The sequence below is a fragment of the Vanessa tameamea genome, chromosome 9 (genome assembly GCF_037043105.1).
Source record: "Vanessa tameamea isolate UH-Manoa-2023 chromosome 9, ilVanTame1 primary haplotype, whole genome shotgun sequence".
Lineage (NCBI taxonomy): Eukaryota > Metazoa > Arthropoda > Insecta > Lepidoptera > Nymphalidae > Vanessa > Vanessa tameamea.
The window spans coordinates 2,432,618-2,576,796 of record NC_087317.1 but is presented as its reverse complement, the minus strand read 5'-3'; the positions used below and the strand labels follow the sequence as shown (position 1 = coordinate 2,576,796).

General features: G+C 32.4%; 7 protein-coding genes and 1 non-coding gene across 10 annotated transcripts; 6 read left to right on the top strand and 2 right to left on the bottom strand.

Moving 5' to 3' along the window:
- Positions 1-37,494: 37,494 nt before the first annotated feature.
- LOC113398899 (uncharacterized) lies at positions 37,495-74,920 on the bottom strand. 2 transcript variants are annotated; one of them, XM_026637842.2, is made up of 5 exons: positions 74,552-74,920; positions 41,343-43,010; positions 40,728-40,961; positions 39,271-39,553; positions 37,495-38,944 (listed from the first exon to the last, which is right to left on the bottom strand). In XM_026637842.2, the coding sequence occupies exons 2-5, from the start codon at positions 42,906-42,908 to the stop codon at positions 38,742-38,744; spliced, it is 2,286 nt and encodes a 761-aa protein (XP_026493627.1). In that variant the 5' UTR covers positions 42,909-43,010; positions 74,552-74,920; the 3' UTR covers positions 37,495-38,741. The 2 variants fall into 2 exon arrangements, with proteins under 2 accessions (XP_026493627.1, XP_026493626.1); XM_026637841.2 differs by lacking the exon at positions 74,552-74,920 and adding an exon at positions 57,542-57,857.
- Positions 74,921-75,384: 464 nt separating this feature from the next.
- Positions 75,385-76,266, top strand: Det (Deterin). The gene is made up of 2 exons (XM_026637849.2): positions 75,385-75,763; positions 76,037-76,266. The coding sequence occupies exons 1-2, from the start codon at positions 75,488-75,490 to the stop codon at positions 76,163-76,165; spliced, it is 405 nt and encodes a 134-aa protein (XP_026493634.1). The 5' UTR covers positions 75,385-75,487; the 3' UTR covers positions 76,166-76,266.
- Positions 76,267-77,643: 1,377 nt separating this feature from the next.
- On the top strand, positions 77,644-84,741 carry LOC113398906 (cilia- and flagella-associated protein 52). The gene is made up of 16 exons (XM_026637852.2): positions 77,644-77,774; positions 77,970-78,232; positions 78,639-78,843; positions 78,981-79,116; positions 79,361-79,509; positions 79,581-79,726; positions 79,806-79,999; positions 80,381-80,529; positions 81,091-81,236; positions 81,489-81,640; positions 81,901-82,045; positions 82,342-82,434; positions 82,627-82,770; positions 83,015-83,170; positions 83,302-83,443; positions 84,614-84,741. Exons 1-16 carry the CDS (start codon positions 77,729-77,731, stop codon positions 84,673-84,675), a joined length of 2,328 nt encoding a protein of 775 aa, XP_026493637.2. The 5' UTR covers positions 77,644-77,728; the 3' UTR covers positions 84,676-84,741.
- A 2-nt stretch (positions 84,742-84,743) lies between these two features.
- On the bottom strand, positions 84,744-86,572 carry LOC113398904 (autophagy protein 12-like). Its single transcript, XM_064215904.1, has 3 exons — positions 86,294-86,572; positions 85,402-85,538; positions 84,744-85,322 (listed from the first exon to the last, which is right to left on the bottom strand). Exons 1-3 carry the CDS (start codon positions 86,406-86,408, stop codon positions 85,200-85,202), a joined length of 375 nt encoding a protein of 124 aa, XP_064071974.1. The 5' UTR covers positions 86,409-86,572; the 3' UTR covers positions 84,744-85,199.
- Positions 86,573-86,916: 344 nt separating this feature from the next.
- Positions 86,917-91,802, top strand: LOC113398901 (uncharacterized). 2 transcript variants are annotated; one of them, XM_026637845.2, is made up of 4 exons: positions 86,917-87,030; positions 87,233-87,375; positions 90,265-90,371; positions 90,638-91,802. In XM_026637845.2, the coding sequence occupies exons 2-4, from the start codon at positions 87,240-87,242 to the stop codon at positions 91,772-91,774; spliced, it is 1,380 nt and encodes a 459-aa protein (XP_026493630.2). In that variant the 5' UTR covers positions 86,917-87,030; positions 87,233-87,239; the 3' UTR covers positions 91,775-91,802. The 2 variants fall into 2 exon arrangements, with proteins under 2 accessions (XP_026493630.2, XP_064071940.1); XM_064215870.1 differs by having other exon boundaries at positions 86,918-87,030; positions 87,236-87,375.
- Positions 91,803-93,956: 2,154 nt separating this feature from the next.
- On the top strand, positions 93,957-97,385 carry LOC113398902 (uncharacterized). Its single transcript, XM_064215793.1, has 5 exons — positions 93,957-94,261; positions 94,586-94,677; positions 95,642-96,267; positions 96,976-97,049; positions 97,238-97,385. The coding sequence occupies exons 1-5, from the start codon at positions 94,129-94,131 to the stop codon at positions 97,324-97,326; spliced, it is 1,014 nt and encodes a 337-aa protein (XP_064071863.1). The 5' UTR covers positions 93,957-94,128; the 3' UTR covers positions 97,327-97,385.
- An 8,714-nt stretch (positions 97,386-106,099) lies between these two features.
- On the top strand, positions 106,100-143,667 carry LOC113398900 (solute carrier family 23 member 2). The gene is made up of 15 exons (XM_064215887.1): positions 106,100-106,216; positions 109,909-109,964; positions 112,995-113,093; positions 113,525-113,645; positions 117,091-117,324; positions 118,739-118,874; positions 133,149-133,269; positions 133,724-133,865; positions 137,118-137,231; positions 138,566-138,705; positions 139,052-139,199; positions 140,226-140,380; positions 140,924-140,990; positions 142,591-142,705; positions 143,287-143,667. The coding sequence occupies exons 2-15, from the start codon at positions 109,914-109,916 to the stop codon at positions 143,372-143,374; spliced, it is 1,731 nt and encodes a 576-aa protein (XP_064071957.1). The 5' UTR covers positions 106,100-106,216; positions 109,909-109,913; the 3' UTR covers positions 143,375-143,667.
- Positions 127,052-127,123, top strand: Trnaa-cgc (transfer RNA alanine (anticodon CGC)). The gene has a single exon. It is a non-coding gene; the product is annotated as a tRNA-Ala (tRNA).
- Positions 143,668-144,179: the final 512 nt, after the last annotated feature.

The following is a 144,179-nucleotide window of genomic DNA, read 5'->3' as shown; positions in this document are numbered from 1 at the left end:
AATTTTTTAAGCCAAAAATTTGAAATTTTATTTTTAGGATATTGATTAAAAATTATTAAATACGTATTTAAGTATTTCTTGATATTCTACCTCTGAGGGGTGAAATAAGGGAAGAAAGTTTTTATGGAAGTCCGTCATTTTTAAAATTAAAAACAAAAAACTATTTTTTGGGATACTGATTAAAAATGAGTAGATACGTATTTAAGCGTTTCTGGATATTTTACGCTTAATGGGAGAAATAGAGTTTGACATTTCGTATACAGGTTAGTCTGGAAGTCCGGCATTTTGAAGTTAGAAGCATGAAATTTTTTTTTTGGGCTACCGATTAAAAATGAGTTGATACGTATTTAAGCGTTTCTTGATTATTTACGCCTAAGGGGAGAAATAGAGTTTGACATTTCGTATATAGGATAGTTTGGAAGACCGTCATTTTTAAAGTTAGAAGCATGATATTTTATCTATGGGCTACTGATTAAAAATGAGTGTTTACGTATTTCAGCGTTTCTTGATATTTTAGGCCTAAAGGGAAAAATAGGTGTTAACATTTCGTATTCAGGTTAGTCTGGAAGTCTATCATTTTGAAGTTAGAAGCTCGAAATTTTATTTTTTACCGATTAAAAATGAGTTGATTTGCATTTAAGTGTTTCTGGATATTCTACCCTAAGGGTAATATACACACAATGTGGTATACAGAGAGGTATTACATTAACGTAATATTTTAAATTAATTTGTAAATATATTCATAATCTACGCTGGCAAAGCCGCGGGTAACAGCTAGTTTTATATATGTTACCGGAAATGTATGAAATCTAGGAATTGTATGTACTTCCTAACATCGCACGGAAATGTGTAAAATAAATTATATTCGACACATTTCCTAGGAAATCTATACGCTTCCTAAATAGCAATAGGAAATGTAAAACATTTGAGATATCAATGGGTACGAGGGGAATGCGGGGCGAGGGGAGGGTATTGTTAACGAAAGTTTGACTTTATAAGAATAATATAAGTCGATTTTGTGATAAATACATTTTAAAAGTTACTAGATAGTGGATTTTCGTAGCTTTTATTAGTAGAATAATATGAATATTATTATATTATACGATATGATTGTTACTTGAACGTTGTTGTCTCAACGAGTGCTTTAATAAAAAATATTATTCTCATTTTAACAAAGTGTTTTATTACAGAAAGTATTATTTTTATTTATTTCCTATTACGATACTGGATTTATGTATAATTTCTAGGTATTGTACACATTTTCTAGGACATTTATGTATCAAATAGTTTTTGAAACAATATTTTATACATTTCCTAAATAGCTACAGAATTGTATAAATTTCCTAGGATTTGTATACAATTCCTAGATTTCATACATTTCCGGTAACATATATATAAAAAAAAAATGCATTCCTTGCAGATATGTATATTTTGGGTATATGTTGAGTTTTCATGGATACGCCACTCCGAGTCCCGAGTTCGATTCCCGGCCGAGTCAATATAGAAAAAGTTCATTAGTTTTCTATGTTGTCTTGGGTCTGGGTGTTTGTGGTACCGTCGTTACTTCTGATTTTCCATAACACAAGTGCTTTAGCTACTTACATTGGGATCAGAGTAATGTATGTGATGTTGTCCAATATTTATTTATTTATGTGAATCGAATCGCATATTAAATTATACATTTACATATACACATAGTTACTTACGCATTATGTATATAATAATATATATAACGTATTCAATTTAAAATTATTGTATCCCATATATTTTACGATCAGTCCTTTGCCCGAAGTTTGCATGAAAGAGCAAATTGGTACTTTAGCGATAAAGCCGCCTGTTGCATCTCATACCAGTGTTGTTTATCTAAATGTATAACTTAGTATTAGTGTTGGTATGCCATAATGAGTAAATGAAAAAATAAATAAATAAACATTAGAAAGTCAATAACATTTAAAACACGAAGAAACTCGTTTCGTTTACATTATTTGCATTATCCACGTGATCAGAGTACGCAATAAACACGATTTAATTTAAAATAATCCAATACTTTAAACGATCAGAGTCATTATTTCGTTTACATTCCAATTGGAACTGAAATGGTAAAATATCTGACAGCATCTCGGTTCGCAATTAGAGGAATCCAATTTACACACTATCGCGAGAGAATATAAATCAGCACCACAGTGAGATGCGTAACGAGATTGTGGAACTTCATTAATTGTTTTAGTAGTCTTATCGCTTTGTTCTATTTGTGAGAAAAGATAAGTTACATTGTGTTATAATTAAAGACCTTTGTGTTTTTCATTTAATGAAGTCGTTTTACATGATATAAATATTTATAACATACCTGTTATAAGCGTGTGTTATTCGTACATATATAGTATCATATTGAACGACTACTTGAAAAACTGTTAAGTGTTAGTTAGTTTAGAGTTAATTCGGTTTTCTTCAACTTATTTTTCAAGAAGATAATAATATATCTTTTTTTTATGTAATGCCTAGGCAAACGGACAAATGGACCAATTGATGGTTAGTGGTCACGAACGCCCATAGACATTGACGCTGTAAAAATTATAACCATTCCATAAATTACACCAAAGCGCCACCAACCTTGGGAGCTAAGATGTTATGTCCCTTGTGTCTGTAGTGTACTGGCTCACTCATCCTTCAAACAGGAACACAACAATACTAACTATAGCTGTTTGGCGGTAGAATATCTGGTGATTGGGTGGTACCTACCCAGACGGGCTTGCCACCTCTCTCTTAATTATAGAGACCTGGCATGGATATTCTAATAAAATGTTGCTTTGATTGATTTAATTTTTATTATTTATTAAGTTTATTTTACATAAAGTAATGTTTGTGTTTTTATTAATTTATTGTAATCTTAATAATTCCCTCTCTGTTTTATTTAATATAATTTCAGTTAATAGGTAAGTTTTCTGTAATATTTATATGACATCATACAATTTTTGGTGAAGTTCTATTAGTGTTTTCTATTATATTTAATATTGTAATAATTAACCGTTTTATTCCAAAATAAATAAATTGCAATGATTTATTTACGACTTAGGAGTACGAGTAACATGTAAATATATTTAGAAAAAGCTAATGACGCAAAATACTATTGACGTGATAGACATGAGACCTTTGACCAGCAATGCGACTTTAATATATAAGTTATGTAATAAATAAAAATACGTTTTACGCTTATTTTGTAACATCCCATTTCAAGCTAATGGACCAAACTGAATAACTGGCTGTGACTAAACGTGGTCTAAGAAAATGTGTCGTCAGTTTTGAACAAAGCCGAAGTTTTTCGTAAAATATTTTATGAGAAAAGCAAACGATCTCAGTGATAGCCTATAAAAGGGGTCCGGAGCGAATACTTCACGTAAACTTTGAGCCAAAACAGCTTGGATGGTAGAACGGATTTTTTTCAAGGATTTTTATCCTCTGATAAAGTTTTTGGCCGGGTTTCGTTTAGAAGCATCGTTAAATATTTGACAAGACACGAGATGAAAATTTTACAGGAGTTATTTACAAAAGTGAAAATGAAAATGATTAATTAATTACCAAAGTGCCAAAAATATTGTAACCTGAGTTTTGTTAATGGAGGGCTAAATAATATTATGTATTTATATCTTAGTTTCGTTAGTTAATATATCAAAGTCAAAATCAGTCAAAAATCTTTATTCAATATAGAAGTGTTACACTTGCTTATTGATAATCAAAAATCTACTACCGGTTCGGAAATTAACACCTCGGACCTGAGAAGAAACTGCGAGTGAAACTGACCAGGATATATATATTTTTTTAATTTCACAAGTATAGATTTAATGTACAATAACAATAAACATATTTTCGTTATTTGATACAGCCTGGAGGCGATCATCTCATTCCTAAGGTGTGCCATCAACTAAGAAGTCATTAGTGTTGTAATTTCCATTAGCACATAAACGCTTTGTAACGATTATTTTAAATTTTACAATTGATTATTTTTGAACGTTTTCTGAGATCCTGTTGTAAAAACGTATACATTTCGCCCAAAAAAGAGTTACTAACCCTGTGTAATTGGGTACTTGGAGTAACAAGTTTATTCTTGTTCCTAGTATTAATAGTATGGACGTCACAATTTCTGGAAAAATCATTTATGTTTTTGCGTACATACATAATATTATCAAAAACAAACTGGAAACAAAAAATTGAATATGATAGATAGTTAAAAGGAAAGCTGTTATTATAAAATACCAGATATATTGACTGTCTCGTTGGTTTTGTAGTTCCATTGATCGCCTGTGTTTGGTAGGGTCAACAAAAAATGACTTCCTCGATCGAGAAATTCTACTGCAGACTGAAGTCTTAAATTTGTCAGCGTTTGCAATGTCGTGCCTTCGAAAAAGTGCCATAAATTTTACCAGGAGGGATCCCAGTAGCACGTAGAAAACTACGCTACTGACGCGTAAGTAAAGTTATATCTGTAGTAATAAAAGTACCTCGGAGGGTATCACGGTCAAAGAGTAAGGAAAACGTACACAATAAGATATTATGGGGAACCATCTAAAGTCATGGTGCGTGATGAGAATATTGAGAGGAAAATTTAATATTAAAAGACACACTAATTCATTCTGAATGGTTCTCTTTGATATTATATATAAATATATTAACTTAACATTAACTAATAATTAATTATATATAAATATATTAATTTAACATTTACCGCGTGACAACTTTTTTTTCTATAAATTGTGATGTAACGAAAAAAACAATCACAATAAATCTCAAATTGTCAAAAAATATCGTTATGAATTTATTTGACTCGGTTTAATGTTTTAACGCCTGTGTTATATAATTCTATAACATTGTATGAAAAAAGTATTTTTCTGAATCGCGCTAACGTTTGGTTCACACCGCATATATATAGTGTCTAGACTTTTTAAATATAGATTTGAAATGATTATTTTAAATACAATTCCCACGTAGTGTTAATACTTACGTGTCAACAGCTTATCGTTTATTAAGCTTTAGAATAACATATAAGTTTAGACTAATTTCATAGAAAAGACTATTATCATAGTAAACGACTTCCATACCTAGTTCTTAAGACTATGAAGCCTTAATAGTTCAACAGTACATAAAACCAATATGCAACAGGGAAGTCGTAATATCGGCCCTAACCTCATACAATAACCCTATTATCGTTCATGCTCCTGTCACAAGGTTTACGGTAAACTGAAAGGTAACATATTTCCCTTATTTTAATATCTGTGATACCGAATAGTTATAAGTACCGTTAGCTTACAGCAAATTTAGATTGTAGACTGTCGATAGATTATGAACATATTATCTGTAAATAACAGGCCAACTTCAAGGTATGCTAATATTATAAACGCGAAAGTATCTCTGTCTGATACCTCTTAACGCTTAAACCGCTGAAATGATTTGGATGAAATTTGTTATGTAGACAGTTTGTGTTCCTGAGAAGGACATACTACTGCGACTACTAGGCGATGGTTTGTAGAAAAGAACTAAGAAGAACCTTTTGAATATTTCTGCAAGCATCGGCAAATCCAATTCCAGATAATTTAGTTTTAGAAAACGACAACAATTTCATGTAAAATTAATCATTTTTTACGAAAAAAGCCCCGAAAGCAAGTCCCCAATAATATATTTCACAACTTATAAGGAAGCTTATAAACGTCTTCCGCTTGAAAACGTTCAACAATTACATCGTAAATGACGAAAAATATTATATAAATATCACATTCCTCGTCTCACCTAATAATGGAGGGGTCTCGTAAATAATTCCAGTTTTCGTGCAGAAATTGTAGACACATTTAACACTCGGGTACATTCTGCACATTTAAATATTAATTTCAATGAGACTCAGTGTCAAATCAATTCAAATAAAATATTTTATTTAAGTAGGCTTTTACAAGCACTTTTGAATCGTTATTTTATAGAATTTTACCAAATGTAAAGTACTTCGGAATATAGATTCAACCGAAAAAAACTGGCAAGAAACTCAATAGTAACTCTTTTCCAATATTTTAAATACAAACTTATGTCATGGTGTGAGCCCGCCTTGTTAGCCTCATCCTTGAAGCTCTATATATTATTTAGTATTAATAAATTATTTTTATTCGGAGTTCGGCTTAAGTCATACCACATGAATAGTTATATGGATTATAAAGTAATAGATGTTCAAAAGCCAATTCAACACTGACATTAAGAAGATTTTTGGAAGATAATTATTTATAATAATGAAATGAAGTACATAGATCCGATATATTCATTTAAATTGATTCAGTCATTATATTTCATTATTATTATTTTTAATAAACAAGAATGATATAAAATAAACTAATATGTAAAATCATTCCTCCCAACACTTTAAAACCATTTATTTAACTATCGCCAAGAATGAAACGAATACCTATGATTTTCATATCATCATATAATGTATCTATCTTCTATATATAAAAAATAACAAGTCTTTAAAACTGACTGATTCATCATCGCCGAGCGTAAACTATTAAAGTTAGGGCCTTGAAATTTGGTGAGTAGGATCGTTTTATTGAGTAGACATCCACTAAGAAAGGAATTTTTGTAATTCAAACCCTTACGGGGTGAAATAGGGGTTGAACGTTTGTATGGAAGTCCGTCTTTTTTAAGTTAGGAACATGAAACTTCATTTTTGATATACTTATTAAAAATGAGTAGATACTTATTTAAGCGTTTCTGGATATTTTACCCCTAAAGGGGTGAAATAAGGATTGAAAGTTTGTAGGGAATACCAGCATTTTTTAAGTTAGAAACATGAAACTTTACTTTTGAGATACTGATTAAAAATTAGTAAATACGTATTTAAGCGTTTCTGGATATTCTACCCCTAAAGGGGTGAAATAACGGTTGAAAATTAGTATGGAAGTCAGTCATATTTTTAGGTAGAAACGTAAAACTTTATTTTTGGGATACTGATTAAAAATAGGTAGATACGTTTTTAGGCGTTTCTGGATATTCTAGCCCTAAGGGGTGAAATAGGGGTTGAAAATTATTATGGAAGTCCCTTAGTTTTTAAGATAGAAACACGAAACTTTGTTATTGGGATACTGATTAAAAATGAGTACATATGTATTTCAGTGTTTCTGGATATACTACCTCTAATGGGGTGAAATAAGTAATATTTTAAATTATTCTGTAATATAAGCAATTTCCACGAGAGCAAATACGCGGGCAACAGCAAGTCATATCATATAACATATTATTAAATAAAGCTAAGAATTTTATTCGTTTGTTTGTTCGCGATAATCTAAGAATCTACCAGTCTATCTCGATAAATACTTTTGCGTTATTTCTGATATCATTAAACGTATATCGTCTGTCATGTATTATTCTTATTCATTTATTAAGGACTATATAATATCACGGAGGCGGAGTAGTGTTTAAAGCGGGTGCAACTGTTCGGAACAACAAGCGTAGAGTTGTACATTGGTATCTTTGCACGATATATAAATTTAATAGGTCATGGGAGGATATAAATATTATCAAAGAATAAATAATTTCTTTCCAGGTCTACATAGCGTTGCTTTACTTTAAATTAAATCTTATAGAACTGATAATAAGAGCTCACTTCACAATAAAATATGTTGTGTCTTTCCATTAAAGCTAGAATTTGACATATGTACTCGTACATAGATATCATCGTACACACATCATACTATATCTATCGAATAGTTTTATAATAAACCGATATCGTATCCGGATCGTGTCGTAAAATGTAATTAGGATATTCATTGAAATATTGTTATATAATCTATACTGCGAAAGACCAATAAATATTCTTATTTTTTTTATTTATCCCATGAAATTAACAATTCAGTAAATAGATATAGACTTTTTTCAGATCCAAAAAAAAACTTGTTTACTGTAATTTTTTACGTCGTATATATTTTATTCAACAGAATATAAATTCATATAAATTCCATGAAAAATCCTATTTTAATTGGGAGTTAAGTTCGTTTGTTATAGACGATTTGGCAGAGGAACAAATGATCCTTTCAGGATATAAAATGTTTTCGATAAGCCAAATAACATTGTCAATATGCAAAAATAGACCTAAAAACGAAGATGACGAACTTTATCTTTATAAAATAGAAAAATATTTTAAGACCACGTTTCAAATCCAGTATAAACAATAAAACATGACTGGGGTTTTACGAGCTTCATTCGTTTGTGACTTTGATGTGAAAGAAAATATTAGAGGAAATCAAATCAGAACATACTTTATGCAAGAAGGCTCTTCCGACTATTACAGGATTAAATTAAATAAAACTACCGATTTGGAATGTAAATTGATTAGCAGAGCTATTAGTATAAGTATTTAATTTTTTTTATAAAAGCGAGAACCCTTGTACAACGAAGGATGAATTGAGCTTGATGATCTACATGTGTGAGATGAAAATCTTCTATACGGATATCCGAAGGTGCAAATCCTGGACCAAGCTTCTGACTCTTCAAAAATATATGGATGCATGCTTTTTTTTTATTTCACTCTGCCCGATGCAAATTTCTACACTATGATAAAATAAGTATTACGCAAATGAAAATGAACAGTTAAAGCGCTTATATAAGCATATAAGCGCTTTAACTGTTTCTTTAGATACTATTTTTCTTCCAGATCGAAACGGAGAATCTTATTCATAATTAATATTGCATTATTAATTAAATATAAATATTGGACAACATCACATACATTACTCTGATCCCAATGTAAGTAGCTAAAGCACTTGTGTTATGGAAAATCAATTATAATTAATAGCAATGATACATATTAAAATTAAACAATATATATTTCTGGAACCTATGAAAAGAAAATCCCACACACCTATTTTTAGTACTCACTTCAATAAAAAATACACGATTAAAATATTTATATGTGTGCGTTTATCTATTTACAAAAATCCTCTTTTACATCACCTGAAAAAACACACATATTAAAAACAAGTAATCGCAAAACAGAAAACACGTTAAAACGAAAGCGTGCATTAATTATTTGGTTTAACACAACAAAGAATTCGCCGGAATCCTTTAAATTAGGCCAGCAAGCCACATTCGGCTTTGCCGGCTGCTAGATTACCTATTGTGGAGTAAAAGAGCAGTTTTTCGGGCAGATTTTAATAAGTGCTGCCCGAGTAAGATTTAATTTTGCTCTGTCACTGCCAGCGAATGCGCCCCAAATGAAAATATAAGACCATTCTGCCACAACACTAGCTTTTAAGGATTATATTTTGTTCTATTGATATTTTTTAATTTACGCTTTTTATATTTCTTTTTGTACGAGTTCTGCGTGTCAGAAATGTTTAATCATATCTTTGGAATTACTTCAGTCATTTTTTTTTAAATAATGACACAAGGAGTTCTGTTAGACGTTGGTTGGGTAAATATTAGCATCTCTTTCACAGCTCAACTAATATGATTTAGATAAAAGTTATGTGTGAGATTGTAATTGTGATACGTAAATTGTTTTAATACAGAAATGAAACTCAAAAACATAGTCTGTGGAGAAAGAAACTAACATATTCATAAATATATATAAGTAATGAATTTCAATTGGTCATTAAATCTTTTAGCTTTCTTATAAGTCAATAATTAAACAGTATTATTTAACTTTATTACACAACAAAATTTGATTGTACATATGGTGGACTTACGATACGTAAACCGATGGTCTCATCCATTATGGTTGGAACTGATTTTCCTTGTTTACTAAGGAACTTTATAACGGCACGATATTCGATATTTTCCATATTTCACTTTTCACTACCCATTATGTTGCTTCGTTGACGATAGCTCAAAGAATAATTCTAATAACAATGAAACTTCGTATTTATACTAATTATGAGTTACTGAACATGTTACGGTCCTAAAGAGTTTAATCACCCCCCTCCACCCCTCTCATTCTTCGAACATAAAAACGTACCCCCGTAACGCTATGGCATTCTCTACCACCCAACCTAAAATGTGCATATAAGAAATATTGTTAGCAAGTTGTTAAAGTAAAAGTAAAGATACAAAATCAAAGTAAATATATATATAGGAACATTTACAAGGAAATCCTACGTAAATACTTACACGTACATCGAATATTCTAAATAGTATGGAATTCTTAGCGTGAAAGCTACTGCGACTTAAATTCATCTTGCAAATCATATGCAATAAATCTTGCAAACTGAATTTTTAACTTATTACTTCAAGCACATTACTTTTAAATTTAGACACGAATCGCGAATATTTTATTAAAAGTTGTATTTATTATTTATTGTATTTTTCTATAACCTCGATGTGACTGGAACGATTTAATTCTAACCGAGGTTTGCGAGTTCAAATACCGGCAAAGCACCACTCAAATTGTGCTATGATGTGTGTATGTGACTACAATTCACGTAAAAAAAGACGTGTAAAGAACTTAAATTTTAAGCAAGTTTATATTCAGAGCAAACCTGTAATTAAAATTCTGAAATCAATATAACTCAATGAACGATTGAACATACCTATGGCGACAAGGGTAAACAAAAAAAGAAATTCGAGCAGTCAGTGCCAATGTATCAAAAACTACAATCAAAATTACCTGCAAATCGTTACACACTGTCACTATATATTTTTTTTTTGTGAACTGTGTTTTGTGGCTGTAGTACACCGATCTATAATAACAAATTGATTAGTATTAGACTATTATTTTATATGAATATTGTTGGAATAACATCTTAGCCGAGCGACATCTGCGTCATGTCAAACAAATACACTTTAAAAAAAAAAAAAAGGCGGGAATTGTTTTTTGGCGGCAGACAGATTGGAGGGCAATTATCATATTGACTGTGTAGTGTTGATGGTTATTTGTCTTGTAGATTAAATGTTTTTTTTTTCTTTTGTGGTAGATTGATTGTTATTGTAAATTAAAGGTCATTGTTGTAAAGGTTAGCCTATTTGTTTATTTTTTTCTTTTAGTGATTCCTATTTCTGGTTCTAAAATCAGAAGTGGGATTCGCCTGTGCCCACTTGGTACCAATATTAGCAAATAACCATCAATATATTTTGCTATGTCTAATACGTCGCGTTCGCGTAGTAATTCGGTCGAAGTACCTCGCGGTAGGTCGAAACGAGGGTCGCGTCGGCATCGTTCTCGTTCTCGGTCTCGTCATCATCGCTCTCGCCGTATTGAACGTGATAGTTCGGTGAAACAGGCGTTAAGTACAATCATAGCTAGGCTAAATGCGGTTGAGGAAAACACAACGAATATCTCGCAAACGCCTCCTCCGCGTAACGTGCCCAACACATCTCAGAATGATAGCGAATTACTTTCATCAGCGCATACTTTCGCTGACGCTTTGTTCTCGATTACCCGCAATAAGCAACGTGATTATTATGTGTCTAGTTTTGATCCGACTATCGATAATTTTGAGGTGTGGTGTGACGAAGTGGAACGTGCTAAATCTGCGAATTACTGGGGTGAGTCAGAATGTTTATCTCGAGTTGCGGGTTGCTTGAAGGGGGACGCGAGGGTTTGGCTTGACGAGTGGACAACAAATGATCGGTCGTGGTCGAACTTCAAGAGGGAGTTTAAGTCTCTTTGCCCACAAAGGATCAACAGGGCAAATATTCTCTTTGAGGTTATGACCACTACCTCTGATCAGTTTCCCACGTATGCCGAATACGCACGCCGCTCCTTGTTGCGACTGCGCATAGTTAATGGGTTGAGTGAGGACCTAAGGGTTGAAATCGTAATTCGTGGTATTACTGACGCACAAATTAGGGCGGCCGCCATGAACGCTAATCTGACGGTAGATACTTTAGTTTCATTCCTTGCTATTTATGTAAAACAATCGAATCACAACGTTAAAATAGATAGCCGTGGAGTTAGGCCTAGTGAGGTTAGGAAGCGTGACTCGAAGAATTCTAACATTAGGTGTTACATCTGTAACAACACGGGTCACACGCGGCATACCTGCCCTAAAAAGCAAAAACCGTCTGACGGTTACTCTAAAGTAACATGTACTTTTTGCAAGAAAGTCGGTCATGAAGAAAATAAGTGTTTCGCGAAGTCTAGGACCGAGAATAATAGCCAGAGGAAAGTTAATCTATGTAAGGAACTGTCTGTCGCTTCTCGTTGTAGCGACATTAGTGCCGCGGTTATACAGGGCATACCGGTTGATGTACTGATAGACAGCGGCGCCTTAAACGTGTCGCTTATATCGTCAGACGCCGTTAAGCATTTCGCGTGCAGACGTAAGCCGACTCACTGTATCTTGAAGGGTATCAGTAGCGATCAAATTATCGCACGCGAATTCGTTACGCTTACCTTAGAGTTTAGTCACATTTCGCTTGAGGTAGATTTAATCATCGTTCCGTCATCATGTATGAATACGCCGGTTATTATCGGAACCGATGTATTAAATAGGGATGGGGTCACGTTTGTCCGCACCAAAGATAAGCAGTTCCTGACTCGGTCTTTAGTCAGGCAGTACTAGGGGTCAATAAGGTAACGCGAAATTCCCTTGATGATATAAGCACACCACTGTCCGGTGAGGATTTTGACTCCCTTATAAGCGTCCTAAAAGATTTTTTGCCGTTTTTAATTTCGGGTACTGCTACTACTACTGTAAAAACGGGTGAAATGAAAATACGCCTTACCAGTGAAATACCAGTCACTTACCATCCTTATCGGCTGTCTTATCCAGAAAAACTAAAAGTTAGAGAAATGATTGCGGACTTATTGCACAAGGGAATAATAAGGGAGTCAACATCTGAATACGCGAGTCCCATTATTCTAGTAAAAAAGAAAGACGGTACGGACAGAATGTGTGTGGACTTTCGCGCCCTTAATAGAATTACCATTAAAGACAGATACCCCCTACCGTTGATTGAAGATCACATAGACCGTCTTGGGAGCTCTAAATTCTTCTCGAGCCTCGATATGGCATCAGGGTTCCACCAGATTTTGATTAGCAAGGAGTCAAGGCACCTAACAGGGTTTGTTACACCCGAAGGGCACTACGAATATCGTAAAATGCCCTTTGGGTTGTGTAATGCTCCAACCGTGTACCAGAGAATCATCACAAAGACCCTCAAAAAGTTTATCGAAGCTGGTGATACCCTTATTTACATTGATGACGTGCTTTTAATGAGTTTAACGGTTCAGGACGGTATTAACTTACTAAAGGAAGTTTTGCAAACTCTCACTGAAGCGGGATTTTCGATAAACCTGAAAAAGTGTTCTTTTTTAACATCTGAGGTTGAGTACCTGGGGCGAATTATAGCACACGGTCAGGTTAGGCCGAGCCCCCGAAAGATTGAGGCACTGGTAAACACTTCGGTTCCAAGTAATGTTAAACAGGTTCGCCAGTTCCTCGGTCTAGCGGGATATTTTCGGCGGTACATTGAAGGGTATGCGACTAAGACGGCTAGTATCTCACGCTTAACAAAAAAAGACACTAAATTTAATTGGGGCCCCGAGCAGGAAGCGGCTCGCCAATATGTTATCAAAGCATTAACTAGTGAACCGATACTCGCAATATTTGATCCTCGTTTAGAGACTGAACTTCACACGGATGCCAGTAGCGCAGGCTACGGGGCCGTGCTGATGCAGGTCCAGGATGATGGCAGTAAGAGAGTCGTAGCTTATTTTAGTAAGGTGACACAGGGCGCTGAAAGCAGGTATCACTCGTATGAGCTAGAGACGCTGGCGGTCGTCAGGGCGTTGCAAAATTTTAGGCACCATTTAATTGGAATCCCGTTTAAAATTGTCACCGACTGCAACGCTCTGAAGGCCACCGAGCGAAAGAAGGACCTGCTTCCGCGCGTTGCTCGTTGGTGGATTTTTATGCAAGATTTTAACTTTACGATCCAGTATAGAAAAGGTGCAATGATGACGCACGCTGATTATTTAAGCAGGAATCCACCAGCAGTGCACATTAATCACATCGATAAACCAGCCAACTGGGCTCAGATGGCCCAGGCGGCTGATGACGAAACCCGTGACCTTCTTGGGAAGCTTAGCGAAGGTGAATTAGATTCACGACGCTATGAAAGCCGTAACGGTCTTCTTTACTATCGGTACTCACCAGTCGGCGAGGAATCTCGACTTTTGTGCTACATTCCCAAAGGTCACCGACTAAGTCTTTTACGCGTGTTCCATGACGAACATGGGCATATTGGCACTGATAAGACTCTAGACCTTATCAGGAAGCACTTTTGGTTCCCTGGCCTTAAGCAGTTTGTCGCGAAATATACCTCGCATTGTCTCATATGCATTTCCAAGAAACGGGTTCCTAGGGCCCCCAGACAACCTATCACATCGTGGCGTAAGCCCGATGTTCCTTTTGATACAATCCACGTTGACGTCCTGGGCCCGTTGCCTGAATCTAACGGGTATAAATTTGTGTTCGTTCTGGTGGACTCTTTTACAAAATTCTGCTTGCTTTATCCCATTTATCGCCAGGACACCAGTGAACTTAAACGCGTGCTCGACAATGCGATATCTCTGTTCGGAGTTCCGAAACTGGTTGTGTGTGACCGCGGACGTATGTTCGAAGCCGCTGACTTCACCGATTGGATATCTGCACTCGGGTGTGACACACATTATGTGACGCCCGGGATGCATCATTCGAATGGTCAAGCTGAGAGATACGTCCGTACAGTCCTGAACTTGATACGCGTCGGTAGTAGTACTAGTGATAAGTCTTGGTCAGAGTCTCTATCTAAAATTCAACTTGTGCTAAATATAACCAGGCAGAAATCTACACAATTGTCAGCCCTAAATCTGTTAGTTGGCATCGAAGCTACCACGCCCGTGATTAGAAGCTTGATTCGAGACGTCGCAATTGAAAACACATCCACTTCTCGGGAAGCTTGGCGAGAGATGCGCAGAAGCCGAGCTGGCGAACTGCTAGAGAAGAATCGAAATGATCAAGATTCTTACGTTAACAAAGACCGGCGACCTCCGAAGACGTTTAACGTCGGTGACTGTGCATTCGTCATAAAATATTCGCAGTCAACCGGAAAACTCGACGCGGGGATGCGAGGCCCATACCGTGTTATCAAAGTTTTACCAGGTGGCCGCTATGAATTAAAACTGCTAAGTGGTGCTCGTGGCAAGACCACTCAAGCGGCGGCCCAATACATGGTACCTTGGAAGGGTGAATGGTGCCCTGAAAGTTGCGCATCGTTCTTCGAGGGTGAGTTCAATCGCTTTTATTTACAGCTATGAGTTTATGTGTAATGCAAACGATGGCGAATCATGAAAGTCTGACTAGTAAAACAGTAATGTAAAGCGAAGTTCTCAAGTAAGCGACCTGATTGAAAGTGTGCCAAACGTTATCTCATCATGTCAAAATATGAGCACTGCGTAAACTGCCTCTGCTCGATGGATCTATATCGTGGGCATCGCGTAATACTGCCTCTGCCCAAAGGTAAAGTAAAGTGGGCATCGCGTAATACTGCCTCTGCCCAAAGGTAAAGTAAAGTGGGCATCGCGTAATACTGCCTCTGCCCAAAGGTAAAGTAAAATGGGCATCGCGTAATACTGCCTCTGCCCAAAGGTAAAGTAAAATGGGCATCGCGTAATACTGCCTCTGCCCAGGACTTGCATTTCTGTCCAATAAGTTTTATATTTGTGTGTTTACCACGTGCTTAATTAGTGTGATTGACGAAATAGATAATGGCTGAGTGAAAGAGGGCCGCATAAGTGTGATGAATGAAAGATTCGGCAAATATTTTTCTATTTCGTTTATTTTTAATAAATTCTTTTTGACAGATGCCTATGATGACGATGAGATCGTGGATGTCGCTATAGCCGGGCCTTCTGCGAATCTCATCAGCAATCAAGAGACAGTGTGGGTGCCCGAGGACGGCGCACCGTCAGGAAAGGCCGTGTTGGAATAACATCTTAGCCGAGCGACATCTGCGTCATGTCAAACAAATACACTTTAAAAAAAAAAAAAAGGCGGGAGTTGTTTTTTGGCGGCAGACAGATTGGAGGGCAATTATCATATTGACTGTGTAGTGTTGATGGTTATTTGTCTTGTAGATTAAATGTTTTTTTTTTCTTTTGTGGTAGATTGATTGTTATTGTAAATTAAAGGTCATTGTTGTAAAGGTTAGCCTATTTGTTTATTTTTTTCTTTTAGTGATTCCTATTTCTGGTTCTAAAAATATATATTATCTGTTAATTTATATTATGCATCTGTCATCACGAGTGACACGCATCATCACGCGGGAAAATTAAGGATATAAAATTGGCGCGGTGAAGACGCTGTGTATGCACAGCTAGCCAATATTTAAAATAAAATATATATATAATTTAAAACACAAATCGACCTTACAGTTTGACATTACAGAGCCACATAACTTATTTAAAATAAGTACGAAGACTTGCAAATGGTAAGTGGTCACCACCGCTCACTTTAAATAATATTTACCATCCCTTACATCGCCAATTCGCCACCAATTTTGGGAACATAAAATTATATCCTTATTAAGGATTTTTGGAGGTAAAGATAAGAGGAGACTACCTAACCAGAGGGTGGGGTCTTGCTCAAAGCCCCACCAGCAAGTAAAATATAAAACTAAATGTTAAATACCCAACATTTATAATAATAAAGTTTATTGAATATCGGTTCGTGCCCGCTATATATCGAAGGTCGATCGTGCTCCGAAATGACATTAAGGAAATGACACATGCTTTATACCTCGCATATAAAATTGGTACGTCCCAAACAAGTACGGTCGCGTTCGCAATTCACTATATTGCTGCAATAAAAAATTTAATACTATTTCGGTTGTGACTACATTACTTGAAGCGTTAATATGTTTTTATTATTATTGTAGTAATATATTTAGTTTATTTTAAACTTTTTAAATAATATTATGAATACATGTTATCCGCTGTTTTAGAGTTTCATTTTTATTATATAAATATGGAATAATAAAAAACATAAAATGGAGATACAATTATACGAGTAGTACAAATTCTTAAAATTTGTAATATTAACCGGTTTTCATGAAACAGAGATTACACGATCTTCTTGAAAAATCGTTTTAAAGATGCCACAAGATTTTAATAGCGTCATAATGGTTGATTTGCGCTAGCGATGTAAAAAGTCGTAGAATCGACCCCTTGTGCTATTGTCTTCCCCTCTCCTAACAACATTTAAGCTTTATTGGAGGCGTAAATAGGAATATTAGTGATTCCTCATAAACGAGCATTGATACTATTCTTTAAATACAAAAAATGATATATATTTTTATGCCACCTAATGGTAAGTGGTCACTACAGCCCAAAGACAATGGTGCTGTAAGAAATATTAACATTCCTTACATTGCCAATGCGCCACCAACCTTGGGAACAAAGTTGTTTGTACCTATAGTGACACTGGCTCACTCACCCTTCAAACCGGAACACAACAATACTGAGTACTGCTTGTTAGATGTGTTAGCACAAAGCCCTACCTCCAAGTGAAATATTTATTAGTACATTTATTTTACTTCCTTACATGCTTCGCTTGAATAAAGTTTTATATTTATATTATTTATTGTAAAATATATTTGAATATAACAAGTAAAATACCAGCATACCCTGAATACATGAATAGGAGAATACGGGACTACTTACAGTTGTCAACCGATTTTCGTTTCTTTGTTTGGTGATTGACGAGCTTTAGTATGTATACTACCTTTTTTTTCGATGAAACGCATTACACTTTTTCCTCACGTGGAAGTGGGGGGAATGTGGGACTCGCCGGTGCCCAAGATGTTGGCGGTACACCGGAATACCCACTAAAAAACCAGTGGTACCCTCTCCGTCTCATCGGCGGGCGCCTCGGGATCGCTTACGCATGCTACCGTTACGAGTACGTATACTACCCATACTAACATTTTAAATGCGAAAGAAACTATCTATTTCCTCTTGACACTTAAATCGCTAAACCGATTCAGATGAAATCTGGTGTGGAGAAAGTTCGAATCCCGAGGAAGGATATGGGCTACTTATTTTAAATACCCCTCGTAAAGGTAAAATGGGGCAAAGTTTTATCGCGGGAAAGTTCAGCTAGTAATAGATAAATACAGATTTGAAATAAGAAAAAAATGGTCGAAACCTGAAAATGGTTACAAGGTTACAAAACAATGATTACGTTCTAATTTTGACCACAAGACTTCATACATGATTTATACTTCACTTTGATTAAGGAAATGAGATCAATTTTATTTAAATATTATTAATAGCTCTTATGTGTTTTATTCTGAAAACAATAACATATTTTTTCTACGATTAGAAGGAAACTTCAATTGGTTGATTTAAAGCCGACTTATATCCGCTTGCTTTATTTTAACACGCTATTATTTTTCATTGCAAATAGACATACGAGGCATAATTCGAAAGCATCCCTGATAAAAACGTACCAAGTTTAGTTTGTAACATATAGGAACAATTTAAACGGTTCGTTGCTCGTAACTTAAAAACGATCGGTTACTAATGCACAAAGTCGTTTCGTTGAATACAGGGAATTTGCATGAGAATACGACGTTACTTTACACTATAAACTTTAAAGTTCATAGTTTCTGGTGAAATAAGTTTACTTGAACTATAATTTTTGCAACATGTAATGTTACAATGACTTTTGGCGCGTTATGAAAAAATGATGAATGTGATTTTTATGACGTGTGCACCAAGGATGACTTGTAAACTACGTGATAAAGTTGCTCGCTAAACTCGGTAAACAGCCTAATAAATATTAAGTCGTCCGAAATCGACAACTTCACACCTTACCGTGAATTTTTAAACTATTATAATTATTAAATATTTATTGTGAATGTTTAAATTTGTGAATGAGTATTTTAATAATTTATCACAATAATAATTATTATTTTATTTATCATGAATGCCTTTTTTATGTCTGTATTATTCCACTGCTGGGCGTAGACGCGCCACTCAGCCTGATCTTAGGCCCTTCTCATCCACGTTCTACCGGCCACCTTCCGTACATCATCGCTTCAACGTGCCACAGCGCGTCCTACACTACGCTTGCCGATTCGCGGTCTCCACTCTAGAACCTTCTTGCCCCAACGGCTATCAGTTCTTATACAGATGGGACCGGCCTAATGCCACTTCTGCTGGCTAATCCTCTGAGCTATGTCGACCACCTTCGTTCTCTGTCGGATCAACTCGTTCCGGATTTGAACCTTCAGAGAAACGCCAAGCATAGCTCTCTCCATACCCCGCTGAGCGACTTTAAATTGGTGGACCAGTCGCACGGTGAGTGTTCACGTCTCGTTCCCCCCCCCCCTTACATAATTATTTTATTGTAATTAATTATTTACGTGTATAATTAAAACTATTTATAATTACGCAGAAGAAATAGAACGTCTCACGTGCGTACATAAGTACACGCACCTTTTTTTAGTTTGTGACAATAGTGTAACATTTAAGTACAAACAATTACAACATATACTTAATTTAATAAGCCTTAGACTAGCACTTCTTGCTTTACTTGGTGTTAGGGCTTTGTACAAGCCCTTCTGGGTAAGTACCACCATTCTACCTATTTAGTATTTTTCTGATCTGGTTTGAAGAATGAATGAGCCAGTGTAACTAAAGGTACAAGTCACATAACACTCAGTTAAGGAATGGTTAAAAAAAGGTACAGCCCATAAAATACGGACAAATAGGATGATAAGGACCATCCTATTTGTCCGCCTAAATATAGTATAAAAAAAATTAAAAAATCTTGAGCAGCCACCGGTTTCAAAGTTTATAAGTCTTCAGATTAATTTATGTATCCTGTATGAACGAATATTAACTGCAGGATTTAATAAACTTTATCATGATTGAAATCGCTCTCCGATACAATGTGAGCAGTTACAAGTTAGTAGGATATGGAAAACCGATGGCAACACTTCATTCCGCCGGTATGAACTGAACTAAATAAAATGGATTGAGTCTACGCGCGCCCGGAAATAATATATACATAGGTACATAGTTTAATCGTAAAACCGCTGCACTTCTATATTGAGGCTTTAATACTAATATTTTATATGATTTTAAAATGGGCTTGTATGAAACGACGTGTTTCATACGGCGTCATTTGACTATTAAAATTTATCAGGTTTATCCTTTTACAATTAATTAGTAGATCAGTTCTGTAAGAAAAAAAACGAAATTAGCCGCAGAACTCGGTCATAAAATATCAAAAAGTAATATATTGTAGCTTAATAATTAATTATAACAATTACAGTATACTCGCATCAAAATTGCATATCACTTATTTATTTAGTAAAGTAAAAATAAAATACAGAAAAAAAAAGCGTACTTGTAATAAATATATTACGTAATTTGATTGGCGATACTATAACATATTAACAAAAAATAATGTGTTCAAATTTAAATACGAGCAACAGGAAGTAAGTACCATTAAAATATCCAAATCAGTTCATACATTCTGAATTAACAAACATTAAGAAAAAATCAAATTGAAAACTTCTTTTTTGAAATCGGTTAATAATTATAACTTCTAAACTTGCCGGTTCTCCTCGGTATAAAGAAAATTCCCAATCTATGGCAACCGTAGTACATTAAATTGAATCTTGCTTAATTCGTAAAAGCTTCTAAGAGTCTTCAGTATACCTCATTTTGATTGATTGAAAGTAAAAGTAAAGTGGTCCAAGTAAAGTTTACATAACCATTAAAAGTAGCGTTGTCTGGTTAAAATTAACGCTCATAAGGAACACTTGAGTTATTTAAATCCTAAATGTTATATTAGTGTTTGAATGAAATCACGTTTTCGGTAAAGGTCGTTTGCCTTTATGCTCGAGTCATTAGGTCATTTGTTAGATTGAAAACTAAAATGTATTAAGCTAAACGTCAAAATAGTATTTGTAGTATAGTATTTAGTGCTTTCGTCTTGTGATTAACAGACGCAATGAATACCAAAGCGAGACGTTTACACATTCATATGATATAATTTATATTTTATAAATTTAAGTTTAAATACATATATTTTTATTTATTTTATTTTATTTTATTTGGTTCTTCAACAATGTGTACACTGATTATAATAATATAATATAACAAAGTAAAATTATATTCTAAGTGTCACAATTACTTAAAGAAGAACACAGCATGCACAAAAAGAAAACAATCAACATCTTAACCTAATTTGAAAACTATTTAAATAAAATTTAAATAACTATCTAATTAAAAGTATATAAAAGTAAAAAAAAAAAAAAAACTATGTAATAAAAATACAAAGATGTATCAACTCAGACATTATTTTTGCTGCCCAGTACGATCTTTTTCATGGACGCAATGGACGTAACATTTAGATCGACTACTAATAATGTATTTATACTTTGATATCAATTATAATTGTTATTATAACTGCAAGGTCTGTGTGTTGTCAACAAACTCCCGAGTCAACGGAATTGCTTATTTTACAATTTCTTGACTCTCTCTTGACACCAGTCTCGAGTTTTATTTCTCTTGAGTATCGACTTTTTATATAGACTTGAAAGTCAATTTAGTTGCAATATTACTATCAGTTCTGAGAACGAATTCTGTTGTTGGCAAAATAGTTATTAAACTTAAAAGCGTCTTCATAAGAATTGTTTTATTGATTTAAATGTAAAAAAATTATAAGTCCAATATTTGCTATTAGTATTAATTCGATTCTATTGTTATTTTTGAGTTGCGCTTCCACTGTTAATCATTGGCAATAACAGTTCTTGCAAATATTAATTATTTTTCATAAAGTTACCAACAATTGCACATAATATATCAATACTCGTTGTAATATATTACGACATAAAACTCCACGATGTACCGAAAAAATATCTGTAGTAGTAATATCGACATAATATCCGTGAAATGTTAAGTATGCGGACATATAAAACCAAAGGATTATTTTTTAATTTTCATATAAAATTACAGTAAATAAAAATTTAATTCATATTTTCACATTATTCTCTTTCAATAATATGTAGTAAATCTAGTTTAAAATATAAAAGGGAAATGTAGGTAAATTTTAACGTTACCTAAAACTTTAATGAATATTTGAAATATATCCTTCTATGAATTTAAAATCAACTTAACTCAAATTACGTCCATGCACTTAAGACAAATTGAACTTCAGGAGCATTTACCGATTCTATCAAAGAGACATTCAGGTGTAACTCCGTTTCACATCCGACTAGCTTATACCAGCGACATCACCCATGCTGAATCATTGTAATATATTAAATTTGACATTAGTTGTATATATGTATATCTTAAATAGTATGTTTCTCATTAAAATAATCGTAGTAATATTTACATAAGTAAGAGTAAGTAGTAATCATCTACGTACTTTAACGAACTGCCAAAATACTGGACCAAATTATCGCCATAAGGCAATACAGATATGATAGTAGGAATGTTATGCAAATGTCCATTTATAATCACTAAAAACCAACCAACAAACAAACTCCTCTAGTATTTATTCAGCTACATAAAATCTGTAGCCACAAAACAAATCCGCCTTTGGAGTTTTGGTTGCTTCATAAAATTTGCAGCCGCAAGATTTAACGATGCTAAAAAAAGTCATTAGATATAGTCGTACAAGAATCAATTTTATCCAATTCAAATCTTGACGCTGAAAGTAAATATGGCGAATCCAGCTCAGTTAGCAATTTACTTTTGTTTATAGCTATTAAATTTCGAAGTGGAAAGGTACAAAATTGTTAGCATGATATATTTTAGAAATCGAATCTTAAGGGAACGAACCGGATTTACTGCTTTGACTTAGAAAATTAGCAGACTGAAATGACAGTGGCTAAAAGATTAATATTTTACGTATGAAACTCACGTCAAAAGATAAACCCTACGAAGTCCGTCAGCTGGATAGATAACCGATGAAGAAAGGTCGATTTGATGCGGAAGACGGCGAACTAGCTTTGTCATACCTTAGGAAAGACCTATGGCCATGAGTGATTAGTTGAGAATGATTATGACTGCTACATTTTACTATAATTTATTTTCTTACTCTTAATATAAATCTAATAAAAAGGGCTCAGTATCGCCAGCGACGATGCATCAATTAAAAGCCACGTCCATGATCTCTGTGCTGTGCTTCGACAGATGTGCGTCGGTTACAACAAATGTAACTCGTAGGTACTGTTTACCCACGAGTTACTTACATTAACATAATTGTTATTTGCATCATTTTATTCCACGTGTAATTATTAGTTAATTTTAAGTGTACTTTCATTCAAACCACTTTTTATAATTTTATAAAAATGTTATTAATATATACAAGAGTCCGTTCACAGCTTCATTTAGGTTTTAATGAACTAAAATTTCTTTGGTCGCGATTAGAGAAATTTTTCGAGTCAAATTTGAAAGCGAAGCTTTTGTACGTAAACTATTTTTTACCTTTTAATCTACGCGCTCTTTATTTTACATAAATAAGTTTTAGCAAATTTTTTGGAAATATATTTTCCATTCTAACATTTACATATAAAACACACAAATAACAGGCTTTGAAAAACATGTAATCACATCATTACGGCTTTGCATGGGACAATCGTACCGTGCTCTCTAATTATCTCATTTCTAAAGATTACAACATAATATGATCTTCACATAATATAATGAAACTTTAATACATATATTCAAAAACCTTCGTGACATCGCCAATCACTTTATAATACGTAACATTTATTTTGCTTTATGTCAGATTCTGATTTCTTATTGTATTTCATGTTGGGGTGGTATTCCGAAAACAACTTTGAAGCCCCTAGAAGTTGCACAAAGGGCAATCCTTAAGATCAGTACATTTAAACCACTACTCTATCCAACCTCACAGTTATACAGAGAATGTAGTGTACTCAATGTCAGACAATTGTTCATCTTGGATACTGTTCTTCGTCAGCACTGTAATGCCCCTTACATAAGTGATAGGTTTATCACGTGCCCTTTCCGAAATTTAAATTCATCAAACACTTTATTATCTATTTAGGTCCTTATTTATACAATAAAATTAATAGAGATATATATATATTTACAAAATGCCATACATAGAATGTAAAAAAAATAAAACACATTTTCTTCTGAATAAAAATTGTGAAGAAACTGAAAAATATTTAAGTACAACATTCTAGCTTGTAACTAATGATATACAAATTACATTATTTCAGCACATCCTCACACACGTTCACATACACACATCATATCACATCACACACACAAACACACACATACTCATTCATGCTTTCAACCGTGGCGCTGTTTTGTATTCTGCCTCATATAAAATTATATTATGTTTTTGTTTAGTTATTTATTTCTTAAATTTGTTTTTACCTCTTCAAATGACTCTGCTATGCATGTATTTAATGTTACTTTTAATATTCCATTAGGGATTGGGCTAATTATCCTTAACACAAGTTACGTAAATAACCCATAAAGGATAATAAGTTTTACTCTTTTTAAAGTGCCAAACCACATGTAAATAGAGTACTTATCTCATAGTAATATTTAACAATAGTCATACTTATTTTGTAAACTCATATATATAAGCTTCTTTTGTAATATTTACTTTTGCACCAATAAATTATTATTATATTATTATTATTATACTACAAATATAGTAGGAACGGAGATTCCGAACGATTTTTCTACATTATTTGACGCATAAAATGATTACTTGATAAAATAAAAGATAGGAATATGTACGTAATATGTGTCAACTAAAATCTTATTATTTCTTATAAGTTTGCGAGAACAACAACGCGACAAGAAATCCGGGTTCCTATTGATCTTGCTCTACGGATTATGATGTCTGATCGAGTTTTTGATAGAGGATTTTTATATAATATTTTGCTGTCTATTAAGATTAAATATAGTTCATATTTATATTGTAAGAGTTACGTTGTTATTTGGTTTTCTTTCCACTCTAACTATGAATTTGATTTATGTAGATCAAAACGATATTAGTGCAAATCAAATAATAAAACAAGGACAAAATATAAATGATATCTTTCGAAAGAATTACGTATGGCAAAAAGTTTTCGTTAATAGAAATGTACTTTGTTTCTTACGTTCCCATAATCCGATGGAATAAAATCGGGAATTGGAAATACGGAGAGAGTTCAGCTCTAACGGCTTCACGTGCTTTCCGAAGTACAGGTATAAATACTGCATGTTAACTTTCCATCTTCAGGCTGCTACTGAGGATCTCTTGAAGAAAAAACTTAACATATATTTTTATTTGAACCGAACACTTTGCCTATACAACTTTAAGCTAGGTACTAGAATAATGAGGCATTGTTCCATAATTGAACATCGTATTTATATAATTTCGATAAATTAAATATCAAAGTCAAAGCCAATTTCAACACAGAATATAACAGGGAAAACGCAAAACAACAGGTATTAGACAAAATACCTTCCTATTTAAGCATTTTTTTTTTTTTGCAAATTAAAAGCCAAAGACAATTAGAACAAACGTTTACTTTTTAAAAGAAGTCGAGTATAGAGACCGGAGTCAAAAGTCGTAAGCGAATGTTCCTTTAATTAGTGCTGTGAGGGTTGGCTTTGATTTTTTTTTTTAGAAAACTCAACGACAGGGCCGTTTTTTGTTGACTTAACTAATAATTAAATAAATACTCTGTAAAATAAACTGATTTCTTTGAAATTCCATATTTTTCTATTATAAATTTTTATGACATTTTAATGTATGTATTTAGTCGAAACTCTAATAGGAATTACCTTAGCGGAAAGTTATGTTATCATAATCATGATTACTCATAAATTTAAATCAAAGCTATTTATTCAAACGCTATTTTCCTATTCCTTTAAATACGCCAAGGGTTTTTTATTTTTAAATATTTTACACTTATAAACAATTTCTCATTAAATTACGAGATGAAAAACAGTTACGAGAAAACTTTTGACTTAAAAACAAAACAATTACTAATACTTTCGTATAAAAATAAACTTTTTCAAAGGAAGATGTGCAAAATCGTAAGGAAAATAAGATTCCCTCTAATTAGACGAGTTCCACCGCGTCGAGTCTCAATTCAAAACGGCATAATTGTAGTCGCGCCAGTTAATTTCTTTACGAATTAAACTTTGTTTTACTTCAGTTTTATTCATTAAGTATACAAAACAATAAATTATGATGATTAAAGATCCGTTATCTGTTAAATTATTCAGATGAGAGTTTTAGTTATCACACTGATTTATTTATAGGTATTTAGTTGTAGGTACGTATTACGATGATTTTATTAATAAATCCGCCTGTCTGACTCCGACTTTTGAAAACTTCTGCTGGGTTTGCCTCTACTGGAGGGTAAATGAGGCTCTAACTTTTCAGCTCTAATGATACCTACGAGTTTTATAAAGACGATACAATTTCGTATCACAACTCTCTTGAGCGACAAGTTTGCGAAACAACGAAACACATTATCAGTACAAAGGAATTAATGTCCTCTACACCAATTTCGGTCAAGGCGAATATTCTCACGAGATACTAATTATTTAGGACATATAACACACAAGTATATGAGCAAGCTATACTTGTGTGCACTCTTTACTTGGTCACTCTGATAATCCGATAGAATAGCAAACGACTGGAAGGAGTTCAGGACTACGGAACTTACATACTTCACAAATTAATCGATTAATCCACGAATGGGACTATAAACACTACTAACTTTCGCAATTCTAGTCTTCGACTGAGAATTTTTCGGCAGAAATATCCAGTAAATTCTACTGACCCGGCCCAGGATTTTAATTCTGAGTTAGAACTGCCTTATAATCCAGCTATTTAATCCAAGAGTCAGTCATTCGAGTGAAATATATTAATCGATATGAATATGCAAACACTTGAATTTATTGTGAACAATCCGCGAGCCAAAGTTATAAACAAATCAATGTTAGCATGCTCCTGTTGAAACTTTAAAATACCGGTTTTAATTGAAAATATTTTAAAACCTCATGATGCAAAACACTTCATTGAGAAACGTTGGATTTATGTTTCCAATTCGTCACGCTTCACATGTACGAACCATATTACCTACTTTCGAAACTAAAAAATAGAGTAGGTCTAACACATCGCACGAACATAAATACACCCTAAGGCTAGGTAATAAGTGCGATAATTGCATAAACTATAATTTATATGAACGAAAGAACGCAATAAAGAGCTTATATTCATGTTATACTAGTATATGCTTAATTCCACTTTAGCCTTGAATTAAAAGTAAAATTTACTATTCAATGCTTTTAGGTATTTGAAAACTCACACACACGATAATAATTTCAAACATTATATTTGGGTTTTAACCGCGATCATAATTTTTTTTTAATTATTTTTAGCGACGCGTCAACAGATATTCACTTTTGTGGTCACACTACACTATCAAAATCGGCACGAACGGTTTGTTTATGCAGTGTATCGCAGCTTTATATTAGAAATAAACAATACAATTGTAATAGAGCACGTGGAGATCACAGTCAGCTGAACACGACTGGTGCAATTAATTCGAAATATGGAAAACATAAACGGCGAAAATTTTAAGTGAAATCATCAAGTGGTGGGTACCGACCCTATTATACTGTCGGCAAGGCTTCTTGCCATATACATATTCTACCACCGAACAGCAATACTTAGTGATGTTTTGATCCGGTTTGTCTGGTTAGTCAGCCAGTGTAACTACAGGTACACGGTACCTAACATTTTAGTTCTCAAGTATGGTGGTGTGTTTCTTACAGTGTAAAAGTATATTAGTGCGGTTATAGGGCGATTTCGATAGCGGTGAATTACCATCAGATAATATCAATTTGAAACTGAAATGAGAAACTAATCATGTAGTAGTTTTATGCGGGAAGTAAAATTTAAATGAATTCTTTATAAAATGAATATTAATCGTTTCACACATCAATATATTTCAATTAAATATTTTTATCGCAAATGAAACAAGACTTATTCCGTGGATCTATATTAATTCAGGATTTACATTTTGTCGAATGGAACAAGGAATTTCATCGGAATATGTATCAAATTCTATATTCAGAATCTTCGCACAAACATCGCCTATTCCAAATTCCTAACAAATATATTCCATATTAACCTAACTAGGTACGGGGTATTAATATCATAGTTGTGTGTATTGGAAACGCAGTTTTTTAGATAATCGTTGCAAAAAGATCTGATTTAATATAGTAGGTATTTTTATATATATATCTAAAATTATTAAAAAAATATATTCAATATTTACATAATCCGGTCGGGATTTAACAAAAGTGCGTTTAAGATAAAAGACTCTTGATAACACACTCTTGATAAGAGGAATTTACGAGGTTATTATAAATATTGTTCAATCTTGTGGTCACTCTTATGTAACCTCTATTCTGATCTGATATAACAAACCTTCTAATTAAGTTTCAATTAATATAAGAATAATAATTTACAAATAAATATTGGACAAATTAAAAAACTAGTAATTTTTTTTTTGGATAATGAATCCCATCACTATCGTAATAGCTTTATCAATTTTATCTTGATATTTGAGAAATCTGTAAATTTTTTTTACTCGCGTCAATTACGTGAACGTATGAGACTATGACAAATCTACGCGGAATCATCCATAGGTAATTCGTCCTTCTTTTTATTTAAAGCCCAGCGAAGCGGGCGGGTAACGGGCAAAGGTATTCATATAAAGCTACATCTTACATAGTCAAACCCCACGCAAAAAAAATCACAACAATGATCGTAAATATAACAAAGTTCGTGTTTCATAGACGTATCAAAGAATTTCAATAGCTTTCTGATGTTTAGACGCACTTCAGTATCGTTTCTTTCAATTTTCTCAACGACTGTCTCAATAAGCCTTTCACTTTGATATAGAAATATAAAATGAAGAAATCAAAGAGCGCTCTCGAGTTAATATTTTATATTAGTAAAATTCACGATGGAATAAACAATTCTCGTATATATGTATGTATTTTCAAAGATTCCACGAAGTGTATCCTTAGATACTGTTGGTAATGATGGGTTTTTAGTCATTCTTTTTAGATATCTCAGTGTGCGTGAGATGACTAATGTAAAAATAAAGACAGGAAAAAAGCAAATTAAATTATATTTGCTAATGAACGCAGATAATTTAAAGTAGAGGGGCACAGCTTAGTGAGTGAACAGATGTATATTACTTCGCCAGTAATCGTTAATTATCCTAAGCAACCTACTACATGTCGAAAAGTATTACAAATATACAACAAAAAAAAATACAGTGGAAGCTATAAAAGACTTATATCTGATAAAACAATTTTCTAGATTTTTCAATGGTAAAATTCAATCTTTCTTGAACTATTGCCTATTAATAGAATATTCACAAGACTTGCGTGTTGTCTAATCAGGAAATTTAATAACACTAATTAACTACATTTGCGTTTCAATAAGGTTTGGTATATTTAGGGAATATTGATTACTGAAAATTTTGAAATCCCCGATCTCTATTTAAAAATAACTTTTCATAAGTACTAAGTTTACTTGGGTTACAAAAGTTTCATATAAATTGCTATCCTGTTGTAACCATTTCAGATATATTCCAACGAAGATGTAGTCCTTTAAAAGTTTCTCAGTCACAATTTTACATCACTCTTCAGAATTTTCTTTTACGGACTTGGCAACGTTAATTGAAGCCCGTAATTAGCTAGTAGGAGACTAGGCTATTGAGAGCCAGACCTTAGACTAACAAAAAAAGGACCACTTTCATTCAAGTAAAATAACTCTCTTTTCCTTCCAAAATTAAAATCAAGTTGGCATTTTATATATTTTCACAGATTTAATCAATTTATCAATATGTCTGGATGTACATGATGAATATCTTTACATCGTAATAAGTAGGTATTTAATAAAATTTATAAACTTATTTACATTTCAACGCACTCGTGTAGATTTCCTAACGATGTTTTGCGTGGCCACCGACTGCTATTTGAATTATAAACACATAAAAATATGTTGACAACAGGAATATATATAAACGTAAATTTGTTAAACCTTTCTCATATTCTATAGCCGTATTGCATTTATAGTATATATTATATATTGTCTTGCTGGAAAAACGATTTTACGCCCCTAGGTAAATGAAGTTACGTTACGTCGCATACTCCGTTAGGATGTCGTGCGCCGTAAACATATTTTTTAAAATTTTAATACACAAATATGAATAAAAGAGCACGCTCCTTAAACCATATCGTAAATTTTATTTTACTACTTAAATATATATTTGGTGGGTAGTTGATTTTGCTTTTCTTCGTATTAAACTTTAATCACGTAACAGAACAACGTAAATAAGGCTATCTTATAAAACACGTTGATCTAATATTTACACCTACAGTTGCATATTCAAGGTAACTGCTAACTTGGAATAGCTTGAAGCGCTTGATTAGCGATGTAAACTAAACTTTGTAACAGAGATGTGAGCTTAATGTTCAATTAAGACGTTACGGGTAAGCATAAGAGTATGTATAATTATATATGTATATATATATACATATGTACATGTGTATTATAAATCTTCTGTACGTGTATGTGTAACTGAACTATTACTCCTAAACGTTTTCAATTGATATGATTTTATTGTGCATTTGTTTTTCCTGGATTAGATTGGACTCGATAGGTAGCTGTGCTATCGGACATTAAATACGGACGAAGTCGGAATAAGTGTGATAAATAATGCCAATAGGACAGGTAATGGGTTAAATTGAAATGAAACAAATAAAGTCACTATTTCAAATTTTATACACAATTCCTTAAAAAGGCCCCAAGCTAACTGTATGTTACAGTATGAGGTATTCATGTACTATATAAACAGTATTATTATAGCTAAAATTCTTATAACTAATTTTTATTATAATTTCCCATTTAAATTTCATTATTATTTTGTTAATTTAACTAAATTTTATAGACAATTCACGTTTGACCAATACCTAATTATATCTTAAGCTGTTCTATGACCTGTATCTGCTTGTTTAAAACTCTCCTATACTATCTCAATACAATAGATACATGAAAAAAAACAAGAGGTTACTGATCAAATCGAAGGATACAATAGTCACAGATAACGTATGAATGAAACATGGATTTATTTAACAATTGCCTTTTCTATTTTTTATCTTTTTTATTTTCCGTTCGTTATATATTTCCAAAATTAATCTCATGGTGTATTAGCGATACTGTAATGTTTTTAATTTTTTTTTTTTCATTATTTAACGGAACTTGTTACCAACTGAGAAAACTTTTCAAACACTTTTTAATTATGAATTTATATGCCGGTCACTTTGCCATTAGAAAAAATATATATAATATGCTTTTAAGGTTTTATTAATTTTCTAAGATTTGGCCAGTCTCGAAATTGTATAAGATAAGATATAAAGTAACATATGTACTTCCTAAATAGGAATTTGTTACTATACAACATTCTCTTTTTAACAAATATTTTTAGAAAACTTTTTAAAAATAAATATATATTTATTTATATATATATATATATATATATAACACCATTATTGTAAGATATTAATTTAATAGTACAATAAAATAAACATGCAAATTTTCCTTTTAAAATAAAAATAATTATTACGGATACTAGATATTACCAAACTCTAATTAAATTTGTAAGTACTAAAGCCATTTCGCTACAAAAATACTTGAACAAACTACATTAATGACATTGTGACGCATTGTGATATTATTGTATTGTATTTTAGGAAAATTAAAAATTACGTGATGCGTCTAAAATTTTTGGAACATGGTAAATGATGTTATTGAACAGATGTCACTGAAGCTAACAGCGGTAAATTATTGAAAAGTATTAATTCTTGTTTCCATACTGTCGGTTAAACATAGCCCCAATTGGGCGCCAGGAACGTAATTACTCTTAATGATTATTATTGAGCTCTTGATTCGTACAACTTTGTGATATTTCATTTTAAAAAGAATATTTTGTTAATTAATTTATTTAAAAACATAATAGAAGGAATACATTTCGAAACCTATGAATAATCATTATTTTAGTATTTTTTGTTTAACAAACCGATTTGTAAAATATATTTCAGGTGATATTGTATTTTGATTACCTCTATAAATCATTAAAGACCGATCATATAGAATATTCAAACTTATATAAGAATTTATATAAGTTTGAATATTCTAATATAACATGACATTATCGGGTTTTGTTAACATTTTAAAGTATTTTACTTCAAAGAAACTGGAAAAATAAAAAAATAAAAAAAATGTTTTTTTGCTATTTTTCTTGTTGGAGATTTTCAATAAATCATAATTTTTTACAATGTGTTCAGTAATACACATATATATTACAGCTTCATTGAGATGGAAAACGTAACTCAAGATCTTCAGTTTGTGTTCGTCAAATTCATCGACATTAAGCTAAAAGTATATACATTAAACGTTCCCGAAATTAAAAACACGTGCATTAATAATATAATAATATGATAATTAGCAACAATGTATTCACTGGATAATAATATTGTCATTCTGATCGAATTTAGGCTGCAAACACAAGTAAGAGCTCAACTCAACAGGAGTATGAAACTCAATACTATAACCTGTATTTATCATTTGTAAAACCTTTAAAAAAAGTAACATTCTCTTATTTAGGTCTATTAAAGTCGATCAGTGTATATAAACAGACCGTGGAGGACTAAGAGACAGACACATTTTTTAATTTATGGTGTTTGCAAAACTCAGTCCGAACTATAATTATTTAGAAAAATATTATGAAGTCTAATTTTACGGTTTATTTGGAGATGATTTTTAAAAAAATACTTTATTTTGTATCATAACATGTCCCGTACAATTTATATATTTAATTGTGTTAATAATATTCGTCTAAAAACAGTCGATCGTTCGACTTTTAAACACAAATTCATTTTAAAATAAGATTTATTAATTTGTAGTAATATTAATTGTATTAGTAATAATAAACTCATCGTAAAATAAGTGTTTAATATTTACCAAACAATGGATGTGTAACATCTTTCCTCTTGCTTTTCTACAATTTGTAGCTGTGCTTTCTTGAAAAGGGATGGAATTGTGTAACAGGAAGCTTAGGAAGCGAGCGCTATTTGAGTTGACCAATGAGCACGCACGGTGCTAGAGTTGACCAAGATATCGGGTGCCTTACAATAGTCGTATATGTGATGCGACTATTGTAAGGCTCGTTTTTTTAAACTACTACAACAATTTTAACTACATTCTTGAAGTAAAAGGTCTATACGAATAGCTTGTAGCATTCATCTCTCTTTTTAAACGTAGAACATAACAAAAAAACTGCATGTTTTTTTTTTTATTATAATAAATGAGAAGGCACGGGTCTTTATTCAACGAAAAACAAAATCTTTTATTATCATTTCAAACTTACGTTTGATGACATTGTAAAGATCTTAAATACGACCAAATAAATGATTTTAAAAAAATATTTTCGTTGAATTTACCATTAAAAGAAAACAGAATCACAGATGCGTCATAGTTCTACGTTTAATTACGCTTAAAAGCCTCGAATGCACATCAAAATAATTTGCATGCAATGCGCATATCAAAACATTAACACTAAGGACATCACAGAAATAAAACACATTTAATTTCAGAGATAAATTTACTAAACGCACACACAATATTTAAGTGCAACAATATACATAATACATTCATATACCCGTTTCGTATTGGCATCGCCATAGCGCTTGAAAATGATACAAACAAAATATACAACATGTACATGCAACATGCATTTCTGAGTTATGTTTCAAAATACGTAAATATATTTACTTATACGTCGAAATATATATATTTTTAATAAGCTAGAACATTTAGCACAACTTAATATAAATGTAAAAGTATAATTCCAAGCATAGGAACGTGTACAGCTGACCGAGCGAAGCGAGTAAGCCTGATACGAGAGACCTTTAAAGCTAAGGGCACACTACTCCATTGAACTGCTTTCACACAAGTATGACCGAAGCTCCAAAAAAGTATCAATCATTTATATCACAGTGGCGTTTAAGTATTATGTATGTTGGTCGGTAGGACTTACGGTATTTGATTTTCAATTATTATTTTTATCATTGACAGTATTACTATATATTTTATTAATTCTGATCTGCGACTTCAGAGTTACTTAATAAATCAAATATAATTATAACATTATATAAAAATCCAAAATCATTCATTTACATAATGCTTTAACGCCACCGTACTACTTATTATAAAACTGTATTAACTTAAAAATAACGTTATACAAAAACATTTAAAACACGCTGTATAAATTAGTGCAAACTATTGACAAACATTATTAACTTAAACAGGTTTCAACTCAAGACAAAACACAGAGACATATAAATTCTTCAAATATTAACTATTGTTATAATTATAATACGAACAGGTCAATAAATAGAGTCTATTCTTTAAGATAAACATTATTCGTGAACATTGGAAATTATCACATATTTATTTTATTGTATTAATAATGAAAGGAGAAGAATTAAACTTATAATAATAATTAAAAAACTTCTTTTAGATTTACAACCACACACGATATTAAACACTACAAATCAAACGTTTAATGTTATAACAAATTCCATTGACATTTATTAATTAACACTATTGATTTATTACTAAACATTTTCGACATTGGCGAGTATCTCTTTTCGAATTTCAAATTAACTTTGCAAATTTGACAATGTAATTTTAGGACATTATTGATCTTAATTTGGATTTAACTTTAGATCTAAGTTTGTACTTATTCTATTGAAATGTAATACAGGACAAAAAAAACCGTTATAAGTTACGCAATCGTGAGTAGACTCCGATATCTTGTTACATAACGAACACTCTATGGGAGATACCGTCGATATCATGCCTGATACTAATTTCAACTTATTTCATTAGATACCTTATTTATCCAGAATGTATTCCACCCATAAGATCAACTAGTGGTAGATATTATTGTTTATTTGGAATATGAATATTCTCATACAACTTAGTGCATTTCGTTCGGCATTTTTTATTTTATATTGACCTTTGAACTATCGAAGGCTTCGTCAAAAACATGTATTAGCTATGTGCATATAATGTATACATTTTTCTAAATATAATTATTTGCTCTGCCTACTCTGTGACGTCAATGTGACAAGATATCGGGGTCTAATAGTGCCCGGCAAGAATTGAAGTCGTAACACTTTAAATTACTAACAGACTTATTACTAAATGTATCACAAATTGAATGATTGGCTTTCCGATACGTATAAAAAAGTCACTTAAATACAAAATTTATCTCGCGCTTACAAGAATTCTTAAGTTAATGTAATTATGTCAAATAAGGCCTTTTTACCAACATTTACATAACGTCACACGCAACTCGTCTCAACACGCAACATACACGCAGGTATGTGCAGTGTGCAGAGAAATTGTGTGTACGCATGGCGTGAGCGAACATCCATCCAAGAATCCATTTACACTGTTTCGAACTTTTCAAACTTTAATTCGTACAATGTGTCATTTTTTCACAAACTTAACAGATTAACACATAAAATATTTCGAACTGACAGACAGACATCAACAAAATATTATTAAAAACAGATTAATTTAAATACTCTATTTGTTAGCATAAATACAAGTTTAATATTTTACTCTGATGAATATAAAACATATTTTCTAATAACTGTATAGGTGTTACAATATAAACAGATTACACGTTGAACTTGAAGAATTAAAAATACAAAGAGCTTTTATCATACTAAATAGGAAATTCTATTAAAATGCCGAGTAGAAAACGTGATAAGGATTAAATTTACAATAACTTTAGAGTTTAATTAGTACCTTGATATTAGCAATAATAAATTATATAGAGTACATACGTGATAAAAAAGATAAATTGTTAACAAACTCAGAAATTACAGTTATAATTTTCAAAATATTATCATAGACTTAAGTTATAGAATCAGCTACAATAGACATTTTTAATTTTTATGTAGGAAGTCAAATATAGAGGCAAATGGTACTTTGTCAACTTTGCTCTTCGAGTTTGACAAGTAGATTTAATGTTGCCATCCATTGTAATAAATTCGAGAAGTCAAACTCATTGTTAAATATTAGTTTAAAATTAACTATAAATGTATCAATAATTAGCGCATATGACGTTGCATGTGTAATAAATAAGAAAATCATGTAATAATTTCGATACCAAGAGTTTAAAAAACGTGACAAAGTCGAACTAACTGTAAGTGTGTGATAGTAAATATTTTTAAACGTTCTTATGCGTTACGTTTATATTAAAAATGCGCGAAATTTGAAAAAATGATTTAAATTTCGAAATCTAAATGTACGTCAAGACGAAATTAATAATTATATAAGTAAATGATTTTTTTTTTCCAATTTTTTGTTTTGGTATGCCCCGTCGATAACTTTAAATCTACGATTATTCGACTGTCTAAAGTTATAAAATACTCTAAGAAAAACTATATTAAAATATTGCCTTAATGTTTTAATTTTGCCATAATTTGAACATGTGACATTAGGACCACCTAACTTAACCTATTTATACCACAGATAATCACATGATTTGTAATTTTTCTAACGATTTAAAATGTTTTTTCTTCTATGTCATATCTTAATTACAATTACATCTCCCAATTGTGGTCGTATCGTTACCTTAAGTATATTCATGTTATTATCTATGACAGAGACTATTAATGGGAAGATCTTTGTCACCAATATGTTTCGTGGGCGTTTGGGGCAGTCTTTGGTAAGTTTAGAATTCACCTAATTTAACTCACTATATTGCTTATAAATGTCAGTAGAAATTAATACACCAAAACCCTATTGAAAAATATTAAAAAGGATAAAATATATTTAAATATCTTACTATATATATATATGTATATATTGTTATTTCCTCTCTATATATTCTCACTAATTGTTTGTTTTATATAATATTCATCTATGACTTATTTAATACCTTTAGTAATATGTTCAGATCGATTAAAACATTCCTAATCCAGCGTTCTTTATTAACTTTTATCTTGAAATTTAAGTTAGAAAAAAATAAGTTGCTAAAATATCATGTCGTCAATGTATGCTATGAATATTTTTAATAAAAAAATATTTCTATTCTTGGGTATTTCTAAGAGATGGTATACAGCTGACTGTGTATTTACTCAAAACTGTGTATATAACATATCCTGTAAGGATAGAAACTTTTAGCAATCAATAAAGCGAGCAAATAAACAAAACATTTCTGTTCCCGTTAAAAAAAACCACATCTGACATGATACTTATCATAATGTCTCAAACTAAAAATGATTTATACCAAAATTATTGTTTTAAACCTCGAATTTACAATAACGGAACTTAATAACATTTATATATTTAAAAAAAAATATAATATTTTCTTTTTTTGCTTTGACAATATAAATTTAAATTTGAAATAAACGCAAATACAATGCTTATCTTGACATTTACTTCTTTTTTTTTTGTGGCTGTCCACTTCCACCTTATGTGACTTTCCGTTCCCATCTATTACTTAACTTACTTCAAAGACATTCTAATAATTCCAACCTTACAAGCATTACTACAAACAGCTCAAACAACACTATAAAGCCACTAAACATCAACTGTGATTCTAATACCAACGATCCTAATCCACACTTCCAACTAGATTTCTATGGATTTCTATACATTTATATCGTAGCAGCTATCGTCTCCACTTTTGGTTAATATTTAGAATACTTTTAGGGAATCGTTAATCGTGTCCTTAATGCTAATCATTTTCCATTGTTTATAAGACTTGGTTTTATTCATTTATATTTATAAAACTAATATTTCACGCGAATCCATGTAAAAAAGTACTGGGGCTACACACAATTTAGTTTGGATAAGAAAATATCGTAACTGTGTCATTATTAACGTGTGCATAGTTAACAATTATTTCTAGAGAACATAAAAAGAGCCCGAGGATTCTTTATCGCGGTACGTCCGGGATACGAGACTTCGAAGAGAGCGAATTTTTTAAAATGTATTGAATTTGAGTTTAACATGTTTAATAACAACTTTTTATACATTTATAGTAGGCACCAGTTCACACATATCGGGGGGGGGAGCGTAGCTCCATCTCTCACTAGCAATGTCCAGGTTAACTACGGATACCAAAGGCGATAGCGATCCTGTTGTGTGTCGCACAACCTTAATTTATTGATCGCTGGATCGCGCGAATATATTTGAATCTTTGTTTATTATCTTACTAAGTTATTCTAATAAAGCAAATTTTTTCCTATATTACACATATTAAAGGTATTTGTTTCAAAGTGAATAAGAATTCTGCGTAAAGTATCTTAGAATTATAATATTCTTAGTGTCTGCTATAAAGTTCGTCCTCACGATGGCTACCTTACTTTCTGTTTTCTAGCATATTATTTAAGGTCGCTTGGTAATACGTTGGTCGGTTGGTAATACATTTGCTTCTAACAATTGAGTCAGATACTTCAAAATACCTGAACTCTATCATCCTACATCATCTTTTTTCTATAAATTAGCTTACATCTAGTCTGTGTATAATTCCTACTCTATAACCTTTCTATGATATTCTAAATATTCAATCACATATTTTCCAGGTTATTTTTTGTAATCTTCTAAAATCTACAAAACAAGTTTACCGTTCTGTTTCGCTTCACCGTTTACTTGTGGCTCATTATTCTGTGTCTTTCTCTTGCGAAGAGAGTTGTATTGCCTTATTTGATTGTAAATTGGCATAAAAAATAGTATTATACCCGATATTCCGATAAAAACTCCCGATAAGTAGAATGACAAATCATAAGAATCCGTGATGTCGTAGACCCAACCTGGAACGATACAAAATTAAATGTAATTATTTTTATTTAAAATAACTACGCACACTGGCAAATGGGCCACCTGAATTTGTGGCCATCACTGCTTATAGAAATAGGAAGTCTAAGAAATATTAACCAAAAAAAAACATCCCTTACATCGTGCAACTAACCATGAGATGTTATGTCTCTTATACTTACATTCTCACCCTTCAAACCGTAACTTAACAATACAAGCTATTGCTGTTTGCCGGTAGATTATGAATTGGAATGAATATAGAACAAGGAGGGGAGATATAAGAGGGTCACCGTAGAATTATAAAAAGAAGAAACATTCTTACCAGCCAATGGAGGTCCAACAAGGTTCGCCAGACCTTGAATAAGTAGCAACAATCCATACGCATTCGTGAACTTCTCCAGCGTTATCTGTTCCACAAGAATAATGCTCGTAAGGGAATAGTTTGCGGCAATGAAGGCACCAAATGCTCCAGATGCAGCGGCGAGTCCGAAATAGCTGCTGAGAAGTGGCATGATGAAGGTAACAACTCCACACAGGATCATACAGACTGCGTACACCAAGCTAGGGTTCGCGCACTCCCAGTCACCCACCCATCCTAAGAATATCTAGAAACAAACAGAAAATGCGCAACTATTAAAAGTGTAAACGTTAAAAGTTGTTAATTCATAAATAATTTATGAATTAAGCCCGTAAGCGACATACTTTTACAATAGTGTATTCATTAAGCCGTGTGTTTGTTACATTGCCTTGTAACAAGGTCGTTAATGTTTTATTTCAGAGCGACCGAATGATATAACATAATTGAATCATATTTAGTTTATCCTAATAATATCAGTTATCCAGCTGTTCAGAATAAGTTTTTCTTAACAATAGATCGTAGGTTTAAATCGCTAAAAGCATGACTTTTTGCTGTACCTATTTGTGCCTACAATTTCGTGCTAGAATAACATAGGAAATATGCCAGCATGCCTGCCTGGAGCAGTAAGATTGCCTTCAAATCATTTTTAAAAATAGAAGACGTGGCCTTGCCGGGACACATTTACGAACCATTTTTATATTTAATTGCTTTCATTTACAGCCACTGTTTCCACACAATTAGAAACTGTTATCAGATTCATCTTTCAGCGTTAAAGTGGCTTAAAGCATCGTTGGTTTCTATTTACTCTTGGATTAAAAGTATCACTTACAAAGATTGTTAACATTATGATTTCATATCTCAGATTGAGGAAACGCTAAATAATACCAACGCGAGACGCTCAGGCACGTGTAGCGATTACATAAATCAAACATATCATTTGAGTGCTCGTTATCAACACTTTTAAATTGAAATGGGTCAAGTCAACACCGAGCGATAGCACTGCTGGTGCTATCAGAAAATCATCTTTGTTTTTCGTTAACGCAACTTTACAGATATTTCATTAATTTTCCCTGGAGCTAGATAACGTATATTCGATGATTATTGTCGAAGCGATTTCGAACTTCGCTTCCAACTAATTATTCAATTCGAAAGATCAATTGTTAAATCGAAAAAGCCGTATGTGTTCATTTTTTCCAATTTTCCAAAATCGGCAAACGAATTTGTCACTAATTCAAATTATATAATTTATGAGATTCCTTGAAGAGATAACTCTGTGTGTTTATATTTTCAATCTGAATATTAAGACATGTTAATTCGCGAACTCAGTCTTAGTTATATAACAAAACATCTACTATGTGTAGGCAAATAATGGAAGATTATTCCAATATTCCTTTACTAGTTCTACCATTTCAGAGACTTACCTCTCCAAACATATTAACAATGCCAATGATGGATATCAACATCGATGCCTGCGATTCATTGAAGCCCATGTTGAGCCCATTGTCTGCGATATACACGTAGGGTACATCGTACCACATGTAAAGGAGAAAATTGGACATTGCGAACACAAGAAAGGCAGGGTTACGGAAGTGAGAAAAGTCCAGAACGTCCACAACCAAGTCCCAAAAGTCCCAAAGACCGGCATACCATTGCACCTGAAATGAATCAAAATTTAAATATTATTAATTTAAATAAAAATACAGACATTTTAACATCTATGTTGATGTTATGGTTATGTTATGGAACATAATAAATAATGATAATAATTCGAACATAACTGTAATTGATAATTTGGGAAAACATGTATGAATTTGCATGTATTTTTTGATAACTGTTATTTCCAAATTTCTTGAAAATAATATTTATAAAATCAAAGCTCGTCAATAAAAATCAAATTTTAAAAATATGAAATCGTTTATCAAACAAAGGAGAAAAAGGTACTGAAATGTTTTGTCTTGTCTGTCTATTTATGTATGGATTCAATGTTTATATATACTGTATTAAAATCTGTAATATAATGTTTTTGATCATCTTACCTTTCCTTTGGCAATAGTCGTCATAGAGTTTCTGAAAATATTAGGGCAGGAAGACGCACGTAATCTATATCGATTTATATTAAGCATAGCCCCTCTATACGTTAAGGAATGTCTGTGTATCCTTAGATCTTTTAGAAAAGCTGGCGGCTTCTTCGTCGACCCAGACGCCTGCCTCTTTAACCAAAGGGACACAGCTGCTTTCTCGTTTATAGGCGCTCTTGTTGTGGTTGATCCTTGAGCACTTGGTAGAGATGATGGTGATAGAGTCCCAGGAGTATTGATTCCTGGTGACATCAACGCTTTAGGTGGTGACTGTTCGTGTAACCGCCCACTATCACTAAAACTCCTCGATGGTAACATCACGCCTGGGTAATTCTGTGCTAAGAGAGCATAAGCACGTCCTCTGTTGGACATTAATTCAAATACTTCTAACGAAACTCCCTCGCCTCCGGTCATGAATGTAGGCAGGTCTACTAAGGAACTGAATTGTGGAACTATTGATGAAGTAACTGCCTCTATATCCACTGCATCGTTCACTTTCATCGAGCCGGCTGCACTACTTTTCGTGTCTGAAACGCTGTCCACAGATGCCGCCACGGAGCCGAAACGTTTGTTTCGTTTTCTCTCTCTTCTCCTTTTTCTCTCTTTTGCTCTTTCTTCGTTCATTGTAGCTGTCCATGGCAAATCACGGAATAACAATCCACATACGGCCATATTTAAGAAAAATCCCGCGAGTATTAATGTAGTTCCACGCCACCCATATTCATCTAATAAGATATATGTCAATGGCGCAAATATAAATGTGCCAATTCCACTTCCACACACGGAGATCCCGGTAGCGAGTGAACGTTTCTTTTCAAAATAATAAGCGACGATAACTACGGCCGCCACGTAACATAAACTCAGTCCAAATCCAGCCATGATACCGAATGTAAGAAACAGTGTCTCCATGTTATCCACGAAGGCAGAAATGACAAAACCTAGAAACGCTAGTATTGAACCAAATATGGTCATGCGACGGCAACCATATCTATCTGTTAGAAAACTTGCGATAGGTCCCGAGAGCAGCGGCATCGCCATAAAAATACCGGCGATCCATGCGGTTTTTCCCTTTCCTTCGCCGAAGTACTCCAAAAAATGTGGGAAAAATACGCCGAAGCTGAACGTGATTCCATCGGCGATCAGGTTAACCATGAACGAGGCAAAGACAATGACCCAACCCCAACCGCCGTCAGGGGGCCTGGCTTCAGCGATCGAAACGTCCTCATCGTCAGAGCTGGAACTGGAACTGGAGCCGGTAAGGGACACCGGCACGGGCGGTGATTGCGCGTCGAACTGCACGTGCAACGGACGACCGGCTCTACGCGGCACATCACTGACACTAAGCGGATCGCGGAGCAAGGGCTCGCTCTCGGGAATAGAGGGGAGCGCGCGCGGCGCGGGCCGCGGAGTCTCTGGTTCATTTAAGGTCTCCGCGGGAGGGGAGTCAAGGGTTCCGCGGGATCCTCCTTGGAGCGGCCGAGGGTTCGCGCGATCCGACGGCGGCGAGACGCGTGCGCGGTCCATCCCGGTAGCGCACGGCGAAACTTCGCGCGCAACGAGTGCAGCGCGGGGTCACCAGTCCGCCGGGCTTCCATGCGTACACCACACCGCCGTCGTGACCTCATGCTGAAAATTAAAAACGTATAGTTTAGTTAATCATTTTATTAAAACAGCAATACACAGAAGTAAAATATGGGTCGGATACCACTAAAAGTGTGATTAAGTTTGAAAAGAGTATTTTTCACATAACTTAACCTGCAAATGATCCTCGTCTAATCTGAATATTAAACGAACGATATGAAATGGGTATTTCACTTTACTAGGAATATGGTAAATATGATTTTAATAAAAAAAATAGCGCTCATTTTAATTGAAAGCCTTTCAGTGCCGCTCCATTTAACAACAAAAGAGGTCAAAGGATGTATCTTAAACTATCTTAACCGCTTCGATTGGCAGACAAAGCTAGACGTCGCATCGTGTCGGGTTCAATCTTTTGCTAACTATAAGTCACATGAATAGATACAAGGTCTTTGTACCTTGATCATAAGTGTTATTATTGTATCTGTGTCATTCATATTAGCCAATATGCCTTAATTATTATTTTATTCGTTATTTTTAATAAAAAATACTTTCGAATTTAATATCGACATTTTATCTATCTACTATAGATAAAAATGTGCGCATCGAGTGGAAACCACTAAGCGAAATCTAATGAAACATCATGTCGATAGCATGTATATGGGTCAACGTAAACGGGGAACACTATTATCCAAGTAAATGAAATCCCAAGGGGTAGTAAAAAGCGAAGACGCTCACGCAACACAAATTTCTTATTAATCACGTAAATGCAACATTACATGCATTAACGAGATGATATGTATTCTTTTAATCTTTTTTAATTTTAATACAATTTGGAATACTTTTAAATAAAAAATAAAACATTACTACTTAGTTTTAAAAAAATATTTTTGATAAATCCTTGTTTGAGTTATTTATCAATATAAGTACATATTTATTTTTATGTGAATGGATAGAAGTGTAGGCAAAGATTACTCTGTTACTCGTAAAATAAGCTAAGCGCAGTATAATAATTAGGATTACCTCAGTAACTGAGATATTTTTTTCATTAAATATATGCAGTTGAAAACATTAAACTGATTTTTTATTTATAACCAAGTAAATTACTTGGAAAGTAATTATAATGATCTCTCCGCCTGTACCCACTGTACTGATATATCTTCCTGAAGGCCGTACGTGTCTTTTATTACGTGTACATTAAATTATCTTATAGTAGCAATAAAAATACGGAATTATATATTAAAATAATATTAATTACTGTGTAATCAATAGAATTGGGATATATTAGTCCTTCGCGTCTTTTTAGTTATTTTATAAAAACCAACTGTTAATGACTTTGATCAATTTATATGCAACGGAATATTTGCCATCTTAAGATGTCAGACAAATTCATAGGAAATATTTTGCCCGTTATTTATCAACCAAAGAAGACAGTACGCGTATTTTTTTTTTATTTATTTAGGGTTTATTAAAAAATATATACAGTTAGTTTTGTGACCTATCTATAGGTGATAATATATATACTTACCTCAAGTGTTCCATAAGAAAATCAAGCAAACAACTAAGAAGCAAGGATAAGTGCTCTACGATATGACTTCAACGAAGGTTAACAACCGCTGTTTTAAAGCTGACGGTATATCGTATTTTTTCCCGCAACATTATAGAATAACTGGTCTACCAATGGTGAATATCTCCATTGTTTATGTTAGAAAATAATTTTAGACTTTTCATTTTACACGAATAACACTAGACATTTGAAATAGTGCAACAAATATCTATCAAAAAACATTCGCTAAATGAAGTGAATAAACACAACATTAAACTGAGTCTGTTCAATGATTCGATAACGCAATAAACCAAGCCAACTTTGCAGAATAAAATGGTACTGATTTTCGAGCTCAACGAGCGTTCAGATAATTAGATAAAAAGACATAGTTATTAGAGCATTGGTATGTAAATTTAAGCTAAAGATACCACATACTATTCGATATACTATACGAATGAAATAAATAATTGTTAGCTTGAAACGATTTTTACTTTCTACATTCAAGATACCTTATTCCGAAAATGTCCCTATATATGCACTACTGTAAATCTATTGGCAAATATGGGCTAATTGTCAATAGACTTAGACTATTGATAAATATATTAGCTAATTGCAGTTTACTATTTAATGTAGGCAAAAGCGGATGACCAGTCATCAAACAAATATTAATACCATTAAAACATCATATTTCCCTATAACCTCAATATAGTCTTGGATTGACTTCCTCGTTGGTCTATTGGCTAGGTATAATAGGAATAAGGCTGCAGTTCCGAGGTCGAACTCGGGATTGATAAAAAAATATTAGAAAGATAAACATCAGGGATCATAAGGGATCAGAGTGTGCGTCTGTGTTTACGCACACACTTGGACACTAAAATATGTCCTGCGTAGTTGAGATCTCCTTTAAATTAGCTGCTGTGGCCGAAATTGGTCATGACGCCATCATCGTAATTAAGAATTACCCAAATGGCCCTCCCCCAACACCGCAAAGATTAACTTCTACTCTTTTTCTGAATATTCGACCCAATCACTGTAATGGCAACTGTCATTGTAAAGACAAAAATCTGTTTCTTTGGTTCTACAACTTTTCTTTATAATATATCATCCAATATATCTTTATATCATGTCACAATTCCAAAAGAAAAAGGTAAGCAAGTGTTTAATTAAAAAGGTCGTATTTGCCATACAACGTTCGTGAGTGTTCTAGGTTTAATTAACAACACAATTCATGTTCCGCCACTTCTAAACTTGAGCAATTTGTGCCAACAAAGATCAAAAGTCAAGGCTATGAAAAAACCATTCACAAAAAAATAAATAAAAAGAATTGCTTTTTTCTCTTAAATTCTATACAATACAAGAATCTTGTAAGAGTGTTGAAACTATGACTTTGTATTGATTTTTTTCATAGATTAATATAAGACAAATAAAAACTGTCTGTGTGTGTGGCCGAATTAAGTCATGCAAATCTTGAGGTCTGTGATAGGTTCAATACCAATACTAAATTTTGTATTATAGCAATTATTAAGTAGGTAAGTATTGTAATATTAACACTTATTAAGTGCATCCTTTTTTATAAAAATAAATAACCTAGAAACTTTCGTAAAAATGTCATAAAATTATTACTATTTAAGATTAATTTTTCTCACGTGCCGCAAGTCCCCAAGGCAAGACGGGGCCTTCGATTAAATTTAGTATGAAAAAAAAACGTAACCCAGACAAACAATAATAATTCTTCATTTATTTAAATAAATATACTCGTTGCTTCTTTCGCTGCTTAAAAAGAATCAAAACATCGGTATATTTGAGCTCCGGCCTCACCTTACATTTAATATATCGAGTGATGTTACATAAGCACATAAACCCTCGTCACTTCATACACTAAATTTTGAGTACACATATTACAGTAATAGATTATTGACCTCCAGCCCAAGGGCGTCGGCGAAGTTGACGCAGAGGCCGAAATACGAATACGAATTCGAAATTTAAATAAATTAGTAAATCATAAATAACATCAAGCTAAAAAAAAATATAATAACAAGCATATCGTCACAGCTGACAATCCAACACAATAGCATGATGCATAGACGAGTTACACGTCGATTGACGAATCTTTTGTAGAAAACACAATGTATATAGATAGCACATGTGTTTGACGTATCACGTAATCAAATATTTACGAAAGAAAGACGTCGAATTCGAGCTCGCGAAGGATCTTTGACATCGCCAATATTTCTGAACAGTATTGACATTTACAATTCATATTTAATAGTTTCATTTATATGTTGAGCTCTTAATAATCTTACCAAAACTTTTAACAGTTTATTAAATAATCTGTGGTTTCGCTTTTAATGAAAATACATAAATAAATGACCTACATAGCCGATGTTAAACATGATTTCTCTTTTTCTGACATTCGAAAGTAGAAGACTTAGTATTGTTTAACAAATCCTAGCGACATTTATAGGTATATATATGTAAACCGCTATATTTCTACATGTATAATTAATGACTTGACATTTTAGTTAAGTAATTTAAGTAAAAACTAAAATTTATTACAGACAAAGCAAAGATATGAGCAAAGTTCATACGTAATAAAATAAAGTAAATGCCACGTGATTTATCATCATTATTATTAATAAGGCCTTGTTTATACCTAAAATATTATTGAAAAGATTAGTCATGTAGAACATTATTATCAACATTTCTATAACGATGCGCTTACCACGTGGAACTAACTCAGTGAATATCAATGAAACTGAACACAGTTATAACATACGAGCGAGAACTTTAATGTATAGATAGAAAATAGAGCTATTCTGTGTGAGCAAACGAAACTCGAAACTCACCACATGATCATCAAATATAAAAAAGTCATATGCGACATAGACTATAAAATTTATAGCATCTATTAGATACAGACAAAAAGCGTATTAACGCGGTAAAAGTAGGCTTTCAGTATAAAATAAAATTCAAAGTCACTTCCTACAGAACTACTGCTACAGAGCACTGCCAGCGATGGTAATGGCCAGAAATAATTATTATTCCATACTTTATATGAAAACAAAACACCAATGCGTTTATATTACATAATATACTCAAAAATATGTTGATTTGTTAAGAAATGTGGATCCACTTTTGGCAATCATATATGCGCAAATTGCGTTATTTGCATAATCAGAGTTGAATTTGCCAAAAATCTAGACAGAATAAGCAATTTCTTTAAAGACAAACATGTGAAGATGACGGTAATGACGTCCATTTACTGGCAGAAATCCAGTTTTAACGTCTTCTACCAATGATTTATAATGTTTGTGTACGATATTTAATTGCAGTAGACATAATGGCGGCCAAATATATGCCAGTTAGACGTAGTGAAGTTAAAATATATGTGATAAATGTATTCAATTTGATTAATTTCAATGTTTCCAATAGTTTTCATAGACTTGAAATTCATATTACGGTATTAAATATTAAAAATACTCTTCGGGTCGAACTAAAATGACCATTGAATTAAGAACCAGACTGTAAATATTCCACTGTTCCGTGGTTCGGAACTCCAAACCATATATATACATGGATACATGCCTACAAATTTTCATCTAACACATGCAAGTTAATTTACGACGTTTTCCTCCACAACACAAAGATTCGCGGTGTTCCAAACAATGGACCATCTTGGTCATCTCTCTATCTTTCTCTCTCTCTCAGTTAAGTCATAGATTTCTAATCTGGTAAACAGCGAAGTTTCTAGTATAAGATGAGATCTCGTTATAAATATACATTTGTGAAACTTTTTATAAAAACATCGTGGCGGCTACTATGATCATGATTCAAGACTAAATTTTATCTTATCGTTACCATTACCCAAAACACTCAATTCAGCTTGTAATGATGAATTACGAAATAAAAATGGTACGCAGATAATGATAAAAATTATATACGAAGCTCAAAAAATAAAAGGCAAGAAAACAAAATCAATATGGGCCTGACGGGACGCCTGGCAGATGCGAAACATCGAAATGAAAGTTATTAAATAAATAAATTATTTATTAGAGAAAACTAATAAATAAAATTAATAACAAGAGTATCTTTATTAAATCAAATACAAATTTATTTATAATAATGTAAAGCAACGAAATATTTATTATAATATTCTATACGTTGCGCACTCACAAGAAAGTAGGGGGCGGCGATGAAGCATGACGTCATACGAGAGGACCATGCCGTATGTCGTCACGTCACACGAATCGTTCTCCCCAAGTCGCCCCACACGTCACATCAAAACTGATTTTACCGCTTCCTGTCGATTCATCATGATCAGATTCATCACCATTATCCGATATAAACAGTTTACGTATTTCTACTTAACCTACATTCAATATAATAAATACAAACGGACAAATATTATTAGTTTTTGTAAATTGTAACTGTATTTCGAATGAAACATCGTAAAATTACTCTTCGGCAAAATTTCATTCGAAAGATCTCTATCATAAACCATACTAATATTTTGATCGTGACATGTCACTGAAAACCGTCGTCGAGACTTTCTCTGCAATTTGAGTGCTGTTCATTTTGTCACACTATATTTCTTTGACTAAACAAGTAATACCACGTTTCGTTTGTTTATATTTTGTATTGGTACTATTTCTTATACATCTCCACTAATCTACACTAATATCATCAATGCGAAAGTAATTGTATAACGCGGCCAAACCACTGAACCGACGAATTTGGTGAAATTTGCTATGAAGCAAGCTTGAAACCCGTATTAGGTCATCCTGTATGTCTAACACCATACGATCAACCCTTAAAACGCGAGCGAAGACTTGTGTATATATATATGTAATTCCGTTTGAGTAAATTTGCTAATATTTAAATCTGTCGCCAAAAAAGACAACAAATAAATACGTAAAGCAAACACATTATGAATTAAATGTAAAATAAAATAAAATTAAGAAATTGTAGAAAATATAACAAAAAATGGCATTAGATGTTTTTCCTCGTAGATTTCATAAGATGAATAAACTTCAAAATACGTATTTAATTACCTAAGACCCAAAGTGACTACTATTATACAATCACCTATTTTGTACAATCAAATGACTATATTTTATATTATTGGTTAGTTTCGTTAACTAGTATCAATTAACACATAAAATCATTCAATTTTAAATTGATACTTGACTACTGTATCAATTTAAAATTGAATTATATATAAATTATACAATGGAAACGCGACAAGACAATAAACAGTTTTAACTTGTCGATAAATTAGGTTTACATCAACGAGCAATCGGACGTAATGAGCCATCCGTCATAACGGACCACGGCTAAATTACGATGGATCCGCCCATCCATCAATTTGACCGATTTCATTTGAACCTTTAACAGTGTCAAATGTGAAACAAATTGTGCAATGTACTACCAGATTGCTTAAATATATTTATTGGTAAGCTATTCGGAATATATATTACATTTAGGATATTTCTTTATACATAATACTAATAAAAAAAAAAACGCGCTAAAATATATTAAGCCGTTAGTTTTTCTTTTTGAGCTAGGTAGGACATTAAGGTCGATATTGACGCGCCTTGTCATTTGTTGAAAGTGTTCTTTGTGTTTTATTTGGATTTGTAAGCTTAACTGAGTAAGTAGCTCACTTCAGTATGTATGATTTAGTGGTTCATTTATGTTAAGATCAAAACGAAGCTTTTCTATATTTGGTGTGTTAGTAAATTGTTTTAAGTATTTTTTTTTAAACTATTTATTTTCTAGGTGCTAAAATTATCTACTAATGAATGAAAAACCAACTAAACATATATATGTGGCTTAATAAAATTATGTTTGATAAAAAAAACATTCTAACCGATGAAGACTAAAGGTATATATTATTTTTATTACTATCTAATCCGGAAACACTTATATTTATCGAGAAATACTCGACAAGTCGGCAACGTGATTAAACATATAATAATAACTAATTAGATAAATATTAATTCCGGGTGGATTTAAAAAAAAATACGTTAAATTTATTGTAAGTATGGGAGTCTAACTTATTAATCACGAAATTTACATGTATATATATACATATTATATTATACATTTTCGAAGTTTTTATTTCTGTATGAACTAGATGGCTATAATTAAAGAAGATAAGATAAGCAACATTCAGTCCACGTTATATTAATAATGAACACTGAAACTTAAGATTAATTAAAATAATCTATCATTATAATAAAAAATATTGAAAATGATTTCACGCCTCCAATAATACCTCATATTTAACCTAGTTTCCGCTCAAACTCAAACTCCAAATTTCTTTATTCAACATAGAAGCATCACACTTACTTATTGATGGTCAAATTAAACACTACCACCGGTTCGGAAAAAGGAACACCCTGACCTGAGAAGAACCGGCGTAAGAAACTCAGCGGGTTTTTTTTTTTTGTCAAATTTAGTAGATATATAATTGTATATGAATAGAACCAGCCAGGAAGCGATCTTTTCATTCCCAAGATGTGCTATCAAACATAAACTCACTAATTGTATAGGAACCTTTCGCACACAAGCGTTCTTTAACAATTTTTTTCCTGTTGTAGAAGCGTATACATTGCCCCACAAAAGAGTTACTGACTCTATGCAGTCGAGTAACAGGAGTAACAAGATTGTGTTTGTTCCTTGTACCAATGTTACGGGAATCACATTTTCTCATAAAAACATTAATATTTTCCCGTACATACAAAACATTACAGAATATATATTGAGAAGCAAGTCAATATCTTAATTTCTTTAAATTTATACCTTAATAATTCCTTGGCTCCTAGGTTATAGATTGCGCTAATAGCCTACTTCTGCAGCACAAATATAGTAAGGATAGCGGCTGCGTTACCCCAAAGCATAATACCGTAGGACATTGTACTGTGAAAGTAACTGAAATAAACTAGGCGAGCCGTATCAACATCGGTAAATAATGATAATTTTTTTGACCGCAAATGCCGCAGAACTCAGTCTACCCGCCAATCCGTTTATATGGGGGAGCCACAGTAACTTGACATCAAGAGTAAGGCCAAGAAATTTAGTTGTTTCAACTGGATCCATCGATTCCCCATTGATAAGTACATCGGATTTTACATTTTGCACGTTTGGTACGCTAAATTTTACAATTTTTTTTTTTTATTATTCAACCTAAAATTATTTACGCTAAACCAGTATACTATATCAGACATAGCATTGTTTACATCGTCATACTGTACCTGTTTCCTATTAATTTTAAAAACCAAAGAGGTATCATCAGCAAACAATACTATATCATGTTTGTTCCCAACAAGAAAGAGCAAGTCATTTATGTATATGAAGAATAGAAAAGGTCCAAGAATTGATCCTTGTGGGACCCCCATACTGACTGAGACCCCAGGAGACCTTGTCCCTTTAACGTCAACCCTCTGAATTCTATTGTTAAGATAAGAAGTAAGAAGGTCGAGTGCACATTCTCTAATTCCATAGTGATATAGTTTCCTGACCAATTTCATGTTGAACACAATCAAAGGGTTTGGATAAGTCGCAGAAAATCCCTAAGGCATCCTGCGACTTCACTATTTATGACTTTATTATTATAGTTTAAGTTCAATTCGGAGCTGCAACTGCCACCTCTACCAGTTTCACAATTAATAATTTTCCAAGTCATTTTTATTTTGTCATGTGCATTCTTAATTCTATTTTTTATAGTTAAAGACTTTGCCAAAACGCACACTTTTCTAAATAATTTTGAATAGTTACTTACATAGTTGGTAAAAGTGGCACTGTGATTGTACGTCCTTTCATTATAAAGCTCGTACATTCGTTGCCTACTTTTATGAATTCCAATAGTAGCCCAATCATTGAATTTTAAAAAGTTTTTTGTATTAACTGTTTTAGAAGTGAATATTGCATTAAACTTGTTTCTAATTAATTTAAATAGATTATTATACAAAACATTGGGATTATCACTAAAAGATAGGTGTGGGAGATTGGCCATAATATTACTTCTAAACTTCTCAATACGACTTGTGGTCAAAGGAACAAACATTATTTTTTCGGAAATGCTTATTTTTTTAACATGGAAATTAAATAAAGCTTGTTGTCCACAATGATCTGAATTTAGTTTATTAATAATAATTTTATTTTGTGGAATATGGGTAGCAAATATGTTATCTATGCAAGTTGCTGTGGAATCTGTTATTCTAGTTGGTTCTAAGAACAGATTTACCAGATTATATGAACTTAACAATTATCTGAATCTAATACTTGTGGATGTATTATGCAGTAAATTTATATTAAAATCTCAACAAACAATAATTTCTTTATTAGATTCAGATAATTTCGATAAAACATTTTCCAATACATTTTCAAACAATTCATATAATCCACTAGGGGGCCTGTATACGCATACAACAATGACACGCTCAAGCTCTGCACTGGCTATTTCTATAGTTTGCTCAATAGAAAGGCTCACAATATCTTTACGTTCCTTAAATTTAAAATTTTTACTCATATGTATTAAAGAGCCACCGCGTATAGCTTTATTCCTACTGAACAAACTAGCCATCTGGTGCTCACTAAAGTTAAACATGACCTGATAATTGAGAAGCCAATGTTCAGTTAAACACATAATATCAATATCATTACAGGTCAAAAATAATTCAATTTTTAGGTCCTTCCCTAACATTCCTTGAATATTTTGGTGCACCAGGTTTACAATTTTATTATTAGCTATTTTCTTTTTCTCTTTATTGACTTCTATGGTATATACTCTTGGTGCCAGAGATTACCTCTATTGTCTTAGAATTTAATTTAAATTACTTGGAACATGTTCCAAAATATATGGTCTTGTATTATTATACTGCTCAATAGAAGCAGTTGTCTGGTCAACCAAACAGTTGGTTGATTTTGTAACAATAAAGTATGATAGCGTGCTTGCTATCTGTCTCTTATAAAAATTTGATAGGTGACACCTATCACATGTCAATAAACATGAATTATCATTAATTCTATTATTAATATCAATTAATTCCATTTTATTATTGATGTCATTTTTTGATACATAATTACTATTTGTCATTATATGTAACATATTATTTAATTAAAACCTAATTGCATTTTCCTGTGGCATTTCTTTAATATAAGGAAATGTGAACATTCATATTATTTCTACATTTAATTTTAATAATTTAGTGTAGTAATTATCAAGATTTTTTTTGTTCACATTTCCCCTTCTCCAACTAATATAATTAGTGTAGTAGAAGGACAATGAGTACAATTCAAAATACTATTCATTATATGTGAATAACTTGCACCTGGCATACAATAATTTGTTACTAATTGTCCCTTACACATGTAATTGAGCAAAACATCCATATCTCTTCCCATTCCATCACTATAAATTTTAGTACATTTTTTGGTAGCAACATGATGTGTTTTGCTTGGTATGGCGCTGACATGAGCTGTTGACTGAGATGGAGGCACCATACCAGTACACAGTCCCGAACGATCCCCAGAGTCAGAAGCGTCCTGACAATCACACGCATAGTGTTTTATGAGAGAGTCAAAGCGCTCCGAATTATATTTACTTAAGTCTAGTAAAACGTTCATGGCAGCGATATGACCAGAAATTTCCTTTTGGGACATTTCATTTTTTTCTTTTTTTGATATGGTGTCTAATGAGCTTTTTAAATATGATATCTCAGCCTGAAGAGCATTCACATCAGCCTCATAACCTTATCTCATATCTTTCACATTCTTATTATTCTCAATCATTTTTAATCTGAGTATTTCTTTCCTTACAGATTCTTTCATAACTAAGGCAATTATTTCTAGATTTTATTAATTTTCGTGTTTTCTTAATATATCTATTAATTTTAATATATTTCTTGAATTTATTTTTATTTAATACTAGATTGGAAGAACCCATGTCATCACCAGTCAAATCAATTGTCGAAATGTCATCGTTACTGGTTAGCGGGAAGACTAATGTGGCTAGTTTATTCGATCTCAAGTACCAGAGAGAGAGCAGGTGTAAGGTCCTATTCTGTAACCCAGACAGAAATTCATGATGATTAGAACTACTCAATAGTTAAGACGTAAAAGAATCAGATTTATAATTTCAGTTACAATTACGATAACATGTTCCTTCAGCTATACATTCCAAGCGGGCAATATTTGTCACCGTGATAAACTGGCGCTAGGCGCGTGTCGGATACATTGTCTCCATTGCCATTATCCATTTATGCTATAACAACACCTCGTTACGTCGTGTTAACTTGTTGATTTGAGAGACGAGGTCTCAATAACAGGAAGACATCCAAGTATTTGTTATTGAATTGCACCAATCATATCCAATAGTCACCAATAACCAGCGGATTGAATTAGTGATTCTATATTGCCTGGTAAGTATTTGCAGAAATATTTATCATGATGTAAGCTAGTACCTTTATTATCCTCAGAACATTTTCGTTTTATTTTAGATAGGTAAACGAGATAATGGGCCATCTGATGGTAAGTGCTCCCCTTGATCCTCCATTTTAAGCCAAGCTTTAGCTGTTCATCGATAGAATAACCAAGTAATTACATTACAAACCCGGATGCCTGCAAAACTACCCCAAGGAAAATAACACAATTACTCACATCATCAAATCATCAGTTGTCTATAAAAACTAAGGTTTCTATAAAAGTGCTTTGAAGTAACTGCATAAATTTCAAATGAATCTACGCACAGTTGCCTTCAAATAGATATACTGCCACTAATGCCAAATGCATTTTCTCAAAGATATTTCCTATAAAAAAACATAAAAGAGGCGGCGAAACGTCAGCCTTATAACTTAACAAAACGAAATGAACCGTATTATAAGGAGTTTAAGCTTTAACAAGTGATATGGCTTGAAAATTTTAAAAGAAATAAACTTTACTGGTGTAGTAATAAGGTTTATTTTTCCGGTAATGGTGTTACAACACATTTGGCAAACTGCCATCAACTGCGGAACTGTGACGCAGCAGGGTTACGTAGACTGTTTTTGGGAGGATTTCGGAGTGGTTACATTGTCAGCAATCATAAGATCGTGTTAAACAAACAGCCTATTACATTGCGAGGCAAAGCTAATAAATATTCTTTGTAAGAATGAAAAATATAAGGATATCCATTAAACTAAGACTATCGCCATAAACAAGAACTAACAAAACAATGTGATTACGAGATATATACCAGATATAACTCAAACACAACTTTCAAGTTGAATTTAAGTAGAAAACCACCTTTCTATATCAACACCATTATTTGAAAAAAAAAAATATAACTTTAAGTGCCATGAAAATATGACTGAGTTTCGGAACAAACTTCTGCAATTAATCTTTGTTTTATAGTTAGTTATATTTGATTTTATCAGAGGTATTAAGCATTCCATCGATTTATCAAACGTAAAATTAATGAAAACGAATTTCCGCTTTGATAAACCGAGGCTACGTTGCTCGTTCATTATCACTAAATAATGTAACATATCTATTTAAAATCATAAATTAGGAAGCTGAACATCAAATAGAAACGCATCATCATCCCGACACAAAGTCCACAAACACACGTGTATAAACACGTGAATAGTAAACAAAACCAAGAATTACAACTTAATAGTGATATTAAACAAGCAAACAATAAATAATTCTCTAAAGCGACTCAAACGAAGGCGATAACAGTAATAAGTTATCTAGAATACGTTGACACTTTATCATAATGTTGAAATAAGTCACTAATCTCCAAAACGTTCACAGTGCCGCATCGTTTTACGTTCAAAGTGATACATTGTTAGAGAATTTAAGTAAAATAAAAATTAAAAACATTGAAGAATATTACAATAAGCGTTACGAGAATTTTATAAACTTTGTTTAGCGGGAATTTAGTTTCTATCACTCATCTTTCCCTTTCTGGCATTATTGATTTGTCATTCAAAAGAAGAAGATCTCATTGTTTAAATAATCAACCAATAATAACAGTTATAAACTGAGCTGTTGGTCTAGTGCGTAATATTTGGAACTAAAGATTCAATTCTAAAAAAAAGTCTAGTAAAGTAGTGTACTACAGTGTACTACACTACTTTACTAGACTACTACATCATTGCTATACCCATACATTATATTTATTTCATGTAATTTTTTTTTATTAAGAAATTGCACCCGTGCGGATCACTAGTATTTAATAATGTGAATTGTTTTATTCCATATTGGTTAAACTTTACATACAACATAAAATAATGAAAACTTTTACGAAAATACAAATATTATTTTATATTTAAACTAAATTAAATTTACAAAGTGAAACTTGTTTCGAGCGCAATGACGGTAAAAATTTAAAAGTCAAACTTGTTTTAAAGTAAATTTTGAATTGAAGTGCACGGAGATGCACGAGCTTTAAACATACATATATTTTTAATAATATCCATAATATATATCATATTCTTATACATTTGCATCTGAGGTAAATCTTTATAACCAGAACAGTACACTTCAAACGAAAGTCAACCTCCAAATTGTACACTATTTGAACAATTGTTAAAAGTAACGTAACACGACGATACCGTTTCAACGACATAGTCGTATAAGCAATTGAAATATAAAAAACGACACATTTAAAATTTAACCCAATCTCAATACATTACAAAATTAAAGTAACAGCTCGTTATTATGTCACAGTTTTGCAAGGGTTAGATATAATTCCAACATTCTACCAGTAACCAGTTCGGGTTGAATTCAAATGTGGCTGTGTTTATCCGTCCCATGCTTTACTTTTACCGCCATGAGATGAATTATAAACAATCATTTATCCCGCGAACATCCGCTAAAATTCACCCGTGTTCTATTACCGTGAACCATCGCAGCTCATAAATATGACACACACATATATAGTCCATGCACATCAAAATTATAATTAATTACATTAACTTCAAGCTTAAGAGAAGTTTAGTGACAATTTAAAACGATTAAATAAGGTTGTAAACAAAAACAGAATCACCTTTATTTGTAGCGTCATGTTGGCAGAGTTACTTATGATCGCCGGCTTGCCAAAACACAATGTGTTCAGTGAATACCACCGCATTCCCAAAACTAATAACGGTCACTATATATAGAAACACCTTATATCCGTTAATATAAACAACACTTAAAAAAACTTTTTAATACTTTTAAAAAATAAAGTAAAAGCTTCGATGATTGAAACGAGACGGTACGTTGCAATAAGTTATATACAGCTGGAGGTTAAAGATGTCCAAAATGTAATCGATGTCGTTACAAGTGATATTGTGAAGTACACGGTCGTGGACACACTGAGTAAAGTGACCGGCGCGCGCGGTCCCGTCGCCTCATTATTTAATAGTCAGATAAAAGATTATCTATTGAGTCGTCCTCGGTCAATACGACACTAAATTACGTATTTATGATTGAATGGCGAACTGGTGAGATAGCGGCGGCTAATACATACATGACGCGTCTGATGAACGCAATCTTTGTCAAACCTATTTAATATATCTAAATTATAACTATTTTCATTAAGAAGATTTTAACTAAGGTAAATTATGCAAGTAGTTATAAAATTCATAATAGTTTCGTAAAAAATATCGTTCTTTAAACACTTAAACCAACCGTGAGGAACCAACAAAGTTGCAGAAGCGGCTGGTTATAGTGGAACTAACTCGTGCGAATGTTCTAGAAATAGTAATACTTGATAATATTAATTCGCTGTGATTAATCGTTTATATAATTGTCTTTAAATAAAGTTATCGAATGGACGACGTTACACGACAGAGGTCCGTAACCGGCACACATTCTGATGATAAATGTCACTAACGAAGATAACATTTAATCGTACTCTGTTAATAAAATCAATTATTTAAGGAAGTAGTCTCCAATAAATACGTCGCAAAAATTTATCAAAACAATTGTAAATGGTTTTTTAACAATGGTAGATATTTTGACATGTTCATTCATCGGCTTATCGTCTATGTTAAATCTACATCAGTTTAATGGGAAAAAATATACTACTCATTTATATTAATGAATTTAATATAGTCTCTTTTGTCTAAAGTTTACGGTCCGCTGAATAGTCCGCTAGAAAGATTACAACAGATTCTATCTTTTATTATGACAAAAGACCTTGCGGATTTGTATTCAGATTTTAATATTCCTATTTGTTTTCAGAAGTATTATTATATGGTTGTTAATTTATCCCTCAGAACAGAAGTTTTCATAAATGCACAACTCCATGCTAACGTTAACAGTATCAAATCGACACCTACAATTTATACTACGCTAACTAGAATTTTAGTGAAAATCGTTTTTTGTGCCAAGTTGCTTAAAATATGTTATTTTATATGTATTAATAAAATCGTGAAGAAATATACAAAATTAACGAAGTTACAAATTTATACAACGCTAACTAAAGGCAATTTTTGAAATCAATCGATTTATATTACGCTAACAATTATTAGCGGAGTGTGCGCACACATTCGAGTTAGCGTTGTATAAATTGTTGGTGTCGAAATGCTGGCAAGCGGAATCAATATCTGAGTTGATTTGTTAAAGGATTTAAGTAGAAAGGACGTGCATACATAAGCACAAGTTTGTTTTTTTATAGCATATACGAACGAGAAAGAAATTTTCTTCCACAAAGCTCTACCACCAAATATAATTGTAACAATATTGTCATTACAGTCAAAAAGCAACGTTCGTAAGGAATTACGAAACCAAAGGCTATTTAGATGATGTCACACCTTGGAGATGAGACGATCGCCTGAAAGACACAATAAAAATACACATAAAAATATTATTTTACGTACCACTTCGTAATACATGATCTTCCACCGATTCTTGTCAGGTCTGACGTATTTATTTCCGAAGCTGTAGATTACATATTATTAAATAAAGAATTTGACTCTGACATTACGTTTGCTTAGATTTTGTTAGAATGTTTGAAAATATATATACTCTGGTGCTATTAAGTTTAAAATACTTTTTAAACTCAAATTATCATTAGTCTATTTTATCAAGCGTACAATAAACGTCAGCGGTTAAATAGACTTTAAGGCAAAGGTTATCTCAACATATCCCTGATTTCGGACCGAGCGAATAACTTTTGATTATTTAACCGACATCAAAAAAAGGAAATACATTACTGACGCGGTTAGAGAATTACGTATATATGAAAAAGGCTAAGCCTATTTGGATAAACATGCCTTTATTATATTAAACTCACATCACACTTTACATAAAATTGAATATGCATGAAACTTATTTCACCTTATTAATTTTGAATACCTTAATTTTATAAGAATTTTTATTTTCTGTACCTATGTACTAGTAAAGTCTATTACTACTATAGTCAGTGCTATTATTATTTAAATTCTGTGCCAGAGACTCGTGCAGAGTCAACTTATTTTGTATTCAAAATACTTATATTTAAGAAGTTTAATATATTACTATTCGTTATAAAAATTCCACCGTACAGTCTGGCGAGTTTTAAAGTACATACAATTCCTTTTAATAAAAACCCCAATTCGATTTTATCAGCGCACTTTGTGCTATTTATGGAGTCGGTTTATTTATTTTTTCTTATCAAAATAAATAGCACTTTTATAATAGCTATAATAAAAACACTCACTTGAATAATACTTTACAGACTCTCTCCGAATTGCTCTAATATTATTAGTCATATTTAGTACAGGCAGCGTCATATATACATACTTTATATAAGACGCCGACTGTACACTACATGTTTAATAGCGATCTTGCTTAATCGTCGAGGTAAGACAATCTTAAAACAAATGCATTGTCAATTCTAATCAGGAGTGCGATTCTGTAAGAACTCACATCGTATCTCACTTGTGAAATGTTGACAATCGATTTACAGTGATACGCCATTTTCATACGTGTATGATATACATTTTATAATTATTATACTCAATATCACATATTACATTCTGACATTACACGCTCATGTTCTGCGGTGAGATTCGAGTTTCTTGTTACAGAATAGGCCTACAGCTCGAAATCTTTATTCGTAAGCAAATAATTCTTCAATTATATTGACTACCAATAATAAAAGATCTTTCTACATAAATGACTATTAAATTATATAGAAAATTAAGTTTATACTAAAACGCCGTACGTGATTTTAGTGCCAATTCTCACTCGACGATAGCAGACGACGTGACTACAATAAATTTGAATTAGTTTTATAAACATTTTTGGTTTAAGGGTAATCGTCTAACTTTATAGAAAGTGTTCAAATACGTTAAACTCACTGAATAACAAATGTTCAATATACTATGTATGTATATATACACGACGACAGTTAAGTAGTTCAAGATAATGACAAAATTTGTTTACACGGATACAAAATAAATGCAAGTTTGAATTGTATACATATATGTACTTAAAATATAATTCCATAAGTTCTTACCTCTTTTAGTAAGGAGTATGTTTAAAATATGATTTGTCTTAAATTTTTTAAACTCAGCATCACGAAGTCATGATGTTTTAGGGTTATTAAGGAAAACAAACTCCCTGGTATATTTTTATTTAAACTCAAGTTATTTTGGAATAATAGAAATATTATTCAAGATTGTTTAAAACAAAATTATTTACGTTTATAGAAATCTATTCGAACAGCCTTCAAATTATGTCCTACCAAGAAACATTTTTTCCTAAGTAGTTCATTAACGAACTTAACCTTGGCTCTTTCAGTTCCAATATATGGTAGAATATCGCTGGAGGGGTCTTTTAAGTGGCATTTACGTAACGGCATGGGAAGTCACTCGGAAAGGTCAAGGTCTTTAAGTGTATAATTTTTCATTAGGAAAATATATTATTTCATTAATCTGTATAAGTAAATAGTTGCCAAGGTAAAGAGAACTACTTGTTTACAATACATTCATGAAAATAAACTTCCAATAAAAAGATAGAGTAATTTATACACAAATGACGAATCTCCTAATTTTCCACTCTCTTACCTTACGGGTGGAATCAATTGAGAATCAATCAGCTTCGCTGATTGAAAAGGAACAAACAAAGAAATAAGATCGAATTGGCAACCTCGTCCTTTTTAGGGTTCAGTACCCAAAGTGTAAAAACGGGACCCTATTAAACTTTGATGTCTGTGCGTCCATCTGTCTGTCACGAGACTGTGTCTCAAGAACCGCAATAGCTACACAGTTGAAATTTTCACAAATTATGTTTTTCTGTTGCCGCTATAAAACCAAATAATAAAAACAAAACAAATATTTTTTTGCCCTTTTTTGCTCGATATCTATAATAGCAACAGGTAGGCACTTGAAATATTCTCAAAATACTTAGTTGTATATTTACTTTAATAATAAGTAAAAGAAAAATATTCAAGTGGACTCACATACAAAAAACGCCATTTCTTGCTCGATATCAATAAATTTGTGTACCTACTGTTATTTTCCTAGTCAATGGTACGGAACCCTTCGTGCTCGAGTCTGGCTCGCACTTGACCGGTTTTTTTATATCAGTTAATAAAATCAATCAGCTAATGTCAAAACTATTGAAATGGCGTTGTAATTTACAAAGTAATATTTCCTGCACGGTACTCTAGAACTTCATTAGGACTCACCCTAGTTATATCACATTACTTTTCTAATAACGGTGCTTCCCGTAAAGTATTCTTTTAAAATACTTACAATTTCATCAAAGTAATACCACGTCAATTACTTACTTCGTGACCTAATTTTTTAACATTACAGAAACGGTACGGTTCTTACTATTCCGAATGATGAAATGAAAATATCTTTTTTTTTTTAAGAAAAAACGTCATACGACAGCGAGACGATGTGGTTTTATGAAGATAATATTAAGTTACCTAAAGCGGTTACAGAAGCACTACCAACTAAACTAAACATAAAATAAAAAATTGAAACCATTTCTTGGAACATTAAAGCAAAATTAAAGTTTTGCACCTTCGCAGAATGCTCAATTTTTTTTACACAGCATTAATGCCTATCACACATCAAAAAAAACCATTGGTACCAATAACATAATAGTAGATAATAAACCACCTAATTATAAATTTCTGGTCCAAAAACATACAATTTTTATAAAGGAATAAACATACATAAAACATGTAATGAAATTATTAACATTGCTCATTTAAATAGAGTATACTTAATTACTAACAGTATTTAAAACGGGATATTTACCATGTTTTTTATTTTTATTTGGACATTCGTAGATAATGTCGAAATATCGAGCTCCACCAAAAATAAAAATAACCATGTTAATTTAAAATCTTAGTATACTTAATGTTTGCCAGACGGTGCAATGAACCGTTTCATGAAATTTAACAAGACAAGAGCACCCTAGACTAAATTTAAGTGTATCATCTCATTTAATTTAATACAACTTTGCACACGAATTTATTGATCAATGTCTTTATAAAGTATATCAATGTTTTTTTTTTAATATTAATCCCGTAAACCATACGCAAACTTCAAAATCTTTGATAACTAAATATTTCATTCGTTCGCGTTTACCTAATATTACAACCTGCACTTGACTAAGGATGCATACACTACATATTTTTGCGAGCAATTTCACATGTATTTTAATAAAAAAAGTCGAACACAGTATAATCCAGTTTTACACTTCAAAAAATTTAATATTTTTGTTATTTTAGCACGGTTCCACGTTACGTTTGTTAAGAGGTATACAAGTTATTTTCAGCCGTTGAACCACTTTTATTAATAATAAGCTGTCGCCCGCGGCTTTGCTCGCATTTTAGGTATTGTTTGTCAAGTGTTAGACATAAAAAAATAAAGTAAAACCTTCCTCGGAGTTCAAGATTACTACATACCAAATTTCATCAAATTCGTTTCACATGTTCGGATGGACTGACGGGCTGACAAACAGACAGCAGCCAGAGTTTCTTTCGAATTTATAATATTGGTATAGATTAATTTTATTACATTAAAAAGGGTTTGCTTTTATTTATATGGAATTGGAATTGCATGTTTTGTATATGGATTTGGAACAATCATTTGAATCGACACGACTGACTTAATTATAGCAATATTATATTTTATAATGGGAAGGACTACTTCATAATAAAAACAATGAAGGCGATACGATATCGCCACAATTGCATTGACGTGTGTCGATAATATAAATCTTAAGATATCACAATTTATTGCATATATATCTAATATTAATGTTTATCGGGCACTAGCTCTTCCGCCTTTTTCAATCTATTAACTAATCAAGAAATTATGAATCTCCGAAATCAAGCCCGTAATACGTAGGTATATAATATCCTTTTTGTTTAAATTTTCTATATCCTTTATTTCACAAGTATTTATTTGCAATTATTTGTAAGATTTATCTCAACCTTTTTGGTAATTTTTAAACTACTAATTTCTGCAATCAATAAAGATTTGAATGAACCGTAAAATAATTTAAAAGTATTTTAATTAAAAGCAAAGTTTTCATACGCGTGAAAGTTTCATGACATGTCAAACACCAATATTGTTTTCATTTCGTGTCATACACGAGATACTAATCGAAGATGGAAAATAAACACGTGAATATCTGTGATAAATATTCACCTCAACCTACAGACGATGATATGACTGTCATGTAAAAGACTCCTGACATTGGCTTCGTTCCAACGTGTAAATTTATTACGAATAATGTAAAATTAATTTTGTTTCAACCACACTTACGTACGATATGCCATCGCCAAAACTATTTATTCTTCGCCGTTCCCCATCGTTATCGCATGATAGGGAAGTTGTAAGCACGTTATCGATTCCATAACTTTTTAAACTTCACTGATTATAAGTTAACGATAGCTTTCACCAGAGCCGTCGACTGAATTTACTTATCGTTTTAACTAGTTCAGTTATTTTGAAAATTCACTTTTAATGGCATCGTATAACCGAATTTATTCTTTGTTTTTTACCCTATAACAAAGTATGCAAAATGGGAACATGTTTTTTAATTATAAATACTTTTAATTGTAGGCGGTAATCACTTTAGGTCAATTCGCGCTGAATTTATTGTTATGCATTAACAAATTACCAAGACTTAAAGCTTAAATAAGTGAAAATCATTTGTCAGATAAATATCGTGATATAACTCATCTAGTACATTCATTTCATGGACGATGTACGAACAACAATAACGTACGTCACACTCATTACCAAAGGAGAGCACTTAAGCAAATTGAAAATATACGTTTAGTTTAACTGGTCGTACGTTTTGTTAAACTCTGTTGCGACAATGAACTAGCATTCTGAACAAGTTTAAAATAACTTGACCTTAATTGATGACTGTTCCAGATCGTTCCTCGTTTCCAATAAACGGATAAGTTCAGAATATTTATGGACCAAGGTTAGTTTTTGACAACCTATAAATTTAAAATAAATTAATACCCTAATTTACATTGTTATCGAGAGACATAATAAAAATACATATGTACCTCATACAACAAGAGAAAATGTCTGTACATTGAATAATTATTTCAAATAAAGATTGCTCATTTTTGATATGGGACAATGAAAAAAAGGGTACAGGAACGCAAAAGAAGCATTCTATTATTTCTGTCTGTCAGACACGCTAATCTCGGACACCACTGAACGGATTTCCTTTCATTTTCACAGGTTATTTATATTCATCATTTATTGAAGAAACGAAGTTTATATATATAGATCAACTTGGAGCATCGTTCAGGTAGTATTGTTTCAATGACATCGGATGACAGTGAAAAAAGTTACTTTATTTAAAAATAATTTAAAACTCGCCGCTTTGCGGATACATTTTCAAAGACACTGTGACACTGACGATAGCCTCCGTGCGTAATAAAATCCGTCTTTAATATGGATGAATTCGCTGGCACATCAGGTAGAAACATTAAACACCTCGTTTTATTAAGAGATACTTATTGCTGTCAATTAGGTGAATAAATAATGATTAATTATTCATACTCGTAGCGATATAAACTTGGTGGATATCCATAATCAGAAATAGCACTGACCTAAATAGCTGCGGAACTGTGGCATGTACCAGACGCTCCAGACTGAGAACACCTGGCAAATCTGATAGGCATCATTATTGTGTTATTTCTCTTATTAAATCAAATTGCCAGTCAATGAAATCACCACCAAGTGCGTAATTTGTGGAAAGGCTATTTGATAATTCGAAACGGCATCGCCTTTAATATATTTTTATTATATCTATCATCTAATTAAGCCTTTATATATTACAAACGGTGCTAAATTTCAATTTCTGCCTTATAATTTCCGATTTTTTTTACATAACATTAACAGCCTGTAAATTTCCCACTGCAGGGCTAAGGCCTCCTCTATCTTTGAGGAGAAGGTTTGGAACAAATTCCACCACGCTGTTCCAATGCGGGTTGGTGGATATACGTGTGGCAGAATTTCGTTGAAATTAGACACATGCAGGTTTCCTCACAATTGTATTCCTTCACCGCCGAGCACGAAATAAATTATAACCATAAATTAAGCACATGAAAATTCAGTGGTGCTTGCCTGGGCTTGAACCCGAAATCATCGGTTAAGATGCACGCGTTCTAACCACTGGGCCATCTCGGCTCAATTTCAATTTCCGATTATTCGTTCTATTTTCGAAGTTGTTGTTAGTCTGTTGCGCTCATCTATATTCTTTTGAACTCTAGAGTCTTGTTAATTTTCAAGAACTTTCATAGCGCTTATGAATATTAATATATTTGAGGAATAATCGCGATCACGAATCAGCAACGCTCATTAAATATTATTTAATTAAATTGTCTGACTTTAACATTTATCAAATGAAGGTCGTCACACCTCATTACTATAGAAAACATTTTTCCTTTATTACCATGATTTCCTTGTATTTTCGCTATTGAAAAGATAATTAAACTTCTATTTAACCGAATTCAAAAAGAAGGAGGTTATCGACTTTTATCGTATCGTATTTCTTTTTTTATTCTTGTTACCTACTTCAGAACTCTGTCATTTAGGAAATCTATTTGGTGGTAGTCCTACTCATCATATATTCTACCGCCGAGCAACAATACTTAGTATTTTTGCGTTTCAATTTGAAGGGTATGATCTAGTGTAACTACAGGGGACATAACATCTAAATTCCCAAGTTTGATTGCGCAACGGGTATGTTATACGACCCCAATTCCTGGTGGTAAGTAGTAACCACTTACGATCTGGTTTATTTGCCTGTCTGCCCAACGATAACACAAAAAAAAATAGAAATATTTTTTAGGAGGAATACTTCCCGTTTGGTTTTATTTAAATCCGAAGAACGAATGTTAAAGATTTCACTTTGGCTACATCGAGAAGCATTGTCTTCCACTCATTGCCTTATCCATTCGGCTTTTTCCTAAACCTATAAATTTGAGGAACACAAGGTTCTGCGTCCCTTTTTTGCGAACGTTTCTCAATTGACCTTTCATATCAATTGGCCCTAATTACTACTTGAGACATTCGACGACACTTCCCACAATCGACTCGATCCATATAAGTAACTTCTCCTGTTTATTACATCAATAACTTTGAAACGAAGTATCTGTAGAACTCACATTGACTTTGAAAAGGGAATATAAAACCGTTTCTAACAACTTTATGTATATAAACTAAATATATATAAACTTTTACATACATACTAATAAAATATAGAGATCGTAGAATGTATCAGTCCTAAATACAACAAACCCCTACTGAATAGAAGGTAGTGTAATAAATAATGACTTTACTAAATATTTAGCTTTTAAGCCACATGTATTATTAAAGAGCCTTCTTCGGCTATTTCCATGCGCCAAACTTCACGATAATTGGTTGAAATGTGAAAGCAGATTAACTCACTTTCTATTTATATTAAGAGCAGCAATAATCGTACATAATTAAAAACTACAATTATTTTAAACGGAATAATGCGCGATGAAATATGACAACGATGGTAATGTCCTTCTGACCGATTACAGCAACGGCATTAATTTTCAGGAGTTACTAACGCGCAATATACATTTATTTATTTATTGAAAAAGTTACACCATCAACTCATCACTAAGCACTTAAAATAATATCTGATGTGGGTAACATTCAAAATGATACGTCTTTAAAGGTGTAAACAACATTGACCTTCAAAAATATTTTTGATACAGTTTATATAAACCAAACTAACCTATATAAAATATAAAATCAAATTTTATTTCATTGAAATTAAGATAACAAAGATAAAATACTGTACTGAGGAATATAAAAGCAAATTAGAAAATTTAAAAAAGAAAAAACAAAACTTAAATATATTATAATAATAACTTATAAGGTATGAGATGGAACAATGAGATCTTTGGAATGTTTAACAAAATTAGTTTTATTATTATGAAAGATGTCAATAGACTGACATAGATGTCAAGTCATTAAACGAATTCATGAGTCTGTTAAGAGATGCATATTTACCTAAATTTGTTTTAGATGTTGGAGTACAAGAGGATTTTTTAATTGGACGTCTAGGAATAGTACGAGGAACTGATGAGTTGATATGATGGATTCATTCAGGTGAAGATATGTCACCATGAACTAATTAATATAAGGTCAAAACATCAGTAATTTTACGGCGCAATTCAAGCGATATAATTTTAAAATATTAGATTATAGTGCACTAGTGAAACAAAAGATAAGTCCGTCATCAGGAAAGTTATTCCATGGAAAGGGATACTCTTACACAACCGGAAAGAGTTTAATGAGCGGGGCCGGATGCTTAACGTACTTTCCAATTCACCGAAAAGTACACACTGAAACATTAGTGATCGAAAACCTAATAATCATTTATAGATTCGGGGGTTGACGTTGTTTGATTTCAAGAAATAATAATTTATATAACAAACACTTTTAAACACTATATATATCGTAATTTTTGTAACGTTAGGATATACTTTCAAATTACAATGTTCAATTTATTAAATTTCAAACCAGTAAAGCGAGTTAGTATTAACAAAAAAATTAAATTATGATTTTGTAAAACCAATTGAAGATTGTTTACAAGCGAAGCCATGCATAATACCCGGAATCCCATTACGATATTCAATCCTCCACTTTATCAGAAACAACTTGCTTCACATGACAATGTGTTTATTGTATACCGTACAATGTTTATTATCTTTCAAATAAATATATTACGTGTGAAAATTTTAGATTAAGCAATGACTATTGTACCTCAGCGATCATAGGCAAGATTACTTACTAATCGACGAATAAGATCTGCAAAGAGATCAATGTGTGAAAATTACACAATACTATATTTCTGATGTTCAACGATTAATTAATCTAAAAATTTTAGACAAATCCATACGTATATTGAAGCGGTCGATCTATTACAATTTCCTTTGTTTCTATATGATCTTTTGAATGGTTTCCATACAAAACAACCTCGACAAATGACGACTTTGGCAAACGACATCGAAATTTTCCCAAAAGAAATCACTGCTAGTATTCGCTCTGACAGTAAAATTATCCAATTAATTTTGTGTTTGGCCGCAATTCTCTGATTGGCTGGTCAGCATTACTTTATAAAAATCGACCGAGAATAATTACCGCCCAACGAAGCAAGACTATTGCAAATGATGTATTTTTTTAAATCTCGTTTTTTTTCTTAATAATCTAATCGTTATTCGCTTTAAAAAAAAAGAATAATGAGAAGATTTTTTTTTTATTTCTGACATTTGATTATTAACATTACTTGTATGGATATAATAAATAATTCCATGCATTCATCATTCAAACTTTCTTTCCTTAAAACCCCTATCCAAATAAACTATTTTAGTTAACCTATTAGTACACAAATATGTTTAATTAAGACAGGAAAAAATCCTTTTAGTTCATGGTGAAGCAGGAACCGTAGGATTGCGGGATCAACCGCAGTGCGGATGCCGCATCGATCTCATGCCGTATCCCGGGAATAGGCTCGGTTTCTGAGTACGACTCGTTAACAGTACGCAGAATGTCTTTACAAGTAGTGATATAATATCAATTATTATGACGACTGCAATTAAATTTACCTGGATAAAATTTTTAGCTTTGTATTGTTATTATAAACAAATCATATCACGTCCAACTGTTACATTTTGTATAACGACAAATGAATTAATCCTACTTCTAATATATATGTCTATTTACATATTATAAACATTTTCTTCTTATAATACGGTCTTTATGCTCTTTTAAAACCTATCTAATTTCTTCGTTTGTTTTTATATGCACATTTTTTATCAGAAACTATACTAACATATTTTTGTAATAATTCACTGGAATTACCTACAACAGCCTATTCAAATCGAAGAAGTAATAAAGATAAATAAACTATAGATTTATATATTTAATGCGATTTGTTTATATATTAGCTATATTATACAAAATAAATAGTTCATCATTAATATATTTATACAAAAGGTCATTTTTTCGACCGACTATCTACTATCGACCAATGATATTGCACCAATTCGATGTCAAATATTGTTTATTTCTCATACTTCTTGCTGTTTTAGCTGTACTGCTGCGGCTCCGTGAATCGTTGTTTTTTATATAATACAGATAGACGAACGGACACCGCTCATAGACATTGGCACTATCAAAAATAATGGGCCACTAACGTCGCGAACTAAGATGTTGTATCTCTTCTGCCTGTAGTTAGACTGGCTCACTTGATACAGGAACACAAAAATACTCAACATTGCAATACCGCAGTGAAATATCTGATAAGCGGATGGTACTTAGACGACCTAAACTAAATTGAAGAATTTGATACCTAACGCGATAATAGATCATATCTGACAGATGCTTTATAGCTTTCAAACAAACAAAACTCCAGTTCCTTCAAACAACAAGTTTCTCATTTTTAAGAAAGTTTGGAGCCTATTCCACCATTGCTAAAAAACGGGTTGGTGACTAATTTAAAAACCAGAAACTTCAGATTTTCGTGAAAGTATTCTAAAGATGTTTATGTTTTGTACAGAGATATTTATGTAATGATTTTGTGTGTTTTATTTCAATGAACAGCTACCGTTAGTAAATAAGACTGTTATATTTTTTATACTTTTCACAGTGTAGACGAAAAGGTTACCAGGTTAGAGCGTTTCTTCCAGCCTATTGAAAAGAAATAAGAAATGATTTTATTTTCGAAATCTTGCGGAGACAGCTTTTCCACGCACTCTTGGAAGCTCACTTAGTAGTTATTTTTTTATTCCGTTAAAAAACGTCACAACGGAACCTATGCATTAGTATTTAATTTTATTGTAAAACTTTTTTAATTTTTCTCATGATATATGCGTACTTAGAAGATTACCAACACAATCTCGCGTTCCATTGAACCCGACAAGACCATATAATGTTATGTAAACAAGTGTGTGCTTACGTCTGAATTTATTTTTAATGCAAAAAATAGTTTTAATTGTTAATAGTTGGAAGGTATATTCCTGATAATTTTACAAAAACAACCTTATTAATATCATAAATACAATTACGCTGTCACGTCTTAAACTCACGTCTTAGACTAAATTGAAACGAAACACATTTTTCATCTAAATTAATAATACCTAGCCCTTACTACCATTTTTAAACTATACATAACATGAAGTAAAAAGATTTTGTAACGCCTTTGTTAATACGTAGAGGAGCGTAAAAACCTCTACGATATTGACTTCTGAAGGAGGTGTTGGCTTTATAAGATATTTCAAAGAGGTCACGCTTGTATGATGAGCCTGTGAGTCTGGCAGTACTATTTAGTGGCGATGAACACGCGACTTGAGCTCGAAGGAATATCAATACTTACAATTAGCCTGAGCAAACGTCTTAAGCAATTGAGACACGGTCGATACTTAGTACCAGATTGTTTTCTTTACATTAACGACGCGTTTTATTGCTTTCGAACCGACTGGGGCTGAAGCTCTACATTATAGAGCTTTAACTTTATTACAAACAGGATTACTGTTAATCCGAGCTCAGCTCTCGTCTCACTTTAATACTCCATATTTAATAATGAAAAACCAAAGTAACTCCAACGATACAAGATAATGGTCTTCTGTTTTTTCATGTGTCATATTTTGCTACGTACAGATGTGAATTAAATTAATAAAAAACACATACACACACACATAATATTACACTATTAGACTTCTTAAAATATTATTTTATTTGTCAGAATGTTCAAATCCTTCATGATAGAAAGACCAACCAAAATATATGTGATGTAGGTTCTGTAGCACATCGTTATTGGGATTATACAGAAATTATGCGGTAATACCTACTCAATATTTTAGCTATATATATTTTTTAGAATTATTACGATTATCTTGTCTGAGTGTTTTTTTTTTTTATTATGTATATAAAATAAAAAACTGTAAGGCTAAATAATTATTGTCATTATTTTCAAACAACAATATTGGGTATGTAGTCATGAATCGTAGTTTAAATAATTTAATAAAAGTTACGGAAGATGGGTTCATCTAATAATAACCGACAGAAACAAAAAAATGTTTCAACTTGATTAAGATCAAGTTTGTCGGTATTAAACCATTTCAATCCTGTAACACGCAAAGCATCTCTTAAAAACAGTTATACTCTCATCGTATTAATAAATAGATGTTCCTACCGCTGGCAAAGTTCTAGACTCATTGATCGGGATAGTGTTTGAATCCTTTTCATTGATTAAATGCCAAAAGGACAGACGAGGTTGATTGGGCCCTAATTATGCAAATTAAATCTAAAAGGACGTGAAACGATTAAATGTTAACAATATAATCAACAAAACGTCGTAGAAAAATGATACTGGGCGTGTTTTGTCTCTACGAAATCGCTCCCTCTCATCTATCGGAAGTCGCTCTCTCTGCAATACGCAGAGCCGGCTTCGATATACTTGACCACCCACAATATTCTCCAGACTTGGTCCTGAGAACTTTTCACTTATATGCAAAATTAAAGGAGCATATGCTGGAACGACTTTTGACAATATTAACGTTATGGTTTTTTGTAAAATATAAATTGGCGGACGGCCGATTTAGCCGCCTGATGGTAAGAGGTAACCACTGCCCATTACATATGGCATAGATATTAGTGCTGTGAGAAATATTAACTATTTCTTTCATCGCCAATGCGGCTTCGGCTTTGGAATCTAAAATGTTATTATATCTGTAATCACACTAGCTCATTCAAAATTGGTTCTATACATAGCTTGTTTTGAGAGTTAAGAAAATGTTTTATTTTTCGAGTTTCTCTCTACTTTCTAGTTTAGAATTTTGATTCACTTCATAACTTAAATATGAGAATAAACTATGGATTTGCGAAAAAATGGCTTTTTGAACGTTGACGAAACTGTTATCGGAATTTTGTAAGTAAAATCAAAGCGGAAATAAGTAGTTAAGTGTAATAGTGTTGTATTATAAATAAAGATGTATTAATTATAAACTGTTAGTAGTGTACAATATAGCTGAGTTAATACCAAATCGCATGAAATACGTAAATCTAGGGTTTGTTTACCTTTGTTCCTACTTCCATTGAAATAGGCTATAACTACTTTGACAGTTTATGCTGTAATCTGATTACAAACTTACAATATAGTAATTGAACATAACAAATTGACCACACCAACATTTTGTATACAATGTACATGCAGAAAGTGACAGTAAGTATAGAAATGGAAAAAAGTCAGGTCTTAAAAAAATATATATTCATATCAAATGAATTTCATTTTAATGTATTTATATATCATATTAATCTATGGTATACATACTCATATACATCTTACCTTCACCTTAAGGTGACCCGGAAGAGATCACTGTTTTAGCGGTAAGACTACCTCTTGTACATCTTTCTTGTTTGTAATTTATGTCTATTGATGTACAAAAAAAAAATATTATGATTTGATTTGAAATATGTCAATAATATTTTAACAAATCTATTAGAATCTAATTTTTCCATAAACAATATTATCATCAAGTGTTTTAATATTGCCTAAGAATGACTGCTATCGGTGCAGTGCACACAGGTCAATTAAATAACACATTTGAGTATACAATATGTGTCTAAGATTATGTCAAGGAAAAACCTTTGATGATGAATAAATGAAGAAATGCATATTCAGCTTAATATCGCAAAGTAGATCAAATTAGTAAAATATGTTCCAGGGTTCCTTTTTAGGTAAGAAGACCTTTGCCAAGTAGAGGAATATTTATGAGCTGAATTATACCCACCTGCATTGGAGCAGTCTGGTAGAATAAGCTCCAAATCTTCTCTCAAATGGAGAGGATACCTTACCCCAATAATAGTATATATACAGACTCTACTTGTACTATCTGGCAATGATCAATGTTATCTTAACATTAGAACTTAATTTAAAATTAGTGTTAGGTATGTACTATTTGGATAATTTTCTACATATGCTAAACACTTTAAAATGAGATATTAATTTACATAATTATTTAAAATTTCTAGTATTTGATGATTTAGTTTTATTTGTTCTTTTGGTTTATCATTCAATTTTAACATATTTTATAGGATTTTAAAATATGATTTTAGAACATAAATCACTTCAGTTTTGTATAAGCTAAATAAATCTTTATCAATAAATTGATATAGTCACATAATAAGTCCTCAAAATTAAATTAAATAGTGTTTCGAGGTTATAATTACGAAAATTTGATCAAGGAAAATAAATTTATTTACTTGCTAAAGTAAAATAAGTTTCAATTGTTTTAGAAACTAGCCCTTAATACTTACTAATATAAAGTATCGCACCTATTTCTAATCTATCGATTGCCACCCTGTGATATTTTTTTATCTTATGGCATGATATACAAGGTTAAAACTAAAACAGTACACGTGTGCCTCGTTTTGAGGACACTAAGACCAAGAAAATGTATATGAAAGTAAAGTTATTTTAATCACATCAAACTAATGTCAATTGTTCAAAAACTGAAGTAAACAATATATAATCGTGTTAATTTACTTACCAAAATATTGTACAGTACAGGACGATGCTAGAAAACAGCTCGGACCATTGCAAGCTTCGCGGAAAACATTAAACGCTCGACGAACACTATTCAATGACAATATATAAATAACAAAAGACAGAAAATATTAGGCACTTGTTTCGATTACTTTGGAAGATTATTTTAAGAAATTGCTTTATATATTTGTACCATAAATTGAGTTATATAGCATTTATTCGGTATATTTAAGTTATCATACGTATATAATATGATTAGACAATCTACGTTTTCGACATAAAACACCAACACAAAATTACTTTCTACATCAACAGAATACCACTACCTATCTTAACTAAACTGTGGCCGAACATGGACTTTGACTTTCCTTCCATTGGATTGGCTAGTCAAAAAATGACAGGGACAGATAATACTGTAACATAAAAACTTTAGTTTATCTGCGGATAATAACATAATTGACGCGGCTAAAGAGTTCTACCTATTTATAAACGTAATTATAACAACATACAAGTTTTTTTTACATAACCTTTTATGTATGGATATTTTGTAGTTAAAACATGACATAATAGAACATATAATAAAACATTTAAGTTATTTATCTGTTTCTATAACCCTGTTTCTATGCAATTTTTACAGGCAGGAATTGTGCAGCCTTTAAAAAATACATACTTAAATGAAGATTAATACATGCTCAAAATAAAATAATAAGAATCAAGCGTATTATATTGTAGACTTTATAAATATTAAGGCTGTATAATGTATATCCTTGTCTATTAAAAAAAAAGGAAGAATTAAACAAAAATAAAGGTTGACATTGACATCTGACTGTTGTCGATATCAATAAAAGCAAAACTTTTAAAAATTCAGTTACCGCTTAACGGTTTTTGAAATTTGCTCGTGTGATTCTTATAATATATCAATAATTATTCGATATCAATAATGGAAAGTCCTTCTTTATTCCTTGTCGAGGAACGTGTTAAAACATTCAAAAAATGGCCTTTCGATGACAAGAATAAATGTAACATCCGTAATATGGCTGAAGCTGGTTTTTATTCGGTGGCTACTGGCGATGAAGATGCAGACGCAGCAAAATGCTTCCTCTGTGGAAAAGAACTTGATGGTTGGGAAGCTAACGATGATCCTTGGGCAGAGCATAAAAGCCACGCCTCTAAATGTGCATTTGTTCAACTCGGAAAAAAAGAAGATGAGTTATTGGTAAGTAATTTTAATATAAATATATTTCACTAAATGATGCCTACAATGTGGATATAATATATTCTCCTTCCAAGTAGCTCTTAATTGGCTTTACCTGTGTAAATATTTACATCTCATGCCAATGGTTGTAATAAAGTGGTTCAATAAATAAATTTTGTTTTATAAAAATTAAAGTTATACCAACTTATAACATCAAGTTTGTAGCCTATTGCTGAATAACATACTCAAGACATTCTTTACATTATTACTTAACTTATTAATGTTTTCTTTTAGCTTTTAGAGTACCTCTCGGTCATTAAACAGTATATGATTAATGAAACTAAGCGCATAGCAGAACTAGCTAAAGAACAAATTGATGATAAAGCAAAATCGGTAAGAAGAAGATGCTTAGGAAGGAAGTGATTAAAATAGAATGTTTATTACAAGTGTGTAGTTAATTATTCATTAATATTATGTAATTTGTATGCTAAGACTGACTTTGTTTATTAGTACATGCATAGAAAATAATTGTATTGTTTCAAATGTGTAATCTATTCTTTTAAAACAATTTATAAATTTGCCCTTTTATTGCTTTGGTTCTCAATATCTTTGCTGTTGTTATACTAATGAAAAATTCGAAGAATTGAATTCATTTAAAATTAAATTACATTCAATCCTATTTTAAAATAAATTCTTAAGTTGGAATAACTAATGGATTTTTACATTGCTCTGTGCATATTAAAAAATATTTTAAACTACAAGTGAATCTCTAAAAATTAATAAATATATCTGATATTTGAATTATTACAGTACATGTGTTTAGTTGATGTTAGCCAAAGCGAGGCAAGGCAAATTGCTTATACCTACATATATAAAAAATGATATAATTTTGCAGATACAGAATACAATAATTTCTAACTTATATATATATTTACTGTAAAAGTACCCTATATGTGCCTCTCATTTTTTTTATTGTAAATATGTTAATTAAAGAATTTCCATAACATTAAACTTAAGTTTCATTTTAATATTTATTCCTTAGATATAAAATTGGAGATTTGTATGGGAGGAATACAGTAAGTCCACTTTTTTTTTGTAAAATATATTTAATTAACCAAAGTATGCACTGTTGTTAGGTACTTTTGCCATCTCATAGGTAGTTCATTGATCCTTTTACTAAAAACACCATATACATGAAAATCAATAAACTCTGTTGGAGCAAGCTCCAGGGAGTACGGTGGATGTTGCAGACATTCCAATTCTCTCTCCAAAGGTCTAACTTAATGGTTGTTTGTTGTACAGTGTGTGGTCTTGCGTTGCTGTAATCATTTGGCCAAATTTTGAAAGCTGTTTTGAAAGACACCGTTTTGGTCCGCCAAACACTCACAAGTAACTTTTTCCAAGTAAATTTTTCTTTAAGGCAGGATTGGCAGGGTCTCTAGGGTTTAGCCATTGCGACGAGCGCTTCCGATTATCGTACAGTATCCACTTTTCATCACAAGTAATGATTCGATTTAAAATCCATTCATTATTGTGTCGGTTGAGCAAAGTAACACAGCAGTCGACGCGTATTTGCAAGTTATAGATAATACATCATTTTAGCTACTACTGGTAGTTTAACCTTAATAAATTGAAACATTAACTATAGTTTTGAAGGAATGATGAATTCCTATAATATTTATTATAAAACAAAAAAAAACTGTTTTTTTGTTACCTAGGTGATAATTATAAAACCAGAATGGAAAAAAGCTCATAGACAATAATATGGGAATTAAGTCCCTATAAAAACTGCCTTAGCTTTAATGAAATAAAAAATATACACATTTATTATGTATCATAGCAACAGAAAACTTTAAACAAAGTTATTCAAGCTTTCAAAAAAGCACTTTGAATTATATAAAAAAATATAATTTATTTTAGATTCAAAGTTTTATTTTTATACATTTCTTATATGTATAATTCAAGACTGAGTAAAGAATAGAAAATATGGAAGTAAAAAATTTAGAACCGTATGCTATAATAGGTTTTGATGGTATGTAAAAATTTTAATAATACACAATTTCATGGAGATAAACTCGTACTACTTAATTGGTATTAAGCAAATATTTTAAAGAAAAATGGATCAATGTCACTGACATTTATTCAAGAAATAATTACATTTATAAAAATCCTAACAACTAACCTCTATTGTTTTTTATCAACAATTATTTTTTACTTTTTAATTTAGGCTCAGCAATTCGTGGCCTCAAAGTCCACCCTAGTGGTGAACATATTATTTACCCAATGGGCAATAAAGTTTGCATTCAAGAGTGGAAAACGAAAAAGATGTACTTCCTCAGCGGCCATACTAACAGTGTTTCAACCGTGGCTGTGTCTCCTAAAGGCACTTTCATAGGATCGGGACAAATCAACCATATTGGTTTTAAAGCTTCTGCTAAGTTATGGGATTTTAAGAACAAGACTATGCTTGGAAGTCATGAACTACATAAGGTAAGAACTGAGGGTAGGTAAGGGATGTAAGTATGAATATATATTATAATCTTCTGAAAATACCAAATTAGCTCGTATGTTTTTATTTATTTTAAATTACTAAGCGAATTATACAAATTAGGTTTATATATAATGTCAGTTATGAATACTGAAAGGTTATAAATAAAGAGTGACCCCAAGGCTTTGTGACTAATGTAATTAATTATCAAAAGTATATTATAAACATTTTAATAAATTAATCATTTATATATAGCTAAGGAATGCTTTCACTGTGAATTAGTTATTAAGACATATACTATATCATAAAAATCTTACCAATTCCTTCTATAATAGCCTAGCATTTTTTAATAGATAAAAAAATCACTGGCCCGGACAATTAGTAAATATTCAATGAATTAATTCACAGGTACGAGTAGAAGCATTAGCGTTTTCATCAGATGAGCGTTACATGATTTCTCTCGGTGGTCGTGATGATGGCTGTGTTGTGTTGTGGGATTGCGTTGCTGGTGCTGCCACTGGTACAGCGGCCGCAGCTCGCTTGACGACCGGCGATGCTATGACTCTTTCGCCATTATCATTAAGGGTCAATTCGTTCGTTACCGGAGGCGATTGCAAGTTCTTTGTTCTTTCTTTACACAAAATTACTATATAATTAATATGTCGTGTTTATGAAAGAGTTTTTTATAATAAGCTTTGATTTTATAAATTGGAAAATAATATCTATATTAATATATAATATTTCCGTCAGCTAATCTTCGCGTATGGAATATCCGCGCTGAGAGTAAGAACTTAGATGTCGTAGACGTGACGTTGGGAAAATTGAGGAGATGTGTTCGCTGTATTGCCGTCAATCAAGATGATACATTCGGCATGGCGGGAACCACGTTAGTAAAATGAATGATATAAAATTAAACATAAGATATTGAATTTTATCCGACACATCCAAATTTGATCACTAGGTGTTCTGAGTACACGATGTTTTAGAAATACAAATTAAGCACACTAAAACTCATAGCCCTGAGTACCATGATGTTTAAATCATGTGTTAATCTGCTTAAAACCAGAATATTTAAATTCATAAATCAGGTACATAATAAAAATGTGATTTCTTCATCATTTCTCCATTAGGACTGGGGACATAATAAAGTTTTCTATTAATTACCCCTCGGATCCCACTGCCTCTGTCACTCACTGCAAGCCCTCGCTCATTGGCTGTTTAGCAAAATGTGGACCTTGGAAGAAAGGAAAGCGACCCGAATCTTTATGTTATAGTCAAGGTAACAATGATTTTTTTTTTATTTTATTAACATAGTTGCAATTTTTTTTAATTTCATTTTTATATTATTAGGTATTGAATCGATATTAATAATGACGGACGGATGTATTATCATCGGTGCTGGTGATGGTACCATCGATATATTAGACGAAATCAACTGGAAAGGCGAATTTCCTAGAGGAAAAGTTTTGGACCCAAATAAACCTCATTTTCGAGCGGTTAGTAAAACTTTTTCTCAACTGTTCTTTTCGATGAAACCATCCTGTATGGGATTAAATTCTGTTACTTTTATTTTAGCTGAAAAGCACGAAACTCGATGGTTGTATTACATCACTGGAATTGATGGAGTCACCCTCTCTAAAAGGTGACAAGCGTCTACTCCTCGCCGGCACAAGAACAAGTGAAATATATGCTATCAACGTGGCAACTTTTTTCCCCATACTCGTGGTCACGTGTCATCGTTGCGCCATTAATGATATCGCTTTTCCGAGGTATTATACAATATGTTTACATAACATACATCTTTAATTTTGAGCTTTTTCGTCTACAAAATACAGGTGTTAATAAAATGTAAGACCAGTTAAGTGTAAGGGACCACCTCAATATCTTTGATTAGTTCTTAATTTTTGACAGAACCTACGCTAAGGCTATGGAAGCTCATGTAAGAGGGCCGAGTAGGTACTGTTTAATTAGTGCGTGAATAAGACTTAGTGATATCGTAACGAAATATCACTATGAAATAAGTTTTCCTTTGAAGTGTATATCCATAACTTATAGATAAAAATGTGTCCATTCTTTTGCTAAAGCTGGCATTTTTTATCAATCTATTGTCGTCCCCGTTTCTGGCACAAACTTAAGTGTTATGGTCGCAGAGGCATGTCGGGCGTGTTCGCGAGCGCGGGCGCGGGCGACGTGCGCGTGTGGTGCGCGCGCTCGGCCCGCGAGCTGCTGCGCATCGTCGTGCCCAACTTCACGTGCTCCGCCCTGCTCTTCGCCGCCGACGGCAAGTCCGTCGTCACCGGTGAGTCGTCTGCGAGTTCGGTGCCGATTCTAACTTATATCGGACTGCCTCTACATGTAGGGTTGCCAGGTCGCCAAACCTAGTAGCCGGCCAGACCAGCCAGTTTTTCCGGATATTTGGGTAATTAGGATTTGTGTCTGACTATTAATAGAGGTACGAAATATTTTTTTTATGTGTATGTGTTTATTTTGGCCGGACACGCAATCGAAAAGCCTAACTATATCCGGCTTTATCCGGACGCCTGGCAATCCCATTTACATAGTATTTTGAAATAGAAAATATTCGTTTAAAATAGCTTTAGTTGTTTTTTTTTTCAAGTTTCTCCTGAGCTTTACAGGGCTGGCTTATTTTTATTACTACCATTTTTTCGCTGCACATCTTATGGTAGGCGATGCATTGACAGTCAGTTCACGTTTCTCGCTGTTCCTAGTCTGCATTCTACTACAATAAACGGAAGTATTTTAAATCAATTTTGACCTATGCGTTCTTTTATTTGTATACACGATAACTATTTCGGATTAAACTAATTGCCTAATATATACTTTTTTTTTTAATTATCAGCTTGGAACGACGGTAACATTCGCGCGTTCACACCACTCACAGGACGCCTTATTTACTGCATCTATAACAGTCATAATAAAGGCACTTCTGCGTTAGACATGACGCACGATGGACGCACCCTTATCTCCGGCGGTTGTGAAGGACAGGTATAATATATGTTTATTAAATAATAGAAAGTATATTTTACTTAATAAAACTCAAAAACGACAGAACCCCACCACCATGCGAACCACGACCAAAACCGGTGGTTCTTGCATAATATTTTGCACGAATTTTAAAAAAACAAAAGGAAAGAATTTTCATAAATAGTAAACTCGTCTCAAATATCTAAGCATTCTTATAAATTTATTTAGGTAATACCTGATTGTGTATTTGTAATTCGTTCGTTTTCCTTCCAGGTTCGCCTTTGGGACATAAAACCAGAATGTCAGAGTTTAAAGAAGGTGCTCAAAGAACATAAAAGTCCCGTTTCCGCTATACAAGTATCTCCCAATGACATGGAGGCTGTGAGCGCTGGAACTGACGGCTCTTGTATTATTTGGGATCTTGTGTGAGAATATTTCTTAAATTTACTATTTTATTAACTTATCTACTCCGGAGTTTTATGACAGTCGAATGAAACTGAAGAAATAAATACTTGGGGATTGCCCAATTACCGAAAAATAGGATTTTTTTATTACTTCCATATTGTTGTCAGACTATTCTGCGTGTTAGGTACTTGTAAAATATAAAGCGGCCGTCGGCGGTGTTAGCATAAGACAAAGTGGACGTTGAGCAATCGCTAGGTGCCTATAGTACTATTGTCCGCAGTTCGCTATCTCGGCGTCAAGTGATGTACGCGAACACCCTCTTCATGTGCGTGTGCTTCGAGCCGCGCGGGTGCCAGCTGCTGACGGGCGGCTCCGACCGACGCGTGGCCTACTGGGAGGCGGGCAGCGGGAACCTCGCTCGAGAGGTAATGTGTATGGCAACTGGCATGAATATGCCCGATTCATTAATTAATAGTAACTGCCTGTCTTAAAATCTGTGATTAGATATACTATATTTTATAGTTCGCCAGAAGGGAAGTTGTGTAAATTGAGTATTAGACAAGTAAATCATGAATTAAGAAACTGCATTAAAGTTTGCCTGGATAACGATAAGCTTACGGTCCAGGTGGGTAGTTAGCAGTTTCCAGCGAGAATGCTGAGTGAAGAATAAATTAATTTGACACTCAATGATGTTGGTATTTTATACTTTTTGTTATTTCAGCTCGAGGCTAGTAAAGTAGGAGCAATAAACGGTCTCCATATAACGCAAAACGGAGAACTTTTTGTAACAGGTGGAAACGACCAAATGGTTAAGGTAACAAAATTATATATTTTGTCACTTATGTACGATTAAATCATGTGGGAATGCTAAGATTTAAAAGATATAATTTAAGTCACTCATTCGATTTAATAATTTTCCAAGAGTATTAATCGTAATTTCTATAAAAATTGCGTAAGAACCCTTAAAAGTCAACTATTAAAATGTTACTTGTCCCGTTACGTGAAGCTGTGGAAGTACCAGGAGGGCGTGTACACGCACGCGGGGGCGGGGCACGCCGGCGCCGTCACGTGCTGCCGGTTCAGCCCCGACGCGCGACACATCGTCAGCAGCTGCGCCGCCGGCAGCATCATCGTGTGGAAGGTGCCGGACGTGAGTCCGGACACTGAATTATTTTATATGGCTAGCCGCCTCTTTGAAGCCAAACCCTATTAACCACTCACAACACTTCTTCAGTTGCTTCATTGAACTTCGATAAATACAAATTAGGCAATTTAATATTTTAAATGTGATGACTTCGGCTATATTCTTTAAGATTCATGTGATTCACGATTGAGCCATGGAAATAGATGAGGCAAAAATTTTTATAAATTAATAAAATTATATTATGGTACAGATGTATCTCCAGAAGGACACCCCGCCTTCGGATCAAAAAAGTGTTGTCGAATCTCCAAAAACTTTGCAAGAAGAATTAAAACTACAACTCGAAGATAAGCCAACGCAAAAAGCAGCCGGCGATAGACGGAATAAGATACCAGGTGCTCCATCAAAGGTATACTTTCTTCGCAGAAACATTTTAACAGCGAATCAAAAAGTTTTGAGCTTTTTAAATCCAAGGCAGACGCTGATTTCTTAGTACACTTATTTTATTTTTAATTCGATTTCTTTTTTTTCAAAAAATAGATAGAGAAAATCGAAGCTATGGATACAACGAGAAGTAGTGTGCATTCCTGCTGCCCTTGTAACCCTGGAAAACCCAATCAGTCAAAAAAGAACACGCCCAAAACTGGTAATAGTACTAGCAGCAAATTATCTAAGCCAACAGGTAATGATAACATAAAAAAAACCTTCAAATCGTAAATTTAAACTTAGTTTAACAAAATGTAGAGATTTTTGTTTGATTGTTTTAGTTGCGTTAGCATTCCACAGGGATAAATTTTAGGTCTCTTTCTATTTTTGATTTTGATTAATGTTTAATTTTTGTGCTATTGTATTCTCTACGGATGCTACATAATTACTTATAAATATGAATAAAAAAAATTACAAAGTTAGTTCATAAATAATAATATACTTTTGAAAAATAATAAAACAAAATGTATAGTAACTAATATAAACATTTAAGCAACGGCACTTTAATATGTTAGAAAAAATAATTCTTAGTTTAATAGTTACATTATAACTGACACTAGTCATTGATTTGCATGGAGACATGACCAATGTGACTCAACAGTATACCATGTAAAAGTTAGCTTGATCTTTTTGACAGACGGGCTAGAGATGGGAAACAGAAAATATCTAGTAAGTAGTCCCAAAAATAACGTTTTAAAATACTTGTAACTGTCACGAGATGGTGTGGGTGTATTATGTGTGAAATTCTTTATGGCACTAGAGATATAAAACATTGGGTAGATAAGCGACGGTGGGCCACAATATTCATAATAAGTACCTGTCTAATATTACAGGATTATATTTGGACCTCCCGCCAAATTTAAATAGGTGAAAATAAACAACTTTCCCAAAGAAACACGGGTCGAAGTGAAAAAAAAATTTCAGACTTTCCATTTTCGATATTTGTAACACTTACTGCCTTTTATTCGTGTCCCATCCGTCCGACCGATGTAACATTGTATATACAAGCGTCTATTATTTTCAGTGTAAGTAACACTTGAATCTTTAGAGACTTTTGTGTTATATGTATTTTTTAATATTTTCACAATTTTTAAAATAATTAAATTAAGAAAATAATATGTTCGTCTTTGCAAAGTTATGTCAATCAGAAATTATTCCATTAAATCTGGCAAAAGATCAAGCTAACTTGTACAGGGTATAGTAACTTTAAATTTAAATTAATCTTGTAAATTGACTACTTATTCAAAAGTGCTCTTAAGAACCTGTATTTAGTTTGATATAAACCAGTTCAGAAATAGCTTTTGATTTCATTAGTATAATTATTTATTGTACATAAAATATATATATGTATTTTTCTTCCTTACAGATAACCTACCCACAAGGACAACAAGTAAAGATTATGTCAACAGTAGTGGTGATAAAAAATAACTACTGAGAATTATTCAAAATATTATTTCAAGTAATGTCATGTGTTTTTATGTGATTCAAAAAGCCAATTGTATTTCATAATATTGATAATTTTATTATATTTATTACATTTTATACAGTAACTTTGTTTCATTACTTTCTATACTTAGAGCTAAATCAATTAAATATTAAATTGTCTTTGATGTATGATTAACAAATTAAATAAAACTTTATCACAATGCATTTAAAGTAAAATTAATATATTCTTACATATATTTAAATAAATAGAGCATACATAATATAAAATTAACATATTTATCGCATTAGACATACAAACTGACTGTGGATAGTATGTTGTATTTTAAGTATAAATTAAGTGCCTATCAGTAAAACAGTTATTTATTCATTTATGCATCAACAGCATGACTGATAAATGCACAAAAAAAAATATAGACAAATTGATAACCTCCTCCTTTTTGAAGTCGGTAAAAATAAAATGTATGCCTTTTAAATTGTTATCAGTAATACAAATCACACTTGTATTCTTAACCCCACGCTTGACTCTTACAGTAGTGTAGTACTAGTTTACCATCAGTACCAAAACACTCGTACAAGTTTCTTATTATTTGATCTGGTGATGGTGCAAACGTCTGGTTAACGTAAAGGAACTGAAAACAAAATAATCTTATCAAAATATGTATGTGAACAAAAAAAAGTAATATTCATTTATTATTGAAGATTTCCTACCAATTTTTCTTCAGGTTCGAGTTTTAAATATTTCTTAACAAACTCCATAATCCAGCCAATAGGTTTTTCTGCATCTACAGCCCACTTTTTTTTCTTCATAATGGGAGCATTACCAGTGGCCTTAAGCAATATGTCAACTGTAATAAACTGATATATCATTTATAATATAATAATAATTTATTTCACTATAATTTTCACTATAATTAGTGAATATATTAAAATATGATTTTAATTGACTTGTCACATTTCTTTGATTGAATAAAATAATTATATGCATTTTCTGATTAATGATATAAAGATATATTTGGGTTTAAAGACAGTTTATTTACTAATTAACGAACATAGTTGTAATGAATTTGAATTTACATAAAAACCATGAAATGTTACAAAGTAACCATGACATATTAAAAAAACATAAATAAAAAAAGTTTATTAATGTGTTTTTTAATTTGTTTAAATTTTGAATGTATATATATTTTGTAAAAATTTTCCTAACAAGTATGCAGATTCTAAGTTGGTACAATAATTGTTCAATGGAAAACACTTTTGTGATATTGTATAATTCTTTTGTGGTTTTCATGCCTAAATTCAATCGCGTTTTAAGTAATTTATTTTTGTGATATTTGTATATCTTTTAGATTTGACTTAGCTGCACTTCAATTTACCATTTTTATATATTTAATTACATGTATGAATCTTTTGTTTTATATGTAACACTTTTCATACACATCATCATCATCATTGCAAATGCATTATAATTTCGAGAAAATTAGATTAAAACAAACAGAATGCTTGTTTTTGAACACAGAATACGTCTTTCTCTATACTGGGAGGTCAATCAAAACAAAGATATAATTATGAGCTTTGGTAAATAATAAGTATTATTTACTACCTTTCATTTTATCTGCTTTACCATTATTTTCATTATCTTTTGGTTCATTTTCTTTAACATTCTCACAGTTTGATAATTCCGTTTGCGAAAGATCTTCAGACTTTTCATCCCCCATTTATGATACCGATATTGAATTTATTTATGACAAATCAAAAAACCAGTAGACAGTTTGTTAAAGCTGAGAAACGTTTGAATATTAATAATATAAAAATATAAAGGTTTATTTTATTAGACTATTCAGTGTTGCTGTTGACTTTTTATGTTATAAGTTAAAGTTTTAGTTTTACCATAGATATAGTATTAGTATAGACTATAGTATACAGAAAACAGATGGAAGTTATTACTGTCATTATCAGGATTGCCACCTTAGAAAACAATTTTCTTCTCTTACATAAATATGAAATTAAGCTTATAAGAAAATATTAATACGTAGCTATTAAAATTAAAACTACGTAGATTTTTACCTTTAATTTTGTTTTTGTATTAATTAAATATGTAATATAATGTTCATTAATTCATTTTATAAATTTTTAGTTTTTTGATTTTAGGGGTGTTGAAATGATAATATTACTATATTTTTATTAAGGTGGAAAGGGAACTAGGAAATGGTGGAAACACTGACTGACTGAACGTTAAGGATAAGTGCAAGTTGCAACTTGCAAGTGCATTTCGCATTAAATATTATTTAGCATAAATTTAAATCTGGAACGGTGCTTTAAAACTTTTTATTCCTGACGGTATTTATCTTTTAATTAAAAAGTATTTTTCCTAAACATGTATACAATATGTTTTAAATGCTTATTGATGTTTAAAGTAGTTTAGACTTATCAATACATGTACGAACATGACCATGGAACCTTATATACGAAAAATTATGAAAGTTGAACAACTGTTACTATGTGACAACTTGATGTATTTATGCATTTTAATTTATTACAGTAGGATAATGAATCAAGGATGGTACTCAAAGAAAGATGTTATCCAGGATCTGACAACTGCTACAGGAAAAAGCGTTTGTGATTTGAATGAAGAATATGTTATAATGGGAAAAAATCCACCACCATGTCATATGGCCAATGAAGGTTAGTAATTATACCGAATTACATTCTAGCAATGTTGCTATTTTTTTATTAATTATTATTATAAAGTCTCCTACTAATACTATATGAGGTGAAATAATTTTGAAAGACATGATAAAGAAAATTTCAGGCAAGTATGTATTAAGTATTAACTTTCAGTCATTTGTTGTAACATAACTAATTTAATATTCTAAGTTATTTATAAAACCTTTGTTGTTTTTAAAACTTAGGTACTTCTTACTTTTAGCCAGTAATGTTATGATGTGTTAAACATTAGGGCTTAGATCAGACAACATTTGAACATTCAGTGTTTTTTCTTTATTTTCAAACCATTAATTCTAGCTTGGATGTACAATTTTCTATTGTCATTGTTTATAGAATTTCAATTGGTTTAATTTTAATTTTCTTGGTTATGGTGAATAATCTGGAAGCAAGATGTTGAGTGTGGAATGATTAATACACAATTTATAAAATCATTCCAAAATTTAAGACAGGTAATAATACAACCACTTACATTACACAAGCTTTATTTTGATTAATTAACTTCAGATGTGTGAAAACAAAAAAAATTTTTAGCTCCAATTGTACAATTTTCTGACAGTTGTATGTCTTATGCACACAACAACAATAAATTCAGTTATTATTTTTGTACTAATATCCTTAATACTTCTGTTCAACTAGCTTATCATTTATCATCATAACAGCATTGTAAAGGTTTACAATGTTTGATTGATTGATCACTTTTCTTATTTACAAAGGTTAATATTCCAAACCATTTTACTTTGAAATTTCACAATTTATACATAACCTTGTCCATATTCAATCAACCTGTGTTTGTGTTGAATGGGTACTCGGGTGTCTAAATCCATACATGGTGTTGACAGAAAACACTTTACTCTTTGTGGCAATATGAATATAATACTCATTGATACTTCAAGACAAATTTGTATGCTAGTTAGGTTAAATCAACTGTTTGAATTCAAAGTTTTTAAGTATAAGCCTTTTTTTGTTTTTTTTACATCATTTTTGTTACATCAAGTCAAAGTCCTAATCTTGAATTTCAAAAATGTTCTCTTTGTAAATTAAGGTAAGATTTTTTATTCTGATAACAAATTCATACTATCCTATTCATTATAATTAAAATATAAAAGATGACTTTGAAATTGGGTGTCATTTTGTTAACTTTTTAGGTTGATGCTGTGATAAAACAGTAAATAACAACTTGTTTTAATATAAGGGACAATACAAAAACTTGGAGAGTCCTTAAAACTCAGATTTCATTGGCAATTGGTTTTTTTTACTAGATAGGAAGGTGTAGATTACTTAGGAAAATACTCTTAAAAAATACCCAAATAATAATTGAATAAACAGACTCTTTATATCAGTTCTCTACATTACTAGAGTACTTTTTGACTTCTTTCCAATTGTTTCGCAGTCCTTCGCTTTTTGCTTTCCTCTTCTTAACTCTTCTCGGTTATTTTCGCTAAAGGATTTCACATTTTTCATAGCAAACAGCGCTACTTTAATCTTGAAAATTATAAAAAAATTACTACCTAATTGGATCAGATTTTCCTTAAATACCTTTTTCACTCTTAGTTCAAAATTTTTTTTTTTAGTTGGGCATGTAATTCATTATAAAGTTATCTATCATTACCAATATGAGTAATTGTTGCATTGTTTTTGTTTGCTCAACTGTAGGATGTAAACTTATGGATAACTCAATCCCATAGCTGATTGATAATTATTAGAATAAAGCGAATGGTCTGCTTCTCAAGGACTGTGGTAGTAATAAGTGGATTGTGGATTGATTATTCTTCTCACTATGGATCTAGTGAAAGAAATAACACGGATGCACAGCCAAAGGCAAGTAAATTTATGGGCTACTTTGCAACAATGTTTGTTGTTTGTGTGATGATAGATAATCGATTATACATTTATAATGCAACCCCTTACATGCAGCAATGATAATTCTGTCAGTCCGAAAAAATACTACAATTATGTCATACTAATTATGTTGTACACAGTTTAGATCACAATTTAAGATGTATGGCTGAGTATTTATCATTCCTGAAATATTTAGCATAAAGAAAAAAAAATTGTGATATTTCAGAAAATTATTAGGATATTTAGAGATGTTTAAAATATGCTCACCTTTCTAGCTAACAAATATGTACAATTTGATGACAATTATCTCTAAATTGATGTATAACTGAGTTGATGTATAACTTGGTATTAAACTATGGGTGAATTATATGACCATAAACAAATTGGAGTATTTGTCATACATGTATACATGTGACTGCATTGGCAGAAAACATGCCTATAAAGAATTATGCAGAAAAAAGTTATTCTCACAATCTTCAACCTTGACCTGGCTCCTAAATTTTCTTTATTTCTTAAAAAAATATATTATGTCATAGATTTGACACTAAGCAATCAAAGTATACATTTATTTATCCACGAAGGCGCACCCCTCACGATAGATTTATATAACAGTAACAAATGCTAAAGCAGGAATGTAAATGAGTGTTTTCAAACGAAAGGATCGACAGAGTGTTACTAGAAAAAGGGAATAACGATTTGGGAAACTTAGTAATAGTGCTTGCAAATTTTACTGGTGCTTGCATTTTAATCGTTGCTTAAATACAAAACACTTATTAGAATTAGCTAGTAGTGCAGTGATATTCTGTAAGAATTCGCTTCGTATATCACTCGTGAAATGTAATCAACCTACTTTTTGCGACTATTTTGATATTAGTATTTTAAATATTATATCCCTTGCTACTGGATTCACGTACTTGTACTGCTGTGTTCTTACAGAAAAGCAATTATGTGACTTGTTAATTATATTTTTATTATTTGACTTATTTTTATTTTCTATTCTCTATTTAGAAGAAGAAGAGATGCAAATCGCAACATTGTACGGTGGACGAAAACCTTCAGACCATACAGATATTGGCAAGCCAGATTTAATGGGAATAACGCAAATGATAAGAATGGTAAGCTTATTTACATCGGTCTATTGTTCATTCAAAAATAATAGATTTTAATTTAAGTTTAATATTTTTGATAAATTTCGTAAAACAGGTAAACTGTGTTCATATTTACATGTTACAAATAACATATTGGTCATCTTTCGCTTCATTTATCAATAATATAATAATAATACCTGACTAAGTGATGCCAGTTTGAGCAATTCTATGTTGATTGCATACTTTTGCCAGAATCACAACATTTTTATATGCCACCAACAAAAATGTTTCAGGTTGATCAGTTTTACGAAAGACCTTCAATAGAAAATCGGACAAATGGTGATAGGAAACAAGTGACAAGCGCCGTAGTTTCCATTAGTAAATTAAATCCAGATGTAGTTGAATTCGTACCACTAAATAAGAAACTTCCAAATAAGTTAGATAAAGAAGGTTTAAATTGTATAACAGAAGATGTTATTAAGAACAAAGATGTATCGTACGAAAGTGAAAAGTCTGATAAAAGAGGAGAACAAATAAAAAAGTCTATAGATATAAATAATATCAAAGAAATAAACAAGAACAATAATTGTCACAGTAATAGTTCAGGTTGTATTGACATTTCGCGTCTTTCGTCATTAGAGATGCAAGAGATGAGACAAAAGTTAAAAACAAAAATAAGCGCAACATCAAACACAAACTGTGTAAAAGTAAAGCGAGAACGAAATTTGGCTATCGCAACATTAGTGAAGTTACATTGCCAACCACCAAACATAGCTGTTTCCGGGGAAGATAAAATTGAATTGAAAGCACCTGATTACTATCAAAAAAGTCTTTCAAGTCATGAAAAGGATTCAGAAATGAAAGAATCTATTAAAAAATCTTGTATAATACCCGACGCTGCTCTCGAAAGAACTGTTATAATTACAAAAAAGCCAGAATTTAATGAAAATCTTGAACATGTGGTTGATAGTAATAGCAATCAGTTATATGTTGTAAAAGAACCAAATGCAACAACATCTAAAAGACAAGATGATAATAAAAAACAACCAGGTCATAGTACACTTTGTCCAGCAAAGGAAAATTCAGAGGACATACCAAAAGAAGTAAGGGAGTCGATTGTAAAAGTAGAAAATTGGTTCAATAGCCCGTCGAAGAAACAAAAAGGCTCTTCATTTTATTTAGGACCTGTAACATTTAAAAAGAAAGTTAGCTGTAAACCGATGTCTCCGATTTCAATCGATTCGGAAAACAGCAATGCTCAAAAATCGGAAATATTCGTGCCCTCGGCGTTCGCAAATCAACTGTCTAAAAAGTACATGGAACGCAGTAAAGCAAGAGAGGCCAGAGAGCAAGATATATGGACGAAAATAGAGTTAGAATTGAAAGCTAAGGATGAAAAAATAAAAAACCAAGCTCACGTTATAGCATAGATACTGGTAATAACTAAAATAGATAATTATTTGTTTTTTTTTTAGTGTGTACACACTTAAAAAAAATGTAGAATCGAACAAATCTTAATTACTGCACTAGTCCTAATATTATGAACAAACGCAATTTTTTAAATGTCTATTAATTTATTTTTGGACTATAATGATATTTCAATGAATGACAAGGAAATCTTAGAGAATGACTCATCGTTATTCCGCGTTGTGCCGAATGTCAATATATCTTGCTTGTCTTAATGAAGATAAGCTTTAAGACACTAAATAAGCTCAAGACGTGTAAAAGTATTAAAACTTTAAATATAAAACATATTTAATGTGAATAATATTTTAATGTTGTGAAATTATTTTTATAATAAATTGATATTATAATAACTATCTATTCCGGTTTCACTTTTTACGATAGTCCGGTAAATACCGCCCTATTACAATAGTTCTATCCGAAGACCGAATCTAAAAATTGTCTTATGAAAAAAAGAAAATGACAACAGAAAAAGTAGAAAACGATAAAAAAAGTCAGCCTTGCATGACAGTATTCGGTTAATATTCGATTCCATCCAACCGAAAAAAGAGCTGTCGTTTAATACTGCATTAACCAGAACTTTCTGGTGATGTATATAATCATCGCTTCTCAAGCCTTTGAATATCAATCATATAACACAATCTTTCTAAACTAAAATTGTTTACAATTCGCCAGTGTAAAAACTACCATACTCTTTCACATATTTAAATGATAAAGTAAAATGATTGTCCACGTAAACTTAACAGTTCTTTTACTCAGCTTAAACTTTTATTTGACGATAAAGCGTGCAGAAATGTCAAAGGCAATGATGCAAATTTGTGGAATATTTCTAGCAGCTGTAACAGCACACATGTGATATCTGATCGGAACCAGAAGTCTGGTCAAGGTTAATATTTTTCTAGATCTTATGGAATAATTAAGCCAAATATAAATATTACTTTAATTAATGTTGATTATTCTTCTTGGAAGGATCTACATTCTGAACCAGTGGTAGCTTCATATTTAATATAATTCTGTAAAATGTCGATTCAAAATTTCTTGTAAAATCAATACTTGAATAAAGCCTTCCATTCCAGTCCAGCATTTCATTGTTAGTAATTTAAGAAACATAGTTTAAGGTACTATCTGTATGTGTGTACTGATTTGTCTGATATGTTATTATATACAGTTTATTATGACTTACCCATATTATCGAGCAACCGCTTAATATGAAGTATGTGCAGTGAGATTGTTATTATTTATATATGATTTTCATGTAACGAGTTACGACGATGAAGTTTATTTTTAATACTTTATATAACTCCGCTTAGAGGTGTTTGTCACTTCCCTTCGACATCATGTTGGGTCATCCAACTGGATTGAGACTAACTAGCTAGTGTGGATGAATGAATTTGTTTCTGTGAATGGGATTGCAGTGGGTTATCAGAAAAAGGAGCTAGGTAAGTATTAAATATTGCCCCGACCACGTGTTGGGCGTTTAGACTATGTTCTCCGTCCTGGACCACCGGTCACTCGTTGAACCTCCCCGAGGTCTCATCCGGTGCGCTTGATCGTTTTGAGAATGAACGGAGGACCGAGATATATTTGTTGCATACACTGATCGGGTTCTTCCTCAAGAATTACTCCACCCTAACGAACTGTCCGTAGTAACGGACGGTGAACAGGACATTGCAGTAGGTAGACATGACCTAGGAAATGCCGTATCCAAAGAGGAGTATAATTAAATACTTGTATAGTATCGTCGACTCTTAGCGTGTCTATTTCGGTCAAATAAAAACAAAAAATGGAGCCTAAGAGTCTGGAAGAGAAGAAGTATGCTCTTTTATGAATGAGTCATTATTCGCAAATCCGTATTGAGTATAGTTTACATAAGATCTCGACCAATGATATTGCTTTAATTCAATCTCAAAGTCGTTTATTTAGGTTAACTTCTCTTGTGGTTTGAGTAGGATAGATACTTATATATATTATACACTTTAATTATAGGTTGATAATTGATATCACTCTTTGTAAAAAAAAATCAAATGTTGACGTCTGGCGACACAGGTCACTAAAGTTGTCACTGTCAGTTGTCATTTGATTGTAATTTGTAGTTGTACTTATAACTACGGTGTAAATACGTCAACGTAGCTATATATTTCTAGCAAGAAAAACAATTCGTAAGCAGTATTTGCAAACACCAGTAGTTGTCTTAATTATTTTAAAAAATTGTGTGTATTTGAATATAGTCTATTAACCGGGCATATTACATATTATCAAATATAATTCCTCGAGACAACAAGTTGTTTTATATGGAAACTAGATTCATAAATATAACATAATGACATCGCATTGGACGAACAAAAATGCAATTCTGAGGGATTTGTCAGTGGCACAGGGACGTGAAGTCCCTGTTGAAATCGTAAATCCAGTTGCTTTCAATGAAAAACCACCCTCTCTCAATTTTACGGAAGGTAAAAACAGCTATTTCTACTACAACTTATAACATTCTTTTTCTTCATGACTGCATCATATGCAGTTATGAAATTAAAGCGTCATCATAAAACGTCGTCGTGCTATGCACGGCCTAGCTATGTAAAAGTCGCAGGTTCGATCCTTACTTCTAAACCTGGATATAGTCATCCCCAATCTTAGCACAAGAACAAAAAGTGAGCACTTAATACATTTTCAAACGAATGAAAATACGACAGTCATTTGTTTTAAAGATTATTTATATTTCTATTCTACTAGCTTAGAATTTTTGTCTTTATATATTCAATTCTGGTTTTCTTTTTCAGAAACAGAAGAAGAGTTCTTTAGTGGATGTGTTGGAAGTGGTGACTTTGATTCTGGACCTGATATTCAACTTATTCAGCAGATGTTGGACTTGGTATGTTTGAATTTTAATGTGGACATTAATGATATACAAATTTATTATATTGCACAATAGTTAGTTAATATTACTACGTTATATTATTATTTAGTAGAAACCACAATCTCTCAAATTGTTGTGACCAAAGTTACATTAATTTTGTATCAAGTTTGGTTTTTTTATCTCTGTAACAGGTAACACGCAAATAATTTGTATCAATAATAGAAAAAAATGCAGTTGTTAAATTATATTATTAACAAATAGATATCAATTCATTAAATAACCCATCTAAATTGACTACCATCTTAAATGATTATAAATGAAATAAACCCAATTATGGATACTTGATTGTGTTAAAATGTTTTTTTAATTATAGTGAGGGATTAGTTGCTTTTTTTTAAATTTTTTTTTCATCATTAAATATAACTTTTAAATTATTAACACTTATAGAGCCTTACTCCCAGTTTATAAAGTTATAAAAAAAAGTCACTAATATATTTGGAGCGAGCCATATTAAGCCATATTTCTGTATAAGTCTGCTAATGTATAATATTGAAATAAATTTAATGTGCTTCCAACATTAGGATATTTAATTTGCATGTTTTGTATCTATGAACTGGATTCAATTTATTATCAATGTTAATGTGTGATAATGTTCAAGTTGGATAATTATTATTATTGATTTTATTTAATATTTTATGACATTTTCATATTTATTAATTTATATTGTTACATGTCAAAGTAATAGGGTCATATAATTTTTAATTGTTATGAATTCCCTTATCGGGAGCCAGGTCTAATCTAATACCAAATTAATTTATGTCTCAAAATAAAATTATTAATTATTCTCATGCTTAAATATAAAGACATAAATATATGTTATAATATAACCCATACAAAGCCATATAACAACTAAATGACTAATTTCACTAAATTAAAAAAAAGTCATTGTACTGTTTGTATATTTAATTTGAAATTTCAGGTGCGAGAAGTTAATATAACAGATATTGAAGATAAGAAAACTGATAATAGTAAAACAATAGTAGAAATTAGCAAAGGGAATGAACCTGTTTCTCGAGGAGCTGATGAAAGACTGGAATCCATATCAAATAATTGTGTTAAAAAAAAGATTAACACACCAAAAAAGAAGAGGAATGTTGCTGTTGCTTCTCTCATTGAAACATATGGAGATAATATGTATACTAACGAAGACAGTATTGAAATACAATTGCCAAGCACAAAGCTTTTAAAACCAGATGATTTTATGCCTGATCTTCAAGACGTTAGTTCAACTGAACACAAAAGTGAAACAGTTTCCAAAACAATACCAATGATTCAGTCACCCACTTCAATGTTTAAGAAGAAATCAATGGACCCGAAGAATCTGGATAATTCGAGCATGTTTCAGAAAAAAGGTCTTTCACCAACATCTAAGGCAGTTGGAAATGATGTTTCCTTATATGAACATAAACCTGGAAATTTCGTTCCATCGTCACATGCGGGAGAACGCTATAAAAAATATTTAGAAAAAAGTAAAATGCTAGAATTAGTCAATGAAGATATTTGGACAAGAGCTGAGCGGCAAATGAAGGAAATTGACTCAAAAAGGTATGTGGTACATTTAAAGTATGTTAATTTTTTAGTGTATTTTATCCTGGTCACTACTGAAGTAATTAACAAATGCATTTTCTATGTATATATGATATATATCATACATATCTACATAGAATATGACCCTATACCCAATAGGTGTCGAAAATGTCGTCTAAGGGATTTTTGTTAAGTACCACAATAAGAGCCGAGATGGCCCAGTGGTTAGAACGTGTTCATCTTAACCGATGATTTCGTGTTCAAACCCAGGCCAGCACCACTGAATTTTCATGTGCTTAATTTGTGTTTATAATTCATCTCGTGCTCGGCGGAGAAGGAAAACATCGTGAGGAAACCTGCATGTGTCTAATTTCAACGAAATTCTGCCACATGTGTATTCCACCAACCCGCATTGGAGCAGCGTGGTGGAATATGCTTCAAACCTTCTCCTCAGAGGGAGAGGAGGCCTTAGCCCAGCAGTGGGAAATTTACAGGCTGCTTATGTACCACAATAAGCTCGATTATTTTATATAATTTTTAATGGTTGGTAAGTAAGCCGCGCGGAAATAAACTCAAGGTTAACGCCAAGGTCGAAGGTTTGGCAAATCCTCATTTTATGCAGATAGAAAAACATTAGAACAAAAAATAAAAGATCGAAAAGCAAGCGAATGATTTGATTTAATGACGTCAACCAATTGACATTCAATGTATTTGTTTGTTTTTCAGAAAACGGGAGAGTTTGAATGTTAATGCATCTCCTACGTCTAGTTCCCAGGATGTTCCTAGCTTAGAGGCAAAAGGTATTATAATTATAAAAATATTATTATAAGTTCATAATATCTGTCTAGGGAGAATATCTTGTTCATAAAATGTAGCTCAATTAACTATTTTTGTGATATCTCGTGAAGTTTTAATACAATATGTATCATGTAAAACAGTATGTACTATTTCAATGTATTATAGAAAATTACTCCTGTTTTTTTTCCAGGTATGGATTTTGTACGTCTTCCGCAACATCGTCATCTCTTGACTGGAGATTGTACAGTTTGTGAGGTTCTCTGCACACATAAAAAATAAGATCTGAAAGAAACAATAGATAATGAATAAATATAACTTTATGATGTCATTAATAACAATGCCCTATATTTAAAAAGATATTATGTGTTAATTTATGGTTCTGTGGATCTATATGAGTCACAATACAGACAAAATTGAAAGAAAAAAATAATGAATACACCATTAATTGATAATTATGTTTTTGTCTATATTTGTAGGGGGTCATAATTAACCAAATATCATACGTAATGTTATAAAGTGTCAAACTTCAGTCACCAAAACAGATCAAAATTTATTTTGAACCAAACAACAATCATCTGTGTCAAATAGTAGTTTTTTTTGTTATTTTTTATTTACATCGGTGGTAAGTTTTTTTATATAACCTCGCAAATGGGCCGTTTGATGTTAAGAGGCCATCACAGCTCATAAAAATTGATACTCTAAGAAATATTAAACATACTATCAATACACCACCACTCGTGGGAACTAAGATGTTATGTTTCTGTTGCCTGTAGTTAAAACTATAAATCTAAGTACTTATTGCTGTTTGGCGTTAGAATATGCGTGAGGCTAGATTCGGTGGCTCTTTTTACCTAGCAAAATACATCCATTGTAATATCAGAGTATCTGTAATAAATATATATATATATATATATAAATATTTTTATGAGAAATTTATCTGTGCTTACAGTTAAACTGTTAATACGGTTGGAAGATATAGGGACAAGCCATTTTAAATATAGGGAAAGATTAATAGTGATTTAATTCAATTTAAAAACTAATGTATATAATTTTTATATCTCACTTAGAAGAACATCTTATTTTTGTTGCTATTTAAGATGTATTTACAATACGCGCGATTTATTTTGCAACTTTGAAATTAGTATAAAGTAAACTTTGATACCGGTGTGGCCTTTTTGAAGTAGATTCGAAAAATGAGCGGAAATTAAGTACAATGATGATGAAGCAAAAACAAAACGCAAACGTCATTGCATAATTTACACAAGGCTTCAAATAACTTTATTGTAGCGCGGACCACGCTTTGAGAAACACTATAAAAAAGGGTATACTAAAAAAGTCGCAATATAAAAGTAACTACTTTCAGCAAACAATCCTTTAAAATGGACATATGACCTTTCTCCCGACAGCGTATCATCTTGATAGAGAACTGATGAGAAAAGCAGCTTTGAGATAGTGATTACTCTGATGCAAAATCCTGATGTTTTTGTCGTTAAGTTATAATAAATTAATAATGACGTAATTACTAAAAATCAGCAACTGAAATTCGGAGGTATATAAAAGCCACGTTAAATATAAAATGAATCTCAAAACGATGATAGCACTAAGTACAAATGGAATATTCGCGTACTTATACTATTTTTAGAAATTGTGGAGTATCAGTATTGAGTTCAAAGTACTACTACTACTACTGCTCAAAGACATTGAGATTTAGACATAGACAATGTTACTACTTTTTACTACTATGATATATTCTTAACAGAAATAAAATAAACTTAGATTGTAAAAAATGTTAAATAAGTCGAAATTCTTAACTTCTAAAGTTTAAGAGAACATTGAAAATTTATGATGAAAAGGGTTTATTCGACGTGATATTTTACGGATTGCTAGTGATTTTAATATTATAGTTATTGGTGATATTATCAGTGTAATTAAATATATGTTTTAAAATGAAATAATTTTAAATATTTACACTAAAAGCTATTAGGTATGAAATGTATTGTTTTAAGATTTTAGACTTGGTATTTTTATTTAATACCGTTGTCTCTACATTAAAATTGATTACGATAGCTATGTATATAAGACGTTTTATTCATTCAAAGGGCTGACATGGTATTAATTGTTCTTGAAATTATTTTTACAATAAGATCAACGATTATATAATCATACAATCTATGGTTTAAAAAAAATACACATTATAAAGTTATCTATTTGGAATAAGTAGAGACTGACATATAGGCCATCTGATGGTAAGTGATCGTCACCGCCCATAGACATTGGCACTGAGCAAAAATATTAAACCTACCTTATACTATCTATGCATACCAACCTTGGAATATAAGATAAAAAAGTTATGTCACTTGTGCTTAAAGTTACACCGACTCACACTTCAAACCGGAACGCTAAAATACTAAGTATTGTTGTTATGTAGTAGAATATGTGATGAGTGTCGGTCGTACTTACCCCGACAGGCTTGCACAGAATACTACCAACAAGTAAACTAATGTATATCCATTAGAGCAAATCCTATATAAAAGGGACAACCATTCTATTTGTAAAACAGTTATTTTTTTATAAGTATTTTTCTTGCGAAGTATGCGTTGTCCTGTGATCTTCTATATTATTTTAATAAATTGTATTTTCTATAAATTTTGTTTTAATTTTAACCCTCGCTTACAGTCCCATCTTAATCCTTTAATAAGGAGTATAGGCCTGTAAAACTCGGCCGCCTTGCCTATGATGGTCAAGTCTTGGTCAAGCCACTAGTGAGAATACCCTTTTTTAAAATATATCGTTTAAAATATATTTAATTAATCAAAGTATGCACCCTTGTTATCTATGCACTTTTGCCATCTCATAGGTAGTTCATTGATCCCTTTACTAAAAAAACCAATGGGGGCGAGAATCAATAAACACTTTGAAGGCAGTTTGGACTGCCGCATCGGAATTGAAATTTTTTCATTGAAAGAAGTTGTCCAATTGCAGAAATAATGGTAATGTGTTGGAGTAGGGTCCAGGGAGTACGGTGGATTTCGCAGAAATTCCAATTGTAGCTCATCTAACTTAGGGGTTGTTTGTTGTGCAGAGCGGTCTTTCGTTATCGTGAAGCAGCAGTGGCCTAAGGCAATTGATCAATCTCGGTTGTTTAGCAGCTAGTTCTTCCTTCATGGTTTGTAGTTGTTGACAATAGATATTTGCCGTAATTATTTGGCCAGATTTTAGAAAGCTGTAGTGAACGACACCGGCGTTAGTCCACCAAACATTCACAAGTAACTTTTTCTGAGTCAATTTTCGTTTAGGGCAGCATTTGGCTGGGTCTCCAGTTCCGAGTATCGTACAGTATCCACTTTTCAACAAGAGTAATGATTCGATTTAAAATCCCTTAACTATTGTGTCGGTTGAGCAAAGAAACACAGCAGTCGACGCGTGTTTGCAAGTTCGATTCACTCAATTCATGAGGTACCCATCTTTCTAGTATTTTTTCCTTTCCCAATTTGCTTCAAGTGGATTATTACAGTTTTATCACTTACCCCGAAGCCTGCAGCTATCTCTGAAGTGCTTTGGGATGAAGAATTAAAAGCTTCTTCATTTTCCACTTTGGTCTCCGGCTGTCCACGGGGTTCTGAAGGTTGAAATTTCCAGAACGATAACGTTGAAGCCAATAACGTACCGTGCTTTCTTTTGCGACACCAGCGCCGTACATATCATCAATTCTTCGAGCTGTTTCTGCAGCACTGGTGTCACGGTAGAAATCGTACTCGTAAATACGCCGATATTTCATGTTTTCCATTGTGCGGTAATAAGCGACGCCAAAGAAAAAAATAATGAGGAAAAAACAAATGAATGACTGTTTTCAAAACTCAAATGTATCAGCTAAATGAATTTATAAATTTGAATTTGGAATTCTTAACCAGACGAGATATTTCAGATAAAAGTGGTCAGTGCGACAAAACGCTAATTTCATATGTAAGGACCTAATATTTGGACATCGCGAATATGACCATGTTTCTAAATTTCGCAAAAAAATCAAGTGTCTATCTATTCGCCTATACAGGAATACACACGATATATTATCTACACAATTTTATTTAATCCAACTACCGCTCTCTATCTCAAAAAAAGATTTGAATTCCATAATGATACTCACTTACCGCCTCTACAATCGCATCTCACTCTAATTATTCCTTACTATTCCTCATACTCCTATACTAAGTTGTTCACTACCTCCTATTTTTAAAAACGTGTCAATTACTTTTATCTATTTTTTTAAATAGATCGTATTTGATATAGTACTAATTACCTATTTTACAATAGGTTGTCTGCCCAAAGGTTATCTGGAAGAGATCGCTTCTTTAGCCATAAAACCGCCTGTTGCACCTAATGCGGTTTTGTACAGTCAATTATTTCATTTGTGCCTGTGTAAATATTTTGTTAATTTGATTACAATAAAGTGTAAATAAATAAATATAACATGAAATATACTTACCTGATGTACCTACATGTGTCATTTTATGATTTAAGCGTGATATTGTGCTGTAAAGAAACAACACTATTAAGATAAGATATTAGATTGTATTAGTGTACCTACTGGAAGGAAAAGTACTTCATCTTAATATAATACTAGCTGGATACCTGACTTTGAAGCCTGAGATTTAGCATTTTTAAGCATTCAGTAGGTATAGAGTGGTGTCCGACACAAAAAAATCAATATAGACGGAAAAATGTGCCACCTAATGAAATTTTAGACATTTATTACATAACCTTGGACAATGAGATGTTACGCACCTTGTACTTGTAGTTACACTACCTGAATGATTCTTCAAACTGAAAAATAACGATACTAAGTGTTACTGGTTGGCGGTAGAATTTATGATGAGCTACTCAGATGGACTTGTACAAAGCCCTATTAACCAGTAAAAAAAAAACGATTATATATATACAGTTTCAATTTTTATTTCGAAGTATAATACAATACTCAATAATAAATATACGAATACTAATTTACATTATCAGACATTATCTAACAGATCCTCACAGCACACAGGGCATTTTCTTCCAATCAACACTAAGTTGCTAAGAAAATATACGGTGCAAATAATATAATGGAAGAATAAAAATAATATAGAACCAAATGAGTAAATTCGATCATAATAGACTCATCTATTACAGCAAAAAATAATAGTTCCGAGTCCGGTATGTACTTAACTCTCGGGGGAAACTCAAATAATGGAAAACGTGACAAACAGGCAATAGTTAGGATTTTAGGAAGGTTTTAGCCTGACTGTTTTATTGTACAAATAAGCTTTTAAAACTTTTAAAATGTCATAGCATCGCTGTCAGTCTAGAAGATTCTACATTTACAAACAAATAAAACGTATCTACTTAGTTTTATATGACATTGATTATCCGGCGTTGCAATGCCTTTAACTATTTTATTACTCAATATGAGTAATGCATACCAATTCTCATGACGATCACTTGAACAGTACAGGAATATGTACTGCAGTGTTACTAGTGGCAAGTTATAATGAAGCCAATGAAATAAAAATATTCTTTGATATATATGGTGATCGGTCTTACGTTATTATAATCTTAAACAGATAAGTAAATATTATGTCCTCACTACACTTGTACTTGTTAACTGTAGTATTTTTAAGTGCTAAACATATTTATATAGTGGATTAAAATAATCAACAAACCGAGTTTACTAGATCGTTGAATTGCTTTTATACTTTTAAATTTAGAATAAATCAGGTATTGCGAAAAATCCGTTGAGCGACAATTAAGAAAAAATTATTTACTGTTTTGTTTTTAATATTTTAACACAGGTACAAATAAAATGAGAATTGTACTAATACATAATGAGATATTATAAACTTTTATTTGTAGTTCTTTCAAGGATATATGTTGACACAATTGGCTGTATAAGTAATTCCATGTTACAAATTTACGCAAAATGAATGTTAGTTGGTCTGATAAAAATAAACTGTCTGATTAAAATATACGGAAAACTTACTTATCCGACTGTCAATATTGACGTACACTTATCGCAGTATAAAAATTAATATTTTTTTAGACAAATTATATTATGGGATTATAAATTGCATTTAACTAAAAATAACATAGAATGGTGTAGTGATAGCTTACCCCGGGGGGGGATATATTAAACGAACGCAATAAAACTATTTATAGGTATTGGAATCAAAAGTTTGAGAAGCATATAATTATTGGCGACATATTTTATATTTAAAATAAGTTACGATTACTTTAGCTTGGTTTAATTAATCCGTAGTTTCCGTCTATAAAAAGTAATCGTAGAAACTGCTATTTGTACCAGTAGTTTCGGATTGGTAAACTTTTTAATCAATGCATCAAAATGAGACTAGGACTTGATTTATTACGAACTAGCTACCCGCCTCGGCTTCGCATGGGTGCAATGCTAATACTAAATATACTACAGAATGTCTTACAACGTTATTTAAATAAGTGTGCTTCAGTCGTTAGACAGTACAACCGCTATGTCCCTGCGTTTTAAATCTCTAATATCTTCAAAAATATGTATTCATGAAAATTACATGCTGATAAGGGCCATATTGATCTATATTAAATGCACAATGTATTTAAGTTAATTAATTGGATAAGAATTAATGCTGTATTGTTTAAAATCGCTTCGAAAATAAGCCATTATTTCTCGTAAAAAGTAAAGGATAAAAAATGGTTATTGTGGTTATCCCTAAGAGTTAGACATATACCATTGTGGACTTTTTGGAAGTCCTTTTTAAGGTGTACAATACTGTAGTACATTATATTAAACTATTTACGAGATAGGGTTCAGCTAGCGTTTGCAATGTAAGCGTAAAAAAAGTGTTTATTTACTACATCACTTTAGAAATCTCTAAAATAATCAGTGTTTCTCTACTATATTGTGCATGTATTGTAAATATAAACCTTCCTCTTGAATCAATCTATTTATTAAAAAAAAAACCGCATCAGAATCCGTTGTGTAATTTTAAATATCTAAGCATACACAAGAACAGACAGCGGACGGAACAGCAATGATGATGATGATAGTTATTTAGTAATATTAATGATATACTGCTGTCTCGTTTGTCTAGTGGTTCTTATAAAGGCTATCTCGAGATCCTGGGTTAAAGTCACGGGTCGGCCCAATAAAAATATATGGGTTTTTCTCTTTTGATAATTTCTTAGAAACAGTCCGGAAATTGTTAGAAAAAAAAAATAAAGATAAATCTATGAGGTAGATAGTGGTAAGGAAGCTTACGGCGTGTGATAATGCACTTACTTATCATTCAAGCGAGATTTTATTAGTAAGAGTTGCTTTTCAACCTCCTATAAGAATAAATTTAGTATACCGTTATTATTTAGTTTAAGTAAAAAAATATCATTTGAGAATATCAACAAGGGTTTGATATTATAAATACGAAAGTAACTCTTTGTTTTTATTTTTGTTGGCCTTATCTTGTCTGTAATGATGGACATTGGTTTGTTTTTATCCTTCAAGGGACTAAAGTAGTAGATGAGGAACTATATGCAAGTTCTTGAAGGATTTTGCGTCACAAACAGAAATCCACGCGGATTCAGTAACTATATATAAGTATATTGAAACAATCAGTTTGTAAATATTTGTATGTAGATTTATAGAAGCACTCTCATATAGGTTTGTCTAGAAGACAGCTGATTATCCATAAGATATCCGCCCGTTGTATATACAATACAACGACATTTAGCTTAGATTAGCCCTAAACTATTTTATGAAATTCAACTTTATGGTATGTACAATGTCTTCTAATATATATAAATAAAAATAAATAAAATTCCCATAATCGTAAGTAAAATTCAAGATTATTACGTGGATGTTATCTTGGAAGGCTGCCAGTTTACTTTGTAAAATAACGTATAATTTTTTAATTGATCAAAAAAGATTATGAAGTCGATTAAGCTTGCTTAAAATAATTACTTGGCGGGCCGTCTAACAAACAACTTTATAAATAAAACGCAAAACTAGTGCTCGAACAAAAGGTAACACTATTAACGATATACGCTTATAATTAAATGTTGTTTAGGAGGTGAATAGTTAAATACGATTATCTCCTTCATTCGAATATAAAATCAATGCTAACAGAAAGAGACAGATATTATTGAAATATTTTATAAGAAAAAAAGAAATAATAATGTATTGATTCAACAACAATTATTACCTATTTTTAAATAAAATGTTCCTCATTAGACATTTAAAACAGGTTGGCTTTAGTTGTAGTTAGTGTAAGTTGGGTCTTGTTCATGTAGATTAGAGGTAATCTAATTAAAAACGTGACCTTACTACATTTATTTACGGGCTGACGTTTAAATATATATCTCAAAACTAAATCTAAACATAAAACCACAAAAGAAAGTATTTTTACATAACAATAATGTATATAATAGTGATCGTCTTAAACTTGGTTAAGCTAAGTCGAGTACTGTCATCGATAACTAATTGTATGAATATTAAAAAAAAAAATTACTTTTTTTATTGTTATATTTGTATCTCCACAGACATTGTCCGTGAACGTCTTACATTTTGTAGTGTGCGTTTATTGTGTGCGTGTGTGAGTTATTTTAGTCTTTATTACCAGACAGCATTAAAATTTTAGTTCTTAAGATTAAAACATTTTTACAAATTCTTAATATGGTATACATGTTGAATATATATTGAGTCTATATTAGAAGTCGTAGATTCCAGACATCTTCATTGATTAAGAATGTGTCCTTGAAGGAGTGTTATTTGCCTTCGTGGGATTCTGGATTCCTTAGCCGGTCTGGATAGTATATTTATTTTATTAATGGCTTTGTGTTTTGTGCTATCACAAAATGCAATTTTCACATAAGGAATATATTCACTTTTGTGTATAACATAAATAATAGCAAGAACAACATATGGTTATAAACTCCCATAATTGTCTCAGTGACTATCTGTTATGAAAATAATCGTTTTAATATGAATAATTGTACCAATAAATACGTCTCGTATTTACGGAGTACTCATGTCGAAATTAATTATTGTTATTAGATGGTAGCTGTCGTTTGTTGCCATTAACGAGTCTTAACTCCGATCGCTCGCTTGTGCGCATACTCGTACTTTGGAACAATATTGTGTTTTGTAAATATTTCGGTAAGTTTACTGTACCTTTTTTTAATATTAACGTAATTATAAATGACTTTATAAGTTATATAAAAATATGTTAAATTGGTAATTAATAACTCATTGAATAAGAAAATCACAACAGATTATTTGATAATAAATAATGTCAGAGATGTTTATAAGGCAATTAAAATAGGATTATTACCCGCCGTTTAAGTCATTACTAAATAAAAAATAATAATGATTATTGATTTCACATTTGTTAAATTAAATAAAGTGTAAGTGTAAATTAAGTATACCTACCTATTTAAGAATTTGGGAAACCAATTTCAAACTGCTTTTAAATGTTACGTCGGTGTAAAACTGCACAAGGATATAAAATTTGAATGAAAATTTAAGAATTTGATATCATTGAACTCGAGCAAGGGATTGATACTCGAAATGTTTAAGGAACACTATTAAACATTTACTGTTTGACCTCATTTGGGTTGTCTTGATACGTATAATACGCAACAGTAAGTCCTTTTACAAAATGTCTAATTGCTAATATGATATAATTCCATACAAAAATTGACGGCCAAATATAATAGTTACTGAAATACAGCATGTATTTCGGTACAGACATTAATTATTTGTTACGAATTGAACACAGAAAAATCTATTGTGCTTTTAATTTATTCATTTCTTTAAGAAAAACCGAGTCAGCGATATATAATACGGTAACATTATATTCATGGTCACGTTCAAGACTAATTTATGAAAAATTAAAATATTACTTCGCAATAAATGTTCATGCATAATGTATAAAATTCTGTTTGTTTGTTTACCTTTAATCTTAAAAACTAAGACTTGTATCACTAGACCTTTTGTTTTATATTCAATAATCAAAATCTTATAATTTAATTTACACCTTTGTCTGGCAATATTCAGTTATCAAAGAATAAATAAAAAGATTTTAAGTCGGTGGGATAAAATGTATATTAAAATAAAATTGAAGTGACAATAAGAAACATTTAAAAATAAATTATAGCCAAAAATTAATTAAACGCAATTAAACCTTTTTTTCACAATTTATAAAAAATTACATTGCCTTATTAATTGTAACTAAACAACCTGTATATGTCTAAATCTGATTTATATTTATTAAATATTGAAGCATGACACTTTTTAATAAATACAGTAAATATAATCGGGTTGGAAAATGAAATCACAGGTCAACCTTGACACAACTTGAACCAACGAACCAACGAAAGCCTTAACTTACCGAATCAAATCAAAATATACTTTATTCAAGTAGGCGTTTACGAGCACTTTTGAATCGTCATTTAACAAACAATTAAAGTAAAGCCACCACCGGTTTGGAATGTAGATTCTACCGAGAAGAACCGACAAGAAACTCAGTAGTTACTCTTTTTCAACATCTAAAAATACAGTCATGTTAGTTAAATACAATTATATATGTATGTTATGTCTCCTGCCTGAAAGTTAACAAGCATTAACTACACGCTTTTTTATCATCTATATAATCTTTTATCGAATAATATGCCTTCTTTACCAATCTATTTTTTTACAAATTATTTGAATTTATAGAGTATTAGTTGTTACCCGCGGCTTTGCTCGCATTTTAGGGGTAGGTCTTCAGGTACTAGGCATTAAAAGCCTGTGTTTTGTCCTTCCTGGGAGTTCAAACTTTCTTCATACCAAATTTCATCAAATTCGGTTCAGTGATTTGGTCGAGGAAAGCAACAGACAGACATGTTTACTTTTATATGTATTTATAAAATGAGTATAGATTTATAGTTTTTAATTTTACTATCGAATAAAATTGTTAATTTTAAATAAAACTGTTATAATAATATTACAATACTTGACTTGGCTTTATTGGAAGCGGAGCCACATTCGTTCAAAGCAATATCAGTAGAAATATCTCGAATAAAATGTAATAGTTTACGTCATTAAATTATTCAACCAATTAAAATGTACATTTCAATTAAAACGGTATAACTATGATAATATATATATATATAGAATAATTACTAGTATAATGAATCCGCATTGGAGCCGCGTTGTGATAAGCCCTAAACCATCTGATTAAAGGTAGAGGAGGTCTCGTTCGTATTAATTTTAATTAAATAGAGCTCATATACATCGGAAAATTTACATAAGTTTTTGTTGTTGTTATACTTTCGTCTCCCGATTTAATTGTTAAAGGTATTAGTTATAAACACAAACAGTTTCATCAAAATCAGTCAAGCATGATGACTAAAAATCAATTTACCTTTTCCTAATATAGATGAGGTGATGTTATATATGAATATTGAGGATGAAAGGTTTGAATTGGATAGAAAAAAAATCGGTATAAATTCTATATCGAAGCATTATGTTAAATCTAAAGTGTTAACTTACTTTAAAATCGATTTATAAAAAAGAGAAGCAAAAGTTTCATCCTATATTCTACCGCCAAGAACAAATATTTAGTATTGTTGTGTCCCAGCTTGAAGGGTGAGTGAGCCAGTGTAACTACAAGCACAAGGGGCATAACATCTCTGTTTCCAAGTATGGTTGATGTAAGGAATTTTTAAAATTTTTTACCACACAATGTCAATGGACAGTGACCACTTACCATTAGGTGCACTATTTTCCCGGCCGCCTATGTTAGGAAATAAAAAAGAAATACGTAAAACTTCAATTTATCATGATAATCATTATATGTGCACAAGAAGTAAGGATAAGCTTATTACGCCATGTTTCCTACTCCGCACAGTCAATAAATCCTTTTTGGGGCAAGGTATCCGTTTCTGTAATAAAATTCCATAGACATTTTTAACTTTGTCGTTTCATAAATTCAAATAATTTGTAGAAAATACATTGGTAAAGAAGGCATATTATTCAATGTAAAATTATACAATATAAAAAAAGCGTTAAAGTGGAGTTAGTACTCGTTGACTTCCAGGCAGGATATTTTACATACATATATAATTGTATTTAACTAACATGACTGTATTTTTAAATGTTGAAAAAGAGTAACTACTAAGTTACTTGCCGGTTCTCGGTGGAATTTACATTACGAACCAGTGATTGCTTCACTTAATATAGTTTGCTAAAAGACGATTCAAAAGTGCTCGTAATAGCCTACTTGAATAAAGTATGTTTTGATTGATAATAAAAATATCTTACAGCGCTACGAAGTTGGGTATTTTTTAAACTTGTTTAAGTATACATGTAACCACTAAAATGTCTGTTCCCGTCTTTAATAAAGCGAGTTAATAATTGATAAGAATATTCTGTACGAAGTCACTTCATATCTCATTCGCGAAATGTTTGCAACCCAATTACGGTGATACGCCATTTTGATATGTGTATGCTATCAATTTTGTACTTAGTGTATGTTATGACACTCCTTATGAAATTTCATGCGTGAGTTCTACGGTGAATTTCGAGTTTCTTCTTAAAGACTAGCTCTACTGGTAGTTAATGTTTGAGGGTTGGATTTTATTAGGAGATCGATTTAAAAACCGGGCAATTGTGGAATCCATTTTCATGTATTTTTTTTCTTTTAATAACACCTCGAGCTCAGCGGTTAAGTAAAACATCACGAAGTAACTAGTATTTACCAGTAACTACTTACACAGGAGCAATATGGTAGAATAAACTGCTAAACTGATTGATTGATTTTTATTATTACTAATAACATTAACAATATTTATATTTGTTTATTTTAGATAAAATGGTGATTCACAACATTCAAATTGGCCTCGAAAATATGATACCAGATTTGGTAAGTTTACTTTTTCCATTTCTAATAGAAATATACAATGTCAAAGAACAGTTTATGTTTAACCATAAACAATCTATAAAGTACTAATAAAAGTTATTAAAACAGTCAGATTAATAATTATTTTGTATCATAAATAGTATATATGTCAGGTTATAAAGGAAGTTTTCTATTTATAAATTTATTTATCACATTATTTCCTTCAAGTTATAAAACATAAGTTTATGGATCATAATAAAAATTACGTATATATTCTGAACTATTAGATAACGACTTCATCAAAACATAAAACGCAATCTGTGTAGTCTAAGAGTGTATACCCCATTAAACACTGATATAGATGTTTATTTTTTTATGGTATAAGTAAGTTGGGTAATGACTTTTGAACCGCAACACTACAATACTAAGTATTTCTGTCTGGCGGCGGAATATATGATGAGTGAGTGGTACCTACCCAGGTGGGCTTGTACAAAGTCTTACCACCATATAAACTAAAACAAACAACTAAAACTCAAGCGCTTCAGACTAACAAAGCCGTACGGACGGTGAAGTTATCTAAGATTAATTACTAAGATTATCCTTATTTTAGAATTGTGGAATGCAACTGATTAGTGATAATATTTGATATATTGTATATCAATTTTATGCTTAAGGCTTGTATGTCAAATTTTATATTCATTTCAAAGAAATTTTGTAACATATAGGTATTTTAAACTTAAAATGGGTCTGGATTGGTGTTCTTACTAAGGGACACACGATCCAATTCTAGACACTCCTATGTCTGCCTTTCTGGGTAATATTAAAAAAAAAACCGCTTTTTTAAATGTTTTTGAACAACTTGCTAGTTACATTAAGTATAAAATATAATTTCTGATAAATGTCAAGGAGAATGAATTACGTCCTAATATATTTCGCTGGCGTTTTAAATTAAATTTTTATATAACAAATTTTTTGCTCTAAATAAATTTATCCGAGCAAAAGCACATCGTTGAATACTGAAATAATTGTATAATTATGTTTAAAATTATCTATTATTGCGTAACCAATAATATTTGCATGTTTCCAATAATGATTTGGGGTCTGATAATAATTCCGGTTTATAATTTCGAGTTGATAATATTGCTAATTTTTGAATTAATCGTTATTTAAATTTTAAACGTAATTATTGATACATTATGATGAGTATAACAAAATGAAATTCAAATTTAGAATTATGAAAAAATGTGAAAAAATAGTTAGATGATTGAATATTGGACAGAAGGTATAAATAATTATAACTTACCTTGTATTAAAATTTCAACCTTTTTTGTTTAGTATCAAAATTTTAGTAAGAAATTAATATTAATGAAATTTGAACAATGAGCAACCCACTCATGAAAATATTGAAAGCCGACTTAGTAATACGCTATATTGATGCGAGTATCCTTTGACGTCATACTTAGTGTAGTCAATGTCACATACGCCACTTTCTGATGTATCACTATCTTGTTATGCGGTGAGTTTCCAGAATGTTCTTTTAGAATATTATTAACTAACCATTCAAGAAACAAACTGACGCGCCTATCGTACTCGCCACGATCGCAAGTTTAGTAGTCTGCAGATGATCAGAAAAGAGATTCTCGGTAACTTTGCGGGATTAGCAATTGATTTGGATCTTTCTTTACCTGTGTTAGATTTTCGTCCCATCGAACTATGTGAGTGCACTTGAAGCTATAATATCTCTTTCGCAAGTAGCCGATTTGAATTAAAATACTTAAATTTGGAATAACTTGGAAACTAACAAATCGGACATTGTATCTTATGACGAAGTTAGCTGCAGGTACGCTAGTCTTTAACTTTTGCGAGATAGTTAACGGGTTAGGTGTACTATTTGAATATTCTGTTAAAGCTAAGCACAGACAATTTTCAAGAAAAATATTCACTTATATAGTTTAAAAATCAGATCTTATATACATATACTAGTTACGTTCCATATCAGTGCGCTTGACTTCATCGGTCGTCCTTGATGACAGCGTACTTAGAGTCATAAAACTGCATATAAGTTTTTATAAACAACCTTTAAACTAAAGGAGTTGCCCATTACACCGTCTCATACCATGACAGTGCTATGAACGTGTTAGGTAGGAAAAAAGGACATCACGGACTACTATGCCCACTGGGGCGTGGAAACGTCAGCGTCAGCGTCGCATCCGAACATAACGGTTTTAGTAAGCGTAGCATCCGCGCCTCATCCGCGAGTAATATCTATAAGATTCATGTTTTCTCAGATAAATATATATATTTTTTGTATAATGATAAGTATGAGTATGTCCATTAGAAATTTCCGTCAACTCTATATTTAAATTATTTAGTCTTTGAATCTCGAACCGAAAATGCAATTACGAATGTGCAATGGTTTACAATGGTTGCAAAGACATACATATAGACATAAATATTTATCCATGACTGTCACGTCGATAATTAAATTATATAGACTACTCTAATAAAATTATGTTTCATTCAATAGTTTACCTTATATCAAGGTGATTAGGATAATTATCGATTAGCACTAATTTTATCTCTATTGAAAGAAGGTCGTTTGCAAGGTTTATTTATATTACCGTGGAAGAATATACACTTTTGAATCTATTAACATGTTTTTTTTTGTCAACGTAGTACGATGAAAGCGTACAGAAATAACTTATTTACTCAAATATATAGTATTTCAAAAATAAAAACAAAAATAATGTTTCCGCGTGAAACGTATAATTAGATTTTTTATTACTCAAATAGACTCGAGGATGTTTTCGAATACGCAGGATACTAACGATACTAACTAATTATCACGTCGAAAGACACGAGATGGGTCTTCTTTCGCAAACTAAGTTTTCATCTGTGAATATGTAAAATAAGCAGCCCTAAACAGCGTTCAAAGCAAAGCAAACTCTGCAGTTGAGAGTTTCGTAATGTTTTTGCAGATATATGTGCCCGACGATGTAACATGGATAACTTTTTCCCGCCAAAGATGGCAGTTCATTTAAGTTTGTTTTTCAGAATGTGCCGAATGGAGGGAAAGAAGAGCGCAAGGGCAATGTCACATATGCGATAGACGACGTGCCGCCCTGGTATCTTTGCATATTCATGGCATTACAGGTAAACTAACGAACTGTAATTTACAAAAATCTTTTTATCTATTTCAAATACAGTCAGAATACAACCTTTTGCAACTGTGTTACGTTGCATATATTTTGTAGTGTCAAAAAAAGCAGTTTGATAAATATCCACTAAAAGGTATTTGTAAATAACGTAATGTAATAACGTACAGCAATAACTTTTAAAAGCGAAGGAAACCCTCACCCATCTCAACCAATAGTTGTACGCTTAAGGGAATTTTGATAAGCAATTTTTTCAATAGTATCGAACATTTAAGTGCTTTATAAACCCATATCATTGCGTCAAACTAATTTACCAGCAAACGATCTTAAGGGAAAATATTGTAATTAGTTTTTATTTATGTCGAAAAAAAAATGATTACTATAGTTAGTAGTGATGTCTATATTATGCTTAATATATTTTCTCCACAGCACTATTTGACCATGATAGGCGCAATCGTGGCCATCCCATTCATATTGTGTCCTGCGCTCTGTATGGCGGAAACCGATCCTGACCGCTCCAACATAATATCTACAATGATATTTGTTACAGGTAAACCACTGACTATACGAAAATTGATTCTAGCTGAAATTTAAGAGTAAAAGCCAGACAAGCGCCACTGAGTTTTTCACAGTTCACGAATCTAATTTGTAATAACAATTTATCACTGGGAAAACATTAAATCATTGGTTCAAAAATCTGAGACATTTACACAGTAGTCGGACATCTAGGGACTGCCAATGTTAAAGTTTAAAAAATATATATTTCTCACGAGTGCTTTATTTACTAGTAGAAATATAACTGGTGCTTACTTAATTTAATGTTTATTATTTCGATTCAATCAGATTATTCATTATTCACAGAGAATATTAAATTTTAACGATGTTATTTCAAAATTACGTTCATAAGGTATGTTATTTATTTATTTTTTTTATGTTAGAGGTGGCAAAAGAGCAGGAGGCTCATCTGATGGAAAGTGACTCCCACTGCCCATGGACATCTGCAACACCGGGGTGCTTGCAGGTGCGTTGCCGGCCTTTCAGGAAGGAGTACGCTCTTTTATTGAAGATTCCCAAGTCGTATCGGTTCGGAAAAACCACCGGCGAAAGCTGGTTCCACAGAGTGGTTGCGCGAGACAGAAAATGTCTTAAAAATCGCGCTGTTGTGGATTTTCGGACATCTAGGTGATGTGGGTGATATTTTGAATTTTGACGAGATGTCCGAAGGTGAAATTCAGCAGCCGGGATTAATCCGAACAATTCCTCGGAACATTCCCCGTGATAAATTCTGTAGAAGATGCAGAGCTATCCAACATCTCTACGCAAAGCCAAAGGATCAAGCAGTTCGGAGAGGGCTTGATCGTCGATAATTCGAGCCGCTCTACGTTGGATATGGTCAAATGGAAGGAGCTGATACTGGGGAGCACCCGCCCAGAGGTGAGAGCAGTATTCCATGTGAGGCCGAATTTGCGCCTTGTATAGTTTTAGACGATGGGTCGACGTGAAATACTGTCTTGCCTTGCTGAGCACACCAAGCTTTTTTGATGCCAATTTGGCTTTGCCTTCCAATTGACCGCGGAACTGAACGAGGCTCGAAACATCGACGCCAAGTATTCCGATACTAGCTGTGGCGGCTAACGGAATGTTCTCGAATCGTGGAGATACGACAAATGGTGTTTTTTTAGCAGTTAACGCGTAAACTTGCGTCTTTTGGGGTTGAAATGGACTAGGTTTAGCCGACCCCAGTTCGAGACTTTGTTTAACGAAGACTCGATTTCAGACACAAGTTTGTTCCGGTTTTCTTCGACGTTTTCCCGAGAAATATTAACACGGCCGGTATATGAGATGTCTATGGTGCTGTCGTCTGCATAGCAGTGAATGTTACTGATTTGCAACATGTCATTGATATGCAGAAGAAACAGAGTGGGTGAAAAAACGCAGCCTTGTAGAACACCAGCATTGACGAATTTTAAGTCGGAGCATGCACCGTCGACAACGACCTTGATGCTCCGATCTGCCAAAAAACTGGTAATCCAATTGAGTAATTTCCCGGGAAGCCCATATGAAGGAAGCCCCCCCCTTGCTCTCAACTGCTTCCGCCCATTTATGAGTCAGGTAAACTAGAAGATCACCGGCTGAGAGACCCCGACGGAAACCGTATTGGGTTATGTTATGTTATGGGCAAAGGGAAGTTTGGTGTTATTTCGAGTGATGACGATGCGTGCTAAGGGTATATTGACACATTTTTCGTGTTGTCTTTTAGATCTGGCACTAACAGATAAGAAATAAAACGCTCAAAATTAAAGTGAATTACATTGTCTACGACTCATTCAATCATTCAAATGTATATTCAGTGATAGGAATGGTTTTATCGCGATTAAATTTAATTAAAACAAAGTGAACTTCATTTCTTATCAAAATAAACAAGCTTATGTGTCACTTTGTACCAGATGATTAAGATGATTCTTAACATTTGATTAACTCGGAGCATTTCAAGGGTTGCGCCCTTAACAAACGGCACCGCATAAAATAAATACAATCTGATGAAAGGATTTGTATGTAAATAATTCAATTCTAAAGACTATGTAATTTAATACCTACTTTAAAATAAGTATTAAAGATTTTATCAGAAATATTTTAGAAATAAATGCCGATCGATCCCAAATTGAGCATTTTAGATAATTTCTTGGTTTCTGTTAGAGTGCGTGCGTGCGTGCTTGTGTGCGTGTGTCATGATATACATAATTATGTTAATATTTCAGAAACTTTTTGTAATATATTAAAAACAAAGTATAGGAAGATATTATTCAACATCACGTTGATAATTTATTGATTAATATATATTGAATACTATAACATATTATGAAAGAGTATGTAATTGAAAAATCATTTAACGAGTTTAACTAGGAAACCACTTAAGCAATGAAAAGGTAAAACTATAAAGTTACTAGCTGATGGTATGGGTATCAATACCTATTTTAATTTAATTGTAAAAAATTATCCGTTACACCACGTAAACCACGTATACTCCTGACTACGCACATGAAAAAATACTCGCATAATACACAACATTGTTCAAGCTTTGATTAGTACATGTAACTTAATACCCTTTGAAGAGTATGCATTTTAGCAGTAGGTACTTTACTGTATTTTGTAACATTCGTTTTTTAGTTACGTTGACTCTCTGTTATACTGTACGGTAAACGTATTTGCATATTTATTTACCTTTTTCATTTGAGCTCGACTCAGAGCTTTTCAGTTATTCGTGTAGAATAATTACTATACAAATTTTGGGTACCATGGTACTCCTTAGTAACAATTTTTTTTTTATATTTATTTACCTTATGCAGATAGAGTGATCATTTTGTGGCCTACCGGAAAATAAACTCCGGAACCGCAGCATTTAATTGAAAAATCCTTTCACCAACTCGCGTTCCAATTGAGCGATAATGTTGAAATTTTCATTTATATTTAAAAACATAGGCTAAGAAGTACCCTAATATGTTGATTATTTTTTTGAATATACATAGATATATTTTAGATCGGTTGATCAACATTTACATCTTATTGATTAAAATCGGCTGATAAATGTTTATCTCATAAATTAAAAATTACCAGGTGATATAATTATATTTTTTATACAAAAAATATTACATTCAAACGCATTTACTGTGTGATGTGTGGAACCAGCTTTCGCCGGCGGTTTTTCCGAACCGATACGACTTAGGAACCTTCAAGAAAAGAGCGTACTCTTTCCTGAAAGGCCGGCAACGCACCTGCAAGCCCCCAGGTGTTGCAGATGTCCATGGGCGGTGGTAGTCACTTTCCATCAGGTGAGCCTCCTGCTCGTTTGCCACCTCTACCATAAAAAAAAAAAGATTCAGTGTGAGATAAACTTCAAAAGTATATATATTACATTGACATAGAAATAGAAAATATAACCGTAACGAACGAACACATTAATAATACGATTTTATCATTGATTTTAAACATTTTAGGTCTTATAACGTGGCTGCAAGCGACATTCGGCTGTCGACTGCCAATAGTCCAAGGTGGTACAATATCATTCCTGGTACCAACGTTGGCTATCCTTGGTCTACCGACGTGGAAGTGTCCCGCTCCTGACATACTTGAAGCTATGAACGTAGACGAAAGGAGGTCTATCTGGACAGTGAGGATGTGTGAGCTGTCCGGCGCTATTGCTGTGGCGTCGCTCTTTCAAGTCGTTGGAGGTAAAAGTATATCCAAGAATAAACTATCAAATTGAATTAAAAGTTCGCCAAAAATGATTTCAAAGATGAAATTTGCCTTTTATGATAAAAAATAATAATTTCATAATGATTTGATTGCTGATACTTTCATTAAATGGAATTATCTTATTTTTACAAGCATGGCATTGAACTAACCCGCCTGAGAGTCTTAGACATACATACATACATTAGCAGCCTGTAAATTTCCCACTGCTGGGCTAAGTCCTCCTCTCCCTTGAGGAGAAGGTTTTGGAGCAGATTTCACCACGCTGCTCCAATGCGGGTTGGTGGAATACACATATGGCAGAATTTCGTTGAAATTAGACATATGCAGGTTTCCTCAGGATGTTTTCTTTCACCGCCGAGCACGAGATGAATTATAAACACAAATTAAGCACATGAAAGTTCAGTGGCGCCTGCCTGGATTTGAACCCGTAATCACCGGTTAAGATGCGCGCGTTCGAACCACTGGGCCATCTCGACTTAGACATACACAACAGTTTGCTATCTTTCAGTTTGAATGGCTATGAGTGAGCCAGGGTAATTATGGCTTAAAGTTTATATTAATTGCAGCGCTAAAGAATATGGGGTGGGTTTACGGTTTTTTCACCACCGGATTTTTCTCCTGAGTTCCTATATATAATTTAAAAAAAAAACTTAACTTTACAAAAATTGGCTGCTATTTAAGCTTGGCTGAATAATGACTGAAATTAAAATTGATTAATTCTTTTTTCAAGAATGTTCATAAAACCAACTTTGAATCGTCATGTCAATTAATGTAAACTTAAACTACCACCGGTTCGGAAAGTAGATTCTACTGAGAAGAAGCGGCAAAAAACTCAGTAGTTACTCTTTTCCATTTTAATTACATAGTATGCCAGTAAAGTCGAATAAAATTTATATATATCCTGCTTAGAAATCCACAAATACTATATCCACGCTTTTTATCTTTAATATAATCTTGTATTGAGTAACATGCCTTATTTATCAAGGGTTTTTTGACATGACCTTTAAACTTTTTAATAGGCCAAGTTAAAAATAACTGTTGAATCTTATTATAGAAACGAATTCCGTGCCCCAGGAAGGATGTATTAACTTTGCGAAGTCGGAAACTAGGTGTTATTAGTTTACCTTTCCTCCTCGTGTCTATATAATGATTGTCATCGTTTCTTTCAAAAAGATCTATACTATTGTGAATATAGATAATATTGTTATAAGTATACTCTGAAGCAACTATTAGTATATCCACTTTATTATAAACATCCCGAGCAGAGTCTCGAAACCGAAAAAATACTGTCGTAAGAGAGTTGGAGATATATTGTTGTGACGTGATAGATTAATTAAACTAATTAGGTAACTAGTAAAAGTTCAGATAAATATAAGCATCTTTTGGTAGGTTACTTCGGGATAATAGGTTCTCTGCTTCGCTTCGTGACGCCGCTAACGATTGCACCAACAGTCGCGCTGGTTGGACTGACGCTGTTCGACCATGCGGCGGAGGCTGCCTCGCAACAGTGGGGCATAGCAGCGGGGTGAGTCAAAGCTTTAATATTTTCATTTAAATTTCATTATATTATATAATTATCAGTTCTTTTTGAGCCGATGGTTGTTTTAAATTTAATTTAAAATTCGTATTTTAAAGTCCTATTCGAATAAAGCATATTTCGATTTTTATTCCATTATGTTGCTCTACTGCGGGTTGGAAAAACGTGGCAAATTGCAATCAACGGATGTGGTTTTGCTTACCATATTTTACCTTACAACCTCAAATGAAATATAAACGCAAGATAACATCGAAAAAACTTACTTGCCTGGATTTGTATCAGCAAACAAAGTAAGCTCGCCTGATATCATTTTCTATCTGATTACTTTAACTTACAAGGAGCTACGATATAGAAAATTAACTTTGGTTGTTGAACCATCACGGTTGTCTGCACAAGCTAAATACACAGGTTTTTCGGTAGGCATTCTGGTACTCAACGCCGACGAGTCCCGCATAGTAAATGTGTTAGGGCCAGCCAATGTGGAAAAAAATCCTCAATACTTTAAATCTCACCTAAGCCCGGTTATTTTTAATCTTTTGTAACTTTTTAAATTATAAGTTAAAAATTTTATTCAAATAGTAGTAGTCAAATAGTAATGGTAATGATAATTATAATAACAGATTTTGTGTAAATCTGGTTAAATAATGTCCTTATTATTGTTATTAAATCAAAAAAAAAACATACTCCAAACATCGTTGAAGAATATCGAATATATATTTAAGAAATTAAATTAACATCTAATTAATCTTTCGATGAGAACATAAAGTACTGAACTTTCTAATCAGTTGAGAAGTAGGTGGTAAGGTCAAAGGTTATCGCCCTGTCTGCATGGCCCTATTGATTCAGCCAATAATAATTTCAGTCCATAAACAAGATAATATACAGGATCGTCTGAAATTTGTTTATTTCTGAAAACGAAGTTGGCACAAAATATTTTACAGATATACTAATAATTCTCTCGTATATTGAATAAAATGAATAATAAGGAATAATAAGGAAAATTAAACAGAATTAGTAAGAAGTAATAGGGTTCTCTTGTTAAGAAATTCTCATTAGCAGAAAGGAATTTAGAAGTTAGCAGTGTTGACACTTAGGCAATTATGTGAAGCTCTTCTCGGTCTTGTCAAATCGCTTTCAAAAAATATTAATTTAAATAAATAATATGACGTACGATTGTCCAAGATACAAACAGGATGCATAAACAATACATCTAAGCATATACCTCGTAAATGAGTATAATAAATTAAGTTTAAAATATATTTTTTATAACTTCTCTAACAAATACCATCTCACTTTAATATTAATTTCAACCGCTCGTGTTCCGGTTTCGATTATGAGTGAGCCAAGGAACATAAAATCTTAGTTCCCAACGTTAGTGGAGCATTGGTGTTAATAGGAACGATTAACATTTCTTAAATAACCAATATATGTGGACTATTGATAACTACTTGCTACCAGGTGGCCGATTTTCTGTCTCTCTAAATATCTGAAATTTGAATGCAGACGGTAATTTTTTATAATATATATATAGTTAGACGAGCAAAGAGGGCAAACATGGGCGTTTTTTGGAAAATGATGTTTTATACTCTGATTGAGACAACGCTTTATCACTGGAGAAAGATAATAATTCTATCACTGAAATGTCAATTCTGTTATTCACTGTTCTGGGATGATACTGATTTTGGTAGCATCTCGATTCATAAAATATGAAAAAGATAAATCTCCCGTTTATTAAAAATACCCTAAAAGTGGATATTTTCTCGTGAGCCATCTTCAATTTGTAGTAGATTTAATTTGTTTGCCATGAAGTAGTTGAAGAAGTTACTTTAAGTTAAATAGAATAAGTTAGCTTCGTTATTGTTCAATATTGTTGTTAGATGTCTTTTAATTTTTATAAGGATCATCTAATTAAAATTTATATTATGTATTTATTTTAAGTTGTTATTTCTTATAAAATGTGTTGAATTTAGCTTGAGTTTTAAGAAAGTTACCCGTGTTTTGTTTTTGAAAGTAAAATTAAAGTAACATAACCTGTAAATCTTTCTGCTGGGCTAGGACTCTTCTCTTTTAATGCATGTGACAAATTTTCTTTTCAAATCGAAAATATTTTTTAACAAATATTATAATACTATCAGTACCAACACAAGCTGGAGGGTGAAGATATATTTATTGTGCTAAATAAAGTCTATAATACTCCTTACCGCACGCCATTTCTCCTATTTTCTTATGCATATTTTTTATTCAATTTATAATGTGTTCCAGAGATTTAACAAAAAACGCTTAAAATATATTGTTTTGTAAAGGACAATTAGTTTAAATTAACGTTTTGGAGATATATAGGGTTTCGGCAATGTTTGCTTTGAAAGCGCCCGGATCGGGAATTTTCTCTACGATTTATTTTTAACATGATACATCCTAAAAATTTTACAACATATGAACATACTATGAGGTAAATGCACTAAATCTATAGTTTATCATAACATTATTCTTCCACAGTCATGTTCCATGTCAAAGTTTTTCTTAAATCTGGAGTAACAAACAAACAATATTAACTCAACATAATATAAATATGTTAATGTTATTATATTATGTGTTTCACTAATTTAAAATTACATTAGTTCTTACTTAAACATATTAATTATAATAGTACCTGGCGGCCACGTTTTCACCCACGTGGAATACTTTCATTTTCTGTCGACGAAATGATAATTAATTTGGAAGACGTATCATTTAATAGCTAAGTAATTTTAGAATCGATTTAATTGTTCCAGACGTTACAAACAAACAACTTTTATATCTATATTAATATAGTATATAATTTTACTTGGTGCCCATATCTTTTGGGTAACAGTAAAACTTGATATTGTTGTGTTCCAGTTTGAAGGGTGAGTGAGCCAGTGTAACTACAGGCACAAGGGATATAACATCTTAGTTCCCATGGTCGGTGGCGTGTCGGCGATGTAGGGATTGGATAATATTTTGTTATAACGCCAATGTGTAGTGGCGGTGGTGACCACTTATCATCAAGTGGCCTATTTGTTCGTCCGCCAACTTATACCATAAAAAAGTTGTAGATTATTATTTAAAATCTGAATGCGACCGTACACGTCTAGCATAACAAACTATTAGATTATAATTAATTAATATTATTGGATTATCGTTTCATTATATTATCGTTATATTACCAGAATCACGATGAGCAGATTTTTGGAACGAAGTACTTTTGCGCGGCTCACACTTGAGTGAATTGGCAGAAATTATGCCTACTCCAATCGATCTTTCCCTCTTTTCTCTTCCTCTTTGTCTCTTTCTAAGATATAAGGTTTTTTAAGAAGATTTAAATTTGTTTTTTGTTACTGTTACAATCCACGCGGAAATTTTAATAACAATTTTATTTCTCAAACATTTTAAATTTATATTGTTGTGTCTGTAATTTGCTATTATATAACAAAAGCTACTTCGTTCCGACAAGGTTTCCCATGACTATATCACAGCACATATTCTCATTCAAAATTTCACCATTATTTGGAAAGTATCTTATAACGAATTCATCCCCTAAAATAATAAATAATAAAATATTGACGACATTCGCGATATATATTCACGATATCAAAGTTTGTTTTTAGGTTAATGATAAATAGGCCGGTTGGTTTAAAATAGAGGTATATTTCGGCGTTCGACCTGGAATCTAAATAAATCAGATTTGCAAGTGATTGCCCGCGGGGCCGTCACCATGACAACGGGTGGAGCTCAACAAGTCCGCGATCGATTGTGCAGCCACCGATGCAGCTCTGGTCGTTGAACTTTGATACACTTTGAAATAAATGATTTATCTCTCATGTATTGACATGGTTATACCTTTAACTGATATAGATTTGAGGTAACCTTTATTAGAAAAAAATGTTTGAATACATATATATGTATATCTCTATTCTAACCATAAGAGGAGAAAAGCCAGATAAACAAGATTTGACAGCAAATTGACGCGATGTCATTAGTCGAAAGCTTGATTAATCTATGATATTCACTATGGATTTGCGAAAAAATTGCGTTTTGAACGTCGACGAAACTGTTATGGGAATTTTGGATGTAAAATCAAAACGGATATAAGTAGTTAAGCGTAATAGTGTTGTATCATAAATAAAGATACATTAATCATAAACTCTCAGTAGTGCACAATATAGCTGAGTTATTAGCAAATCGCATGAAATACGTAAATCTAAGTTTTGTTTATCTTTTTTCCTACTTTCATTGGAATAGGCTATATACGCTAATAATAACTGCGGTCTCACGTGACATTTTTTTTTTTTTATATGTAACAAATTCTTGAATCCGACCGCAGTGTTCACCAGGTACACCAAACACACACAGCACATAAAAAAAAATGAATCGGTGAGGAGGATGAGATTAGTAACATATAGACGTGCAGACATATATATATAAACTGTCAAGGAAGTTAAAGATTGACATTATCATTTCCAGTTGTATATTTTCATAATCTAATTTTGAATAAATTTGCATTAAATTTTGGAAATAGATTAGTGTAGTTTTACTCGGTGGCTTTGTGCAAGCCCGTCTGGATAGGTTTTACACACTCAGATATTCTGGTTTGAAGGGTGAGTGAGTCAGTGTCGCTACAGGCACAACAGACATAACATCTTAGCTTCCAAGGTAGGTAGCGCAGTGTAAGGAATGTTTAAGATATCTTACTGAGCTAATGTCTATTGGCGGTGGTGACCATATACCATCAGATGACCTATTTGCCCGTCCTCCTACCTATACTATAAAAAAAAGACCATTGACTAAAGCGCTAACTTTCCTACTTTCCTATAACCACCCACCCTAGTAGTAATTAGTTCTGCGCCAATCAATAATGTGTAGAGGGGAATAACCTAATGTAAATACAGGCACTGAAATCGCAAATTTCAAAATGAAACCATACGTTAACATATATTACTATCATTTATACTAATAATCGTTACAAGCAGGAATCGATCCGCGTGCGTATTATATAAAAGACACGTTTTATCATTGCGCCAGACAGTCGCCATAAGGCAATATTGACTTAAAGACGATCTAAGTATAATGATATTTTATCGCCTCACGTAGATATAATATATTTTTGAAATTGTTCCGTGAAAATATTATTAAATTTAAAACCGGGTTATTGTGGAAGACAATCTAAATTCTCTTAACATCTTCCAGAGATAATAAACTGTGACGTAATGTCAGATACCCTCAGGCTTAGGTAGAATGTAGGTTTAATTTAAATGTGACGATCTTTTTAAAAATAAACGTATTTGCTATGTCTAGTATAAATTCGTGTACTTGAATATCATTTATGTCCATTTTTATATGATGGTATATGATTTCAGCAAACTATCTATCTATAGCCTATTCCAATAGAAGTAGCAAAAAAGATAAACAAACCTTAGTTTTACGTATTTCATGCGATTTTCTAATAACTCGACTATATTGTGCACTACTGAGAGTTTATGATTAATATATCTTTATTTATAATACAACACTATTACACTTAACTACTTATATCCACTTTAATTTTACTTCCATAATTCCGATAACAGTTTCGTCGACGTTAAAAACGCCATTTTTTCGGAAAACCATAGTAAATTCAAACTCATGTACCTCTCGAAATCAATGATATCGCGTCAATTTGCTGGTAAATGTTGATTATTTGGATTTTATCCTCTTATGGTTAAGGAATAAATAAGGAAGGACATAGGTTACTTTTTATGCCTAACACCCAACGACCGACACCTAAATCGCGTGCGACGCCGCGTGCGACAACTAGTATAAAATAAAAAATACAAAATGAGGTTTTTTTTTAGTGTCGATTATTGTAATCTTTTATTAAAGCTTTAATTTAAGGCACACTGTACAACCTGCCATTATAATGGTGACATTGATAGGGAGAGAATCAAATTTACACATATAATAATTGCTTGACGAAAAACAGGGAAAGCTATTATTAAAACAGGGAAAAACAGGAAAATTTATTAAGGGATTGTGTTCCTCGTATTGTCGTGAAATAAAAAACGTAAATGTTAAATAAAAAACAAAGATATTTATTAACTACGAAAAATATTGGGTTTTAGTAAAAGTTCTTTCGTATTTTAAATAGTTCTTTACGAGAAAATTAAGAGAAAAAGATCTTACTGCAAACTGCAAACATCATCAGCAACAGTTCCAAAATCAGGTATCCATCACTGAAAAATACTGTTGTGATTGTAGTGGGACAGAAAAGGTCAAGTTTACTACGAGTTGTTGAAACAGGGAAAAACTATCAACGCGGTTCTGTACTGCAATCAGCTGGATAAATTGAATGCAGCTATTACACAAAAGAGGCCAGCATTAGCATCAAGAAAAGGAATAGTGTTCCGCCACGATAATGGTCGACCGCATAGGTACTACAATGGTGACTGAACAAAAACTAAATGCGTTAGGATGGGAAATCCTTAGTCACTCGCCGTATTCACCTGACATTGCACCAACTGATTATGACCTGTTCAGATATTTGCAAAATTATCTAACGGGAAATAACATCAACTCTTTTAAAAGTGTTTCTAAGGCAGTTGTTAACTATTTTAACTCCAAAGGTTAAACCTGTGAATTCCTATTTTGTAGAAGTTCTCGCCCTTTCCGTTATTTAATATATAATTGATTAATATTAAACACATATTTTTATAAATGAATTCAAATATTTTCTTTAAAATACGACAGAACTTTCCCTCCAACCTATTAATTAATATTCGTTTTTTAAAGATTTGTAAACGTACTTCTTTTTTCGCACCCAGTCGACAAAAGTAGATCTTAATCGACACTCATTTGTTCAAATACAGCTAACTAGCTGTTCTCAACTGAGAACACCTGAATTTTAAAATTCACACTCTTAGTTTGTATTTAGAATTATAAATCATTCCGTGCTTAACGGCAAAAACATACCTAGTCTATATACGAATTAAATGGGTAATATTAAATTCGCAATAATTTATCTATTGCTAAAATGGCAAATAAAATTTCTTTAATCTTTCGTTCACGCACCATTTGAAGGAAAATATCATGATATGGGCTTTTCATTCTTTTCCCTTTACTGAATCATCAGGTGATTTGTAATATTATTTCTAGAATACTGTGAGATGTCCGTCTGATCTATAACCAGATAAAAAATCTTTATAGCAGATTTTCTTTTGAACTAGTTATAACAAACGATCTTTTATCATAACCGTTTTATCATTATATATTATTTGTACCAGCACTATGTATTTAAAGTATCTTAATTATAAAAAGATCGATTCAGTAATTGGAAATTAGAAAACAAGACATTTATTATTTTATATATTGATTACATACACAAACTTCGAACCATCGTTTTAGCCTAACCCTTAGGGGTGGAGTTTCGTAAAATCCCTTCTTATCGGATGTCTATACCCAAAATTCAAGTTTGTAGGTGTTATGAGATTTCGTGATTAATCAGTGAGTGGTATTTCGCTTATAATCTTAGGTTTTACTGGAAAATCTTAAGATTTACCTTAGTTCGAGCTTTTACAGTAACATATAGATTGATGTGATCTGCATGAAAGAAAATTGTACGATTAATAAAATTAACGTTAAAAAAATCGTTAAAAAATTTAAATATCTAATCGGGCTGGCAAATAAAAGTCAACGCCGTCCGTAAACGTCAACACAATAAGAAAGATAACATCGCAAATGCACCAATCTTACGGACTCAGATGTTATGTCCTGTTGTGTTATGTATGTTTGTACCTTTTATTACCTCACTGACCCTTCAAACCAGAAAAAAATAATGTTGCTTGAAAACACAGTAAGTTAAGAACAGACGGTACCTACCAAGACCACCAAAAAGTAAGCTAGTTGTTACCATATAGTTCCACTATTCACTTCGGAGTATCCACACCTTAATATATATCAATATTTATAGTATTCTTATCCAAATGACATATACTTGCATAGTTTCAAATCGATACCGCGGCTAGAAGTTGGTTAAAATCGATTACTATGTTTTGTTGACGTACTGATTTTGCTAGTTATATACAAAGCGTGCTACATATATTAAACGTATAAAAATGTTGTTGAACTTCTATTTGATTTTACATTGTAACGATTTATTCGTATCATTTCTTACAGGGGGTGTAACTCAGTGGTAGAGTGTCTGCTTCGCATGCTGAAAGTCCTGGGTTCAAATCCCAGCACCTCCATAGAAAATCGTTTTTTATTTTTTACAATAAATAAGTTTTATTTCCGGTATTTTTTTTAAATTGTATACCGTACTCCTCATATCTTTTGAATGTATTTTGTTGCAGAAACTGTATACTTAGGCGCAATGTATGGAAGGGTTGTTTTTCTTGTTTAAAATCTATTTCTTACAAAAATAAACAAAACAATTTTATTCTATATTTTGTCCAATACGTAAGTTCTAACGAATGAATATAATAAATTACTGTTTGTTCATAGACGCCAACTCAGTTCCACGGAGATGGACACTTAAACAAATGAAGGAGCTGATATTTACTTAACACTAGCTAACCGTCCCGGCTTTGCTCAGGTCAAATAACTACCCAAATGTTTGTATGGGAGGACAATTTTTTTTAAATAAATAAAATAAATTACCTGTACCAATTCGGGTCGGATGGCTAGAACAATTTTATGATGAATAATAAACAAATAATTAAGTACTAGCGGGTAGTGGCTGTATTAGTTTAACAAATATTTGTCAACAAAATTCTAAAATTGTCAGAAAGCCCCTAGCTCTTATGATTTCTGTTATGCACTATTATTATTAAATTAACTATTGTTATATTATATATATGTTTTTACGATAGACAGTATAGATCAATATTTATTTTGTAGATACTATATGGATATGTATGTATATGTTTTTTTTTATGTAGTTTTATATAAGTATGTGCATATATTGTTATATATTGTTAATTAATTTTTAATTACCGCCTTCATGGTTTTTCTGTTTGACCTAAAGGTTGACTGGCAGAGAATGCCTTCAGGCATTAAGTCCGCCTTTTGTCCCATTAACTTTATGGTGGTCAATAAAGCATTTAAATAAAATAAATAAATAAATAAAACGGAAGTCACGGATACCAGTATAAATCTCATTAATAGCGAATTAAAGTTTCTATTAGTAAAGTATTAATATTAAGCAAGCAAGCCTTGGTAGTAGGGCTTTGTGCAAGCCCGTCTGGATAGGTACCATCTACTCATCAGATCGCTCACCAAATAGCAATTTTTAGGTTTAAAGGGTGAGTAAACCAGTGTAACTACAGGCATAAGGGACATGATATCTTGGTCCCCAAGGTTGGTGGCTGTTGTCTATGAGTGGCGGTAACCATATACCACCAGTGGCGTAGCATGGGGGGGGGGGGGGGTTCTGGGTAGAGAAAAAAAAGTTAATTTCTTTCAGTGTTTTTTTCTGTTTTTTGTTGTTACCAAATACCAAATACCCAGGTACCTATGCAGGTTCTATGCATGGGTGTTGCAAGCGCAAGCTTTCTCAATAACTATTATTTAGGAAACTTATTTCGTTTCAATGTTATTTTAAATAACTTACACCAGCAAAACTACTGGATGTTACTGGAAAATGTAACCTTGACCACGCTACCGACATTGACAAGGAGGAGTTTGAACTTGAGCGAGGGCGACTTCGAAGTTTTGCCATTGCTACTGGAGATCTTGATAAATTTGGCAAAGCTAATGCAGGTCCAATTGAATTATTGGAGTTCATTGTCGAATCTAAGCTCGAAATCTCCGTGCCTAACATTTTCATAATGCTCAGAATATTTTTGATAGCTGCTATAAGTAATGCTAGTTGTGAAAGGAGCTTTGCGAAACTGAAATTGATAAAGAATTATGATCTACGATGAGTACGCTGAGATTAACTAATCTAGCTATATTGTCGATTGAACAAGACCTGACTGTTGCAATCGATATTGAAAGTGTGATCAAAAACTTTGCTGAAAGGAAGACTAGAAAAGTTAAATTTTAATCTTTCAGTTGAGGAGTTGAGGTTGTAATGATACTCTTGCGCAAAAGAGCGTTTTTGAAGTAGGCGATTTCTCCATTATTGTATTACGTTTTCTCTGTAATTTTTCTAAGTGATATTCTACCTTCTACTCTATGTCAAAAAATGTTAATTTCACTTTTCAGGTTAGTGTTATTCAATAAAAGTACTCTTTTTAGCATGCCCCAATTTTTTTATAATGGATTGCAAAAATAAGAGGGCGGCTAATTTGGAATCCGCACCGGGTGCTAGCGACCTATGCTACGCCACTATATACCACCAATTGCCTCATTTGCCACTTTAAAACATTATTATGCACGGAATTTAAGGTAAGAAGTGAATGAATTGATTCTTATGGCAGTGTTTTTAATCTTTGTAATGTCGCGGAGCATCAAACTAAAAGACGTCTCCCTAAAGAGGAAATTTGCAAAAAAAAATCTATTTAAAGAGATGGCATTAATATAATTATTTTCGTTTAATTTTTTTCGTGATAATATACTTTGAGAGAGTTTATATTGTGTAGTAAATTTTCTTCCGCAACTCCAAAAGTAGCTAACTAGTAGATTGAAAGCCTTAGAGAAATCACATAGGGTAGAAGTTCTGAAACTAAGCAATTGTTTTTTAATTTACTAATGACTTCTTACAAATAGCAGTCAATTGATAAACGTAAAAGTAGTTTTAACACGAACACGAACGTACCTCATATGAATGTCATTTCGAAACCCCACGCGAATTACCCACATAGATAAGTTTGTCGCAGTGAAATATTATTACACAACAAAGGGCCTTGCCATTTGCAGCGTCGCTCTACAAAGCGGCTACTTGACACTAAGGCGGATTTACACTTTGACAAGGTTGTTTCGAATTCGTAGGCAGTTGCAGTTTTACAATCAGGTACAGTGTTTCGCACTAAATAGTACAGAATTATATTATGATTGCCCCATCAATATTGTTTCTCCTCCTCCTCCTCCTCCTGCCCTTATCCCAATTTACTTGGGGTCGGCGCAGCATGTCTTCTTCTTCCATACTTCCCTATCTAACGTCATCTCATAAGTAACATTCTTTCCAGCCATATCATCTTTCACACAATCCATCCACCTTTTCATTGGTCGTCCACTTCCTCTATATCCATCCACGTTCATGTTCAAGACCTCCCTCACAATATGTTCCTCATTCCTACGCATAACATGCCCATACCGTGCACGTTTTATTACCAGACAGCATCACAATTTAAGTTTTCAGGAATATATTATGTTTATTTTAAATCTAGTCTTACATATATAAGACTATATTTAAAATAAACCGATCGCATTGGTTTAAAAAAATAATAATGGTGAATAATCATTTAAATAACAAAACATTCAACTGACGTTCCTGATTTATAAATGTACATTGTTTCTAGAAAGACATTAAAAATTCCTTACATCGCCAATGCTCCAACAACCTTTCCCTTGCGTCTGTTATTACACTTGATGACTCGTCCTTCAAATCAGTGTAACGATATTAAATAATGTCGTTTAGCGGTCGATTAAATGATGAGTGATATCTACCTAGACGGCTTGGACAAATTCAATTGACGTATAATTGTGTAACATTGTGTAAAAAGCCGAGATGGCCCAGTGGTTAGAACGCGTGCATCTTAACCGATGATTTCGGGTTCAAACCCAGGCAGGCACCACTGAATTTACATGTGCTTAATTTGTGTTTATAATTCATCTCGTGCTCGGCGGTGAAGGAAAACATCGTGAGGAAACCTGCATGTGTCTAATTTCAACGAAATTCTGCCACATGTGTATTCCACCAACCCGCATTGGAGCAGCGTGGTGGAATATGCTCCATACCTTCTCCTCAAACGGGAGAGGAGGCCTTAGCTCAGCAGTGGGAAATTTACAGGCTGATTATGTTATTATTATTATGTGTAACATTACGGTTTTCGTTTAGAAGATTATCAAAGCTGTAACTACAATATAACACTTTGGTAGTTATTGATTAATGAAATGTTTTCGATGTTTTCTTTCACCTCCTAAATGTTATACAAAATATCACTAACGGACCTAAAAACTGGAGGTTCTTCATTTCGTTGTATTCCTTTATGTTTATTATATTTATAGTTTATTACCTTAGAATTCTGTTAATTATCGACCTTAAGCGTGAAAAAACGTTACGAAATGTTTTATTTGATCCAATTTTATTTTCATTTCCTCAATATATTAATTGAAGTCGGGCTTTATTGTTATATACACTTTTTATATTGTAAAAACATATTAATTACTTTTTGAATCAGCGATATTCAAATATGGTCTTACGTATACCGCTCTAAAATAAAGTTCGAGTACTTATAATTTAGAGCCGAGATGGCTCAGTGGTTAGAACGCGTGCATCTTAACCGTTGATTTCGGGTTCAAACCCAGGCAGGCACCACTGAATTTTCATGTGCTTAATTTGTGTTTATAATTCATCTCGTGCTCGGCGTTGAAGTAAAACATCGTGAGGAAACCTGCATGTGTCTAATTTCAACGAAATTCTGCCACATGTGTATTCCACCAACCCGCATTGGAGCAGCGTGGTGGAATATGCTCCATACCTTCTCCTCAAACGGAGAAGAGGCCTTAGCCCAGCAGTGGGCAATTTACAGGCTGTTTATGTTTATGTTATGTACTTATAATTTAAAGTTAACTAATGTAATCATATTTAAACAACAAAAAGTTGAATTAGCCCACGTGACTTAACTGATGGTAGCGTATTTAAATCTAGGGAACTTTATAATTCAAGCAGTGTGGAAAAATCGCGTGAAAATATGAAAATCTTCCACATACGTATCCGCTAAGACGCATTTGAGCAGCGGGCCTGAAAGAGGGAGATCTCTTTTGTGTACAAAGTTGATTGTGTATCACGAACTAATCACGTAATCGCGTCGGGGTGCATTTTCATTACAATGACGGCTGAGTTTGGCTTTATGTGACAGAGGATTGACGGATTCAATTTAATTTCGAATTTACGGTTACACAACTACTTGTGACCTGTTTAAATAACAAAGAGACAAAGCGGGGATAAGTACTGTTCATGTTTTTGAATTCAGCTATCTTATTTTATAACTTATTTCAAATCGAGTTTTACAGAAAATTTGTATAAATTATTGATTTCATATAAAAAATATATCAATATGATATATAATATAAAACGACACTTTTCGTTGATTTTTCCAACTTTGATAGGAACATTAAACATAAGTAAGAAGTAGTAAAATGGTCTGTCTAAATATCTGAGAGACGTCAGAGGGCTATGCTAGAGTAAGGTCTATGTAGATAAACTATGTAGTAATACTCGGTATGTAGTATAAATAATAACTAAAGAAGACTATGAATTTAATTGTGATAATTATACACTATTCACGTCGTATCTTTTTTTCGTCTACCATTGAAATGTTGAACGACAGTAACATATTAGACATTGAATTGGTGCTGTTTTAATTCTCGTGATGATCGAAGAAATATCTATCAAATTTATATACAAATGTATGCACTGCATACTCTAGAAATCAACCTTTGAGAGCCGCCTTTATACTTTGATAACTACGCAAGAAATCCTTTCGCAAGTGTCAAGAACAATTCTATAATATCAGTCTCGGATGTCTATTCTTGAAGGTATACGACATTGCAATATATTTGATTTTTTTATTATTAATATACTTTATTGTACAACACAAACGTAATACAGATAAATCTAAGGTGTATAAAATAATTGATCTCTTGTACAACGACTCTGGCTAAGAAGAAAAAGAAAATGTTAATTTAGGACACGAACATTTTACAATTTTAAATAAGTGTATACACATCTGACAAAAATTAAACAAAGTATACATTACTTGATCTAAACAAAACACAACAATAAACAAAAAAAGTAAAGAGATTTGAGAAGCAATGACTGCATTCGTGTTTTAAATAGATGTACTATTCAGCTTCCGAGTTGGGTTCCACAACCCAGCTTAAATTTATATATAGGAGATACCGAATTTATTGCACTGATCCATTACATTATTTTGAATTCCTTACAAAAAAAGCGGAAGCAATAAAAATAAATCTCATGACCACGAAAATGTTCTATTATAGAATAATCTAAGATAAATTTAATGAAGAGTAATGAAAATCTTTCACGTACCGACACGCTAACTTTGTATTCTTGTTATACGTATAGAGATATTATTGTTTCAGGACGTTCATTCTGCTAACCATTTTCTCTCAATGTATGGGCGAAGTCAAGATCCCGATACTCGTATGGAAACGTGGCGTCGGATGCACGGTCACTTGGTTTTCACTCTTCAAGCTTTTCCCGGTAAGTTTATTGGTGTTGAATCTTTGTTGCTAACTTATTTATCGCCTGGTTGTGGGTAGCTTTATCTAATTTAAACGTCGATATTATGTGTTATTTTTTAAGCTGTTATTGATTCAACGTGGATGTAACATTTCAGTACTTCGTTTGTATTTAAATCTTTTATGTATCTTATTGCTGGGCCAAGACTTCATTTCCCTTTTGGGGAAAATGTTAGGCGCTTACTCCACCACTCTGCTCCAATACGGGTTCGTGAATACACGTGGCATTTACGTCCACCACGTGCAGTTTTCCAAACGACGTTTTAAAAGCTATACCTTCGCTTAGTTGCTAAATACTGCTTTATTTAGTATATATTTATACAGAAAATTTATTTTTTAATATTATTTGGTTTTTAATTGAATCTGAACTATGTAGAAATTTATTGTGATTCTTGAAGTAAATGATGTCATTACAGGTTTTGCTCACAATAGTGATAATGTGGGTTGTTTGCGGAATTCTAACGGCTTCCGGAGCATTGGATGCAGATCACCCCGCGCGCACCGACATCAAGCTCAACATCATCGAACAGGCGCCGTGGTTCAGGGTTCCTTACCCAGGTGATATGTAGCTCTAGTTGTATGGAGTGGTAGCAAGAAATACTAGCTGGTGGTAAAGCGTGTGGTAGGTTCGTATCAAGTACCCACGAACAGTAAGTATGGTGTATGTATCTAGTTTGAGGTGTAAGTTAGCTGATGTAATTGAGGACACTAGAGATGGACAGTCTATACGTAGATACATATAGAACAAAGTCAATTCCCGCCGTCTGTATGCTTTTAAAAACAAATCAACTGTTTGAAAATTCAGAGGTGCTTCTTAGGGTTGTAATCTTCGGTTAGGATTTTCATGAGCTCATTAATCACTGGATCATCTCGATTCTTAAGGAGTGATAAACATGAGAAATAGGAAAAAGCTGTAGCAAAAAAAAGATCTAAATATTCGTGTCTTATGTCAAATTACTTTTTTGTCCCATTTGCTGTCGAAACACTTGGCCGTTGGAGTAATGGTGTAAAAAGCTTCATCAAAAGTATAACACCTCGCCTTATGGCCTCCACTGGTGACAGGAGGGCTGGTTCGTTTTTAGCCCAGAGGATCGGAATTGCGATTCAACGGGGAAATGCTGCTAGCATTCTTGCCACCATTCCCCGCGGTCAAGATTTGTACAGTAACTATTTTTAATTCATATTTGTATATATTTAAGCACTTAATGTTATCAATTCTTATGTTAAGGAGTTGATTACACGTCATATGAATACTAAATATGTCTTACTGCGATAAACATATCCTATGTACGTCGCTGTAAGACATTAGTCTCGCATAGCCAATATGCTGACAACTTTCAGTCACTGTTTTTGTTTATCCATCATTTAAATAAATTACGAATTAAATATGCATACATTCAATCCTGTGATGATTTTATTACGCATTTCATGTAACAGTTTATTTTAATTAATGCATAATTAAATTTCGCTTCACAGAAAATGAATAATGAAAATGTTGTTAATATAATGAATCGCTTGCATCCTATTATAAAGCGGTTCTAGGTTGTAACATCGAGCTGGGGTCGATTCTACTAACTTTATAACGTTTAGGATACGTTCCCGATTCTTCTTCTATTTTTACCTGCCCTTGTCCCAAATCATTTCTTTTCCTTCCATTTCCAATTTTATTCGTCATCTGATCGTTCAAGTCATCTCTTCTTAGTTCGTCCTCTTCCCCTACATCCCTTTGTTCTCATGTCTTATTGTAATGTGTGTCTCTTCCCTTTTGTGTGTCTCTCCTCACATGTCCATACTAACTCAACAGGTTCCCTTTGATTTTCGCTATTATTGGCTACATTTAGGCCTCTGATATAATTTCTTATTCTACCCATTCTTGTTACTCCACACAGATGAAGATGTTGAGATGGATATCAACATCTTAATTTCTACTACATGGAATTTCTTTTCATCCTTCTTGTTCACAGCCCAGCATTCCGATCCATAGATGACGTCAGGTCCAATATCGGATTTGTAGATTTTTTGATGTGAACGGCATTCGTGGGTAATACTTTGTTGCAGTGACTTGTCGACATTTCTCCCAGCCTGAATTGATCCTATTTGCAACGTCCCTGTCAATACCTTGCACGAGTGGTCCATGGTACTGGAAGTTGGAGCAGATTAGTAAGGGCACTTTTCAAACCTACACTCTGGACCTCTAGACAAACTTTCAGTTGAATCGTTGCTAGGAACGAATTCTACTTTAATTAATAACTAATTTGTAACGGTTACGATACGTTAATCATTTTATTCCAATCCGCCAAGAAGAAATCGTCACTGGATCGTTGTTTTAGTAGAATAGTGGAACGGTTAAATGACAACGATAATGTTTCGATTCAATGTGTCAATTTGTAAGTAGAATGGACCCTCTGGTTTTAAGTATTCACTTCAGCGTTAAAATGAATACAACATTTTATTATGCTATGCCGATATAGTCTTACTATGAAAGGTTTATTGTTTTTGGACTGCCTCGTTAGTCTAGTGGCTTATAAGGCCGCAGTTCCTGAGGTCCTAGGTTCGAATCCCACGTCGAGCAATAATTTATTGGTTTTTTTTGTCTCGAAATTCTCAGTAGCTGCATACAATTTATAAATTTGTAATATTTACACCACCATTGAAAAGCATGTTAAGCCGATGGTCTTACACCTGAACTCTATTCGGTCATATCAGATTTTTATACTTCTGAAAAAATTGAGAATGAAACTGCACACACACTTTTGCACTATAATATCTCTTGCACAGTTGGCTATTCTCCACTAAGAATGGTATTTTTACCGAGTATATTATTTTTCTTAGATCATCTGCCCAGCATGAGATACCTCTGTATACGTATTCTGTAATGAAAAACTCTAAAATCACCACAGAACAACAACGTGAAATGTCACAAACACCTGTGAATATTAGTGTAAAACTTAAAACTCCTTATAAGAATAACTTTGCCCAGCGTTACCAGGACCCCAGCGCCGTGAAATAGCTTGCAACAAAGGGATGTAGTTGTAGATTTATCATACAATAGAAATGCTGACTGAATAAATCACTTTTGTCTCAGATTTGCGTGATAACACACGAATAAATATTTTTGTGAAATAAATAAAAATAATTAAATAAATATTTTTTTTAAAAAAGCATTTTCTGATCGTCCGAACATAACTCCAGCCGTGTGATATTTATTAGTTGTTACTATAATTTGTAAGCTGATAAAATAATACTAGACCATGTTTTTTGGTTGGCCTGATGTACGTTATCTAGTAACATTACTTACTTTTGTAATAAATTGGCAATGAATCGATTATATCAAGCATCCCTTGGGATTATCGTAGTTTAATACATGAAATAATTTATTGTGGTAGAACGTCCCTGTGGATATCGAAAATTATCAGAGTGATATTAATGAAAATGAGTTTGATGATCGATTTTATTTCGTTATGTTATAAAATTGAGGATTGAGGGTATGAATATTTTTAAATTTATGTTTTTTTTGCATTAATAAAAAATAAAAAAATTATTATGACAACTTTTTAATTACTTCTGGGCTGAGTTTCTTCTATTCTCAAAGCAGAAGAAATTAGTGCATATTTCGGAGGAAAATCATGGCTTAGAATTTTGTTTGATAAATGTTTTATTTTCGCGATGTTTTCCTTTGTTGTGAAGTTCAAACTAAATTATGAACATCAATTGAGGAGCAGAAAAAACCATTTGCGTTATCCCAACCAGCAAATCTACCAATAAGTTAACTTGATATTTATAAATTAAAAAGAAAGTTTTTGTGTATAGGTCAATGGGGAGCGCCTACTGTGAGTGTGGCTGGTGTTTTGGGAATGCTGGCTGGCGTTCTTGCCTGTACCGTCGAGTCCATCAGCTACTACCCTACAACTGCAAGGATGTGCGGTAAGTTTAAACATGAATATAAACGTCAAAATATCGCAACATATATGAGTTAAGGGATACAAAAACTGTTTTGAATTCATTGTATATTTTTATTGTACCGTCTGTAGAAATTGATTCTATAAGAAATATTATCCACTGGGAACTATGATGTTTTTTTCTTTTTAATTGTAGTTACACTGGGTCACTCACCCTTCAAACTGGGACACAACAATCATAAGTTTGGAGGTAGAAAATCTGATGAGTGTGTGGTACCTACCCAGACGGAATTGCACATCGTGAAATACGTAAATCTGATATGGCGAAGATACACACACGTATCAATATGTCACCTTAAGTAGTTAGCGTGATGAAATTGTTGTACAATAAAGTAGGTAACATATGTAAACATACGAGTATAAATAACTTTATTAGGATTATCGATTACTAAAATAGTTTTTAGATTAAGTCAACGTTTAAAAATATCTGGAATGTTCTACTCGAGATGAAATCATACTTTTTGACATACGTCCTCATGTTCTGTAACTTTATTTTATTTTAATTTTACGATAAAAAAATGATAAACTTTAAATAAATACTTACTTAAATACTATTTTAAAAGTTTTGGTCACGTTTTGTATAAGATAACAATCTGTAACCTAAATGTCTCGCAATTTTAAAAGGCTTACATTAATCGTAGCGACGAGAGTTCCTCGACTGAAGATAAACGATCGTGGAGCCGATAAGTAGGAAAATGAAAGGCGATAATATAAATTGTTTTAGTTCAACGTATTTGTTACTTTTACGTAAATATTTTAAATTCTATGTCAAATGATGAATTGCATCGAAGAGGTTCGAGAATATATACACACAATAACTGCCCATCTCGACTTTGTCCGGGTTGTATAACAATTGTATTTAGTTCCTGATCGCAGCGCCATCTACTGAGTAAAATCTAAGCCGTCCAACCGTTTAGAAGGTGTTTAGTTACATGCATACCTACAGAAGATTTGTAAAAAATATAACCATTGGGGATCAAATTTATTTATTTTAATTTAAGGAGTCTTTACATCCAAATGTTTGAAATCCTTCAGCCAATAATCACATATAAATATATGTACATATTCAAGGCTCAAGATGCAATAGAGCAAACTATGCTTGAAGTATTGGCGAATTATAGACGTAGATCAACCGAAAAAGAATCTGACTTATCGACATAACGTGCTGGGTACGAATGTTGGTAGAACAATGATCGTTGGGATAGGGAAACCAAGAACGAGAGAGTTTTAGTTGAAATTTCACCATCGTACGCTTGCATCTTCCTTTAAATTGTTATTCAAACGATGTTTGTTCTTTAGCGGCTCCTCCTCCTCCCCTACACGCTATCAACCGCGGGCTTGGCACGGAAGGGTTCGGCACGCTACTGGCGGCGTTATGGGGAGCTGGAAATGGTACCAATACTTTCGGAGAAAACGTTGGTGCTATAGGCGTTACGAAGGTACGTACTTCCTAATATATAGCTCGTAATGATTTATGGTATAATATTTTGCCAATATTCAAGTTACGACTGTAAATATAGAGAAAGAAGCGCGTTAGACAAAACATTTTCTTGCGTACATAAACTGAAACGATCCTCTAATATACTTGTTTTTATTATAATATAAATTTAAAAGCAACAAAGAAAAATGTTCAAAGATTTGCGAAAGTCATAAAGAATTCATAGAAAATAAAACGTGACGTGAATATTAATAAAAATGTAAGAAGGCGCCAAGAGTGGGAATCGTACCATTGTTTTTGGATAAATTCAAGTTGTAAGAGTTTGTTTGTTATGGTCGGGAGGATAGGTGGGGTCACGGCGCGTGGTGCAGTGGGCAGCGGCATTGATGGTACTGCAGGGTGTGATCGGGAAACTAGGCGCTGTATTCATCCTCATTCCACAGCCCATCGTGGGTGGTCTCTTCTGCGTCATGTTTGGCATGATCGCTGCATTTGGTGAGATTAATTATATTTTTATGTGGTAGTGCCACACTGCATACCTTCTGGTTGCAGCCGAATGGGCCGGCACGCCCGGGGAAGTGCTACTCTCTCACTTAAAATCGGCGTAAAGTGGTAGCTATGCTACCGCGTTTCGTCCGGTATGTGAGAGTCCCGAAGGCCCGATCCCCCTCCCCCCAAAACATAATGGTTGTGCAGAATTTGGTTTCATTACCCCAGGAGGGTACCATCAGCGACTGGGCATCCATGCTCAGGACGTACACCACCTGAGCAGGGATGCCCAGGCTGTCCTCCGAATTCTGGGGGGGGGGCAATTTTGCGCTCGTCACTGTTCGGGGCAAGCGGAGCAGGCATCATAAGGCAACCCCTACCACCCACACTGGACTTCTGCAACATAAGGGGACTCAACTCCAACTTAAACGCCGTTCACTTTCACCTTGAGACGGCGAAGCCGGCCTTGCTCTTTCTTACCGAGACCCAGATATCCTCTCCTGCCGATACGACTTTTCTTTCTTACACCGGGTACAAATTAGAATATTCTTTTGTACCACGAGCTGCGGTGTGCGTATACGTCAGAGATGATATCTGCTCTGGACGCCTCGGCAGCCTTGAAGGGCAGGACCTATCGATTATCTGGCTGCGTGTAGACTGCGACGACCATCCGCGAATCTACGCGTACCTTTATAGGTCCCATGGTGGTTTAGAGCCAAATCTAATCGCAACTTTTTGATTTAGAATTTATTTTATCCCACGCGGTAGGTACTTTATAATAAGGAACATAACGAATGTTAAAATAGACAGAATATCGGATTTGTATGTTGTTTGTTATTTTTAAAAAACGCTGTAAAATTTTTATCTCCTCTAGATCAGAAGGCTTAAGCATTCATTTCAATGAACTGAACACGCTTTCTTTATTAAATATAAACTTGTTTGGAATATTTATGACGATTATTTGAAGGGAATTTGCAATATGATATGTTTTAAAATTTAAAATTAATATACTGCCAACATTCGATTTTGTAGGTCTTTCTGCACTTCAGTACGTTGATTTAAACAGCTCCAGGAACCTATATATCATCGGATTTAGTTTGTTCTTCCCGTTGGTGCTGACTCGCTGGATGTCAGCTCACAGTGGAGTAATTCAGACTGGCGTTGAAGCTCTGGATGCGGTTTTACAGGTGAATCCAATACAGCAAAAATATATAATTAATAAATCTAGGCTTGGTCTTCTGTTTCGCTGTAACAGAAGGCCAAGTAACTCTTGTATGCCAGAGAAAAAAAGTCTACAAGACTTCCTTGCCGCTTTCATTGAAAGAGTATTCCCAACTGTTTGGTTACGTTTAAATTCATATTAATCTTATAAAAAGACTGTCCAAATTATTTATGAGAAACTATTTGAATAAAGAATATTTTGTTTTAAATCAATAAATTAAAAAAATAATTTTCCTTTATACAACTGCTGAATGAACAATGCTGAGTAATCGTTCAATTTTTTTATTTTGTACAATAGGGAACTAAATGTTCTATACACTTGTAGACCCTTGTACAATAATTACCCCATTGATTTACTTAAAAGTATACCTAATATTACGAATATTAGGTACATTTTAAGAACTTGGTTTGAATATTAATGAATTGAAATCATATTTATAATATAGAAAATAAAAAGAAGAACAGTAAAGGTCTATTAATGAATTGATGTCATTTTTGTGACGTCACAGGTGTTGCTGTCAACATCTATCCTCGTCGGAGGATTGGTCGGCTGTCTTCTAGATAATTTAATTCCCGGTAAGACAATAATACACTTATAATAATACACTATCATTGTTATCCCTGATTTTTCAAAAATGGCGGCCACGACACTTTGATTTGAAGATACTATCATCTGCTCTGAAGGCGGTGTCCATTGGAAATATGTACAAAAAATAAAAAAATAGTAGAAACCAAAGGGTAGGGGCACGAAGCCCTTCCACCAAGTAATAGTAAAATCTTTGACTGTTACTTGATGGAAGGACTTCGTGCAAGTGTGTCTACGTAAGTACCAACCACTCATCATGTATTTTACTGCCAAACAAACAAAAAATATTCTATTCGAATTTGAAGGACTGAGTAATAACAGACACAGAAAGAAACACCTTAGTTTCCCAAGACTGGTAACTCATCAAATCTCGATGTCATGGAATGAATTGGAATGGTCAATATTCAGTGAGTCAGTCAATTGCAGTTCCTCTGGACGGCAGTGATCACCTAGCATCACCATTACCTATTTGCCAGTATAACTAAACCTACCTATTTGAAATAAATATAACGCGAACTATTGAGATATTGAGAATTCAATACATATGTCTTCATTATTATTAATAAAGCAAATGTATTTTAAGCACTTAATGTTGATAATACTTATTTTAAACTTAGAAAAACATTATGATGTTTTTAATCAAATAGTATCTTAAAAAAGAATTAAACAATACTTTCGTTGCATGATACAAAAGAGGTTTTATACGTAAATAATATAATACGCGTGATCCCGCCGATCCGTCTAAAATTTATACGTAAAGTCAAAGGACTGACAAAAAATACTCTTAACGTTTTTTTCCCCATTAGATTTGAGAGTGTGCAAATAATTTATTTGACGAACGTTCGTTACATCGGACTCGGAGTACTTGGGGAATGATCTCATTATAAATTCAATGCGGCTTGCCGTCAGAGTAGCGCATACTTAAACAAAGTTTGAATGTAAATGTCTAGTTGACAGTTAATTATTTCAAAATATTATATATCGTGGAACCACTTACTCTATTCCACAAAGTCCTACCGCCAGGTAAACTTACTTCGCAAAATACATATATAAAAAAATAGGTACTAAAGTTAAGTAATTATGAATCAGCAACTTTAAATATACTCCACCGAATAAAACATAAAAAATCAATACTTATCAAAATATATAATTGTTATGTAAATATTAAAAATCATATTTTTTTTCCATTATTAGGCGGACGGGCAGATGGGCCACACGATGGTAGTGGTCACCACATAGTCACCCATAGTCATTTGCGCCGAAAGAAATTTTAACCATTCTTTAAACCGCCAATACGCCACATGCCTTAAAAACTGAGATGTTATATCCCTTGTGGTTGGCTCACTCAACTTTCAAACCGGAAAACACAACAATACTTCGTATTCGTAGAATATATGATGAGGGCGGGCTATCGTAGTTATTCAAAGCCTTACCGCCAAGTAAATCTTATAACTACAGCTACAAAATGTAATTTACCTGCGCTACACAATAAAAGTAATCTCTTTTTGTTATAATATACGAGTTTAAATGTTAAAGATCTGCAATTCCAACAATTTGGAATTTATCGCAAACATCTGAAAAATATTTTAGGCAGCGTTGAAGAGAGGGGCCTCGACGCTTGGGCGAAGGAGATGTCTCTGGAATGTGTGCAGACGGAGGGGGGCGACACCTACGATTTCCCCATCGGCATGGAGTTCATACGCAGGTAAGTTTATTATTTATAATGGCTAGGTTGGCGGTTGACTTAATTGGAAGCCATATTTGTTTTATATTAATAATGCTGATGAGATCTATTCAAAAACTTTTATGTATTTTTAGTAAAACAATATTTCAATTTATTGTATAAATGTTTAAATTGTATTAAGCAAAGTTTCTTTTCTCGGCTGTCCGTGGATTGAAAAAATTATGTGGACTTATTAAGATAAATTTTCGGGATGTTTATAAAATTCATATTTAATTTGAAAATAGTAGTGAAATTATATTACAAGTATGGATCATATTCCAACACACTCCAATGAAGAGTAGTGGATTCACATGTGGACTTGCATCCGAAGCATGTAGATGTTTTCCTTCACCGAGCACGAGGAATCATATAAAAAATAATGAATAGCGCTTTGAACCTGCAATCTTCGGATAATATTCACGTGCCTATTGAAAGAGTTAAAAAAATCCACACGATCGCTTAAAGACACCGGAATTTATTCTATATAGAACACAAAAATAACATGTTTTTTTTTGCAACCAGAATAATCAAGCTCATATAACAATGATAATATATTTTTCCAGATGGAATTGGACGAGCTATCTGCCTTTCATGCCGACTTACGAACAAGGAAAATTCACAGCGCTCTTCACGAGAAAGAAGGAGTTATGAGATTGAACATTGTTCTCGATAAATAAAATAATATTTTCGGTTCGAAATCTCAAAAGCTTGTACTGAATGATGCTTGGGCCATATGTGATAATTATAGAAATCGTAGGTGAAATTGTTCTCCATACATTCTTCACTTTCAATTTAGCCAAGGAGTTCAAACGACGGAAATTTTGGGTTAACTCGGGAAAGAAATTTTGCATCTAGAATCAGAATCCGAATATTACGTCACGTGTGTATTGGTGAGAGGGTGTTTGAAAACTAAGTATGATTTTAAGAAACAGATTTCAACTGAAAAAAATATTGTCTGACCTAAAACTATCTTGAAATTTATAACTTTACATGATAAAATGATTTTTAAATTTAAATGATACAATATGCTACGAACCCATGCCTTGCTTATTAATATGTTTTTTAATTAATGTATAAATAAAATTAAATATATTTATATCAGTCATTATAAACATATATATCTATTAGAAAGAAGAAGCTGATTTTATAGAATATATATTGTATAAAATATATATGGAATCTAGTTATATCATAATTGTACCAATTATTAATTATAAGTAAAATAAATTAAAATTGTTGCTGTTGATATTTAATGACATTTTATTTTGATCGGTTTATAATATAAACGGGTTAAATTAAATAAAACTGTGTCAAGAACTTTACTGTTTTTAATTAAACATTTTCCATATTAAAGTATATTTGCAATAATCCTAGTAGGAACGCCGCGCAGCAAGTTCTTCTTCGAGTGCCAACTTCATACTTTATATTTTTTTTATTTGTGTATTTTATTATTATT

Excerpts from the sequence above, each read along its gene's own strand:
- LOC113398904 (XM_064215904.1), bottom strand. The coding sequence starts at position 86,408 with ATGGGGGATGAAAAGTCTGAAGATCTTTCGCAAACGGAATTATCAAAC. Across the intron at positions 85,539-86,293 it reads TAAAGCAGATAAAATGAAAG|TTGACATATTGCTTAAGGCC; the intron begins GTAGTAAATAAT and ends AGTTTATTACAG. Across the intron at positions 85,323-85,401 it reads TCGAACCTGAAGAAAAATTG|TTCCTTTACGTTAACCAGAC; the intron begins GTAGGAAATCTT and ends TTTTGTTTTCAG.
- LOC113398900 (XM_064215887.1), top strand. The coding sequence starts at position 109,914 with ATGGTGATTCACAACATTCAAATTGGCCTCGAAAATATGATACCAGAT. Across the intron at positions 138,706-139,051 it reads GTGCTATAGGCGTTACGAAG|GTGGGGTCACGGCGCGTGGT; the intron begins GTACGTACTTCC and ends TCGGGAGGATAG. Across the intron at positions 140,381-140,923 it reads CTCTGGATGCGGTTTTACAG|GTGTTGCTGTCAACATCTAT; the intron begins GTGAATCCAATA and ends GTGACGTCACAG.
- LOC113398899 (XM_026637842.2), bottom strand. The coding sequence starts at position 42,908 with ATGGACCGCGCACGCGTCTCGCCGCCGTCGGATCGCGCGAACCCTCGG. Across the intron at positions 39,554-40,727 it reads TTGTTAATATGTTTGGAGAG|ATATTCTTAGGATGGGTGGG; the intron begins GTAAGTCTCTGA and ends GTTTGTTTCTAG. Across the intron at positions 38,945-39,270 it reads TGTTGGACCTCCATTGGCTG|GTTGGGTCTACGACATCACG; the intron begins GTAAGAATGTTT and ends GTATCGTTCCAG.
- LOC113398902 (XM_064215793.1), top strand. The coding sequence starts at position 94,129 with ATGACATCGCATTGGACGAACAAAAATGCAATTCTGAGGGATTTGTCA. Across the intron at positions 94,262-94,585 it reads CTCTCTCAATTTTACGGAAG|AAACAGAAGAAGAGTTCTTT; the intron begins GTAAAAACAGCT and ends TTTCTTTTTCAG. Across the intron at positions 94,678-95,641 it reads TTCAGCAGATGTTGGACTTG|GTGCGAGAAGTTAATATAAC; the intron begins GTATGTTTGAAT and ends TTGAAATTTCAG.
- Det (XM_026637849.2), top strand. The coding sequence starts at position 75,488 with ATGGAAAGTCCTTCTTTATTCCTTGTCGAGGAACGTGTTAAAACATTC. Across the intron at positions 75,764-76,036 it reads AAAAAGAAGATGAGTTATTG|CTTTTAGAGTACCTCTCGGT; the intron begins GTAAGTAATTTT and ends GTTTTCTTTTAG.
- LOC113398906 (XM_026637852.2), top strand. The coding sequence starts at position 77,729 with ATGGAAGTAAAAAATTTAGAACCGTATGCTATAATAGGTTTTGATG. Across the intron at positions 79,510-79,580 it reads ATCTTTATGTTATAGTCAAG|GTATTGAATCGATATTAATA; the intron begins GTAACAATGATT and ends TTATATTATTAG. Across the intron at positions 79,727-79,805 it reads ATAAACCTCATTTTCGAGCG|CTGAAAAGCACGAAACTCGA; the intron begins GTTAGTAAAACT and ends CTTTTATTTTAG.
- LOC113398901 (XM_026637845.2), top strand. The coding sequence starts at position 87,240 with ATGAATCAAGGATGGTACTCAAAGAAAGATGTTATCCAGGATCTGACA. Across the intron at positions 87,376-90,264 it reads ATGTCATATGGCCAATGAAG|AAGAAGAAGAGATGCAAATC; the intron begins GTTAGTAATTAT and ends TTCTCTATTTAG. Across the intron at positions 90,372-90,637 it reads TAACGCAAATGATAAGAATG|GTTGATCAGTTTTACGAAAG; the intron begins GTAAGCTTATTT and ends AAAATGTTTCAG.